This window comes from Caloenas nicobarica, chromosome 11, assembly GCF_036013445.1.
Source record: "Caloenas nicobarica isolate bCalNic1 chromosome 11, bCalNic1.hap1, whole genome shotgun sequence".
In the NCBI taxonomy this organism is placed as follows: domain Eukaryota; kingdom Metazoa; phylum Chordata; class Aves; order Columbiformes; family Columbidae; genus Caloenas; species Caloenas nicobarica.
Window position 1 is genome coordinate 22876920 of NC_088255.1, and position 142964 is coordinate 23019883.

The window sequence follows — 142964 nt, forward strand, 5'->3', positions numbered from 1 at the left end:
CTGCTGCTGCTCCTCCTGCTGCTGCTGCTCCTCCTGCTGCTGCTGCTGCTCCTGCTCTGCCTGAGACCAAGCACTGCAGCCAGTTCATTCCCACTGTGCCCAGGTGCTACGCGGCTGGTCACAGGATGAAGTTTGATGGTCAGATCTATGGAGAACTTGCTCAAATTTTAAGCTTTTAGGGCCCAGCACAGTTTTAATACACCCCTCTTCTTTTTTCCTGACCGCCCTGTGCCTCCAACCCCCTTGGAAACATCCAAATTAGGCCAGTGTTAATAGCTGAGGTCTTTATTTAAAGTTTTTTTATATACAGTAAAAGTGTCGCAGATAAAACCGCGACAATCAGACAAGACAAATGTAAATCTCTCTCAACAATTAGCAGCTTAAGATCTATAAACTACAGTGTTACGTTCACAAGTGTCATTTCTGTACTTTTCAACCCGTGCAAGTGAGTTTTTTCTGTTTATTTTTTTACACTTTTAAAACACACTTACAGCTAAGTCAATTGCCTACTACTATACCACCTGGCACACACAACACAGACACACAGGGTTTTTAACTCTTTAGCCACATTCAGAATTCACTTTAAAAACTGGCAAAACTACCCAATCTTGAACCCCTTTGTAGCTTGGCTTCTTTTGTTATAATGCTGCTTTTTAATTTAAAAAAATGCATATTTTCAAAGCTGAAAGACAGTGCTTTTCTGTCCCAGTGCAATGTGTACAGAAGCCCACATTTAATCTGATCAGACCCTAAGAACTCATGGGATTGGAATAAACCACTGAAATAATTGCTGTGAGCATGCTGAGTATCATTAAACTGAACTAATGAGGCTGAGAGAAAAGAGAACTTCCTGAAATTTAAATTTTTTTCTTTTTTTTTGCATCAAGATTTTCATTCTTCTTTACACTGAGAAATGAAATTGGGAAAACAGATGAACTTCATTTCAACCACAGAATTTCAATGAAGAGCTACTGCTTTTTGAACTAACACAGTCCATTATATCCTTCCCTTTACATATACCAAGTTGATATGTGCTAAACACATCTAAACAATTTCAGAGTCATTTCAGCTCTGAATGTGAAATGTTTGGGGAAATGTTCTGCAACTCAGAGATGGTCGCAACAAAGCCGACAGCCATGGGGAGGGTGATCCGGGGACTCACGCACACTCACACCCACGGCGGGGACGCTCCTGCGGGTCACCCAGAAACAAGCACAACCACTTCGGAGGAAAGGGAGCTTTAAAGCTAGAGTCACGTTTCCAACAACATCATCATTAAGCTACCAGAAATCATCACAGACCTTCCAAGAGAAGAGGGAGGAAAACCCCAGAATGTTCTGCTAATGCAAAAGGCAAACCAGACAGTTGTGTTGGGATATGAACAGTGGATGCAGCATCACAGATGGCGTTACTGCAGACGACTTTCTGGAATGGAAGAAACTGTCGAGAGAGAAAGAGACAGACAGACGCTGTCCAGAACCACACGTACACAGCCTTCACCACACAGCTCCGAGGTGACCTGTTTGTACAGAGCCTGCGCCTTCTGGCAAATGAGTGAATAGTATTTACTGAAGACAACACAGAGCTGAGACACTAAATGAAATCGGGACATAAAGACAAGGGACAAACACGTCCTTCCAGCACTACAGACAGTGGCACCGAGTGCCCAGATCCACCGGCTTTCAACTCCTTCCTGCTTCGACCACACAAAAACCTACCACAGGCAGTTCTATTGTGATCAAAATGCAGAACGGCAGAGGTGCAAGGGTTGGTTTCCAGAAATAAAGGCAACAAAGCTGTTCAGTTATGAGCCAAATCAGTTCTTACTGCTATTCACACCTTTGTTTCTGACAAAAACCATGTAATGGGAAGGCGATGGTTACCCCTGGGATTTGGATCAGCCAGAGAAGGGTGGTGAACAGAACAGGGTTTTGCTGGAGCCAGAAGCATGGTCTGGGGAGGGAAGGCTTACACAACCTTTGCTGTCTGCAGCTCTCTGGAAAGCAGGATTATTTTTGGCTCAAGTCAGTTGCAATTGGCAATTTGTGTTTTAAGCAGGATGGGCAGATCAGTGCACGCGTGACGGGATGAGCTGGATCCCTGCGAGGGGTCCCTGAGGTTCCTGCGCCCATGGAAAGCCAGACGGACTCTGGAGGAGGAGGGACGGCTGGACGACCTGTGCTGGCCACCGAACAGCCCCGAGGCTGCTAACCCAGCCTGAGGGAATGCAACAACCCGCAATCTGCATCATCGCATCAAGTCCCAGGGCTTACGTGGATGTATTTGATGTACACGTTCCACATACGTCCATGTCTGATTCCAGCTGGTTTAGGTCACCTGGGCAACAATTGGTTCCCAGAGGGAACTTAAGCCTGGAAGGAAGGAAAACAGTAAGATCTAACTAAACACCATCACCAGTTTTGAAAGAGAATCCTGGAGTCTTTTTGGATTTCATGGGGAAGGAAGCTGACTCTTGGCGTTGTTGTGGTGAACAGGACACCAGGTACAGAACACGGATGGACCTGCCCACACCAGCAGATCCCCAGCAGGAGCCTGGGGCTGGGACCCCGTTCCACCCGACGCCGAAGGGACCTGCGCCGAGTGCGCCGGTGCAGGGGAGGAGGCTCCCAAAGCTGGGGACGAGGATGTTCCCAAAGCTGGGGACGAGCATGTTCCCAAAGCTGGGGAAGAGCATGTTCCCAAAGTGGGGGACGAGGAGGTTCCCAAAGCTGGGGACGAGGAGGCTCCCATGGCACAGACACAGTGTACAGAGACCTCGGAACAGACACACAAATGATCTTGCCAGAGCCTGACAGGAGGAAAACTTTGGTTTCACTTTTTAGGGATTTACTTAAAAATTAAATCAGAGATATTTCTGAGACAATAATTCTTTTAAGTGAATCGTTGATTCAGAATTTCTTTCCTTAAAAGAACCTGTCTTGGCTAGGAAGGAATGAAGAGAAATTTCTTATTCTTATCCTGAGGTCAGGAATGAGAGATGACATGGAAATGAGAAATATAAACATACTCTCCTTCACATCTGGAAAAAGAAAAAAAAAACCTGCATGACAAAAATGTGTGGAGAAGACAGATGTTTTTCATGATGCTGCATCTGTACGCTCAGGAGGACAGATAAATGGCATATGAATAGCGCTGCGCTCCAGACAGGCTGGCACTAGAAACTACTCTCTGCCCTCCTCAAAATTGTTTCAAGACAAGACAGCTCACAATTATTCACGCATTTCTTCATTTAAAAACATCACTTCTTTATTTAAAAGGAAAAAAAAAAAAGTAATCACCCTCCCAACTCCCTCAAAAAAAAATACCCCAATAATAATAATAATAATAATAATTATAATAAAAAATCCTATTAGAAACAATAAGGAAGCACTGAGAGTTTGAGTATTACACTCTTCAAGTATGCTGTTTGGATTTTTTTTAATCTGTGAATATACATATATTAAAAAAACCTTAAAAGTGCGACCAAGGGCTTCTGCTTAAAGGTAAGTATTTCAAGGACTACTTCAAAATACTGTAGCACGACTGTGCAGTTGCTGCGTATGCAAGAGGCTTCCACTTCCAACGGTCAGCAGAGTCGGGCAGCCCGGGAAAAGTTACTGTGACTCAGGTTAGCACGAACGGTGACCCCAGACGCAGAGCTGGGACAGAGATCCACATGCTGTCGTTTTCCTCGTGTCGAGGAAAGAAACCACTCTGAGCGCACACATTTGGACATGGAATGTGAGCAGACTTCACAGTACAAGTTTAGTGTTACAAGTTTGCTGTGGTACCATCATTTGAGGCTGTGCATTAGATTTAGCTTTGCTCATCTTAAGCTAATCACGTTCTCTTCCTCCTGACAGGTTTAGTACAGTAGTTCGAGCCACAATTTAAACTGCCCATTGGTATGCTCCAAATTTCTGTATTTTATTTCTTTTGTACACTTTAAAGAATCTTAAGATTTGCATTCAAAGAGAACCATGCTACATAAAAATTATCCAGGATTCTCGCCAAAAAGAGTTCTTGAATAAAATCTAAAAAATACTATTGCAATGCATCTCGCAGAGAAAAAACGTTATTCTAAATGTAAACAAATTCACTCAGACACTTAAAACTTCAGCAGAGTAGTTGCTGACTAATCTTTGCCACGCTTGCTCACCGAGGGCGCCAGGAGGAGGGTGACGCAGCCGATTCCTGCCGCCATCATCTGGGGGGAGACAAGAACCGTTCCAAGTAGCCGGTGATGGCGTCCCAGTGCTTCCACAAAAAGGCAATGAAAACCACGATAAATAAAGTGCTGAACGTCCTATTGCGAGTCTTCATGAGGGGCACGACGCAGTTGGCCACGGTGGAGACGAAGACGAGGAGCACGGCCATGACGGCCAGGAGGATGTTGATGAGCTTCCCCAGCAGGTTCCTGGCCGTGGCGTTCTCCAGCCCCTCCAGCTGCACCACCTGCTGCTGCTGCTGCTGCAGCTCCATCTTGGAGATGCGCGTCTGGCAGGCTTCCAGGGCCTCCTGTCGGCGAGAGCACAGCACTGGGCGGCTGGCACCCCTGCCCACCCAGGGACAGCACGGGGACAGCACGGGGATAGCTGGGGGACAGCACGGGGACAGGCATGGGGACAGCTGGGGGACAGCCCAGGGACAGGCATAGGGACAGCCCAGGGACAGCACGGGGCCAGGCATGGGGACAGTTGGGGGACAGCCCAGGGACGGGCATGGAGACAGCCCAGGGACAGCATGGGGACAGGCATGGGGACAGCTCGGAGACAGCATGGGGACAGCTGGGGGACAGCCCAAGGACAGGCATGGGGATAGCCCAGGGACAGCCCAGGGACAGCATGGGGACAGTTGGGGGACAGCATGGGGACAGGCACAGGGACAGGCCGAGGACAGCCTGGGGAGGCAGGCGGCCAGTCGGGGGACAGCCCGAGGACAGCCTGGGGCCAGTCGGGGGACAGCACGGGGACAGCCTGGGGCCAGTCGGGGGACAGCATGGGGACAGGCACGGGGACAGCATGGGGACAGCCCGGGCTGCCCCTCGGCTGGGCCGGAGCGGGGCCGTGCTCCTCGCCCCCGAGCAGCTCGGCGGGCCCGGGTCCCGGTGTGAGCGCACACCCCGCGGTGGCAGCAGCTGTGCCGCTGTGACAGGGTGAGGAGCCCTCGGTCACCAGGCACCGCTGTCTGTCACACAGCCCATCTGTCACACAGCCCGTCACCTCACTGACGCCAGGGAGGCTGGACAGAGCTGACAGGCTGGGCAGCAGTCAGGCTTTGTTCAGAGATGCCACCCAGCACTGTCCCTGTCACGCTGCAATGGTCACCTGGGCCCTGGCCGCCCCTGCTGCCCCGCCGTGGGACCAGGAGGAGGATGCCGACAGCCTCAGCAACCAGACAGCCCTTGTGTAGAAAGGGGGATACCCGGAGCTGCTCCCTTCAGCTCTGGTTTCCAGAGACCACCGAGGGGACAAAGGCGCTGTGTCCAGCCAGCACTCCTCCTGCTCCTCCTCCGGGACGGGCATTCCCAGAGCCTCCCGTTCCCACCACTTTCCTTGCGGGTGCCTTGTGCTTGTCGGACCCTCTGTGAGCCCCTGCAATTCTCTAGTCAACCTGGCAGTAAACTAAGTCAACAAAAATAACTAGCCAAAAGGGTCTGGCCGTGTTCTGCTTGCCCAGCGAGCTGCAGGAGCCTGGGGAAGGTCTGAGGAGCACCAGGGCTGGGACACGGCTGGTGTCTGCAGCCTGCAGCAGCTGTGGCACTGGCGCCGCTCCAGGAGACACCGCAAGGGCTGCAGAAAGGAGACGGCCAGGAGAAGGGTAAGGAGAGGGAGATTCATGAAACTGCCTCTAGGAACAAGCAAAGCAAAAGTACGTGGAAGGAGATGACTATCCTGTACAAAACATCTCTAGAGCACCACTGACCCGGGGTGAATGTTTTCAGACCTTTTCACCGTGCTGAACCTCCAGCCGACCAACCCAACCTGCAGTACAACACCGGCCACACACACAGGTGGGCTGGGGATGAGGAGGAGGGGTTTTAAGGTAATTAATGCAATGAGACACTTCTGCTCTTGGAGATACAAAGTTACAATCTCCATTAATCCTCCTCAGAGTTGCTTTTCTCAGCCCTAAAGGCCTGAGACCTGGAGGCCAACTTGGGGTACCATCCAGCGGTCTGCAGCAAGGAGCAGCCGCTCAGACCTATCATTGAGCTCCTGCCCACAGACTGAGCTCTGTCTGTCCCTCTGCAACATCTGATCGCGCTCCTAACTATGCAAGAAAACATTCACTTTTTCCACAGCAATGCTGAGGAATAGTCTGCCCCAATTCGCAAGCTTACACTGAAAGTGCTGAATCATAAAATGAAGATTCAAAAAAGCTATTGAGAAATCCTCACTTCAATTTAAGTTTTCAACCTAACTTCTGCCTGCTGTGTGCAATTAGAGAGGAGAACAAAACCCGAATATTGTAACACTGCCCCAAGGGAGAGCCTTCTGTTTACTCTGTCAGAGGCCACTGCCCCTCTGTCCAGAGACACTGATTTATTTTAACCTTAACTTAAAGGTCATTGTCTCCTGTTACATTTCTCTGCCATTGCATCATATTTGGGGAGGTCAATGAAACACAAGGGCTTCTCTTCAGTTATGGCCCCTGAAAGTTGGGGTCAAACCCATCAGCCTCCTGTGACTGTACCAACCTGCGGGACGTGCACCCCTGGACTCGTGGCTGGACCCGAAGCGTCCCCACCTGCCTGGAGCTCCGACCTACAATCCTCTGCTCACGCCATAAATGTCTCACGTCAGCAATCAAAACCGAGATGCCTGCTAAAACTAGCACAAGTATTTAAAATGGATGATCTTCCTGTTCCAAAATAGGCCTTTCTTTATAAGGTTTAGATGCTGTTTACATAATTTCCCTGGTTTTTGCTCTGTGGAAGACCCTCCAACTTCATAACTTCTGTTACCATAGCTTTGGTCTTTTACATACTGAAAGAAACTTCTCTTTTAAAAAATACCTCCTTATTTGGGCAAAACCAACAGAAGGAATTGTTTCCTGACTCAATGCAGTGGATACACAAAGCATTTTTCCTTAGACATATGTGGCCATGGCTCTAAAATTAGCGACACAGAAACACACCCTAGGGTCGCTTTCTGGGAACGCTACTGTAAAAATGTCCTCGGGCCATGGCCCGTTCGTTTCTAGTCTGCTACAAACCCCGTACAAAAAGCGGACGCAGGTTTCCAGTTTGCCATAACCCAGAATCTGCTCTGGAGCGAGCAGGTGGCTCCGTGTGCAGCCGGCCCTGCCGGGGCGAGGGGCACAGCCGCTGCCGGGAGAGGCACCGGCCGACGGAGATGGAAAAAAGGCCCTTGCAGAAGTTGTCAATATGCAGTTTAGCAATAAAGCTACAAGGATGAAAGCCAAACATTGCATCACAGAAGCATTTCAAAAGCGGAGGAGTTAAGAAAGAGCAGGGAGAAGGCGGGACCGAGAGTCCCTGTTCCCGTCACCCACCTGGATGTCCCGCGCACGCTCGTAGGACTGGTAGGCGATCTTCTCCTCCATGCTGGCCAGCTCCTGCTTCAGGTTGAGGATCTCGTTCTGGTGGAGCTCAGTCAGGTCATTGAGCTGCTCTTCCAGTCGTTCACATCTACAAGTGACACACGTGGCACAGCAGCTTTAATGAGGACGGCAAAATCACCCCAGAAACAACCAAGCAGTGAACACGATGGACGTTTTACTGCAAACTGGTGCGGCTGCCCCAGCCCTCCCAAGAGCACGCACGGCAGCATTAGGGCCCCTCGCTGGGAACCAAGGAAACCCTTTCTGCCAGGTAGGGTCATGTTAATCCTGCTTCTATCCTGAGGAAAACACACAGACGGGTTAAATGGCAACTGCCAAGTGATGCAATCAAGGACAGAATTAGAATACAATGAGTTATTACCCAAACTTTTGTTTAAACTAGTTCCCTTCTAATACCATAAGCTCTTACACATTTTCACCTACACTTGGAATAGTAACGGACATAAAAATGACACAGAAATTAAATGTGACCCATGTCTCCTTTACATGTGCAATCACATGGATATCTTTGACTTATTTTTTCATTATCTCCATGATTCAGCTTAACTAGCAAAGATCATCATATTATTTATCTGGAGGGCACATGAATCATTAACCTGCAGGCTTACTTTTCAGTTTCCCTCTGGTGAGTGGACCGGGAGCGGTCCTGAGGGGTGGACTGCCCAAAAAACAGAGGTACGGCAATTCTGAGAGGTACGGGTTTGTTTCTTATTGAAGGAGTTTTCAATTGACTTCAATGGTAACTCCATGATGCTATTTTAGCACTTTCGAAATACACTAGGGATACTTTGCATTTGTATGTAGCACTTCATTTTCAGATTTTCAAGTCCAAATTTACAAGGAACTCATGCTTCAATACCCTTTTAAAGCCAGGCAAGTATTTCTATTGCTTCCCAAAGCCAAACACGCAGAGAAGCAGGCCGCCAGCAAGAGGGTCGGGAGTGCGGAGCTGGGCACTGGCCGCTCCATCCTGCTCCTCCTCGTGTCCCCACGCCTCTCACGCAGCCCCGTGCTCCCTGTGTCCGGGCACAGCTCGTGTGGCCGCTGGGGCTCTTCCCTCTGGTTTCCACTGACCGTCTCCTCCTCAACAGCACGGAGGAAGCTTGACTACGGCTCTTACCATCTGACCCTTGATACCAATAACTGAGAAACTTCAGAGGAATTCAGCACAGAGATAACTCCCTGGTTTGATTTCACTTTCCCTCTGACTCCATCTGAATTTAATTGATACATACACACAAAATTAATAAACAATATTTATCTAGAACAAATAATTTAAATACGAGTTCTGAAACTAAGGTAAAAATCCTGCTTCTGGGTTGTTTGGGGTTTTTTTTTCAAGATTTTTTTGGTGCTTCTCAAGCTAAATATTCAGAATCTGAAGGCAAAAGCTAGACTTTGAAAATAGTTCCTGGGTTTTGTTTTTAACTGACAAGTCCGAGGAGGGTTTTCCTTCCATCCCAGGCACTGTCGGGGTTATCTCCGCAGGCAGGCCCGGCGGGGCCGTTTCCAGCACACGAGTCTCAGCCAGGCCCAGCCCAGCACACCCACCGGACACACAGAACGGGTTTCCCAGGAAGGACAAGCCGCAGACAGGGAATGGAATGGCCATGTGAAGACCGGCTAATGAAGAAGGAGCCCAGATAATTAATATTGCCATTTGTTCCCACACAACTTAAAAAAACCCAACTTGTCAACAACCAAGAAATCCCAACTAACCCCACTCCAAGTCCCAACGGCAGCATCAATTACTTGAAATATATTCAGCTTGTTAATATATTACAACATTCTCCAGTGAGTTTATTACACAAAAAGGGACTTAAGAATTTCTGAAAATATCATTATTATGTCTTTTAACCTACTCCCACATAAACGCCCCTGATAAAACAGCTGTTGCCAGGCAGCTTAAATCCTGTTCTCTAACAAGAAACAATTGTATTTTAGTAACGTCAAAACTATCTCAATCTACAGGAAACATAAGGAAAGGCTGCAAACCCGCGCAGCTCAGGGCCGCAGCATACCGCGACCAGCAGCAGGGCTGGCTGCGGCCTCAGCGCGTCCCGCGCGCGCGGCCCCGCTCACCCCCGAGCTCCTGCAGGGTGCACCCAGGAATCGCCTGCGCTGCCAGAAACTGCTGTTGGGCAACTGCTGGAACTGGGCTATTTAAAACAAACAAACAAACACAAACCCCCCAACAAAAAACCAACACCAAAATCCAAAAACCCCTCCCCTACAACTACCCAGACCTATTTTTGAAATTACACTTCCTCCATTTATCTCCTTTTTACTCTTTGTCCCATTCTCTGCAATTCAGGAAACATTTTTTTTCCCCTGCTGTTTTCTACTGGTGTTCAAATTTGAAAAGCTAAGAGGGGTTCGTGTGACTTATGGGGCCCAAAGCCAGGGTTTTCTTGCTGAAGGACAGCTCCCATTCACCTCAGAGGTATTGAAAATCCAAGGGACAGGACATCTGTCAAGAGCGTTCGGATTATACTCACCTTCCCTCGCCAACATACAAGTGTCTGAGCCACAGACTCTGAACTGGTCAGTGAACAGAGCAGTGCCCCGAACAATCAGACCCCGCTTTATCTCAGCCATGGAAATTCCTCATTGGAATCTGAGAATTATTTTTCAGGAGCTAGATTGTGCAAATTCTCCTTAAAATCACCAGCCCCTAGATGAAGGAGCTCCAGCACAGGAACTCGTGCCGCTGCCACAGCTCAGCGCTCAGAGACGTTCAGGTCACACACCCAGTCACTGACGGGGATATTTCATTTTAAAAAAGCCATGTCGGATTTCCACACATCTTCTGCAACTCGCTGCTTGGGCATCATGGAACAGACTGGAAAAAGGCTACAGAACGCAACTATGGCCATCTCTTTTTTTTTTTTTTTTAAGAGCTTTAAGGCATTTTAAAGTAATGTATGCAAAATATGTGGCTAATACAGAGTGTGTAAGAGAGGTGATGAAAAGAGCTGCACTCAGTAAGTGCTCAGGCCAAACTGATGCTGAACGATCTCCACAGTACACTGCGAATGGAGTTTAATGCCTCTCTTCAAGCATCTCTCAAGATGGACCTTTTTTTTAATAGCTATGGCATGCAAAATTTCATCTGATTTTTGTCATCCAAATACATTGGTTATGCTCCTGAGCGCACTGGTTTCAGCAGCGGAGGAACGGCCCAAGGCGGGGTCTATGAGCAGCATCCTCCGGCCGGCGCGGGAGGCCTGCCGCAGGTTCAGGGCCGCTGCAGGTTCAGGGCCGCTGCTGGTTCAGGGCCGCTGCAGGTTCAGGGCCGCTGCTGGTTCAGGGCCGCTGCTGGTTCAGGGCCGCTGCAGGTTCAGGGCCGCGCTGCAGCCCCAGCCCCGGCCAGGACGGCCCCGCGCGCTCCACAAACACCTCCTCAGCCCTTCCACAGCTCAAAGACAGCATGTTTGATCTATTTGAAATAAACCATGAGAACAGACTGAAGTCCAACAACTAGACTGCAGCAAAAATCAGATAAACGAAGGCATCAGCGGCTGGTATTTTGGCCGATGGGTTTCTCCTGATGGGAGCGTGAAGAGACCTAAATGCCTCTTCCAAGGCTGCTGGGCCAGGGAAGAAACCTAAACCTTCGGCCTGGCCACACTCCAAATACGTGAGCTCATGATTTCACCATGTACAAACAGGTTCCTGAGGGAACACACAAGATGAAAATACTCAGCAGGAACTTTATTTTGGTCTCAATAACACAGAAAGTCCCTGCTCCTATCAGTAAACAACCACCACCTCCCAGGCGATGAGATAAGCACCGGGATGTTTCAGTGGCTGCGCCGGCTGCAGGAGGAACACGCAACGGCCAAGAGGCCAACAGGACCTGCCCTGCTTAGCAGCTCGGCCCCGGCACAGCCGCGCGGTGCCCTGGGCTGGCACGGGCTGCGGGCAGGGGACAGGCGGGGGGACAGGCCGGGGGGACAGACAGGGGACAGGCAGGGGACAGGCCGGGCAGTGCTGCCCACCCTGGCCTCGCTGAGGTGCTGCCGGGCAGGAGAACCAGAGCGACTGCACCAGCGAGTCCCTGCCCTGGAGCTGGTTCCAAACCAGCAGCTCCAAGGGGCAATAGGCAAGATCTGGAAGCAGGGAGAGGGAGGAGATTGAGGAGGTCATGGACAAACCACAGCTGATAAACGGAATTTGCACAAGGAAAAATGATGAGAACCCGCAAGAAAGTAGAACATCTACAAAAGAGGAAATGGACCAAGACCAGCTGAGAAAATGTCACGGGTGTGCTTTGTTCCAGCTTCCAGGTACAAAGACTCAGCGCTGCCCTACGAGCGAAGGCTTCTCCAAAATACTTCTTGTTTTAAGCTCTAAATGAACTCAGTGCTTGTTTTTGAAAGCTTCCCAAACACAGTACAGAGTTATGGGGTATTTATGGTTTTAAAAGCCAGCTATGATTAACTTGCATCCCCAGCTTCAAACCACAACCTCCGTTCCCACCTTTCCTGAAGAGCCGAGGAGCAGAGGGCTCCTGCTCTGACAGCCGCTCTGCCCTCGGACACCGCGGAACCCTCCCTGCTCAGGGGGACGTTGGCTTTTATCTTCGTCATGTTCTAAAATACAGAAGCTGTGCAACAAGAATCTATTTTGTAGAAAAAGATATTAATCTGGCTGTGATTAACCCCTGAGCTCCCTGTGGACTGCGCAGTTCCCTGCTCAGCTCCGCAGGCCTGCAGAGACAATGGCACTCCGTGGGCTTTAATGGGTCTCTGTAATTAACTCACATCAACATTCCAAGTGGCAGGTCTAAACTACCTTTTAAAGCGTTAATAAGCCCAATACAGACTGTCCCAGGAACTTTTCACTCCAGGCTGCCCCAGTCGCTGGCCAGGCTCTGGGGTCGCCCCGGGGAGTGCTCAGCAAAGGTTGGCAGCACAGGACAGGCCTGGCCTCGTGCTGCACCGGCGGGGGGACCCGTGAGCCTCGCTGGACGCTGAACAGGCCCAGGGAATAACTGGCCAGTTCAGCTGATGCACACATCAGTCCCAAGGCCTTTGGCTGCACTCAGCCCGCTCCTTCAGCTGCTCTGTGCTCACACCCGGTGCCCCGCTATGAACGGCTGCTCTACGTGTGCAACAACACCCCACACAGCCCCGGACAGCAGGAGCCGCTCTGCTGGCGAGCAGGACATCAAACTCGACATCGCTTTGTTGTGTGACTTCATGACAATGAGGCACGAGGAACCAAATCTGCTGTGCTGGGCTCTGGTTTCAGTCAAATCGCTGATTGTTGCAAAGCAGGATTAGAAAGCGGTGTTGGTCTGGCTTTGTCTGTCCAAGTTTTGCAAAGCGCCCAGAAAGCTTGCTGTCTCTACCAGATCCTAGCAGGACAGGCCTTTTCACTTGTTTTTCCAGTGATCTGGCACCAGCATGTCTAAAGAGCTGTAGGGCAAGCCCGTGTCGTACCGCACAAACCACGGCAGCAAGAGGCACACAGTGCTTCAGCAAGCCTGTCCCACACCCAGCGCTGCTGGGCCCCACCGCCCATGCTGACCATGAGCACCCGCGTTACACGAGCCTGCTGTCCTCTGCCAAACGAGGAGCTGGGCCCCTTGCATTTGCTACGTCAAGTTTAAAAAGCAGAGTTGAATAGTCCCGTTGGTTTGGACTGCAGTGTCCAGAGCGGCTGCAGAAGGGCAGCACCTGGGAAGCAGCCCCTGCGCCAGCGTGTGACAGGACACGAGACGTCCCGCTGGGCAGCACAGGGCAGCCTGCGGAGGGAGGGGAAGGGGACACGTCCCCAGCAGCTCTCGCTGGGGGCCTGGGGGCCCCGCAGCCACTGTCCCCTCTCTGTGACCTGCCCAGGGACAAGCCGCGCTGCCGTGATTCCTGTGCCTCTCCCTGCCTCGCAGCGAGGGGAAGGCCGCTGGAAACCAGGGGTTCCCACCTCCAGGGCCACATGGCCTCCAGGACAAGAGCACTGCCAATATCTGACATTTAATTTCATTTCATCAAACCCTGCCCCTGTGGGGCTGAGCAGAAAAGGGAAGGGCGGATTCTACTTTTGGCACATGGGCAAGATCATGTCTTCTCAAAGAGCCATAAGAAAGCTGGATATTTCTTTCTCTGGCAGATATGGACCCGAGTGTTGGAGGAGGCAGGGTCAGGATACTGTCCACATGTCCCCTGTCTCTTGCTTGGCCCAAACCTCCAGAGGATTTTTTCAGGGCAAAGCACTGGCTGGATAACAGTAACTGCATCAATGTACTCCTGGTCTTTTGAGACACCTAAACATCTTCGGCTCGACTTTTTGTTTTGAAAACACTCCAAAATAACATTTTTCCTTGCTATTTTTTTCTTGTGCAGAAAAGGAGACAAGCAGCAAAATACCAGTATTTACAAGAGACAGAGCTGGGAGGGCAAAATCCTGAGACAGCTGCAAAACCTCCCATCTGAATCAGGCTGCCGGGACCAGCCTGCTGAGCAGCACTGCCCAGGACTCTGCCGCTCTGCAACTCAGGTATTTAGTACTGAAACAAAGTACAAAAGTACATACCTGTACCGCTCCTCCTGCAGAGTCTGCATTATTAATGAGTAATCCCTCTGATAGCGAACCTTAAGATCCTCAAACGATTCTTCCAGTCTTGCCTGTGTCTCTCGAATTTCTTGAATCTCATGCAGTATTGCATCAAACCCTGAGCTCTGCATATCCAGAGTGTTTGTTTTGGAGCTGGAAGCTCCCACAGGGCCCCCTGTCGTGCTGTTGGCTCCCACGGAGCCTGATGTGGCACTGGAGCAATCCTCTTCACTGCCATATTTTGGGCTTGATTGAAAGTTCTGAATAACACCTAGAGCCTTGCCTCCTGTCCCATCTTCTTGGCCTTCTTCTAAGGAGTCTTTCAGATTAGCAATGTTGTCTGCACTCCCAAACTTGTTCCTTATGAGGGAGGCAATCTCGCGGGGTTTGGAAACCACAGCTCCTGCTGCTGAATGTGTGGCTTGGGAGAAACTGGACAGCCCACCTTTCACGCTGTCTACTACTCCCTCACTGAAGCCAGTGACTTTTGCTCCAACATCTTTCAAACCCTGATGCATATCCCTGAAGACATCCTTCGGCTGCCGAGGGATCCCATTCTGTTCAATCTCTCGCAGCTTTCGATGGTAGTGTTCTAGTTTCTTCTGCAGCTGCAAGATGGTCTGTGCTGACTTTTGATTTTTCTTCTCAAACACTTGTTTAATGCGGGCACTCTGCTGCTTGTCTGCATTGTTGGCCAGTTTCAGGTACTCTGCCACATTGTCATCACGGGCTGTTTGTTCGATTTTGATCTGCTCGGTCAACTTCAGTATCTTCTGTTGCAGGTGTGTGATGGCCACTTTAGTGCGCTGAGGGTCCGGGGTCCCATCCACAGAGTCTGCGTTGATGCTGCCATCAGTGCTGGAGGCCACTGCACTGGAGGTCTGTGCTAGGCTGCTGACTTCCAACCGCTCGATCTAGGCAAGGAGAGAGAGAAGTGTCAGTGCTAACCACCAGCTTCACCAACAGAAACCCCCTTCTTTATGCCAATCAACTTGACAAATTCATGTAATTCTGCATCTTTTTCAGCTGGCCAGAGTACAGTATCCATAAACTGAGCTTCACGTGCTTTACAGACACGTAGTAAAAACTGAAAAAAGGGAAAACCCCTCATACTTAGGCCAACTTAATGGCTTCAAACAACCAAAAACTCCAGCACGAAGCGAGACTGGGCACTCAGGTTTGGCAGGCTGAGTTCTCTCAAGTTCTGGTATAAGGTCAGCAGTTCTACCAACTGGCGAGTAAGAAGACACAGAAGGTAACAGAAACCACACAGATCAAGTGAACAGCAAACCCGAGTTATTCCCAGTGCTTCATCTGTTTGTGTGACAGCAAGCAGTAACAAAACCCAGCAGAAAACCAGAGATCTGCAAAGGGTACTGCATAAACCCGGCAGAAAGAGCCGTCCAGCCCCTGACAAGGCGCCCTGCCCGCAACCAGCAGCAGGTGCTCCGGGAGCAGAACTGCGGGATCCAAAGGACAAACCCCGTTCCAGCCAGGACAGGTTAAACGCTGCCAGCGCACACCAGCCACACCAAGCGCCCAACCGACCGCCGACGCGCTCCCCGCCGCTGGAAGGCGGGCGGACCGGGCAGTTCGGCCGCACCGCGACGCTCCGTCCCGGGACAGGCGCGGAGCTGCGCTCGACAGCGGCCGCGCCGGCCGGGGGCAGCGGAGCCGCCGCGGAACCGACCCCGCGCTGAGCGGGCCGGGCCCGGTACCGACCTCGCTCCTGCGGCCGCGGGGACCCCGCGGCGCCCCCGGCCCGGCCCGGCCCGGCTCAGCCCAGCCCGCGGTACCCGGCCCCGGCCCGGCCCAGCCCGGCCCAACCCGCGGTACCCGGCCCCGGCCCGGCCCGGCCCGGCTCTACCCGCGGTACCCGGCCCCGGCCCGGCCCAGCCCGGCTCTACCCGCGGTACCCGGGCCCGGCCCGGCAGCAGCGCGCGCTCCCCGCGCATGGCTCCGGCATGGCTGCTCCGCCGCGCGCCCCGCCCGGCCCGGGCCCGGCCCCGCCCCCGGGGAGCCCCGGCCCCGCCCCCCGGGGAGCCCCGGCCCCGCCCCCGGGGAGCCCCGCCCCTTAAGATCCCGTCCGGTCCCCGGTCGGTCCCACGCCACTTCAGGCCCCGTCACCTCTCACATAATCCGGTTCTGTTTCCTGAGCTCTGCCGCTATTCTGAAAGGCAAAGTCTCGAAGTGACGCCCGGTGCTGCTGCCATTTACATTATCAAAAACCCAATTAAAACGAATTTATTTTAAGCCATGCAAAACCAGATACACATTTTGGCTTCTATAGATGCGGAAAACAGCCCTAGAGCACGATGGATAAACAGGTTGTGATTCATGCCCTACACATTTAGCAAACAAGCTTCCGTGGTACGCATTTCTAATCCTCCCGGAACCAGCAGCGTGATTTAAACACCGGGCGGCATCCCACATTGTGTCATTTAAACCACCACCAGCCAATGCACAGCTTGCTCCCCAAATGCAGAACACGTTTCCATATTTGTCTTGTGAACATATACTTTACAAAACAAAAAATGCTATTAGAGTTAACTGCATCCCCTTCTCTAGTTGCAATACTCCACGGTTCTGGTTTAACACACCACCACCGCACCCTGCAGTGCCGGGCAGCGCCGCCCTGTGCCGCAGCAGCACCCGCTGCTGCCGCCCGGGCCAGCACAGCCCTGCCCCGCATCTGCCGTCACACAATGGGAAAACCAAGCAGACACACAGAAAACTCGACTCATCTGTTTTCTGGAGGAGTTCAGTTGCTGGCGACCACAGAATATCAGTTTCCAGTCTGTAGTGACTGCAGAAATATCAACTGCTCTCTTAAGCGGTTTAGTTCTAGAAACCCTGGATATCTCTGGATAGATTAACGGAAAGTTAGTGCCGAGAATTCACATTAATCACTGGGACCAACAACATGCACAACATTAGTACTGTACAGAGAATACGCTGTCTCTGAGATTGAGGGATGTGTGTTTCGAAGTGGTACATGTTCAGTAAGATACCTCTTCTTGACACTTGCAACTTCATTAAGATTTTCCTAGGATTACCACGGATCTGACGTTTTTGTGTGGTTTTGAAGGAAACACAGATCCCACGTGCACAGGGATGCCCAACCTGGAGTGTAAACCAGCTCCCGTGGTTCAACACAAGCAATAAGGAGCTTCTATCAGCCGGATGTACTCCCAGTTGGGTCTGATTAGTGTGTGTTTGTGTGTATAATTACTACCAATTACACAAATAGTACACTCTTCTTCTCAGACATGAGTTTTGTGGCAGAAAAACTTCGTAGAATCTTTATCTTCTCCCCTTTTAAATTGACTTCAGCTTACCTCCTCAGGTTATCTTCCTGTATCTGTGACAGAAAATAAACTGGAACAGCTACAGTAGAATAAACCATGGTGGGATAATTTCTTTATAATTACCAGTTGTGTGGATATTATTCTGGAATAAGAAGGAGGGTTTTTTCCCAATTAAAAAGCAAGCAGCTGTACAAAGTGCTATTCTGGCACAGAACCGAGATAATTTAAGTACTTTCTCCATATTGACAAGGCTTTAGAAGAGAAAGACTCTGCACAACCTGGGTCCTTGGGAAATGGTGGTGACATATTATTGATTTAAGGAGACTGGCAATCTGTCCTGAAGAGACGCTGGTAAATTAAATCCCGTAATGGTCAATGTTTGTACAAATTCAATGAGTCCTCCCAGTGGCACTGCAGGTTTCCAGCACCCTGAGGCAGGGCAGACCACACAGCCCACCAGGCGCTGTCCTGAACGCCGCACTGGCTTTACCATGAATCCAGTGAAATTCTCTGAGGACCTTGTGCTTTCCCTCCTCAAGATCCCATCACGTCCCCAGCACTTCCAGCACCATCAGGCTTTCCCTCCTGTAAGAGTTTTTCTATGTATAACATCTATTCTGCAACACACAGCCCAAAAGGAACCTATCATGTTGCCTTCTGGCATTGCTGCAGGTTAAACACAACAGTTCCTTTAAAGGTATTTGCCCCTTCTTTTAAAACTGCTTCAGTAAATGTGCATACCGCAGTGATTCACCAAGAATATTGCAGTTTTTAAACTAGCAGGGCAGCCAGCTTAGGCAACCAGCAGGATTCAGGGCGAGCCCACTGTACAGCCTGCTCAGCTCCTGCTTCCCCTCCCGTCTGGAGCTTCAGAAACGTGACCGGAAAGCATCACATCCCTTGGAATCAAAATCTATAGGGCAAGGAGAGGCGGGAGCTGAGGGTGACACCCGTGGAGAGCAGCCCAGGAGGTGATTAATCAGGTGATTAATCACACCTCTGACTGCGCGCCCCGTGCCGGAGAACTCACCACCAAAACACCCACCAGTTGCTCTGCTCCCTTTTGCACAGGGGCTGAAGGCGGCACCGCGACACACGCGGAGACGTCCTGGGGACTCACAGCGAGTCACCCACTTTGGGCTTCCTGCGTGGAAATGCCCTCATTAACCTCATTAACAGCATGGTTGGTGTGGCTGCCAGGATGTGAGGAGCTGGGACCGGCACCCGCCGGGGACCTGCAGTGTCTGGCAGCCGGTACGAGAGAGTTCATTAGTCAGTAAGATCTCTACTTGACACCTTATGTGGAATAAAGAGTAGAGAGGAGAAAAAAGGGCATCCCTCGTGTCCTTGTCCCTCGTGTCCTTGTCCCCCGTGTGGGGCCGAGTGGCCCACGAGGGCCGGGTGCTCCGTGTTCCCAGACATGCCCCGTGGTTACTACAACTATTACCTGAATGCTCCATAAGGGGGATTATTCCCGACCCCACAAGTCTCCTCACACTTTCAGCTGCACATAGAATTATTTACCTTCTGCCCCTGTCTGTTGAGCTGTGCCTCTGAACTCCAAACTGACAAATTGTTTAAGGTATCTTCACATGAAATTTTTAGGCGGGGAGGGAGAAACCCAGCATAAATTAATGCAAATAAACAGAACAGTGAAAATTAAAAGTGCCTGAGAAAGCCCTTTGCAAAAAACAGAACAGTTAGTTTTGAAAACGGACAGTACTACTACAAAGACAGGCTCAAAATTATTTTGGAAATTATTTTACACGACGAGGTACTTATGGTCTGCTGCTGATGGAGAAACCAAATGCCAGGGAAAATACTTTTTTTTTTTTTCCACTTGCTGCTTTACTGCAAACCATAGCTGGGTGGACGGACCTTGGTAAATCCTCACATTTCCAATGGACTTATTCCTGTATGTCAATGTGGAATACTGTATATTATTTTTCCCTCTAAAAGAAAAAAGATTGCAAACTGCACCAAGTAGAAGGTTTACAGAAAGTATATTTTGACAATATTAAGAATCAAGTCCCTTTAGATTCAACACATTTTGTGAGCAGGAAGATATCCATAGAAAGGGGGGCCTGAGATTACTTAAAATGCATGGCGCTCAGCTTTAATTTTCTTGTTTCCATCCCAACATGATCTTGGTAATATTTCTTATTTTGAGGAGTCAAAGGAGGCTTAAGCAGAATACGTTTTACTGCTTTCCTGCAGAGGTGACCCAGACACCAGGACATAAGCATCTGTTCAACAAGCCATGTGTCAGAGCAAAGGGAATCCTGTGGATGCTGCTGCGGCTTCCACTGAACTGGTAACAACCCCAAATTCCCATTAGTTCCTCAAGTCATGCACTTCAGGAAGAGCCGTCTTTACGAGGTATGAAACCGAGAGCCTGTGGCTGCAGGAAAATCACAGCTCTGGACACAGGGACGGGGCTGTTAACCGCAGTGTCTTGTAACGACGCTGTAATTTCTCATTTCTGTGTTTTTCCTCATTTCTCTCTACTTCAGCACTTGTACAATGCAAAACATGCTGAGGCCATTCGGCATCAGTATCATTATAGATCTGCATTAAACCATCTCAATGCACATTTGTGTGAAGCCATGCACAGAATCTCGTGAGGTACAACAGAGATATTTAAAGATGACTAATTACCATGAGGTACCTTCAATGTATTCAATTAAATGCAGTCATCAGCCAGCAGTCACCTCCCTGTGTGGCACCTTTCGACACCTGAGCTGCGGTGGCACCGGCCCCGCTGGGCGCAGAGCGGGCAGTGTCCCCAAAACCAGCCCATTGCAAAACCGACCGTGGGCCCCGAAGCCAACCAAACCGAACACAGTGACCCTCCCCGCCCCACGGGGTGATGCAATAAGCTGTGTACGACCCCGGGATGAGACGGCTGTTTGCAGCGCTTTGCTCCGTACAGCGGTCGGGGCTGGCAGCGCGGTCACGGGCCAGCCCTGCTCCAGCTGGCACCAAGGGCCACGGGCCAGAGCATCTCCACAAACAGAGGTTCCGCACCCACGGGTCGCACTTGTGGGTATGTCTGTAACCAAAACTTGGACCATTTTCATCTCTCTGCTGCAATACTGCCACACATTTGATGCTACCAACTCTTTGGTTCACTATTTATTTCAAATTGCACATTTACATAATTGCAAATCCTGTGTAATCACATGTGTAAGGGAAAAGGTTTCTGTTATTCACCTCTCGATTAAATACAGACAGACGATCCACACGCTGCCACACTGAACCATCCCTGGAACACAACAGTCCACTCACGTGGACTCATTTATGAATCGCCTCCCTCAGCACGTGCCCAGGGCCCAAACAGGCTCCTGCGCTGGCAGCGTCTGCCATGGCTGTGCTGACAAGAACACGAAAGAAAACAAGGAACAGGGCCAGTGTGACTCCTCATGACACACTGCGGTGATCCTGCAAAGCTTTATCGGCCGATCGGATCTTCAGAAACTCTAGCAGCTTCGTGTTTTAGCAGGTTTCCATCTACTCACCCACAAAGCTGCTGGTCGTCGTTCCAGCAACTGTTCTGAGCTGTCACTTACGCTCCTAAATGCAAACCAAAGCTGGCTGAGGAAAGCACACACACTGATGGACAGCGCAGGGAAGCCTTGCCGTGTATTTTTCATAGTACAGCTCATTGGTTAGATTATATTATAAATGGGGTTTCTAAAAGAGAGAAACGGCCTTTGCCCGTGGGTAATTAACCCTCAAAACGGTGGGAAGATCATTCTGTTTACAGAAAAAAACACTATGAGAAAACAAAATGAAAAACGACGCTGAAAAAAATACAAGAAGCAATTCCAATGCAATCCCTGTGCCTGCCTAAGGTAACAGCTAGAGCAGAGAACCAGCGCCGGTAACACCGAGAGGAGATGGCTTCACACCTGACTCACAGGTAAACGCCGGTGACGGTGACGACGCGCGTGCTCGCGGTGTATCTGTCCACCGCCGCGCCACGGGCGCCCCAGCGCTCCCGCACGGCCCTGCAAGCGGGGTGAGGTGGCAGGCGCCAAGGGACAGCGGGGCCGGTGGGAGCCGCGGCAGAGCAACACCTCGCAGCGCGCCCCAGACTCGCAGGCGGCTGAGCGCTCCCTGCGCTCGGGGAGGGCGCCCAGCTGGGCGGCTCCTGCCTGCGTGGTACCGGCACAGCGGGGGACAGCGACCCCCACCCAGGCTGAGGCCTGAGCTGCCCTGGGGACCCACCGCCTTGGGGACAGCCCAGCCATAAAGAGCTGGGAGGTGTTTTTATTAAGTTCGCAAACCTGGTTCACCATAAGGCTCCACACGCTGTGCACCAGCAGGACACCAGGAACACTACGGGAAGGAAAAGCGACCTGAGGCTGCTTAAGTTGGTGCCAAAAGGAACAGACCAAGCTATGGCACGAGGCACACACACAGCCACACGTGGTATCTGGTGAAGCCAGCCGCAGCCTGACTGCCTGGCCTGGTCACCCAACTCAATATGAAAGGAAGATGTGACTCCATGTGCTGCTTCCAGGGTCAGAAACAGAGTTTATCTACAAAGCAGACAGTTGTATTTTCCTCCTATCTGCCAGCAGCAGAAATGCCCAAGTTCAGCAGTCGCTGGGGTGGAGCGATCGGTGGCAGATGCTGCTGCCAGGTGACATCATGTGGCCGCACCAGAAAGAACCGCAGGCGGCGTCTGCCACAACCCGTGTACCCCCCGCTCGGAGCTGCGGGGCAGTCCCTGTTAGTTTGGGACCATCACCTTCTTGACTCCAAACTTCTGAAATCCTGAGAAAAGACATTTTTTAATGCAAGAGAGTAAGGCTTGGTCATCCAATTCAGTAATGGTTTGCAAAGCTACAGACCAGGCAAAACGGCGGTGCTGGCTGAACAGACTCGGCAGTGACACCGACGTTATGGGTAAGGCCAGTCCACGGGAGTGAATGGAAAAATAGGAAAGAACTGAATTATACACAAGGGCTTGCAGGAACTTGATGTCTGAGGTGAAAAAGGACGACACAGCAAAAGATATGACCAAAATAACATTCACCAATGTATATCTTAGCAGCTGAAGACTTTTAATCAAGGGGGGATTGCCAATCAGGACAGAAGCTACAATAATAAGGACAGGAAATGAGGTGAAGCTGAACAAAAACTAAGTATAGGAACCGGGAGGAGAAGGTGGATTGGGAAACATATTTATACAAGCTTCTATCAGAAAGTGACTATGTAAAACGACAGGATTTTTTTGCCCTTTTTTTTTTAACTCATTCTGGTTTCCCCAGTACATGTGAATCACATCGTACTACCTTCGATGCAAAATGATTGTTAGCACTTCCCAGAGAGCAGTTTTGAGGGTTTTTTTACACTTCAAGCTGCTATCTGATAAACACAGATTATTATTACATCTTACATATTCATTTGTAAAGAACAGAGTTTAATTCTCAGATTGCACATTAAATTTGGCTTGCAAGGCAATGGAACCAATCTGGTCTGCAGTCTGGGAGAAAAAACGTCTCTGCACAGAACAGCCACCTGTAAGAGCGAGGATCTATCCCCATCTTCCAGGAGATCTTTCTCTGTTGAAGTTTGACAGGCAAGTCATCTCCAGGTATTTGGTCTAATGGGCACTTGTACACGAGCACAGCAACTGCACTTCTACACTCACTTCATGTCTTTTTATTTATTTTTAGTTGTAGAATTTTCTGCAGGTAGAACCCCAAGTGACTGCAACCAAAATTCATCCTGGGAGCAGTTGATCCAATCAACAGTTTACACAAAGAGATAAATATTTCAAACCAGCACGGTTCACGTTTCCTGTGAACATATTCTTTGTCATTCCCGTATAGCATTTCTTGACATATTGTTCCCTTATTTAAAGCCTTTCTAATACAACATACACACAGCACACCAGCTCATCTGACACTTCCAGCAAGCTGTGCGCTGGAGCTGGCGCCAGGTGCTCCCACCCAGCCCAGCCGGACCCCCAGCACTGCTCACAGAGGCAGACTCCGCTGTCGAGGACACGGAGAAGCACCGCAGCACAAGGACACGCACGCGTGTGCCTGCAGAAACCTGGAAACACTCAACAATGAGCCCACAAGGGAAAGGTGCGCTCGAGGGATGATGGACACCCAGCAGGGTGAGGCAACAGGGCACTGGACATCCACAGCAAGCACTGCATTCACTAAACCCCGAAATCACTATGTTGCTTTCAGTATTCTTGCAAAAAGCGAGAAGCCTCACGTAGCACCCCATCCAGAGACACGCGGTCCCGCAGCAGCATGCCCACAGCGCCAGCGGGAGCTGCCCGGGCACCCCGCACGCAGCAGGTACAGAGCACGGCGTCGGCGCCACTGCTGCTCTCCAGCTCGCAAGAGGGGATGCTTTAGCCCCATGTTACATGTACGCAGATCTGTCAGCCTGGAACGCGGGCTCTGAATAACCCCTTCTCTCCTCCTGCTACCTCAGCACCTGCATCGCTTCAGCTCCACATTTCCAGCAGAGCTGTTCCCAAGAGCCGCCTGTGCCACTTTTATCATGGAGACTGAGGAATGCAGGGAGAGAAGGCATACGTGAGATCAAGATCTTACCAGTGGAAAATGATGAGTCTCTTAAATAAACATGATCAGACATATATGCTTCAAAGACAATGGTAATGCTGTGCAATTTCTCAACCATGCCTTCTGCAAATGATAACAAACCCTGGGCAAACTTTCAGCTATGGCAAAGGCAAACAGCAAAAATAAGTCTGGATCCCGTATTTCTTTTTTCCCCAGACACTGAGCCACAATGCCCTGGAGAGCTAACGGCAACGACTCAAAGAGAAATATCTTCTATTCTGCATTGGCGATCAGAATGTCAAAGCCCTTACTGTCTCTCTTCAATATTTAAAAAATGTGAGGGAAAACACAGCTTATTGCTAACCCGGACGTGTGAAAGGGTAGTGCCCAGCTATACAGCCAAATGAAACCAAAGAAAAGTACTTATTCATGTCTGAAGGTCACCAACTCCACGGAAGCAGGACGTTCTTACTATTTTTTTACCTGGAGGAAAAATATGATTCTGCAGTTTGTTTACTACTTCCTGACAATACATTTTGCACAGCTAAAACAACAAAACAAGAGATCACATTTAAAAAGCCGCCAGTCCAAACATCTCTGTCTGACATGGGGCTGCATTTACTCGTCATTGTTCATTGTATCATACAAGCCAAACCCCAATATAACACAAACAGAAAACCCCCCAAAACAGCACCACGTTTCATCTTGTTTATGGTTTGCAACACTCACTCAGACAGGAGCCTTTTTGATACTTCCCAGCTTGCGAAGTGAAGAAAAGCTATATAAAAAAACAACCACAGAAGTGCAACAGCAGCGTCGGGGGCAAACGCAGCGTTCCCGGGGCTGATGCCAGGGGACGAGGCCAAGATCTCCCAGACACGGGCCAGAACAGCCCAGCGCAGCGGGCAGCGGCGGGGGATGCTGCGCAGCCTCACCTTGCCGGGCTCGCACCAGTCCCGGGGGCAGCACACGCAGGTGCAGCAGCACAGGAACATGCCGGGGCCCGGGGCAGCACCGCCGCGCCGGGCTCCGCCGGGGCCGCCCTCCTAGTCCCGCCGCCCGCCGGCCCCGTCCGCCCGGCCGGGCCCCGCCGCCGCTCCCCGGCCCCGTCCGCCCGGCCGGGCCCCGCCGCCGCCCCCCGGCCCCGTCCGCCCGGCCGGGCCCCGCCGCCGCCCCCCGGCCCCGTCCGCCGCCGGCCCGGCCCGCCCCGGGCATCGCCGCCCGCCCGCCCCGCGCAGCTCCGGGCCCGCGGGATTTAAAGCCACACGGCTTCGCCTTCCTGCTCAGCGCATGACGCTGCTGTAAAACCCGCACCTTCCAGCCCCAACTACCGCCCAGGGTCCGAGCCGCCGCACCGCCGGCAAACCGGCCGCACCGCCGGCAAACCGGCCGCACCGCGTCCCTCGGACACACAGAACGGCCGCGGTGCCGAGATTCGGAGTCGAAAATGGAGAGTGAAAGACGCACGGCCTATAAGCTACATGCTCTATTTATAGCATCGCTGACACGCTGCTACTTAATAATCACTAAATAAAATTTTCAGAAGATTAACGTGATTGCCTGGAAAGCTGAAATTGTCACGGAAGGATTTGGATAGGACAGAGGCAGCAACACCATTTAACCACAGCTGCCAATGGTGCAAAACGAAACCTCAGCACCTCCGAACTGCCACCCTCGAGCTCCCTGTCAGAGAAAAGGTCTTTTACTGACAAGGAAACTCTTGACTAACTCAAAACACAGGCAACTTGGAAGAAAACATTACTAAGCAAAATTCAGCCTTCATTAGAAAATATAAAAAAGAGGGATTAAAACCTGAAAATGTGCTCTGTAGGAACCAGGGTTAGAGGAAAAACACCTAAAAACCCCACTGCCTTAAATTACACTAGGATGTCAGATGGCATTTCTGGAAAAGCATTATGTTGAAAAAGCAAGTACATTGTAAGGGGCATATAGAGCAGGAATTGGGAATGAAAACATTACATAGAGCAAGAAAATCAAGTCTGATTCATGCAGAAGGCAAGGCATGTTGGTGTGCAGATACTGAACACATCCACAGGAGCATTGTGTGAGGTCAGCAAACAGGACGTGAAGGGACAGGGACGGGCAGGTGTTAGGCTCACGGTGCAGCTCTGCAGCGGCGCCGCGGCAGCACCAAAGCCCCGCCTGGCACGGCGCTGGGCTCTGCCGGGCCCCGGCTGCCGCTTCGCCTCGCGCCAACATGCACAACAGGCACCAGCGCGGCTGTGCCCGCGGCAGCTCCGAACCCAGTTGGTACCGCTGCTGTGGCAAAGCCGCCCCACAGCCGGTCCTGTTCAGCAGCTGTGTCAGCAGAGAGCCCCGAAGCACCGCAGGGGCTGAGGCAGAAACAGGCACAGAATGAATAAAAATGAAAACCATGTAACTTACCATACTGACATCTATTCAAAACTGCAACGTAGTGCCATGAAAATGATTGCAAAACCCAGAAATTACAGGAAATCTAATTCAGCTGACATTCATTTTACCAGTTCTCCGTGGGTATTCTCAGTGTTAAATGGTAAGAGTCTCTAAAATCTGATTACCTTATGGGAATATTAGATGCTGAGATTCTCTGATCATGAGAGCACCGCTCTAACAAATGGCACACGGAATTCAATCTAGCAAAGCTGTTGGAAAGGTCTTTAAAAAGAAATGTTGGTATTACTCACCGACCTATACCAAATGAGGATCCCACCCCACATCTGCAAAATCTCTGAGATCAGCCAGGCACCTCGGGCACGCAGAAGAGTTTGGCAGCAACGTGCGGCATCGCCCAGTGCAGCATTGCCCACCGCGGCACCGCGGCCAACACCTCCTGACTCCATCGGCTCTGCCCCCGACCAGGCAGACGCAAGAACCAGGCCAAAAGGCGTCCACCCTGTCACAAGAGTCTAGTGAGAAATCTCCGCTAAAAAAAACCTGTCCCGGCTAAATACAGAAACTGAAACAATTTCTATAATTGTGCAAGTCCAGGGCACACACTAGATTTTGCACCACAATCTAACACAATGACAAGAAATTTTAAAAAATAAGGTCACAATTCACTTTTTCAAGGAACTGGTTTACATTCTTATGGCAGATTTTGCTCTCAAAAAACAGTATACATACTGAGAAACCTGCAGATTTCCAAGACCTTTTATCTATGATGACAGCAGATCCCATCTAACAAAGGTGAAAGGAAGTGAAATTTCTTGCATAAATGTCATTAGCCTTATTTAGGAAGCAGTTTACGATTAATACAACCTAGCGTGATTCACGGGAATTCTACTGCTGTTCAGACAGATCGTTTCGCCATTTAAAGCAACAAACGAATCCATTAAAATATGTTAATTTTTCTATGTAATATAGTCATACAGCCTTCACAAGCTTTACAAAGCATTAAGACCAAAACCAACCTACCAGGCTGAATATCACCTCCATTAAGAGAAACCAGCTCCGCTCTTCACCGAAGAGGAATGCATGTCTTCTTCAGCAAGGTTTGTGACACTCGCAAAGCGCAGCAACTGTGCACTGGGTGTTCCGTGCTCTTAAGAGTAGACTTCTACACCCATGAATAAACAGAAACATCACTAGAAAAGCACTGACAGCAACTCTTCTGTGCAAACAGAATCCAAACTCTGGCAGTCGCAACCCAGCCGTGGGCTGTGCGGTCCCAGCGCTGCGAGGACGTGGTGCTGCTGCCCCCCGGCCCAGCAGAGCCCGGCCCTGGAATCAAGCCGCAGTGACCAAGGGACACAGGTGTTCCCAGGTGTCCCAGTCCAGAGCAGAAAAAGCCTCACAAACAGTGGCCGCTCTGAGAAGGGCAGGGAGGGGACTTGGCAGCCCTGGGCGTCTCGTGCACTGTCCCAGGGCCGAGGGGCTGCAGCTCGGCTGGTTCCTGCTGCGCCGCCGTCCTGAAAACACTTGGTGAAAGTGCAGAGAGGAGGGACGGAGTGGGAAGGCAAATGAGCTTTGATGCAGCTTAAAAACTTACAGAGATTAGATGCTCATATGACCCTTACAACAAGATGAGAACTCTTTCCAAGACCTCTTAAAACCAAGAAGTTTAGGGATAAAATACAGTAGGGGCTAGATCCATGTATTTGGGGAAATCTGAATGCTGCCAAACATTAAGTAACATGAAATACGAAGTGAGAGAGTGAGAAAGCGGTGGAAAACTGAAGAACTGAGCTGTTCTGAAGTGGTGCTCAGACTGCGCCCTGTCCCTCACCCAGAGCAGGGGAACCCCTGAGCTGCGGCTCCGGCTGACGGGAGGAACCGGCATCGGCAGCTCCCCACAGCAACACCCGAACAGTGACTGCACCGGTGAACCTGGGAAAACGAGCACACAAACAGTAATGGTTACAGGAAGACAAAACCCTGACACTGAAACAGCAGAGGAGTCTAAAATGGCAGACTACAACCACCGGAAGAAAACTGGGCCAGCACCACAGCAGGACACCCTCGATTTGGCTCCAAGTCCTCCACAGACGCAGGGAGCAGACGGCTCGGGAGCGGGGCTGGGCGCTGCGGGGGCACAGGGCGGCTGCCCCGGCGCCGGGACCGGCCAGCCCCAACCCCGCGCCGCAGCACTACCCCTCTGGCTGCTGCCCCAGCCAGCGCGAGCGGCTGGACATCGGTATCGCCGGCACTGCCGGTGCCCCCGGCCGCGCTCCAGTGATCCCAGCCCACCGTGCTGGGGGCACATTTAAGAGAAAAATCAGATTCACGGCTTGCCAGTTTATGTCATCTATATGGTAGAACTTTGTCGTGCGAAGCTGGGGACACTGCTGTTTCTGAAGCTTTCTGGTTCGGATTTCTCAGCTCCACCACTTGCTCCTGAGGCCGCTGCAGGTGCAGACACTGAACACCGGGTACAGCTGACGCAGCAGAGCGGAGGGGGACAGCAGGGAGTGCGGCCGAAGGGAGCGCGGCCGCTGGACGAGAGGCGGGAAACGCGACGCGCTGCCCCGCGATGGCTCCAACTAACTGCCCGTTAGCAGCAGGAGGGGCTGGAAGGAGACAAGCGTGGAAAGCAATGGCATGTACGTATAAATACGTATCTTTGTGCACAGTAATGAGAGAAGGGAAGTGTGCACACACAAGTGCGTGTGTGAGAAAGAAGGCAGGGGAGAAGCCAAGGAACAGCGGGTATTAAACCTTAGGACAGAAGGACTTGCTTGGCAGCCAACACCTTTTAAACAAGTGTTCCATCCAGCAGCATGCGGGGATATGTACGTTAAGTTTTCATTTTCTCAACTCTTGATGCTCACAGCAGTGAAACCTTTTTAAGTTAAAGCAATTTCTCCATCATGCACTTTTTGTGCCTGACTAAATCTGCAGTTGTACATTGTAAATACTTTTTCATATCCAAGCTAAACATAATACGAGTACTTATCAAAATGCATGTGACTTGTACAGTGTATACATTAGTTTTACCCACCTGCAATTGTAAAATAGTAAAATTATTGCAAATATATCATAGTTTTCAAATTAATAATCTTTATTGTCTAGTGTGGTTTTTCTGCCAGCTCAACTGAAGAGACATGTCAGCAACCAAGCACATGGACTAAACCCAACCCTACCCAAAGCAGCAAACGCTAAAGTCCAAAGAATTCATAATTCTCCTGATCTGCTTGAAACGTAACAGGCTCAGCTTTCTTCTAACTAAACTGGGAAATCTGCCCTAGATAAATCCAAAATGACTGTATTTTTATAAGAGAAGTACAAAACACCTGCTTTAGAGTGCACTTATTGATGTCCTTCACTGTCTCGGTGAAGATGGAAAACCATGAAATCAGACTTTGGCAGGTATTGAAAGGGACTAATGAAGTTTCAAAATATTTTTATTAAAAAACCTAGTTGAATCTTTGCATCTGTTTCTCCAATAAGTGATATTAAATATTTAAGAGCTCTCAAAGAACTCAATGTTCACACCTAAGTTTTGTCCAGATACAGAAATTGGTTATAGTTAACTTTGAATTCATAATTTCGCTAAATTTCTACAGAATCCTTAGAAAGGGCAATACTTAGTAATGAGATTTATATCCTCTAAACTTACCGATGTATACTAACAGGATGTAATGGTATCCAGACAGTAAATTAATTTACAATGGTTGGCATAAGCAAACAGATGGGAAAGGTAAAATGACTCGCTACCATAAAGCCTTCAAACGGACACAGATTACTGACACTTCAAAGCCACAGGATTTGCCTTCATTGACTAGAACTTTACACAGCCAGCGAAGCGTTAATAATCAAACGCTACTCCTGAACCAACAACCTGGGTGGCATGAGGCACCTTGCACAGGGTTCTGGTTAACGATGGGTGGTCAGTGGGTCCCTGCCCCACACCAGCTCCCATCGCAGGGCTCTGGTCCTGCCCCACACCAGCTCCCATCGCAGGGCTCTGGTCCTGCCCCACACCAGCTCCCATCGCTGGGCTCTGGTCCTGCCCCACATCAGCTCCCATCGCAGGGCTCTGGTCCTGCCCCACACCAGCTCCCATCGCTGGGCTCTGGTCCTGCCCCACAGTCTCTGGTCCTGCCCCACACCAGCTCCCATCGCAGGGCTCTGGTCCTGCCCCACACCAGCTCCCATCGCTGGGCTCTGGTCCTGCCCCACACGCGCCCCAGCTGGGGACCCAACACTGTCCCTGCACTCACTGCCCAGGGACGGGCTGAAGCCACCTCAACGTTCTTGCTGGCATATAAAAAAAAATTATAAAAGCTGCTATAACCTAATGGCATAGGGTACCATTTGGATCAGAAGCACTTTAAGATAATGCATTATTTAACATTTACCTTCTAATTTAAGCTCCTAGACTTCAGAGTCACTGCACAGACCCAGAGTTCCCCTCCTCTGTACATACCCACTGGGATAAAGTCAGTTTTCACGATATTTGCCTTTTTAAGGTTTCACTCCAAGGATGCTCTGTATAGGACTTGCTTTCCTTGTTACTGTTCACAGTTTCTTGCCCCAGTTTTAACCACCGTAAGAAAAACAGCCCTTCCTTTCCCCAAGCACCTTTCCTAAGTTATTCGGAATGTTTCTGCCAGCACTGAACACGAGACAGAAAGCGTGAGAGGAAGGTGATGGTCTTAAATGGTTTTAATCTTTTTCTTTTTTAAATAAGCAATAATTGGTTAACCTGTCAGAAACCTCCATATGAAAAAAAGTATCTTCCATCTTCCTGACATGGCAAAATACAAAATAAAAACTTTTAGCATACTGTGCAACATGCCTCTGGTTCAGCAGAAACCACAACCAAGGCAAAATGCCCAGTCTGCCTAAAGGATTAACTTTACCAATAAAGCTGCAACCTAAAAACTGCAGAGTGATGAAATGGAAAATTTCCAAGTGGGCTTGGTGTTTCATTTCTCAGTACTGCTGGCATAAGCATCAGCCCAGCATCCAAAAGAGGTCTAAGTGATAGGGAATACACCCACTCCCCCCAGAAAAAACATTTCTTTTAGTCTTAACACTGTTGTTATCCGCAATAAACTTGGAAAGGCAAGCAGCTGTGGCTGAAAATGCTTTCATTTTCTTCAAACAAAATTTCATGTGTCAGCTTTCAGCTTATTGCACATCTTTGTATCAAATTGACTATTTCTGGTTATCACACTGGTAAAGATTTTTGAACTACCAAACTTCACCCTCTCACACTTTCTTCTTATTAATTTATTAGAAAACAATCAACAAAAAAAGAACAATTTAAAAAAAGGACCTCACAAAAAGCATCTTCTCATCTTTCAGCAACTGTCTTGTGGTTTGGTTTTCACCATTCAGTACGGGACTCTCCTTTGCTGCCGTACGGAGCTGTGCGCTCATCGCGGCAGCTCAAACAGGAGGGGTCTGCGCCCTGAATCGCGAGGCAGGACGTGGATCAGGATTTAACATCTCACTCCCCGCCCTGCGATGAGCTCAAAGCGTGCAATACGCACACGGCAGGATGGGTTACCACAGCTGAGCTGACATCGGCTCATTTGTTAACTCAAGAATATACCCGAGGTCTTACATTCATTAAAATAGCTCGGATACACGGAATCTGACAGCCCGGCACTCAGCTCCAAAGCAAAAGATCATCTCAGAACAAGCTTCTTGATTTCTGAGGGAGCTTCGTGTCCACAGTCACAGATGTACTTACGTACTTTTTCTGGAAAGCACTATGCTTTGCTTTTCTTTCTTTCTGTTTGTTTGCTTCTGAATGCTCTTCTGCCATGAAAGCAGATGAAAATCATGGTATAAGTGAAAATTTGAAGCTATATTTGGAAGATGCAGAACTTCTACAAAAATACTAAAACTAGGAAAGCCAGTGAAACTCACTGATAGCAGCACACAAAATTCAGCAAGCCCATCCATCAGATTTGAATAACATGATTTATGAAGTAAGCTCTTACGTTACATAGTTAGAACTAATAATGTCAGAACAGACTGGGTGTGGAGGAAAGCAGACTGCCCACGAGCCATCAGTGATCCGTGAACACATCCTAGAGATGGCTCCTTTATTCCAGAAGACACAACCAAGACATGAACACGAACTGCTAATATGAAGAGTGCCACAGATTACATGGACGAACTCAGACAGAAGACAACATTGCTGCTCTTGCAGGTCTCAGAGCGAGTACTGAACAGACTCTGGGTGTGCGCTCTGGGCTCCCGGTGTGCAGGAGCCTGCCAGAGCCAGCGGCTGCCGCACATTCCTATTTATTCCTTTCCTTAAAGAACAAAACAATAATTTGAGTGACTCCGCTGACTGCTCAATGCAAAGGTGAGGAGCTCCGACACCCTCTGCTCACGGAGACCCCAGCATCGCTGTGCACCGACCACACGCTCTCCAGACGGGTCCAGACAAACTCGCTGACGCAGAGCAGGAAACTCTGTCCCTTCCCACACACTATGTAGGCAGCGGCTACCACAGAAACTGGCGTTTATGCTTGAGGACTTTTAGGTTATATTTGTCTTCTCCATCAGTCTTCCCCAAATTAGCATCCCCTTCCTTTCCAAATAATTCTAGTCTACAGGTTATAGCACACATGACCTTAAATCCAAACTGATGCAGTATTGATGCAGAAGAAACAGCTAAATTGATGTTGTCTTTGGAACAGCGTTCTTGATAAAGCAGGAAGCCTTTGCTTTTGCATTTCTCTTTAATTTATTTAATTAAAAATCTTTTAATGCTACAGAGTGCTGAGGAAGATGCCACTGTCTTTAACCTTTTCCATTGGTTTGTCTCCCACGTTACACCCATTACCAGCACTGACTTCTGGTGTTTCACACGTTTGCACACCTTACAAACGCGCTGTTTCTGTACCTGTCCTTTGCGACCATGCTCTGTTCCAGCGGCTCTGACGCAGCGCTGCTCTGTCCTCCAGCCCAGCCACAGCGCGGGCAGCGCCCCGAGCCGGCCGCAGCGCCGGCACCGCTCTGCTCCCGCAGCGCCGGCACCGCTCTGCTCCCGCGCAGCCGGCACCGCTCTGCTCCCGCGCAGCCGGCACCGCTCTGCTCCCGCGCAGCCGGCACCGCTCTGCACCGCTCTGCTCCCGCGCGGCCGGCACCGCTCTGCTCCCGCGCGGCCGGCACCGCTCTGCACCGCTCTGCTCCCGCGCAGCCGGCACCGCTCTGCTCCCGCGCAGCCTGCTGTTCGCCCTGCTTCAGCAGCCGTCTGCTCCGGGCTAAGGATAACTACCAAGTTTCCGACTGATAGTACCCTGCTAATTAATAACTTGGTAAATGTGAGAAAGCTGCAGCATCCTGAATAGCAATGACAAATCATCCTGAACAATAAGTCACTGTCCTGGGTTGGTACTTCTTGGTGGCCTTGGTGAAAGCAGAATGTCAAAGCGGCAGGAAAAAAAAGAAAACAAACCACCCAGAAAAACTCAAACACCCACTATTCTGTTTTACAAAAAAAGAAGCTCCCACAACTCAAAATTGTTTCCAACAACAAATATGTAAATCTGCCTTGCGGATGACGTACAAAAACATTTTTAAACATGTAGCACTGTGCTATTTTTTCCATTGACAGCTTATAAAAGAACACACATAACATGTCCTTTCCCTTTAACCCACATTTCCTTAAACTGCAGGAATATGAATAGCAGAAAATCTGATCTTCCCTGGCTTTGTTGGAGGTACTGAAGACCCAGATACTTGCAGCTAAACTGACGACACGAGAAAGCTGAATTTTTAAATCCCAAAGTATTAGTCATTGAAATGGCATATGTACCACAGATTGACTAAAAATACTTTCTCCTTTTAAGTAGATCAGTCGTCACTTATCTTTTGTACTAGTTCTCCAGGCGCCTCAGCCTAGCTTTGATTATGTCTCTCATAAAAATATAACCCCCCTTCCTTGTGAGTTGCAAAAAAGCAAAACCCGTACGACCCAAGATTTCTCTCTATACTCAGCTCACCTTTAAACTCTGTCAGTGGCTCTAGGTGCTGGTCTGTGGCTTAGCAGCGCTCCGCAACAGAAAATGGCTCCCCAAATAACATGAAAATAGTTTGAATGCTTTTGGTATTTTCACTTTTCTTTGTCCCAACAATGCAGTTCTGTCCTCTGGGAATACGCGTGTGCAGCCAGCACAGGACGTCACCCAACACAGGACGTCACCCCCCGGTCTGTGCCCGCAGGGAAGGTCCCAGGGAGCAGAACCCGGGAGGAGAACCCGGGCAGCAGATCCTGGAGCAGATCCCAGAGCAGACCCCGGCCGGCACAGGGCAGGAGGTGTCCCTGTCCCACAGCGCGGGGCCGCCAGCAGCCCCGGCATCGATGAGATCCGCTCGGATCAAGGGCAGGGGCCGCTGTGCGGCTCACCACTGTTTTCTTAATGAAGTATCTGATTATAAAGTCAACCAAAATAGTTATAGCAGAACTAGGACGTGCAGGCAGATTTTCAAAAACGTGCATTTCTGTCTTGAATAACAGGGAATTTCATCAAACTGCCTTACTGTCCTGATAAAATACAATTGTTAAATGCTAAAGAGATTCTAAACAACATTAAAAGTTGATCTCAGCCATGTTTCCTCTGCTGTTCACATTCCTTGCTGTTTAATAAATCTGTACACAGCACCTGCTGACAAATTCTCTCCATTGTGTGCTGTTTGGGACAATTCCAGCACACTTCGTGGAGCAGCACCAGGAGGAAGGCTGACCCAGAGCTCCCGGGGAGAAACCACCACAACTGGAGGAGCTCTAACCGTAAGCCCAAAAGACACAGACTGCTGGTATTAGAAAGCTTTTCTGATCACTAAATCACTCAGATCAGATTCTTTAAGTTCATAGGGAATCTCCCAACACAAAACCTTTCCCCTCACAGCACGACAAGTTCGAACACTTAAAGGACAAACAGCAGCTCAGCAGTGCAAGCATTTTCCTTCTTTTAATACCGAGCCCAAGCTGGGCCACGGATATTGCTTCCTATAGAGCAACAGCAGGGAAACAAATCTAACCCGGTCTCGAGAGAGGAGACAGGAGATACTTCATCTCACCCCTCTGGCGTCGCAATAGGCAGCAGCTTGCAGACTGATTTCTAAAAAGCGAACTTCAGCAGCAGCAGCGAACAAAACTGCTGAGCCTGGGCATTCATTGGCGACCCAGGTCCCTGCCCAGCAAACCAGCGCATTCACAACCCCGACACCGCCGCCGGCCGAGAGCACAGGAAGCCGCGAGACGTACGTGTGGGGACGCCGGCAGCGAGCCGTCCATGGCAGCGCGGGCAGGGCCGCCCGGCACCGCTCGGCCGGCCCGGCACCGCTCGGCCGGCCCGGCATGCTGCAGCGCGGGCACCACAGCGCAGCTCCAGCCGCGCTGCCACTCTGCACGCACAAAGCAGGACCTTGTAACATGAGGCAGCAGCACCCTGGGTGTCTTGGCAGGAGCCCCAAATGCATGTTTGAGAAAGCAACTGCAGCCCTGAACGAGCAAGGCAAGAACGCGCTGCACAAGAGTCACCCAGTCTGCTAAAAATACTTCGTCGCTGACCCTGTCAGGAACACATCTGAATAGAAACTCTTGTTTTCTGGAGGAGAATAAAACCAAAAAGCAAAATACATCTGCTGTCAACGGCCTCAGAAGTTTATTTAAAACAAACAAAGAAACACAAAACCCAAACACAGCCTGGAACAGAAAGGCACCTCACATTTTCTTCCAGCAGGAACACCGCTGGGGTGAACGACACGCTTTACACTCCAGAGCTCCGGGCAAGGTGCGGCCTCAAGATCTGCTCCTCTGTAACCTGGGACAGGAGGTTGCTCCCCACACGAGTTCAGGAGGTCCCTGCAGATCCATTCCAAACCTGCTCCGCATTGCACAGTCCCAGGGGAGACAAACGCAACCCCCGTCACCCGGCCCGTGTCCCTGCACAGCTTTAGGGAGCCCTGTCACAGTTTGGATGCGCAGAGGAGAGCAGAAGGAGCTGCCGGACTGGGAACATCGCTAAAAGATGCCATTTACCCGGTGTGTCCCTCTGGGCAGCGAGGTCTGTCGGGAAGCGGGCCGGGAGCTGATCTGCTCACCAAGCACAATGGGCAGAACGCAGCCCGAGCAGTTCTGACAGCGGGAACGAGCCCTCTGGGGAAACACAGCAAGACTAGGTTTTTATTTTAGGCCTTGAGTAAGCACAGCAAGCACACCCTGTATGTTTTGGGAAGCTGTTGGGTGGTGGGTAATTTATTCTTCTGGGGAAGGAGAAGCGAGAGAAGTTCCTTCATAGCTTGCTGCTCTGCAGTCAGACAACTGTTTGCCATCTATTCATAACAGATCTATCCTTAAAAAGAAAGTTATTTTTAAGAGATGTTAATTGATCCACAAGGCATGTTTTCACATGGATTATGTTCTGTTAATTGCTAATCAGCCTGGTTGTCTGTACCATACTCATTCAAGGAAAGCAGAGGCGTATACTCAGTCTAAGAGACACCTCCCTGTGTATTTCCCTCAGTTTTCCAGGTCGCAGACATGGTGCATTCTCTGGATTTGCAGTAAGTACCAGCCAGGCTGTGAGATGCTGCTCCGAGCAGGCTGCTCTGGCCCAGCGGTCCCAGGGCTCTGTCTCCAGTGCCCATCTCCAGCCCTTCCACCGCTGTCTGCGGGGCTCCGCAGCCTTGTTAGAGACAGGAAAACGAAAAGCCTGCAAGAACTGAGAAATATTTAGGAAATCTGGTAACGACAAAAGATGGGCCTAAAAACAATGACTGTTGTGCTCCTCCTTCTGCTCCACTCACATCAAAACGCAAACTTGTTTTTCTGACTTAACTCACTTGGGTTTACCGTTTTGGGAAATAAATGCACTTCAGGTTTAGCCAGCGAGCGCACTCACAGCAGTGCCTGCCAACGAGCAGTAACTGTGATCGGTTTGCAAAGGGAACCTTGTCCCAACTCAGGTTGATACATTTCTAAGGTTTACTGTAATAATGCATTGATCCTAATACAAATTAATTCATTCTTACTCTCAATTTACTGTACAGGCTCTGTCTGGGATTTAGTATGATGACTGCTCAGATGGACAATAAGGTCCCACCTGGGTCACAATGAGCACACAGCTCAGGTCACCTCTCAAACCGCTGGCAAGCCGTGTTTGCAGCTGCACGGCCGTGCCAGGCCAGCACAGCCCCACGGGGACACCACTGCCCCATGGGGACACCACTTCTGAAACCCCACACTGTGGCAATTAGCTCAGAGAAATTCTTAAACTTGCGTTACTTTCAATCAATAGGTTAGAAACCCAACGGCAAAGGCAGCGTCCCCCGAGCCGCGTGCTCTGCCTGTCCCGGCCCGTGACACCGTCTGCCCACGGCCGCCGCCAGCGTCCCTCACCGACCTCCCAGCACCATCACCCCAGCTAACTGAGCAGTTACAGCACAGTATTTTGCATTAGCCCAGCTTATTTGGACAAATGCTTGGCAATTTTAAGAAGAGGACAGTTGAGGTTCCACAGCAAATTCCACCAAAGTGCCGTCAGTTCCCCTGCGGCCTCAGGCCGCCGCGCACAGGCCGAGCAGCCAGGGCTGACCAGCCCTCTCCGTGCCAACCCCAACTGCTTCACCACGCTCCCCATTCACAAACCTGCTCTCTCAGCAGACAATAGAACTTTTCTGAAAGTACCTAGTTGTTTTCTGCTTCCCAAGGGGAGTTTTTCCACACATTTCTAATGAAAACTGTCATTGATGAGCTGAAGACAGCTCAGCTTTGTTGTAAGACAACAAAGAGCGTACACAGATCGCACACAGACCGGCCCAGGAGACAGGCAAAAGTAGTGCATGAAAACACCCTCTCAGAGCAGCTCTGCTGAATAACTGCACAAGAGCGCCTCATATTGTTAAAAATAGAACTAATTTCTGCTTTGGCAGTTGGAGTTTCAGCCAAAATATCCACCAAGCCACTTGAATAATTGTTGCTTCTCCATGGCATAACAAAGGATCTAATGCAATTTACTGCCCTTTCTGTAAAACGTTATATAAATACTGTTCACTAATTTTTCAGCAATGAAGTTAACAGAAATAATGTTTATAATACTGTGCAGCAACTAGCTGAAATACTACCATAGCTGCCAAGGCATCAGCACCATTCTGTACACACAAGTGATTTAATCTCTCAGGTAATTACCTCCTGGAACAGAGCAGTCATTTAATCTTGCAATCACGTTTACTCAGAAGGAAGCTGAAGAAGCTCTAGGCTGGTAATCCTCAGTGACCTGAGACACATGGTGAGACACAGGGACCCACAGCAGCTGAGGCACTGAGATTGCTCTAAAAAGTACACATACAGTTTTAAAAAGAGCTACAAGTAAAATGTAATTTCACAGTAACTCAGACTCTGCATATTGCACAAACTGCTTCTGTTTCAAAGAATTGAGCTTTTCTTTTAAAATCTTCTTAGAATTTCATCTCTCTTCAGAGAAACTTCAGGAAACTGCCTTCTTTCACACACTAACTGGAACATACGACATGAAGCCCTGGCCGCCTGTTTCTGGTGCAGGCTCCGGAGGAACCGCCGTGCCCGGTGACGTGCTCCAGCACGGGGAGCCCTGCATCCCACCCCTGCCCTCGGGGACCACTGCAGCCCATGAGGACACACAGGGCTCTGCACCTTCCTTACAAACCCTGTTACCATCAAAATTCTCTTTCTCAAAGTCTCAGTGCAACGGGATTCCTGGGTTACAGCATTAAATCAATTACAGTTTCCAAAGGAAGTTTAAGTCCTGAAAGGAGAGCAAATATCTTACAAGATTAGTCTGTGCTGAAGCTGTTCGCTGTGAAGTTATGAAGGATGCGTAAGAGGCACTTTGAAGATTAAAACCAAAACCAAACCCCGGCAGCACAGTGTTTTTCGTGCAGCGCTGACCAGGCTCTGCAGCGGGCGGCCCAGAGTGCAGCCCGAGCCAGGCGGGGGGCAGCAGGACCAGCTCCAGCCGCCCCGCCAGCTTCAGTCATCCTCCAGCTTTTGGGATGCACTCGAAATTCTTCAGTATACAGAATTTTGGATCTACTGCCAAATGAATCCAGCCACCAGATCATCATTTATCAATAATGAATTATACCGTCCTCCCAACATTAATGGCTACAGAGTATGATTAACCAGGAAGAAAACAGTCCCATGAAACCAAAGCAGCTCTCATGTAAGCGGGCATCAGACCAGCAGGCAGTACTGACCAGCTCCTGGTGGAGTGTGGCAATATTTCAGCAGTAAAGAACAGCAGGCATCCCATCCGTGCTGCTGCCTGTTCTGTGCAGGGGCCAGCAGAGCCCGAGGGCTCTCAGACACGGGGCCGGGTCCTCACACCGAGTGCCAAGATGGAGCCATCCAAACTCAAAGTCTTCAGCATATATAGTATACATATACGACCTTCAACAAATCTCACTTTAAATGCTTTTTCTCTCTAAACATCGAAGTTTAAATAATGCCAATTTCCCTTCACCTTGCTGAAAACCATTAGTTACATACATTAAAAACCAAACAAACAAAGGTCACATCCCAGATGTCTGGAAAAACACAAACATCCTGAAACAAACGCTGTCAATGAAGCGATCAGAAAGGGCAGGGCACGAGCAGGTAAGAGGAGCGTGATCCCTGGTAAGTGTCCAGCTGTACCATCCGCTGTCCGTGAGATGAACGGCCACGAGAATTCAGGGGTGAGATCAGAAACTACAGAACAGCCTGAACAATTGGGTTGATGCGCCGTAGTCAGCAGGATGCAAGGATGCTGAGTAAAGCGCTGGTTCGGCAAAGCCGCACTGATCTCCCTGACCGTCCATCGCTTCTGCTGGACGCCCGAGGGTCCCGGCTGTGCCAGCCCCACCGGCTCAGCGCACACCGGGGCTTCTCATCTCAGCCCAAGCAGCCGGGCAACAATACGGACAGGAATGGTCAACGCCAGCAAAAAAGGACCTACAGACCAGTCTGTCCACAGCAATTAAATGCAAGAGCTTCTTCAATTAAAAGCTCTGAGAACAGCATTAAGACTTATCCTTTCCATTACCCTATTTGCACCAATATATACATTTAAGGTTAAAAAACCAATGCAGCCCATGCCAGCTTGCAACTCAGCCATGAGCCTGAGCAACAGCAACACTCAAGAGAACGAGGGTACATCTAATCCTGAAGAACTACTGTGGAAACAACACTGAAGACTAAGGAATAAACTACTTTAAAACTGAATTTTCATACCAAACTTCACACTTCATAATTAATTTCACTGCTGAAAAAGTAGCGAACCTTCACAATTCTCCTGCCTCCATCAATACAGACGTACAATAAAACCAACAGCACAGACTGACAATAAAACGATAAACTTGAACTTCTGTCCCTCATAGTTCACCACAAAAAATTTTCCCACACCTTCTCATGGTATTTGACACAAGAAAACTCTGGAAGAATATGTAGAAATTCAGTAGTTAGTGAAGAACTAGAAAAGATCAACAAATCTCACTAGCTTTGAGGAGGTCTCCAGCCCAGACCTACAGCTGTATCCTTTACGGAGGAAGGATTTTTTTTTAAAGCAGATGTTTATGTTACGTTCAGTGTGGAAAACAGCTTAATGATAGCTGATGACTTCTGGAACTAAAACCCTGCAGCAACTAGCTGTCTATTTTTGCCAGCCAACCACACGACCAGCGTTTGTTTTGAGAAACCTGTGACACCGAAGCCACAAGCCCCGGTGCTGCCGCGTCCCTCGGGTCCCCGAGCTCTCAACACCGCCCTGCAGAAAGAACGTGTTCGCAGGGACTCTATCTGTGGATAAACAGGAGGTGCAGGCACATCATGTGAACTGTGACAGCAGTCAATGAGAGCTTGTTTGGCCTTTTTAGACCAAATTATTTCAAGTCTAAAATGGCGCAAGGATTTCTTTGCATAGTCTTCAGCTTTTTCGCTCACTGCTGGCATGAAAAGCAGTGTTTCCTCCTTCATCTCTACTTTTAGCATAAACCAAGAAGCTCCAATGCCTCTTATGTACGTATGATACGAGTCACTGAATACTAATAAAGTTTGTCTACACGGCATAATGAAGACAGGTTACCTATTCCAGCTTTAGTTGAAATTGGTCAGATACCACCAGAAGTCAGCGTGTGCTAGTATGGACCAATTCTCTTTATTTTATAAATAAAAAGGCAGTCTATTTATCTTTGGTTGTTACAGACTAGACTGCTTAAAATCCTGTCTTCTTTTTGGTGGGCAGAAAAGCTCAGAGGATTCCAGTAGAAATGCCAAATACTGTAATTAGAAGTAACAAATAAGTGTTCATTAGCTCAAGTCCCATGATTTCATACTGCTTCTAACAGTCAAGGAGTTAGGATACCAAGAGAGAGAGGATGTTGGATGTTCCTTGAAATTTATATTCTGCTATTCTGAGTGTCAAGATGCATTAAAATGGGCTCAAGCATGCATTTGGTTACATTAAAAATCAATGTGATTTAAACCCTTACACCCATTATTATTTCTCACCTTCCAGCTATGTTTCTTGTTTTGTTTTTGAACAGGCGATGTTCAATCACAATTAAGTTTCAGCAGAGAGACGGGGATAGAGAGAGAGAACAGTGGGAGCTGTCAGAGAGCAGGGAGAACCGCTGCCCCCCCGTGCTCAGACACACAGCACTGCTGGGCACGGTCCTGGAGCCGTAACAGCGCGTGTCGGGGTACAGGTGCATGCCGTGGCCTCGTTCTGCCCTGCTGAAAACAACACTTTGATGTTATTTAGAGGTTAAAAGGAAGAAAACAGGAAGTCACCGCGCTCCCACGACGCAGACGGACCACGGCACCCGTGCACGACCTTTGCCGCGTCCCAGCCCCGGCCGCTCCGCTCGCGGCGCCGGCGCCGGCGGCAGTGCTGGGGCGGCTCTGCCTGTCTGTGGAGCACAGCGCAGTCGCTCCAAACGCACTCAGCATAAATACTCCCTTCAAAGAGAAGGCTGCTTTAGAAGTTACTGGCAAAGGAGATATAGACAAAGAACACTGCAGAATACGTGTTTAACAGTCAAGGTACCGCTGCACAAGAGCGGTTCAACACGAAACGTCAGGTAATTTTTATCTTTATCCTTGGAAATGAGGAGGGTGGGTAGATCCTTGCCTAAAACGTTACGAATACCAAGCCTCGCTAGGACTGTGCCTGAGCTACAGTCACGTCAGGCTGTGACTCCAGCAGCGTGTGGAACCCGGCGCAGCCCGCGGGGCGGCCGCGGTTCGGGGGGCGGCAGCAGAGTGGTCAGCTGGGCTCACAGGCACCCAAACTGATGCACAACAACGTAAAGCCATCTGCTCGAGATCATTAAGACAGAGAGGTACAGAACCCACAAGCTGCAGCTCAGGGTTCATCATTTCAATCAAATCTGTGATTGCCCAAAGACTCCAACATCCCTGTGGCAGCTCTGCTTTGTTCAGGAGATTTTAACAGGTAACGGCACACATCCTACCCAACTACTTAACGTCTGTCCACGTTGCATTTCTGCTGGATGCCTACTGACTTCTTTATCAGACCATTTCCCTCAGCTGCCCCCATTCCAACGCTGGCTGTAACACAGTTCTCCACTGTCCCCTGGGGACGCCCGGTGGGTTCTTCACCTGTGTTCTACAGGGCTCTGACCATTAACAGTACCCACAGAACTCCTGACTGGAATTAACACTTCCAAGAGTAGCGTCAAGAAAAACCCAAAGAAAAGCCTCTGCCAGCTTCTAAATCAAAATAGAAGAGAAATATATACGTAGGTAAGTGTGAACTGCCTGTTTCCTACCAGCTCTTGGTACTCACCAGCGGTTTCCAGTTTGCAGCCCCGACACTGAAGCTTGCACAGACAGCACCAATTCACCGGGCCAATATTTATATAGCCACTCATGGAAAAATATCAGAAAAGCAGAGGTGAAGTTGATCAATAGTATATGCATTTCTCAAGTGTCAATGAAGCATTTGAAGCTTTGACATTTCAGGCCCAGCAGTAAAACAGCTGTAACACTTTCAAATATGTACTGCTTACTATTAAAATGCCAGAAGAAAATGGCTTGAATGATACTACAGAACCAGGAGGCCTTTTTCACCCAGCTTATTATTATTTTTGAATTCTTTAATTATGCATAAAAGGTTCAAACATCTTTGCTCTTTGGTGGCAGTTTTATAGTCAGATCTGGATGGCTAGATGGAAGTTACATCAAAGGGAATGAAAAGCCGTATTCAGCTGAGTAACATGTCAGTTGCTCCAGCTTACGACAGATATAAAGAACACGTATCTGCTGGTTACAGATGGTGTCTGAGGGACATCTGATGAGCCACAGACACGCCATATGAAACGGCAGGAGCAGCTGGAGCTCAGGCTCCTCTCACAGCATTAACGTGTTGGAACAAGCTGCATCCCCTCTGCACAGCACAGATCCAGATGTGGGTGGTCACTGCAGCACCAGCACCAATCCAGATGTGGGTGGTCACTGCAGCACCAGCGCCGATCCAGATGTGGGTGGTCACTGCAGCACCAGCCACGGGCCAGGCTGGGACATCTCCCTAGTGCTTAAAGACTTTCATTTGTCCAGTCAGAAATTCTTTCCTCACTACTGATTAGCTAAATTGTTTAGATAATCCATGACCTTTTCCACCTGTTCAGTGGACTAGCTAATTTCTGAAACATCTCATTTTGAATGCTTAAGATCTCATTTTATGCAACCATTTATTTCTAGCAGTCTATGTATGAACGCTGTTCACTCTTCAGCTCCATTATGGTACAAAATGGATAATATTTACACAACGTACGGAGGCTACAGCATACCCGTGAACTTCTGCAGCTGGTATTAAACAGTATTTTAGGAAAAAGAAATACATTCCAAATTAAATTAACTCATATGTAACCCAGTGACAAGACTGAAGGATAGAACAGATCAAGTTAGAGTATTGCCAATACATTACGTTAATTAAGCAACTATTTTATTCAGAACATTAATGCTGAACACACTCAACAAAAGTGAGAATAGCTCCAAATCTGCAAGCCTTTAGATTTATAGCACTTTATCCTACCACATAATAACTATGACTAAGACATAATTTCCCTACCCAATTCCAGGTCTCTGAGTCTCCACGCCTCTGCAATACACTATTAGTTTTGAGATCAGTGGGCCTGATTCCCAAGATATGCCCAACTCCTACTGAAATTGAAGTGTTGCACTTAAGCAGCAGAGGGATGCCTCTCCTCTTTATTGTTTTTTTTATTTTTTGGGGTTGTGGGAGGGTTGTCTTTAGCATAAAGAGAACAGCAACCTGCATTTCACTGAAAGAAAGAACACACACGTCCCAACTAAAAGCTGATTTAAATGGAGAAAGCTGTTAGAAGCTTTAGTCCTGTCCCAAAGCAGCAGTCCCAGGCCCAGATCCTGCAGACCTGTGGGCAGCAGTTCTGCAGGAACACTGCACAGGCTCTGCGACCGGCACAGTGGCACACCCCCTGCACACCGGCTCTTCGTTCCCCTGCTCCCACTGTCCTGTCGCCAATGGCAGCAGGCTGAAACACCACATTTCTGATGAGAGAAATACCCTTTTCCCTGTAAGCTTTTGTTCCCCACCACCAGGATCCCGGGTCCTCCCAAGCGATGTCTCAGCGCACCCGAGGCACGCGTGGTTGAGGCAGCACAAGCCATGCTGCGCACGGGCTGACCAGCGCCCCTCATCCCGCATTCTGCGGGAGCAGCCAGTGGCTCTGGAATTGAGACTTCTACTAGTTTCCGATTTCCCAAACATGACACCAGTGCTCACAGGCTTCTGAGAGTTAAGTATGATGACCATGGATGTAGATAACATGGAGAAGTATTTTTCTGCAGTTGAGTGTTTACTAACAGCACTCAAGGGAAAAAAAAAATCCCTTGTAGTATAACTTCACAGTTTACCTTGCTGTGATCTTGGATTCCATTCTTGCTAAGTATGTGCCCTTTGAATGCCCTAGCAAAAAGGGCAAGGAAAAAAAAAAAAAAACAATCAATCTACAGTCAAAACCACAGGGTGCTGAGCATCCTTCTCTTGAAACAAAGACCACGTTTACCTTGAGGGAAGCTGGAAGAACAGCCCCGCAGGCAGAACTCAGTTTAATGGAGAGAGAACTCATGGAGGAGCCATGTTACCTGCAACTTATCTTAAATATAATCGCAAATATGACATTCATGGTGTGAAAGGATATTGTAGAACTTTGATTATTCAAGGCAGGTGCTCAGGTGCAGTCGGGGTTGGCAGAACAGGACGGCAGTGCAGAGCCCTCCAGGGACGGCTTGGGACAGCCCAGCAGATGCGACCCACCTCCAACAGCCGAAATCCTCCCAGTGGAACTCCTAACACCCATTTCTCTGCTCACCAAGTGTTTACAATTTATCTCTGATAAGAATTGTTTTGGCAGTCATTGCTGTACCCTTTGTCGAGACAGGGAATCCCAAACTGGATGTCACGTGAACATTGAAAACAAACTCAAGTTCTCTTGCTCCTGTTATTTCCTTTCCCCTAAACTTCTGACACCTTCCTCTCATGTAAACACTTCTCTGTCCTTTCTGAAAAGGACCTAGTATACATATACATTTTTGTCATTGACTGTCACATCCAGACCAGAAAGATTTGCAAAAGGAGAGCACACTCCTCTGCCTCTGAAGAAACCCTGGCTGAGGAAGAATCCACGTGGTTTATCCCTAGGAACTGCGGAGAGGGGCAAATGGCAGACAAGCCAAAATCTCTACAGAGGAGCCCCAAAGGTAAGTGATTCAGATTGAAGACGACAACACTTGTAACGCTTCCTTGGACCACGGCTGGTAGGAAATTCCAATTGTTATTGCTCTCCAGCCCCAAGTAAGCATTTCTTATACAGTCTAATGATATCCTGCAGAGCAAACTGCCATGAGCTGTGGAACTCCGTTATTAAAAGGAAAGTTGCACTTATGTAAGCTGCATTCCACCTGCCGTCTGTATTTACATCTTCTAACATCAGAAGTCTCTTTGGCAATGAGCCACCACATGCCATTCCCCAGGTCCCCAGCCAGCATGTCCAGGGGGAATGCTCTGGATTATTAGTCATGTTTTTTTCAGAAAGAGAAGTCCCCAGTCCCTCCTCTGATATCTCTGCAGGTGTAGGCTCACGTACCCTGGTAATTACCAATGTGGGAAAATGCTTCAAGTCTATTTTACTGTCGTGGCATTTATGAAGCTGTTACACTGAGACAGTGCAAACTCCTCATGAAACCTGTTACTCCTACTTCTTAAAAGTGTCAGAAGCTCATTTTCCTTTTGCAAGATGAAGGTGATATCTCTACAACATTCTCCCACACGTTTCTCCAAGCAAGATGATGCAGCAGAAGCTCATACCCTTCTTGAGGGACCCACCTTGCCTAGAAAATTCATAACGTTTTTAATCATTGCCAGTACTCCATCACTCAACACAAACATGACCAGCAACGTCTGGAGACCTATTTACATGCCACCACCTCTCAGTCTTGTTTAAACAAGCCCTTTGCCCAGCAAACCTTACAAAGTCTCTGTGCAGGAACAGATTCAAAGCTCCACAATGTGATCAGTCACACCCTGGATGCTCCGGCTGGCCTGTCTGTGGCAGAGCACCCAGAACGGCCTGCACGAGTGCACCCACTGCCCTTAGAGCTACGGGAAACTCCACATCACCGCCTGCACACCAGGGGCTGGACTAACCCGCGACCGACTGCCAGCGAGCTGTGCCGGGATGGCCTCGGGGGCGGTGAGCGACCTGCAGCCCGTCCCACGCTGCACGGTGCTCCAGCTGCAGCACCTGCCGCCAGAGACGGGATCGAGAGGGGATCGAGAGGGGATCTACCCCTGAGGGTAACCTCTGTGTCCTTCTGTCCCCGAAGGCCCATTAGATGGAACCATGCAGGCAGCTCCGTGCAGCCACGGGTACAATGATGTTACTTCAGTTCTGTGAGCGATGCAGAATTTGAAGAGCCACGGGAAAACTGCCTGCTGCTCTATGAAACACGAAAACAGGGTTGAAATGAGCCAGTTTCCAAACCCCCCTCTTACTTCTGACTCTCCCCACCATTAACTGTAGCCAAGCATGAAGAAAATGAACTCGTTTTCAGTCAAACCAGCACAACCTCCAACAGTGGATCTTATCAATAAATGTGTTTTTTCCATCAGAACAGTGATGGACAGGAAACAGCCACACAGCAAGTGGCCCTGGAGCTCAGGAGCATCCAGTCACTCTACTTTTAACTTCCTGCATAATTGTTTTACTGACTTGAGAAAGAACAGAGTGATTATACTTTGCATTACAAGCTTCTTCAAGGACTTACCCTCCTCAAGACAGGCAGACACACAGAAAAGAAGAATACAGCCATGAACAATTCAAGTAATACGCTCTGGAAATCCACACCATTATTTACTCTTTCTGTTGTGAGACAAACAGTTCTTGATTCCCTGAACAGGAATGCCTTTAGGTGGCAGTTTAAGGGACATAGTCTTAAGGTGTTAATTGCTTTAATATTATATATTAATCCATATCTGTTCACAGTAAATTTAGATTGCTAGAAAAGTTACTTTATATAATAGTACATTCATCTTCACCAAACAATTTCTATCTGTCGATAGAGACTCCCATTGATCATCCTATAGCCACAAACACAGGAGGTCAGCAGCATAAAAATTTTTTTTTAAAAAGCCATCAAGTGTTTTGTCTTTAAGTCTTAACAGTGAAGGCACAGTAATTTATGACACAAACTTTTAACAGTTACAGATGTTTAAGTGGGCAAACTAACACAGAATCCAACCAGTGACCCACAAATACCAAATACTGATTTGGTACACGTGAAATAAGAAGTTAACACTTGAAGACAAGTCTATGTAAAACCTGCTGAAATTCCTGATACAAATGGGTTACCAAATGCAAACATCCCATACATTAATATACGCTTATACAGCTCTTCCCAGATCAGTATATCAAAGTCTGACAGCCATTATGTAAACAAGCAAAAGGCATTAATCCCATTCACAGAAGGAAGAAGACAGAGACTGGGAGAACCCAAAGGGTTTGACCAAAGCCGAACTGCAAAGGGGAACCTGGCACGTGAGGCGGACCCTCCGTGACCAACCCGCCTTGTCCTTCCTGCACCCAGTCCTACGTTCTCTTTGCTCAAGTTTTACACGCACTGCTGGCAGCGTTTTTCAGTTCGTAGCTCTCAAATCTGCACAGTCACATTCTACCTGAAGCCTCCACCATGAAATATGGTTAGAAATTGGAACTGTGACCTTTCAGCTGCCATTTACTGACGTCCTGTTTCACCCAAAGAGTGAGAACCTCCTGAGAGCTGGTGCTCCAGGTCCTACAGACATTTGCATAAGTCAGTAACCATGAATCATGATTTTTGCACAAGAAATATTAATAAAGTACCGCTTTATTTTATATAGTCTTGCAGTAACTACATTTTGGCTGCTAAATGGTACGTCTGTTCTATAGTTTTCCTTTAGCAGAGCACAGGCTGCTCTGTACCACGTTTGCTGCACAGACACAGTGACCCCCCAGCCCGTCAGAGGAGCCGGGGGGAGCCTGGGAGCTGAAGTTCTCATCCCGCATCCAAAGCCAGATACACACAACCTGGTTTCATTGCTCCTTCATGCAACTACACTTTTTATTTTGGTAAATACAGACCAAGCTCTCATTTCTTCCTTCAGTTCATCACACTGTACAAGTTGGGCATCTTTTACAATTAAAATAAAAAAGTTAAAAAGCTGTCAAGGTTAAACAATTATTTAAAGCAGGCTTGACACAAACAGAGCTAATTCAGCACAAGACACAATTGTGTCAGACAACACGAAAATAGAGAAACAGCTAGAAAAACAAATTGGAAACAGTTCTCCCATAGTACAATATCAGTGTAAACATTTTTCCCAATCACCCTGCCTGCCTTGATAAACAAGAATTCCAATGGAGCTATCCAAAGGAGTTCATTTAAAGCCATTTGGCTGCCCCATATGAACACAGCTCAGATATGAAGTTCATTACTAACTAGATCAAGTCTCTGTTGAGGGGAAGATGAAACTCTGGAGAGCCTGTGGACACTTCTGCTCCCGACACAGAACAAGGCAAACCGCTAAAAGACCCAAGTTCCACTTTTTCACACTCCCTAAAAATGGCCACATGTGTTTCTTTAAGATGAGGAGATACTCAAAACAATCACAAATAAATAAGAAAGATATCAACTTATTGCAAAGCCGTAGCTTTTCCCAGGACAGTCTACAGGATGTGAATCCTGACCTATTTTAAATGCTGATAACAGCATTTTTAGATTTTGATGAATGCATTTTAAAACCTTTACAAACACACACCTGGGGCAGGGGAGAAGAGCTTAAATGAAAAGTGAAAATTCAGCTTGTTATTTAAGTGTCCAGTTAATACTACAGTTCCCGTGTCCAAGCTGATGCCCAGTGGGAACCGTGAGATGCCCGAGCGGGCTGTGCGGGCAGCCCTGTGCCATTATCCTCACCTGGAGAGCACCGCGCAGCCTTGTTCCATTCAAGGGCTGATTTTTTCCAAATGCTTGTCAAACTACATGCATTGGATTGGTTCAGTGACAAAACTGCAAGGCTACATCAATTAACTATTCTCTCCTCTAAAGCAACTTCCTGAAATAAATGAGAACACTTGTAATTATTAAACAGCAAAACCTGTTCACAGCACTCCTTTGTTCTGAAGTGCTGTATTAGCAGCAAGCGCTGCTGAGCGCTTCAAAGACAGGAGGACAAGCTCTCCTCTGGCTTTTGCAGGTGTGTCGCTGGGACAATTCATATTCCTGACTACTAAAGACGTTCCAGCCAGGATAAAGCACACGTTTAACAACCATCACAGCCAACCACCCTGTACACCCGTGTATCGGCACAACTGCCTGTCATGTTCCCCTTTTTACACGCCCTCTTCTTTCAGTCCTAAGACTAAACCGGGTCAGGAAACCGCAACCTCCCCACAAACCTGCACAATTGCAGGGTTAGAGGAACAAAGCCCGTACCTGCCAGCAGCGAGTGCCGAAACCCACCGAAACCCGGCAGCGAACTGAAGCCTTTGTGTCTCCTCGGCAAGAACAAAAGACGGAGCCGCCCCCCGCCCAGCCCGGCCCGGACCCACCTTGGAGAGCTGCCGGCGGAGGCTGAAGCGCTGGACCATGGTGTGCGGCCCGGCGGGGCTGGCGCTGCGGGCAGCGACCGCAGCCCGGCCCTCCCGCGCTGGAACCCGATGCTCGGCCGGGCCGGGCCGCCCGGGGCGGGGCGGGAGGGGAAGAGGAGGGGAAGGGGAGGGCCGGGCCGGGCCGCCGCGGGGGGCGGGCACCGGCACCCAGCCCCGCCCGGGGAGCCGGGCGCGCTGCCCGCGCCGCGGCAGAGCCGGCCCCGCCGCCGCGGAGCGGGGGCCGCGGGGAGCCGGGGCGGGGAGCGCTGGGGAGCCGGGGCGGGGGCCGCTCCCCGGCAGCCGCGGGGCTCCGCGGGGCTCCGCGCCGCCCGCCCCGGCCCGCCGTGTCCCGGGGAGTGTCCCCGCCGAGGGGCACCCAGCCCCGGTGCTTGTTCCGCCCCGCCGGACCGTCCCCCCCGGGTCCTGCTGTGCCCGCAGAGGGGCTGGGCGCCGGCAGAGCCCCCACGGCCCCCACTCCGTATGTCACCACTCTTAGAAACAGCCTTTTTAAAAGGCATACAAGCCATTGCACATGCATTATATCTGGATTTAGGTACAATCCAGAGAGTCAGACACCTGAAAACTGATGGAGATTTTCTACAATTCTGTTTGAGAGAAGCGAGGAAGCTGGTTTCAAAGCATTGTCCTGAGTTCAGCAAACACAAAACTTGGCGAATGCCAGCTCTGACAATTCCAGTAAAATCTCACTTTCAGTGGCTGACTTGCAGGTGTATTTGTTCTGCAAGCAGATGATCTTTGTGTCTCTCCCTGTTTATCTTTACACACAGGGTTCAACAGCAAGTTTGAGTTTCATGCTCAGGTGATTCACATCTGGTGAATACCCCACGAGCCCAGTCCTGCCTGGCATGGAAGACAACAAAGTGTAAAGAGGTGGGCTGGAGCTGTTAAGTGGTGAACACAGGTGTAGTCCTGGACACTGCAAGGAAAAAAAAAGACATTTCCAAGCCATACTATCATCCTCTCCCAGCCAGTTCTTCTCGCTCACACTGCTGGTGCCTCCGCACAAAGGGGCACTGAGCGCTCCCCACCCTGCCCGATACAGCCCATGCTCCGTACCCCGCAGAGACCATGTTTCCAGTGCCACCAGTCTGCTGCTGCTCCATTTCCAGTGCCACCAGTCTGCTGCTGCTCCATTTCCAGTGCCACCAGTCTGCTGCTGCTCCATTTCCAGTGCCACCAGTCTGCTGCTGCAGCTGCCCCGTCTGCTGCACGGAGTGCAGGGTAACCACGCGTGCTTCCTCCCAGACTTTGGGGTTTGCATTGTTTGACAGTCCTTAATGACAAAAAGCCTCAAAAACACGTTGTCTGAACTAAACCACTACTGACAGAGGCCAGGCTTCTGTAGAGCATGCAAAAAATACTGTGCCTTCGTTTTTGCCCAGTGCTTGCAATATTGGCCAGACACTCTGTTGTTGCTTTAGTACTAGACCGACATTTTAACATGATGGATAAATACTTCAATTCCAGTCTCTCAAAAACAATTATTCAAAATGAAATGAAAAAGAAACCACACCTCGGTTAATTTGAAATGCCATTCAGAAATTCCTTTCATGTCAAAGTTACAGGCATGCTTTGCCCATAGTATGTAGACAAATATTTTTCACTATGGAAAACACAGTAATTTGTTCAAACGAATATCAAAACTTCTCCTCTATTTTATTGCTTCTACATTATTTTTTCTGCATCACAGTTTTAAAACCACATGAACTACTCCTCCTTGTATCTATGGTGACTTAGGACACGCAAAGCCAACATGTCACCAGTGTGGATGATGGTGGTGGATGGCAGCGATTAAGCTAACCACCTGCCATGAGAGATTTCATATTGCAAGTCTAATTAAACAAAAGCTTACTGTTCAGACAGCATTCTGCTCATCTGCTCCAATCATGTACAATAGCAGCAGTCAGTGCCAACTACACAACCTGATTTACTAGTAAAACTTAAACCTTCAATAGGCTGTCATTACACAATCAGAAAGAACATAGAATGGGATCCCAGGCTGCTGGGCTGGCAGGAGCACCCACAGAGCACACCCTGCACCCCCTGCACGCTGCGGAACGCGGCGCTGGCTGCCCACTGCAGTCCTGTCTGCCCTCACCACATCCACCGGCCCCATCTGCACACCAAAGCAAACCAACGTGTTTTCACACTCAGCGACAAGGAAGTTACTGTAACAAATGTGTGAGTACTTTTAGCCTTAAAAAGGCAAACAAAAGCAATGTATTAGGCAGCGATTTACTGTGTTTCCTTTCACACATTGCACACATCCTGAAACTTTAAAGCAGCAGGAAACTTAAAAAATATTTGATATTGCAAGGAAAAGAAAAAAAGAAAAAATGTATGACTGCCTGCCTGTTGCAGACTCAGTCCAAGCAGAGCCTGACATGCAATGCACACACATCTGGGTTATCACACATGCTGCACACAGCTCAGCCCTGGTGGCATCTCAGCATCAGACGCTGCAGCAACAGCGCCCTGCAGGACTCTCTCACAGGAAAGCACTGCAAGTTTTCTGGGCATAGAGTGGAAAACAACAGGAACGCACCAGACTCCGACCCCCAGAAAGTACCAGGGCCTGCATGCTCACAAGAAGACAGGGAGATTGCTCATCTGAGCGAAAGCAGAACACAACATCTGAGCAGTGCACATACCGAACTCCCAGAGGATGCCTGGGCTGACAGAGAGGGCACCTGAACTTCACCATGTCACACTCAAGACTGAACATGTACCCTACACTGCAAAGTAGGTTCCAGCTGCTTCAGAACAGCTGCTCAAGTCAGGAAATGTCCTGGTTTGATGCTGAACCTCCAAAACTACATGGTTTTGTTTCCTTTCTGCTAATTTATCCATGCACTACTAAATGACTGGGACCTCATGTACTTGAATGTTTGTCTGCATGCTCAACGTTCATTCTGAAAACTTATACATCCTGTACAATTTTTACAATACAACTCAAATGGACACAATTGCAACATGAATGCAAAAGGGAGGGCTCTTTTTTGCATTACATTTGAATGGCTGTAGCACTGATCCCTTCAGTACATGCACCTATCTACCTACCTAGGAAAACAGAGTAACTCGAATCCATGAGCAAATCTACCGGAATGAGAAACAGCTCCAGCTGAGTTTTGACTCCGTATCAAGCCAAGGCTGGATTATCCAGCACTCCACTGCCCACCAGCGCTCTCCTCAGGCCTCAGTTTCAACGGGAAGGAAGCCCTGGCGCAAACGGCCAAAAGGACCCACGGCATGTTCCAGCCACGGCTCACCAAGGGCCGCGGACCCCACGGCTCACCAAGGGCCGCGGACCCCACGCACACTGTGGCTGTGGTGTCACCAGCTGTCAGCACTGACTCCATACAGAGTTACTCTCTGTGGTATGCACTGGGAAAGTCCACTTCACTGCCGTGCATGGTTGCACAGTCTTGTAGAAAAATGAAGGTGACTTAGGCCAGAATATTTGCCTTGTTAAGGAAAAATGGTTTTAGCCTATTTTTAAAGTCATCTACTTACTTGGAGGCTAGAGACAGGGGAGACATTTGTGGCTGGGCCACGAAAGGTTATGAGAAGAGTCAGTGCGGCTCTCTAAATAGAATTGGGATGGGAAAGTTACAAAAAGATTAAACAGAGGTGTTTATTTTATAGCCACCATCCAAAAGGAACATCTATAGATGCTTAGTTCAGCACTGAAAACCCCAGCTGTGATACAAGAGCATTATTTGGTAGCATTCTGCCCTGTCAGCTGTAACTCAGGTTTCAAAATGCAGAAATGCGTTCCACAGAGACAAAGCATTCCCTGCCAGAACTTGGACCCCTTTTCAAAACGCTCGCTTTTCTTGGAAATACAGGGAAAGTACATTACCCAGTTACCAGGCCTCAATTTTATATTCACCATGTGGGGCCAAGAGGAAACTGATGGGAATGAGACACAACACAAACCTCCCAGTGCTGGCAAAGCACACACCAGATGCTCAGGGGATTCTGCATCCAGCAGCTGCAGCGTTTTCCTCTCTGAACTGGGTCAGCACTCCTTGTTCTGCACTTTGACTATATTCAGAAGCCTTGTGCACGCCTTTCCGTTCCTCCTGCAGGAAATCTGTACCAAGAACAATCTCGCCCTTGTCTCCTGGTCTTTTTTGTGTGTTCAAAGATACACCCAGGATTTCTGTGTGTCCTTTGGGAGCCCAGTGACCAGTGGGACAGCTCGTGAAGGGAACACAGCTGAACAGTCAGTACTGCGCACGGCCGGTCGAACACACCGCTGAGCAGGGGCAGGCAGGGAGAGCCGCTCTGTCCTGCCAGGTATCTGAGGCATCTACACCGTCCTGCTTCCTTGCTGTCTGACTGCAGACACCAGCAGCACCGGGTAATCACCCTCCCACCTCAGGGCTGGACGCCCAAGTCCCCACGAGCTGCTGGTCCAGCCCTGGGGACAGCAGGGCCACAGGTCCCCATGGACACCCACGTCTGCTCCCCATCGTGGCTCCGAGCGCGGGCACACAGAGACACTGATCAGGGAAAGGAGCCAGCCGGCTGAAATTCCATCCGCAGACCGAGATGGAACGGGTAGATTAGCAAAACTGATGAGAGCAACATTCTCCTGTGCCTCTGTAGTAGAGGACTCAACATGCAGCATTTCCCAACGGATTTTTATGATCTGCACAGCTAATGAATGGCTCCTACTCTTATGTACAGACACAGGCATCTCTGTTCCGCAGCCCCCTGTCCTTGGGCTGTCATAACTCTCTTTTTCCTAGTATTACCTTCCTACAGCAACTCATTCCTGTGTAATAGATTCATTAGCGAATTCTTCTGTCTCTACTCAGGAACATAAACCACTTTAACCATTCAAAATAATCTCTCACCGTGCTAGCACTTCCAAAACTGCCTCTAATATATAGTACTCCTAAAGCCAAGACTAAAGAAGTAACGTGAAAGATTTGGACGTGCCCAACTTCTGATGAGATATTCTAAAAAGCTTACTGCATTGGAATTCCTGGAGGCTATGGTATTAAATGATACGCAGATGTATAAGTGTACATACATGTGTAACATATAGAGTATCAATTACATCTGAAGATTTAGCAAAGATTGAAGAGTAAAGGTAGTGAAATAACAGAAAGCTTTCTATATGCAAAACAGTACAAAATGTGGCTATAAACAACAAACAGTATGTTGCATAAATTAAAGGGAAGGAAAGGTGGGGGAAAAAAAATCAGGAAATATTTTATATTTATGCTATGTGTACAGACACTCCAGTGTAGTTTATCAACATAAATAGCCACACATGAGACTTCCATAGTTTTAATCTATTTCCACCCATTATCCTTATGGTTTAAAAACCGCAAGAAGCCTTGTCCTCCTGAAGAAATAAAAGTTTTCTCCCAGACCTTTTTTTTTTAAAAAAAAAAAATAATTTGAGGAGGGTTGTTATAATCATCTGCTTAGCTTAACACCGAAATAGTCAATTTTTCGTAGCAGCACGTCTGTGTTAAAGAAAGATGATGCAACTCTGGCTTGTGCAAGAGGTGCACTCTCTCCTAGTTTACACAGTCCCAGTGCTTGCAGCAGAACTCGGCTTTGCCAGCAAGTGCAGCCCAGAGCAGCGTCAGAGCAGCCACGCAGCCAACCCCGCAGACCAACTGAACGGAGGCTCTGCTCAGTGCTGCTGGTCCGGAATTACCGACTGCACAGCTGCAGCACAGGGAGCTCGTCCCCACAGGGGCACAGCTTGTCACCAAATAACAGCACATCCCACGGACAAGGGGACGGTGTGAGAAACGCTGCCCGCCAGCCCTCGGTCACATCGCTGGTGTGATCGGCCCACGCACGGTGCAGGGAATGCTCCTGCTCTGTGCCCAGCAGCGCTCCTGCACAGCCAGAAACCACGTGCTCTGGCTGTGACAAATGCCGTGAGTGGAACTTAGGTGAGGAGAACGTTAGAAAAAAAGACCTTGGTCAGGTGAGCAGAATGAACGCCTCTGGCTGCAGGAAACACAGGACTTCTAACTACAAGAAGCAGTCAAGACAACCTTACCCAGCAACCATTTAGTGATTTGAGATTTATAAAAATTATAAACCCAGAAAGATTTCACTGAGATTGCAAAAACACACTAAAGTGACCAAATGCCGATACGTTCAAGTGATCAGAAGTTGCTTCCGTACGGCAGCTGGCACATTGGGATTCGTGAGAGCGGCCCCGGCGCAGGCTGTGCCGGACACGGCTCTCCTGGAGCACAAACACAACAGTCTGCGCACATCGACACCTCTGCTTCTGTGTGCACTGCCAGATGGGTTTTCTTAGAAAAAGCTTTGGTTACAGTTTTCACCAGTTAAATGAACCTGCTCAGGCATCAATACCATTTATCAATCATAACACTATTTCTTGAAAAGAACAGCAATCTCCCCGACCCAACAGCTGGATCAAGTACAACCAGGAGCAAGCCCCAGGCATGGCAGTTTTGTCGCTGGCTTTCCCAAGGGTCATTCGCAGGCAAAGGAAAGCAAAGCACTCACATTCCCAGGGGAAAAGCCCCCTGGCCTTCCTCCACAGCCCTGCACACTCCTCCTTCCGTGGGGATGCGCAAACACCCGCCAGGACACGCGGGAGGGAGGGGACGGGTCCCGCAGCCCCGGGATGCTCGGGCACGGCTCTGGGACACGCTGGCAGCGGTGACACCACCCCGGTGACAATGGCCAAACCCCCTCCGAGGGGACATCACTATGATCTCGGAGATGAGCCTGAAAACGCAGCTCAGCAGCGCTGGAGATCCAGCAAAAACAGCAGCCGACCAGCCACAGTTCTGGCTGCTGCACAGTCCCTCTCCCAAATCCTGAGCCTGTCCTTCAAACAAGAAAAACTTCCTTTTGTTACCACATTCAGGATGGAGAAAATTCAGATTTGAGTAAAAGTCACCAAATTTTATTTTCAAATTTAAAATGAACTTGACCTAATGAGCTAGTGCCTCTGCTTAGTATCCTTTCACAAAAAAAAGAAAACACAATTAGAATTAATTCGGTTTTAGTACAAAATATCTTGTAACCACTTTTCTTTTTAAAAATGCTTAGTAAGAACTGTATTTTTTGTTTTAATATCCCTCTCGATTGAGATCTTCTGCAGCTTTTCACTTATACATCAAATTCATGGTTTAAAAAAAATTTAACATTATGTAAGTTTAGCAATAATATATATATGAAAGTCAAAACAATACTTTATAAATTTAAATGAATAGGTAGATGTCTTAGTGATAATCTCTTATAGAAGGACCTGTTTGAGTAACCAACAGTAGAGAAATTGTTTTAGTGCAGAAAGTTTGGAAGATAAAAATTCCATGTATTCAAACATCCATATTATCAGTATCAACCTGGTCAGTTTATTTTATATGTATTTCAAAATAAAATATTTTAAAAGGTGTCTATATGTTTTAAATTTGTTACTATCAGCCTATATTTTTCTGCATTTGACAGAGTATTAGTCACTTTAGGAAAACAAAATTAGATTCGAGAAGAGTGTTTAAATATTTTTCTTCTGGGTTATTTAAACTAAACTACGTTCATAATCACTGGTATTTTCCAGAAAACATTTGATGTAGTTGCTGTGTTCAGATAACGCATGGATGATGAGCAGTACCTCGGAAGGCCCATGTCCAGCTCCCTCCACTCCATCTTCAGGAAGGACCAAGGGACCGTTCTGGGTCCATTTTCAGAAGTCACAGCTCCCTGTGTTGCTGGGAGCGTGGCCGCTGTGGGGACCCTCTGCAGGGACACCCGGGCTGGGCTGGGTGCGGGGTCCCACATGGCACCCGTGTCTCCTCCCGCCACCGACTGCCGCTTCCAACGCCCTTCACCAAAACACTCATATAAAAGGTGTCATCCCCACCAGGAAAATCCCAAACAGCAACACAGAAATAACCACGGTCTAGTTCTTGGCTCTCATGTATAACGTGCATCCTCTGCCCATAAACCAGACGTCGAGCCCAACGCCACTCTGTGCTTCACAAAGGTCACTGTCACCAGCGCGGGAAGAGTGGTGCCTGGTACAGCATGGCCTTGCAGAGCAATTCAACTATTGAAGGTTAATCTCTGAGCCTGTGACACAATCCTCAGCCTACTCCTGGCATATCTCCAGCTGCAATTCAGCCATTACAGTGACCTGCTGGTATCTTATCTTGTTGCGAGATGCAAAGAAGGCAACCCTATCCCTGTACAAAGCACAAACATGGGGTTGTGCTTCTCTGCTGGTGGAGAACAGTGCTGGTTGTCACGGCACTGTCACGGAGCTGTCACACGGAGCACACTGCTGTCCACTCACATCTGCTGGAAGCCCAGGCCTGTCGCTCCAGGTGCTTGCAGCACCAGGTTTATGAAAGAGAATAAACGCCTGTTGTCCTGAAATGCCCCTTGTACACAACCCGTCCCGGTTCTGCACCCCTCGCTGTTGGGACACGGGTCACTCCCCAGGAGCAGCAGCTCTCCCTGCTCAGTAACTCTGGGATCTGTGCTGTTTTAACAGGACTCAGCTGCAGGCACTAGTAGTAAAATCGTATCTATTATTTCCAGAAGGGCTTGTGACTAACCTGATCTATTTGTATAATGAATCTTATTTTCAATATAAACCCAGTCTTTATGGCCAAAGCTACAAAATGTTTTACACAGGATGAGTCATGAAAAAAATCTCAAATGTCTACCATCTACCTAAATGGAATGGGAGTACAAACACTACAGTATGATGTTAAGAAGATTCCTTGTTCTTTTGCGGAATGGGTTAAAGCCCAAGTAATTTTTATAGATCCAAGACATATTGTTTATAGCCACAGTAGACTTTCCACATGGTTTTAATGTCAAAAATTTCATCTTTTGTCTTTTCACAGGTGGTTGTCCCAGGTGTGTTTTATGGTATTTAGGACAAAATAATTTGTGAAAAGTAGTTCTGACAAATAAATTACTGCTTTAAAAGACTGTATTTGGAGAGAAACTGTTCATTCTTCCACAGCTCCGCTACATATACTGAAAGGGTGGCACAGCCGAATATGCTACCTCGGTTATGTTAATATGTGATGGGCAGACCAGTGTGACTGCTTGAAAAGAGCCATTAGAAGTAACTAAGAAAAGCAAGCTTACTGTTAGTAGCTTTTTGATACTCATGAAGTCAAAGTCATCATCAGAAAATACTGAGGAATGTGCAAACTAAAGACTGGAAACTGTTATTGCAGAAACATACGTCGTCATTTTTTAACAGGCAGAGTGACAGAACAGAGATTTAGGCTGTTAACTAGAATCCAAAGAGATTTGAAATATTTATGAAAACTGATCCTCAAAACTGAAAACAGGATGAGTGTTAGAGAAGCTAAGGGCACAGAAGTCCCGTCAGGATTCAGAAGTGAAGCGAGGGGTCCCTGGGAAAGCTGCTTCATGGGGATCTTGCTGCACAACAGCAAATCCTTTTCCCCATCACTCCTGAAACCCTGCAGCAAGTGCCAACCTGGAACGTTTGGGCCTATGGAGGCAAAAGCTGCAAATCCACAGAACAATTTGATACTGCATTCAGTCAGGTTGGTCTGCCTTCCTAGGGATACCAGAAGGTGTCAGCCAAGGGCTTCCAGCAGATCCTCCAAAACAGTTCCCTGCACAGAAACCCTGAAGGACCGAGCTGCCCTCACAGCCACTGTGCTCCAACACTGACGCTTGGCGGGTAAGTCCAGGTGACATCAAACCATTTCAGTGCTAAAAAAAAAAAACAAACCCAAAACTAAAAAAAAACCCCACACACCAAAACACAAGGCATTGCACATTTGTAATTATGTCTATTTCAATAAGATTGATCTTGTATTTTTCCCATAAAACCCTAACAATGTCAAAAGGCTTCATTATTCCGTTCAGAACCGCAGGTAGCTACCGCCTGAAAGCGCCTGAAGTATTTTTCCTCCTACTAATATTACAGTGAGACGTGAGGATGACACTTGCCTTCATTCTTGATTGCATTCGTTTTCCTGCCAGCAGGGAAGGAGCAGGAGTCCCCCAGAACCTTCCTGAAGCCACACCAGCCCCGGGTGTCCCTGAGCACGGCCCCAAGGCCGCCGGGCACGGCCGGGTGTCCCTGAGCACGGCCCCGAGGCCGCAGGGCACGGCCGGGTGTCCCTGAGCACGGCCCCGAGGCCGCCGGGCACGGCCGGGTGTCCCTGAGCACGGCCCCGAGGCCGCAGGGCACGGCCGGGTGTCCCTGAGCACGGCCCCGAGGCCGCCGGGCACGGCCGGGTGTCCCTGAGCACGGCCCCGAGGCCGCCGGGCACGGCCGGGTGTCCCTGAGCACGGCCCCGAGGCCGCCGGGCACGGCCGGGTGTCCCTGAGCACGGCCCCGAGGCCGCCGGGCACGGCCGGGTGTCCCTGAGCACGGCCCCGAGGCCGCCGGGCACGGCCGGGTGTCCCTGAGCACGGCCCCGAGGCCGCCGGGCACTGCTGGGTGTCCCTGAGCACGGCCCCGAGGCCGCAGGGCACTGCTGGGTGTCCCTGAGCACGGCCCCGAGGCCGCCGGGCACTGCTGGGTGTCCCTGAGCACGGCCCCGAGGCCGCCGGGCACTGCTGGGTGTCCCTGAGCACGGCCCCGAGGCCGCCGGGCACGGCCGGGTGTCCCTGAGCACGGCCCTGAGGCCGCCGGGCACGGCTGGGCGCTGCCACTGCCCTCACGGCACTCGCTGAACCTCGTGCCGACACTATTTTGCACCAAACTCCCACTACTTTTGTATCTCTGGAACCTGAACATTGTTCTGTTTGTCAGTGCCTTTGCAGGTAACTCATTACCCCACCAAAAAAAGCTCTGAAAGGACAGGAAAACGAGACCCATGTGGGCTCAACCACTTTCAAACCACCTCAATCCTGATTTCCCAGCTCAGTGGGCTGCCTCTACGGGAAGAGCTTTATGCAAAAATATTTAAATTTAGACTGCTTGAAATACAAGACCAAGTGAAGTATCTCAGTAAGACCTTAATTATTACATTATTTTCCATGCTATGACAATCTCATTTCTCAGTTTCTATAGAAAGCCTGACAACATGCAGCAGGACTATTACACATGCAAATGTATGTAAATGAGGTGTTAGAACAAATCCAATCTGTGGGTATGGGATAACGTTTTGCCCTTCTATTTCAACAACAAATTGAGAGGACAGAGAACAGAACAATACTGTGAACTAAAAATATTTTGTGTGCAGAGGATTATTAAGAATTTACTCTCTGTTACGCCACAAAGTACTCAATGTCCTTAAGTCCCCTGAGAGCAGAGCACCTCAGCACCACCCAGAATGAGGCTCAACCAGTACTCTTTATTTTGGAGAACCACACAAACAGAAGTTAACGCTTACAAAGCCAACCTATTTACAGGCAAAGTTAAAACAGCACCACAGTTCTCCACATTTACCTGAAAGGGACTGTCTCACCTTGATAAACTCTGAAAGCTGCCCCAGACTTCACCCCGTTTTTCACATAAACTAGTGCTGTAAAGATACAGCAGAGATTTTATTATGTTTGTGTTTGCGCAGTAAATTTTAAGTTACATCACCACAGTAAGCAGGTGGCTCCATTGCCCGGTCAAGCAGCAGCGGCACGGCACTGAACGCTTCAGCCTGACCCAGGGAACTCATCACCTCGCGGGGTCCGACCTTGTTCGAGGGGCTTTGCAGAACAAACAAGAAATAAAGACTCTTGTCTCCAAAACTTTGCAGCATCCACACATAAAACATGGGGAGGGGAAAAAAAAAAAAATACAAACCAACCAACCAACAAGCCCTCTTGCGTTAATGATACAATATTTTGAGATTAACCTCCTAAGCTTCCTGGCAGTGTGACTAATACAGATCCCAAGACTACGCAGATTTCACAGATATACTGCAGCAGTCCTGCTCTTTCTGGCTCTTTTTTGGGAGAATGGAAATCCCAATTTTGAGGTGTAAGGTCGCACTGAGCTCCTGAATAACTCTTCAGTTTTTGTGCCACAGTGTGGGGCAGGGCTGTCACCAGCTCTTGGGAGAGAAAATGGGGTACAGCATCTGGACCTGGCAAAACTGCCTCAGAAATGGAAGAGCCCAACTCTGCCACCAAACCCTTCCCTCAGCTACAGACCACCCGCTGAAAGACAAAGGCAGTAGCAGATAACAGGCAGATGCAACATAATTTCTTTAGCGGTGATTAGGACTAGCATTCCCACCTATATTTTAGGTCTCATTCTCCACAGCAGTTGAGATCTGGGCAAGCTGTGGGTGGTGCCCTCTCAATGAATAATTTCCAAGGGACACACAAACTCATGGTCCCTTGTGAACCAAACACATTACTGACAAGTACTACGCAAGCTTCAGGACTGCCTGTCTCCACAGTATCAAACACTAGCGGGATCAGTTCTCTTGCGCCAAGAGCCACGGTCAGACCCTCTTTAATTAAGAGCATATAAATGAGAAATCAGTTTCACAATGCTTCCTATCTTTATCGAAGGCTTTGTTCTCCAATGAACACATCTGTGAAGAATTTTAGGAAAATATAGGTTATAGCTAAAGTTAAATCAGAAACCTAGTTTTCCAAAAAAAGGAGTGCTTCAACTAAACTGACCTGGGAGAGAAGAAAGATGGTAAGACAAACACTGCTTGGTATCGTCAATAAGCTGCTATGCATAGCTTTTCAAGAACATGTTACAGAACAGAGACTGTCATTCTGGTGAAGGCTTTTTCCCCCCAGGCCAGACAAAAGAGGAGACAGCGGTGAACGCGTGTCGGCACACGGCCCCCGTGTCGGCACACGGCCCCCGTGTCGGCACACGGCCGGGTTGGGCTTGGCCGGGCACTGCGGTTTGGGCACAGGCTGCAGCGTGTGCCCCAAGCCTCCAACAGCCTGAGAGAGCCACAGCACCGTTTGCTCAAACTGGAATTCCTCACTTCTATAAAACACACAATAAAGCAAGCGGGGAAGGAAAAAGCCTTCTACATCAATGCAAAGTTCTATTGCAGGAACCAGGTAACAGCTCCGGCTCTGGCGGGTGCCACCCAGCCACCCGTGTGTTCAAAAGGAGCTCGCATTCCACTGATCAAACACAGAAAACAAGCCACCTGCCATGTGAGAAAATGACTAATGCATCTTTCAGGCTCTTTGCTTCACCACTGAAGCAGCTTTTGAACACAGTAGCATCAGTGTTTACTGAAAGAAACTTGCTGTTAAAAACAAAATTCAAAAGGCTTAAGGAAACATACAAGGAGATGATAAAGACCAAAGGTAAATCTGAGTAACTTACTGCTGCTGCTGCGGCCTCCTCTCCACCTACACAGACAGAAGCAGCAATCTCCATCACGGACAAGTTCGTGGGGGCGTCTGTGGTGGATGACGACCTGGGCCGAGCGGGCTGCGTGTCCTGGGCAGACCTCCTGTTGATCTGCGGGCTGCCCTTGGGTCCGTCCGCCTTGCCCCGCCTGCTGTGCAGGCTGGTCCCTCGCTTCATTTTGGGCGGCACTCTGATCTGCTGGAGGACGCGGTTCAGAGCTGTGGGGTGGGTGGAGACACCATCAATGTCAGCACAGACGCTCTGGCTTTCCAAATCCACGTCAGGCTCCAGATCGGCCTGCGCTTGCTGAACGTCATGGGGAGAAACAGATGATCTCCTGCGCTGGTGCTGGAAAAGGTGCTTCAAGCCTTGACCAATCACATTAATGTTCTCCAAAGCATTATGAGTTATTTTGGATAATTTTTGCTCTGATTCATGTTGTTTTTTGGTCTCTTGATCTTGGGATTTGCCTCCAGGATCAGGGTCATCACACAACTGTTCAGTGCCAGGGGGCTCCATTGACGACACCCAACAGGTTTATTTGACTATTCATACATAAATACGTCCCCTGTCTTTAAAAGGCTCGTGTTTGTTTTAAAAATGCCAAGATTGTCAGCCAATTAGGTGTGCAATTGCTTCAAGAGTGACTACACATGCAGCTGTGCCACGGTGATCTCATGCTTATCTAATGTTAAACAAAAAAGTCATTATTATATATCCATGCAGAAAGTAGTGGGTTAAAGAATCCAATGCGCGAAACATGCCCTTAACAAAACAGAATGTATCAGTGTTCCAAGCATCCCTCCGTGTGGTATTAGTTGCATCTAAGCTGTGTGCAGAAGCCAAAGCTGAGTGAGACAAGTCATTCATCGCCTGGGGAAGAAGCCCAGCACAGAGGGTACAGGAAAGCAAGACAGGGAGAAAAACTGTTCAAAAGGGGGAGAAGCAAGGACAAACCAGTGGGGTTTGGTTTATTAAGAACAAGCCCATAACAGTATCTAACAGAACATGAGGTTAAACTTCAGAAGAGCATGTTAGTCTCTTTGGCAGAATTCATTTTGTTCCTCAACAAAGGTCTGATATTTTGTGCTTCAAATGCAATGCCTGCTCTGCCCATCTGATTCTCCTGTAGAATGCCTAACTTCACAGTATTTAATATATGCAAGAAAACAGAACATTTCCAAATCAGTTATGCATTCCCAAATAGTAAGAAATGGCTTATTACTGCCAGCATCCGCTGATGGCACTGGCAATGACATGTGAAAATCTGTCTTCAAGCAAACAGGCAAGTGACATGGTTTCAATCGGCATAGTCTTGTCCATAGTTCCCCGAGAAAACCAAAATGCCTTGTTAAAGGTAGATTAAGCAGCCCGTGGGCAGGGGAGCAGCAGCACAGGTGCAGCTCGGTCTCTGGCAGGGGTTTCACAGCTTTTCCAGCGCGGGGACAGGAGCTGCTGGCGCTGCACGGCAGCCGAGCACCCACGGCAGGGGAACGAGGGGGAATGGCCGGGCAGGAGCTGCTGAGCACCCACGGCAGCGCTGCTGGGGCCACGGAAATGAGGGCAACGAGACGGTGTCTGAACCGGTTTCACATCAGCACTGTGAGATTGCATGCTCAGAAGCTGATCACTGTTTTCTTGCAGGAGAAAGTTTTGGTTAGGCTTCTACAAATACAGAAACCAGATCACAGAGGTCTACCTCAATATTGGGAGAAAGCAGCCCGTGCTTTAAAAAAACCCACAACATTTTATTTGGAATGCAATGTGTGTTTGGGATTTGAGAGCATTCATTTTTATCTTAAAACAGCTGCAGAAACATAATGCATTGAGGTTACAACAAGAGCACTCTCAGTTCTGTGCATCTGAAACCTGACACAATGGGTTAAACAGATTTTCCAAAATGCTTTCCAAATTGGCATCCAAAAATATCAGAAGAGCTGCCTCACACTCTCTTTTTTTCAAATGTCATTGCTATCAGCTGGAGGCAAGATGAAATCCAGTACTTACAAAAAGCAAAACACTGGAATCATACAGGATTTTATCTCAGTACTTGAAACATGTTATAAGCATTGAGCCTAAAGATATTGGCCACTTTAATCAATAACACATTAAATGCAAAGTAATAAACCACATCCCAGAAAAACATATTTACCCAAATTCATGCAGAAATTGTGTGGCAGAATGAAAAAAAATGCGCAACCAACTTTTTATTTTTACATACTTAACATTTTCTTCAATGACTTCAAGTGACTTTATGACTAGTATTATGCTTTGACTTTCAAGCTTGCTCTTTCTTAATATTTCTTTTTCTTCAAGTAACAGGTTTCCAGAAAGCTGAATTGCAAGTCCCCACTCAATTTAAGTTTTGGGAAAAAAAAAAAAAGGCAAAACTAGATTTTCCTTTTCATACAACAGACCAAATGGTTCAGTGAACAAACCTCACTGGCTACAAAGCAAGAGTCCCAAAATTATTTGTCGTACAAAATACAAACCTAAGAGGTGACCCATAACTGCCTTTTTCATTTCAGCTGATTCCCTCAGAATTCCTGTTGCAGTCAGGACTCACATCAAAGATGCCCAGGACACTCTCCCCAGTGTTTGTTTGATGTCCTGCACGCTGTCCATCAGTTCACTGCTGGCAATGTGCAGAGCTTAAAGAACATCACTAACTAGAGTTCCACGCCTTATCTGCTGGAAACCATTAACCTGCTGAAACGAGCCCTGAGACAATTTCCAAAGCAAGCTGGACCCGCCAGCCCCCAGTACCTCACCCCGGTCCCACCACCGTGCGTCCTGGGCCTGGTTTCTGACGTTACCTCCTCTCGGGAGCCTGTGCTCACCTGCCTGTTCCTGTGCCATGGGATGAGTCTGTCCTGAGCCTGACAATGGCTTTTCAATTTGCGCATCTGGCATGAAGATCTTAAAACTATTTATCTGTCCTAGTATCTACTTTTGGGGGAAAAACTATTTGTAAATGTGAAGAACTGTGAACCAGCAGAATTAATTAGCACATTTATCTGCATTAGTATTCAAGTTTTGTGCTTGTTTTTTTTTTTCCTCACTTATAACAACCTTTATATTCTGTTTGAGGGAGGAAATTGAGTACTTTATAGCATGAAGTTAAGAACATACATTTCTTATTCATACAAGATTAGACTACATTGGTGACAAAATTCACAATTCCATACACTATCGCACTGAGCAAATGTTATAACATTATTACATCAAAGAACATGCTAATATAGCCCTTCATTTGTGCAATTATTTCACAGTAGCGCTGGGAAACAAAACAGTTCAAAAAGAGAAACTAGCAAACACAATATTAGCTAAGTGTGAATATATAAACCAGTACTTGCCTCCATCATGTGCCCTTCAGCATGGCTGACATACAGTAGTCCCTCCACTGAACACAACTGCAAAAGAAACGGAGTGTGAGATGCAGCTCTTGGAAATGAGAGGACAGACAAACACAAACAAAGTGAGCATGGGTCTAACTTGTCATTTTTTATCTTTTTTTTTTCATTTAAATGCAAGTGCCTCTGGAAGCTATTTTAAACTCTTTCAAATAACTGAAGGGATACAAATGTAACTGAAGTTAAAACCGAACCTCATAGTGTTAATCAAGAAGCTCTTTTGAAGGAACGTTTTCTCTGGGAGTTTGTGGCCACCGGCACACACCGGAGGCACCGGCAGGCGTCAGGGCTCCAGCATGCAAGGTCACACTGATCCACAGACTTTATTTTCTCCTCCTATTTAGTCCTTCAGATGCTCTGGTCAAACAGCTGGCTCTGGTTTTTCTGGATTTCACCTAACAGCACGTGAGCACTGTGAGCAGTTTGAAACACGAGCACCTTTGGGTCCACATCACCAGGAAGGCGCTGTCACCTTGGCTGAACTGCTGCTGCCCAGCGGCCACCTCTGCCCAAGGCCAAGGCCACCAACCCCTCCAGCCCAGCCAAGGAGCCAAGTTGCTTCAGGACAAGAATGGCTTCAGGAGAAAAATGATTTTTATTAAGAAACAGCCCATCTTAGTTTGAGAAATCCCAGATTATTTTCGGAACCTCATTCCAAAGTGGATTCTGTATTGAAGGAAATAGTTTAGCAAGAAAGACTAGAGGGGCAATAGTCAAACACTGGAAAACCACATGTTGTGGGAACTGGGAATCTTAGCACGCGATTTCTGTCCACAGGAGTGAGATATTTCCAAAGCATCCTTGCTGGGCAGCGACAGCAGCAGAGCAAATGAGGAGAGAAAGCTCCGGGTGTTCACAGCTCATCCTGCCAGAAAGAGGAACTCAAGAAGCCGGAATGGGTGTCAAATTCAAGGGGGCTGCGGTTTGGAAAATGTTCAAAGAGGAAGACAACAGTAACAAACAATTTGAGGTAAAAGAACTAGATAGTGTCATAGCTACCCCTGCCCAATATCTGGAGAAACCGGTACATCTAGCTATTATGACAGAACAATTTTTAAAAAGTCAGAGTGGAGAACTGGTGCAAGAATGGAAGAAAAAGGCATGCAAGAAATAATTAAATGCAAAGAACATGGGTTAGATGTCAGAAGAGAGGCGGGAAAAAGACCAGAAAACAATATTATTTTTAATAGAAAAGATACCTGTCGTTTTTAAGACATAATTCTTCTTCCTCCTCCCCCAAAATTCACCTAAGAAAAGATTTCCTGGAATTCTAGTGAATCCAAAAGAAAACACAGGGACAAAAGATACGTATAAAGCCCCTCACCTGGCCACAAGCCTGACACTGACAGCACTGTGTGCAAGAGCAGAGTCCGGCTGAAAGAGCCAACTGAAACACAAAAGCAGAAGGAATCAGCATATGAAATCGTGCAGCTGGGAGATGAGGGGAAAAACCAGCTTCAAGTTTGTGTGAAGCAAGGCAAGCTCTGTTGAGGTTCTGCATTTCAGATCTTAGAAAAGGGAACAGCCCAGAGCCAGGTGCTCTGATGAACGAGCAGCAAGTGGCAGCCCCAAGGAATAACTGAATTAACACACAGTGCTCCGGGTACAGAGTTCTCTCTCTTCACTGCAAGGAGGGATGGACCGGTGGAGAGAAACTGCCACTTTAACAGAACAGGGGACGCTGGGCAAAGCAAGAGACCCACTGCCTATTCTTTAAGCCAACTGTACAGTGTTACAGGACAAAAACAACATAGCAGGATAACAATAGGTTTTACTGATTTCTGTTTAATGACTTCCCCAAACCCTCAAGCCATTCCCAACATTGTCCAGCAGTGATGAAGGAAGCAGGTGAACGATGCCATGTCTGCCCCCTTGCATCCTCTCTGGTACCACGGATCAACAGGACACATATGGCTGCAGGACAGACAGACGGGACCCCCGGCCAACCCAGCTCTGCCAGGCCCATCAGGAGCTCCTGAGCCGGCCTCTGTGCCTGAGCTCGCCCTGCACGCAGAACATGAGCAACCCGACCAGCTGCACAGGGGACAAACATCAAGAGGAACACCAACGGAGGCACTTTAACAAAACGCTTTATAGCGGAGCAAAACATTCAGATTCCTTCAAAGGCAATATGTACAGATACCAGCTTAAGAATAACTCAGAATGCCAAGCTGCTGAATTTTATAAAGGTACCCAACTGTATTCTTTTTGTAAAAGGATTATTTACGTCAACTGACACATGCACTGTAAATCAATTCTTCATTTAATAGTCCTACAACTTACACAATAAACCACCGGTCACTTATATGAATACTGAAGCACAGAAAAACCTGCCCCAGCACGCTGTTAATAAAGTGAGAGGCTGGCAGTGTCTTTATGTATCAATTCCACGGTCATCACCAAGGAGCAACTTAAGATTTTTAAGATATTCAGGGACAAAAATGTCACTATGCCCACACAAAACACGGGACATACAACCTCTCCCCTGGAACCCTCACAAGTCTAAACCAGCTGCACACAGTCCATAGGCTGGGCTGGGAGACCCCTGAGCTCACCCCAAAGGACCAAGGATTGTCCCCTCTGGAGAGGAGGGGACAGAGGGACCGTCGCCTTTTCTCAGGCCTCCCCGTGCACATAAACTAACAGTCAGTTCGAAGGGGTCTGCAGCAGCAGATGTCATGCTTTGGCACACCAAGATGTAGTCACCATTTCTGCTGCTGCATCCATTAGTGGTTCACATACTCGTCCTGTGCAAGGGCAGCATGTTCACAGACATACCAGAAGGTGATTTTTTAACATCAGCGTCTTCTCAGACTCACATCCTGTTGAAACAGTTCCTTCCTATAATTTTATATTTAATACTGCTGACCAACGAAACTAATGCACACAGTTTTTGTTCCTGAAAGCTCAAATATTAATCCTGTGGACAAGATAAAATTGCATTCAAGTCACAGATGAGCAGATACCAAACGTGCTCTTACTGAGCAACAGATCCCTTTCTCCTCCCAATTACTTTTTAAGCAACATCTTCCTGAATACGCCCGTATCAGAATCAAGCATCTTCAAAATCACCCATGGACAATCTCTAAATTCCTGTTGTCCTGTCAGAAGTACTGCTAACTGATTGCTGTGAAATTAAAGGCCAGTGGCTCTTCTGCACAGTTACAAGTTCACAGTAAGGACCACAGACACAAATGTCAAAGGTTAGGTAATTTTCCATGTTTATTAGGAAACTGCAGTGGCTTAAAGTTGAGTGACTGGTTTTCAGAAATGTTTCTTCTGCTTTGCAGTACAACCAATTGCCACTGAAATCGTTTCCATCCCTCTTTGAACATTCCAGTATCTCGGTGTCTCTGCTGGTGTCCAAATCAAAGCTATGAAGTAGAGGTCAAGGCTTCTCCAAAACTGAGAACCATGCAGAGGTACCATTACAGAATCATTCAGGTTTTGGTACATGCTATAAACATCGCACGAAACCCAAAGCAAATGATTTCAGCGACCTTTCTGCTGCAGGGATACCAGCAGCAGACGTGTTTGGTTCATTAATGTCGTTCAGAGCAGCCAGGGCAGATTTTCCTCCACAGGCAGGAGCCCCAAAGGAGCCTGTTCAAAGTCGGGCAGCAACCATAACAAGCTGCCTTCTAATACCAAATGAATTCCAGGCCTGAAAAGGAGCAATTCAGTTTCTTTTAGCTTCCCCCTCTCTAAAGAAATCTTTCACTGGAACAGATTTAATTCCTTGAATTCCTCAAATGTTTCTGTAGTCAGTTTCACTCCTACTACCCACTTTTGCTATTAACATTTGCATTATCTGGATCAGATTCTCCAGCCTCTGGAAAAATGCAGCATTACTAGGCCATGCCTAATGTTTTGGCAAGAGCTTTTCAGGAGAGGAAGGGCCGGTGGAAGAGATCAAAGCTGCGCTCACCCCCCGGCCTGTCTGCCAGGAGACGCTGCCGGCAAAGCTGACTCCAACGTCAGGAACAAGTGAGCCGCACCGCGCAAATACAGCGATTTTCATTCCACTTCCAAGGGAAGACGAAAGGTTACACTACAGCTATTTCAGGCACTACAGGGAGACTTTTAAGCATGCTAGTCAATTGAAAAAAAAAAAAAAAAAGAAGAAAGAAGAGCTCGCCTCTCATTTTAACTCCTAGCACATTCATCTGTGACAATGACGGCACAGGAGCTGGCAAGATACAGCACCTTTTGTTCTACAGGAAAGGTTTATTCCAGTCTTGGTGTTGTAAGAGGGTTAAAGCAATTTAAATTAGCAGGCTTGTAAAGACGCATATCATCTACCACCAACCCACGCTACGTGCAATTTTAACATGTGCTTTAGCCCAGAATTTTGGAAAGTATCATATTTACAATGACTCGTGAAAGAAGAAAGTAGAACTAACCTGGCAGAGAGTGGTAAAATACTCCCCCTGATGACTCAAAACCAGTATTAATTCTCTGATCTTGGAGGAGCATTGACTCAACCTACTGAAAGACAGATCGAGTTTTCACTCAGCTCAGCAAAATCACAATGCTTTTGCCATTGATTCCAGTGCTCTTGGTATCAGGCATATGAAAGCCTGCCACTGATATTCAGTACCAAATGAGTTAAAAAGTACATGTTCGACTTAAAACAGTTTACAAAGACTAACTCAAACCATATTTAGTCCCAAAGATGGGGAAAAGTCTACTAATCCAAACCACTGATAACCATCCCCCTACCGCGACCCAGACCTTTCACACGTCTGCTCCAAACATCGTATTTGACCCCCTCCTACAGACACCAAACCTGGACTCTCAAGAAACAAAACATCTCACATGTGATTGTCTCCTCCACGCTGTTGAGGACACCAGAAGAGCTCTGCTGTCTGAAGACCATTGCCATTGCAAAAACCTGCTTGCAGGCTGCAAAACATGACAGCTCGTTGCATTAGTGTTGCTTAAAACGTGGTGCAAAACAGGCAAAATAGATAAATTCTGATCAGAAGAGGACTCACAAACTGATGGCTCACGTGGCTCTATCACTTCCAAACTGTCTTTCATATTCATGATAAGACAGTTTCATCCCCACTCTTCAGAAGAAAGTTGCCCTTCCTGATCTTTATTCAAGTGAGCTAGTCCAGGCAGCTTTTAATTAAGTGTAACCCTTAAAAGAGTATAACAGTAATGGCCTTAATCTGGGGCTGGTTTGTTTAAATTACTCTTGTTTTCTAATTAAGCATTAGCAAGTCCCTCCCTGCAGTGCTACAAACAAGATGTTCAGTTTGCCCATTAAACGCTGCTTCAGGCAACACCTGACAGAGACTGGGAGGACCTACCAGCCAAAGACCACCCCGCGAACACCCCCGCACCCACACTCCTTCCCACGGACCTGCCAGCAGCTGCCAACACAGAGAGGATACAGGCATGATGTGTCTTAACAGTCACCACTCCAGGTCTCGGGTAGCTCAAGCACAGCTTGAGACAAGAAACAACACAGCCCAGATCGTGTGTCCCTGCCAGGAAAAACCAGAGGAACGAGCCCTCGTGCCCGAGCAGTCACAGGCACCCGTCCTGGGGCACACGGACAGGCTGCCAGGCAGAACCAGAGGAGCGAGCCCTCGTGCCCAAGGCACGCCGTCCTGGGGCACACGGACAGGCTGCCAGAAAGAACCAGGGGAACGAGCCCTCGTGCCCGAGGCACGCCGTCCTGGGGCACACGGACAGGCTGCCAGAATGAACCAGGGGAACGAGCCCTCGTGCCCGAGGCACGCCGTCCTGGGGCACACGGACAGGCTGCCAGCAGCTGCTCCAGCGCAGCTGCTCCAGCACAGCCCAACCTCGCGGCAGCACTGGGACCTCCCGCCCGCCCGCAGCAGGAGCCGGGACCTCCCCGCGTCCCTCACTGAACAGCAGCGCCCACATCCTGAGCACGCCAAGCTTCATTTTAGTGCTTGTGCATGAATATGGGATCTTTTTAATGCAAGTTTTGATAGACCAGATGTATGACCACTATTGCACATTTAATCACCTTTCTCAGCACAGACATAACAAATATTTCACTGCAAGGTGAGATCTAGTCAGCTAAAGTTGAATGTTCTTGAGAAGGCTTTTAAAAGGAGTAAAGGCTTCCACTCTTGGGACTGAGGCAACAACAGCACTGATGCCCATCTATGGTCCTTTTCTTCTAATAGATCTAATTATGCCTTTTCAGAGAGAACACACACAAATTGCACAAACAGTGCAGCTAAGCAGCCACACACACAAATCTGCCAGTTCTTCAATATCCACCTCCACATCCAACTGCACAAAGACAGCAGTTAATTCCATGATTTCCATAGGAAGAAACTGGCCAATCTAGCAGTCATACGTTTAAAGCCTCAGCCAAAATCAGAATGATTCCTCCCACATTCATGGCAGAATCCACATGAAGAAAAATCCACAAAATCTCTGCTCAAAGCAGCACAAAAAGGCAGCAGATTTGTTTGAAATAAGGCTGAAGTTTCCCTACCCCTGAGGAGATACAGACTTACAACCACAGCCCAAACCAACCCCATGTTAATGCTCCTTACAGACCCGTTGTTCAGCTGGGTGTCCGCCAGAACTCCCAGGTCGCGTTCTGCAGACCTGCTTTCCAGCCTGTTGGGCCCCAGCATGTATATAGGTATATAGGGCAGCCCATATAGGGTACACCACCTGCTACAGGGGGTGTTCCTCCCCAGGAACAGGACTTTGCAGTTCCCTTTGTTGAACTTCATAGTATTCCTGCCTATTTCTCCAGTCTCTCCAGTTCCCTCTGAAGGGCAGCACCATCATCTGGTACATCAACTTCTCATCTCACACCAGCTGCAAACCTGCTCACAGCACAGCCGGCCCCACCACCTCGGCCACTGACAAAGAGGTTAAACAGCACTGGGCGCAGTATCAACCCCAGGGCACTCCATTAGTGACTGGCCTCCACCAGAACTTCATGCCACAGAACATTTGACAAAGGTAGATCAACTTCATCTTACAGATAAGGAAATAAAGATTAATATGTTGCTTAGGGATATGCAGTCAGGGACACAAAGAATCTATGTATTCTTACAGGTTTTCAGAGCTACTGCAGGAATTGTTCAGTTTTCACAGAACAGCAGCTTTTTGGGGAAATGCACATTGATTTTAATTGATGGAATTACAGAGACCACAACTTATTTATATACAACTAAAAAAAGGCACCTAGTTGGGTTACAGAATCCAAGTCCCTGGTACACTACCTAAAACATGCACTAAGATTGTAATGGGCAGCACAGCAAACCATTTCACTCCTGAAGCTCTAGGGTGTTTCTCCAGTTCTCGAGAAAGCAGTTCACAGGAAACAAAACCAAAAATGTTACACCCAACACTATTTTAATATACTGCCACAGCCAAAGAGCAATGCCTCGGTCAGACCAAGGAGCACACAGAGTTTACTGCACCACGTTCTGCCCACCGTGGCAGATGCGTTTCCCGAGCGGTCGCGCCTGAGCCCAGCTCTGCACGCAGGGGAGAACGGGACGAATCGCTGCAGCACGGGTCAGGGTCTCCCTCCCAACCACAGCGCTTCGCTGCCAACTCCCACTGGCCTCACACAGCCCATCTTAGCTCCTGCCACAGAACAGCACTGTCGGGCTTACTGAATCACTGGAGCTTCAGAATAAACTCTTAAGAAAAGTGTGTCTGCTAAATACATATTGTACAGCAACGCAGCACACTGAATGATTCAGTCAGGTATCTACTTTCAGCACATTAGTTTCCCCTTCTTTTTTAAGAAAAAAAAAAGAAAGACTAATGAATAATCAAGCCTCCTCTAGAAGACAGAGGTGTGTTTGGCCGCCTTTCACTGCAACGTGCCATTAATTGACAAGACTGCCAGCACCCTGGCATGTCAGCACGATCACCTACGCCACAAAAACATAACCAGGTCCAAGGAGGTCACGAAGGAGAGTCAACAGATGTTATCAGCGCACAGCAGCCTCTTCCAAGCCCATGCAGAGGAAGTCAGTCAACTCCCTCGTTCCAGGTTTAGAATTCAATATGAAAGCAGAGCTAACAGCCTCAAGGTAAAATACAGCTGCGCAAGCCACTGGATTTCTGTGCTTCTTAAACAGCTAAGGTTCCCCACCCTGCTACCAGGTGGGACAAAGCTGCACGGCCCAAGGCCAAGCCCACCCAGCTCTGCTGGTCTGGCACCTGCCCGGCAGATTCCCCTGGGACTGTGAGAGCACTGCGCTGGGACCTGTGCGCGGGGAGCAGGACAGACCTGCCCCTCCTCCAGCCTTCACGGAATATGTGTTCCAGTCCAAGGAAGGTATCTTCTGGGTTCATCTGAACACCTGATCTAACCAAGCAGAGAAGCCACCATTGCCACCCAGGTGCATTTCAATGACTACCTAATGTCTGACAAATGCTTGGAAGAAGAAAATCTCTGCAGACCTTGATGGCATTTCAGACCTGAATGGGTGAGCAGTGGAGACTCAGGTCACACAACACAAGCTCTTCTGAAAGGAACCTCTGAGTGTTCCTAGAGCAGGCTCAAACAAGGTCATCCCCGTACAACACCAGCTGGATACTCCAGTGCTCGTGCAACCTCTCTCTGCATGTGCACGTTCCACTGCTAAAACCATTAATAACGGTGCAGATCAATCTGAACCTACAAAATGTGTGCCTAGAGTTCTCTTCACCCTAGAATCAGATGGCCTTGTCTTCCCCTTTCTTGTAAGTCATAGTAGGATACATACCTCAAAGTTGCTCAGGCTGGGTTGTCTCTTTGCATAGATATGCTCACAGTTGTAATCCAGATGTCTTCGACAGAGGTCTAGTTTTAAAAATACTTCGAAGTATAAATTCCACAGGAAACAGGAAAGTCAGAGGAGGGAAGGAGACAGTTTATCAGCTTCTACATTTGCAGGCCTCTATAGTCAGTAGTGTAGGTCATTTTCAGAGTAAATCTTGGCAACAAATCTTCTTTGTAGAGGAGAAAGACCTGCCAAAATGAACAAGCATAGTAAGAAACTCCATCAACATCTGATAAGCAACAAAACAGCACCACAGATTCAGCATCTCCTTCAGAGAAAATAACTCTTATTTGAAATATGAGGTTTCTGCTAGCTTTTACATATTTAAAGTCAGAAGCAGCCTCTGAATTTACCTCCTATTCTGAGTACTTTTACCTAATAAACTATCTCAAGGAGGAAAATACTCTAAGGATTCACACGATGTTTGATCATAACAGAGCCTTGTTTCAGACCAAACCTCCAGCTCCTCAGATACCTTGATGTTCACTGTGTATTTTCACCAGGAATGTTTGTGTGACCAGTGTCAGACTATTGAGCTCCTGTTCGAAATAAGGACCAACACAGAGTGATGAAGTCCAGCACAGCATGGATATAAGGTACACACCAGGCCTTTCCTGCACAGCACCAACATGCCGGAGTGCTGGTGTACTTCTGAATCTATTTAATTGGGATGTAAGTTAACAAAATGTAAACTCTTTGGGGCAGAGACCTTCTGCTGTGTGTTTGCATTTCACACAGTATGGCAGATCTAGGTTCCAAATCAAAGCTGTTCAATGTTGTTGTGATACAAGCCTTTGTAGTTCTGGTACAACAATAGATTCTTCTTTACGAATAAAAAAGGTCACCTAGTTTTGCATTATCATAAATTGCTTCTGAAAGTATGGAGAGATCTCACTTTGCCAAAAGCAAAAAAGACGTTTAACTCTGAACAGTTACTCATATCCTTGTTTTCCTTCTGTGACCACTTTAACATGCCTGGCTGGATGAATAGTTTTAAATATTTGGAGTTTATATTCAAGCTTAAAGAACCAGTTCACTGTGCTGTGACAACATCCCGCATTGACTGTTTAGGGGTTTTAAGAATTTTAATTTAAATATTTAAACCACACCAGACTACTCACTTCCTAGCAGTGCTGACAAATCATATCTACCCTGCCACCTTCACACTGCATTTCATTCACCTAACAACCCTTTTTGCAAAGCTGTTTATCCACTATTAAAATTGTGTTGAGTTCACAGAATCCCAGAAGGGCTGAGGTTGGCAGGGACCTGTGGAGATCACCCGGCCCAGCCCCTGCTCAGGCACGGCCACCCAGAGCTGGCTGCCCACAAACCACTTCAACGAGTCTCACTGCTAGTACTGAAATACCACTTTCTCACCTGAGAGAGTTACCACAAGTCCACTGTTAGTTCTAAAGAAACTCATGTCCCCATCACGAGGGTGCGCTCTCCTCAATATGCAAAGGAGCAGCACCCAAGCACGCTGCAGCGATCAGCGTTCAGTGCTGCAGGAGGGACACCAGCAGACCCACCAGCCGCGCTTCAGGGCAAAGAGCAGTCCCTGAGCAGCACAAGTGCTGCAAGCCAGGAAGCCCCACTGTCCCCAGACACAAGAGGGGACAGAGTTCCCCAGCACCGAGAGAGGAACAATCCTCCCAGCCAGTCCACCTGCCTTTCCACACCTCCAGACAGAAGAATAATCTGTCCACAAAGGAGCATCATCCTGTTGACTAAACACGAAGCTAAGGCAACACGTTAATGTTGCTGAAGCAGGAGCAGCAAGGACAGCAGCGCCTGCTCCCCAGCCCCAGGACCCTCCTGCACCAGCCCAGGGTCAGACCACTGCAAGAGCCACAGCTGTACCCAGGTTGTGTGTCACTAAGGGCTCCCACCACGCAGAAACACCTCAACTGAAGGTCTGTGGCCGATGGACGCTGCTCCTGACACAGTGGTAACGTTACTCTCTTCCTTGCACACACTTCTACTCAGACCATTATACCTTCAGTTCACACCCTCACACCTCCCGCCCACCAAGACGCCTCCTTAAGTTCCCTCACTGGGTGGCTCCCGCAGTGGAAGCGCTGCCCCAACAGGCCGCAGGTGCTGTCCTGGCCAGCATCTGTTGCCGGGGCACAGCACAACGGCAGCGGCTGATGCCTCACGGCGTTGGGTACTCGGACAGCTCAGGGGCCACTGCTCACAGATGAGGTTCTCTAAGGGCCTGTCTCTGAAACTCCGCTTTTAGGATGGCAAAATTTGAGCTCACATGTCAGCACAATTAAGTAATTTGTATCTTAATTACCTCATACAAGACAGCTAAAGCGGGAAGGAACAGGTGGAGAATACACCCAAGCTTCTCTCACACATCAGTGCGGCCCCACGCAGCCGCCGCCCCCGCAGCCCCGACCGCGAACCGGCGGCGCCTCCGCAGCCGCTCCCGCGCGGACGGGCCGGCGGCTCCGGGCCTCCCCGGCCCCGCCAGCGGCCCCGCCGCTCCCCGGCTGCAGCCCCTCCCCGCCGCTGCCGGCAGCGAGGCCCGGGAGCCGGAACGGGCCGGAAGGTTGCGAGGGGCGGGCGGCCCCGAGGCGGCTGGGCCGCGGCCCCTCCCGGGGCTCCGAACCGGCCCCAGGAGAACGGCGCGGGGGTGGGGCGGGAAAGCGCGGCCGAGCAGCAGGGGTGGAAGCGGGAGAGGCTCGCCCGGGCCGGCCCGCGGTCACTCACCGGCCCCGCGGAGGCCCCGAGCGCGTCACCGGCGGCCGCTCCATCCCCGCGCGCCGCCACCCGCCCGCGCGCGACGTCAGCGCGCAGCCTCGAGGGGCGGAGCGGGGCGCGCACGACGACGTCGGGCGGAAGGGGCGGGGGCAAGAGGCCGCGCCCACTCCGCCACCTCCTGCGCCCGGAAGCCCCGCCGCGCGGAGCCGCGGCCCGGCGGTCGCTGCGGCGGGGGGCCCTGCGGGCGCTGCCCGCTCCGGCCGGGGCCTGCCCGGCGCAGGGCGCCGCGTCGTTGTGACGTCTGAGCGTGTTCCCAGCGCCGCAGCTGCGCGCCGGCCCGCGCCCGCACGGGCACTCGGGAGCCGCCCCGCTGCGCGGCCCGTGCTCCGCCGTGCTGGAACCTGATCCGAGGGAAAACTTGATCTGTATTTGCCCGATGCAGTTAATGTATTCAGCCTCAAAAAAGTTGGAATTTTTACCGCTTGACTTTTATTCCAAGGCAGTGCTCGTTACTTTTTACATATTTTCACATAAAGCTCGAGAGTTAATGAACAGCAGCCGGTGTCTTTCCCACTGCAATCCCGGCCTCGCCGCCCCAGCCGCTCCCCTGCCCCCCAGGTCCTGCAGCGTCTCCGGACGCTCTTCAACCATTTTTCCCCTCCCCTCCTTTTCAAAGCTGAATAACCAAGCGCATGAGACCAGAAGGTGAGACTGACCAAAGGTGAACCTGACCAGCTGACTTTCAGTGCCTAACTGCAGAGCACAGTGTAAACAAACAGCATGCATGGCGGCATTTATATTCAAAACATTTATTAATTCCGTTTTTTCTTATGAATTAATAACAAATATCCAAGTAAGTAACAAATTGTTAGTGTTAGATCTCCAGTTGACATTAAGTTGGGCTTTAAGCACAAAAGCCTCGTAACTACAACATGATTAAAAATACCAGATTCAAAAGTTCACAGGAAATCTGTGGGTTTAGACAACAAACAAGTGATGAACCAGGAAGCCAAGGAAGTAATTAGAGTACAATTATCCCTCTCTGCAGGTTCTGGCTATTGATGTTTTGGCTTGTTAACTAGATTCCTTATTTATATGCTTTCCAATAGGACTTTCTGCAATATATTTCTACATATTTGATCTTGTACTGAGTAATTAATTTTCAAAAAATATTTTACATTCACTAACTCAAAGAGGGGAACATTGGAATTCTACAAACAGATGTTCAGGAGACGGCTTTTATAGCCGATAGCTCTGCACACCTGCGTGTGTCGGTGGACAGGAGCCCACACTGGTTACAGGCGCTGTGTTTGGACATGTATCTGAGCTAGCTCCGGAGTTTCCAGTGATCCGTGAACCAACTTACAATCAGTTCACTCCTCGCACCGGAGAAAACGCTTTGGGCCTGGCTGGTGTCTGTCGCACGTGGCAGCCTGTGCCGGCGCGGACCGCGGTGTTCTGCGCCGGTGCCGCTCTGCGCGGCTCCTCGTGCCGGCCACACGGGCAGTCCCACCACGGACTGGGCTGGAACCAGAGCGAGCAGCTCGCGTGAGGCTGCAGCTCAGGAGGGGCTTTGTGCTTCTTCCTGCAGGGGACAGAGCCAGCTTGTGGACTGATGAGATTTACCTTCCACGCCTTCATCAAAACATGACTTAGACCACCCTGGTCGGTTTGTACGGTGCCACCCTTGGTCTGCTGGCCAGGCCCTTCAGTGACATGAGCGTCCCCACCCTGTCCATAGGAACCATTTTGCCTCCAGATGTTTGGGGTTTTTTTGGCCCTGTCCTTGTATAATTTTTGCTCTTTCAATACGGAGCTGTTGGGAAGAATCCAAGTAGCAGACTGAAGATGTACATGAAATAACTAGATGAATTGAATGCAATGGACTGATAAATCACATTCAGATTAAATCTTAGTTCTTTAATCTCCAGTCACTATAGAAACTAACCCGGCCTGACAGCTGCGATCCCAGTTCAGAAGCACCAGCAGGCAGCAGCTGTGTTGCCAGAGATGGTGAATAAGGGCTTGAGCCACCAAGGAGTTTGTCACAGAGAGAAACACGAGCTCAGGAGGGCAGTTTTGCTGAGAACGGTGACGAATCTTTGCTGATCTGACCTGGAAAAAATGTGCCTTTAATTCAGCATCAGCTCTCAGGGAGGCCTGTTTTGTTTTGTGGCTGCCGTCCCCCGAAACCTGATTCACGTGCACACGCCAGTTTCATCCCTTCTTGCTTGGCACCAGAAGACACGGCTACGTTACAGCTGCCTGCCAATGTGCCTGTGATCCAGTCCATTTCGCAGTGTTCTCACAGTGAAGGAATTATTACTAAGACGTAATTCAGCACGGGCCTGTTTGGCCACCACGTGCAGTGCTTAGAGTCAGACAAGTCTTGAATTCCTGTCTCACGTGAGAAAGGAAACCCAATCTCTGTTCCTTACAGGTAAGAAAGAGGCCCTGAAAATCCACAAGTGTGTTCTTTTCTCTGACTTACCTGCCATTATGTCAACTGCACTTTGGATTCAGCAATCTTTCCATTTCTCTGCTGAGGGACAGGTGGCCGGTCACACCCCATGCCTGCGCCCTGGGGCTCCTGTGGCCCTGGGTATGTACAGTTCCATGGGCACAAACCTGGGCATGCAGTCAGCGTCATTTCATGCATAACATTGCATGCAGAAAGAGTAATTCAAGTAACTCATGTGTGCAAGCACAAAGCTAGACCTGTACATTTGAAATATGTAATGAGGTAATGCATACTGAAAGATGGGAGAATAATTTTAAAGCTGTTCAGGTTAAGTAAGTTACTGCTCTCTGACAGATTCTACCACACCAGCAGTTGCCTCAGACCAGGAAGAAACTGTAGCCATTCTTTGAAAATAAGAAATAAAGCAGAACATTGAACCTCGCCTGCAAATACAACAGCAGCTGCTTTGGCATATCTTTTAACCTTCATTGGCATGCTCTGGCAGAAGCGTCAGCAGTCATGAGAACGTGGCTTTTGCTATCATGGCAGGAATAAGAAGTGCTGAGCTGCAAAGCTCACCGTTAAAAAAAGGGGAAGGGGAAGAAAAGCGTCTTTGTGTGGGGCTCAGCTGAAAACAGCCCACTGCTGGGCAGGACGGAGGGCAGGATGGGGCAGCTTGCTAGGGGGATTTTCACAAACACACGTGCAATGTCAGTGCTTTCATGGCAAAATGACACCTGTTAATTGGGTAAATCTGAGAAGACTGGATAATACAGGAGACAAAAGTTCTCTGAGACTATTCCACTGGAAGCTGTGACACAGCAAGACCCAAATACCCATTCGGATGGAGACTGAGTCATCTCCGATTGGGGTTTAAGGCAGCACGGAGCCCTAGGAAAGGCCGCCGGGAAGGCAGGACCGGGCAGATGCGGCCTTTGAACCACAGTGTGAATTGTCTCACATAGCAGCTGCCACATGCTGGGGGCCAACTGGATTCCAACGGACTGGGACGGAATTTTGCAGCCAGTATTATACCTCTAATTGTGCCCACGCAGCTCAGGTCTCGGGGAGGCAAGTTTTGTTTGCTTTCAAGGACACGGCGTCAGGCACACTGCAACAAGGATGCTGTCAGCCCATGTGCTTATCTGGATGCTTTGTGGCTTATAATTTCAAATGCTATTAGGGATTCTGGGTGGCTCTGTTTTGGGATTTGCAATCTAAAACAGCCTTTAGGAATCCGGTTTACAGAATTTTCTAATACAAAGGCTTGTTATAGTACCATGGGTTAAGTAACTAAAACTGCTGCAGGACCAAATCAATAATGCTGACCAGTTCACGAGTGGTGACTCCTCAGTGCTATTGTGGGCAAGTGTCCACTGGGCTCCCAAGCCAGCTGAGGGCTCTGGTGGGACCTGTGCGAGGGCAGCAGAGCGGTGTGAGCACTAACGGTGTGTCATCGCTCCGGTACACAGACTGGGTTTAATTAGGAGTAGGCAGGGCTATCAAGGCTCAAGTAAGATAATTCTGTTCAAAAAGCATATAATGGAAGTTAAATATAACCAGCAGGGATCATAGGGTCAGAAGCGAGGTGGAGTGCAAGGCCATGTATCAATAACACCTTATCAGGCCAAAATTACCTATGTAACAATGTTGGAAACACCAAATTTGAGTACAGATGTAACAAAATTGGGACCAGCAAGGAAAAAGAAGCAGGAAAGGACAGTGATGCCAGGTTGGCTCTGAATGGTTACTCTGGCTTGAAATGTCCTTAAAAGGTACAATCTATCCAGTTCCAAGCATATCAGAAACACTTAATCCAACCCAAGGTATAGCAGAGCGATAGCATATTCCCAGTTGGGTTTTAAAGGGGTTGTGATTTGATTTTCTGGCTCTTGTGACTAAATTGCTGCAGCTTTGCTCCTGTGGTCCAGAAATCCTAGGGAGCCTTCAATGAAATTACAGCTTGTTATAACTTGAAGGGTGCACTTTACTCTCTAGATAATGGTGTAATGCAATAATATGATGAAAAATAATGTACTTTCATTTGCAAAGTGCTGTGTCTCTTGCAAGTGCTCCAATCCAGCCAAGGAAGTTAATAAAAGAAAAGTAATTAATGCAAATAGTACTAAAAATGTAGCCTTTTCTATGTGGGATTTCTAAGCAAGTCGGCCTCATAGCTCTTCTCTTGAGCTGAATGTGATCAGCCCCCTCTGCAGCTGGAGATGCTGCATTACAACCCGTGATGTTGAGCTGAAGGCAGGCTGAGCCTTTCTCAAGCACTGGGGCCAGTGGCTCACGGACGTGCAAAGTATGATCGCCTTGCCATTCACTACAGCAGCAGGGACAATAGCAAACGCCTGGCTAAGTGCTTAAGAAAACTCGTGGAACTTCTCAAGAAGGTTGTTCTGCTCCTTTCCACAAGAGGATGCCACCGAGTAGCGGGTCACCAGGCTGCCTTCTCTGCTGGTGCGTTTCTCCGGCATCAGCAGAATTACAGTAATAAACCAATGGACTGTTAGGCTCAAACCACTATTGGCCCCGCAGAATAAGGAGGACAGTTCATTTCTGCATTATCACATTCTTTTCCAGATCAGTAGGAATGAGGGAGGGGAGGAGAGAAAGGAATCCTTCTCTCAACGCCTGCATGCTGACCCTCTTTGTGCTGCTCGACTGTCAGGCCAGCAGCTTCACAAAGAGTTTCCTGAATGGCTCACCTCATTCTCTGGATAATGGTCTAATGTAACAATATGATGAAAAGTAATGCGCTTTGGTTTTCAAAGCGCTCTGCCTCCTGTGAGTAATCAAGCCCAACATTAAAGTTCCTACACTGAAAGTAAAATCACTAATATCAATGATTAAAAATACAGATCCCCTCTCTGACGCTCATCAAGCAAACATTGTAGCTATTGCAAAGGAAACCACCAGTAGTACTAAGTTCTGATGCTGGAATGGAAAACCTCACACTCTACTCATCAGTTAAGAAAAGTCCTTTTGTTGCCCCAACAGACTCTGCCTGGGGCCATCTCCAGATTCAGCAGCTAAGGAAAGGCACAGCAAGGCTCCCACAGAACCAACACCAACCAAACAGGGACTGGGAAGATGTGAGTGATAGTTCACAAGGCAAAGATGACTTGCAAATGTCCTGAACCGGAGCAGGAGAACCAGGAGAGAAAAGTGCTCATTCCAAATTGATGATGCTCAGTGGCACTTGCCAGAGAAGACCAAATGCAGTATCTCTGGGACAGACACTCCTTTTATTATTTGCTTTGGCTCACAAATGAGATATTATTTACTTGCTTTGTAAAGTGTTGACTTTGGTTCAAGCATTTCACAGCAGCAAAGGCCAAGACACTGCCAAGTGACTCTGCTGCTGATCCAGGTTGTGCTGACCTCCCTCAGCTCCTCGTTTCGGCCCCTTGCAGGGTCCAGCCCTCAGAGCTCCGCTCAGGAGCCAGCACCACAGCAGCTCTCACAGAGTCATTCCCCTCCCACGCAGAGTCAGGCCCAGGCAAAACGTGCACAGCACAGGCTGCAACAGCCCGGGCTCGCAGCTCAACAGGGCAAATGCCTTTGTAGGCTGAATGATCCTCCTCTTTTTTAGGTCTGGTTCTGCAGGTGCTGAGTTTTAGCACTTCTTGTTGAAGCAGAAAGGACTCAGCACTCAGCACCTGTCAGTACCAGACCCTTTCTGTACCTGGAATTGCAGAAGGTGTTCCACAGACGCACGGAGGGGTTGAGGTGGCAGGGCCGCCTGTCCCTGTCCCTGTCCCTGTCCCGTGGACAGATCGCTCCTGATTCCCGGCGGTCTCCACAGAACTGCAGGGAAACCCCCCCAGGTTTTCCCCGTGGTGAGCACAGCTCCGGCAAGAAATAGGAGCGTCAGAATCGGCCCGTGTGAAACGCACTTTTCTTACCCAGCAGTGCCACCTCCTGCTCCTGTCCGCTCGCTGCAGCTGGGCTGCCCCGGGAGCCCCCTCCCCACGCCACCCCGTCCCGTCCCGGGGGGCTGCCCTGGGCACCCCCGCTCCGCCCGCAGCGCCCCCCCGGCAGCTCCTCCCGCCCCGCAGACACAAACCCCACCACACGGGCCGATGTGCGCTGAGCAGCCGCTGCGCAGCCCCGCAGAGCCCCGCGGGGAAGTGCCCTCCAGCGCTCCTGAAGGGGTCTCGTACGGCACCTGCGACTGCTCACAACACCAAGCATGAGGCGTCCATCACTGCCGTTTCTGGACACACCACTTCCAGGGGCTGTATTATACCTCCTGTTTTAATTGACGGCCCTGGCGATCACCAAGAACGATGCCAGCATATATAGAATTCACAGAGCTCTCATGTTGTGATGCCGCTTTGTTTTTCCCATCGGCTTAGAGCTCCCGGCTTTCACCTGGGCGATACAGAACCACTTTTTTAGGCGTTGACAAAAAACAATTTTATTTCTTTGGGGAACAAAGAAGAACGAAAGGGTTAGGATGTAGCTGCCCAGGATGTACCTACATGACAGACCTCCGGAAACACAGGCAACCTCCATAGCTCACTCTGGCATGACTAATCTGCAGCAGAAAGACACTACTATTGCACACAGTGAGTGCCATGAAGACACTGACACACACACAAAAAAAGAAAGGTCAGACCAGAACTGCAGATGCTGACAACTTCCCAGACAAGTGCACACTCAAATTAGGGCTGAAACCTGTTTCCTATCTAGTGTCTGGGCTATAATTTTATATTGGTCCTTTACTGCTTACTACAGAACTGTACCCTGGACGTGGAAGTGGAAGCTATATTATTTCCTGTAAAAAACCCCCAAGCTCTTATCTGATCTGTAGCCATTCTAGCCATTTCCACCATTTTTCTTTCACACCATTACTGCAGTTTTCCTTGGGTTTGCATTTTCAACTCAAACTTAGTTGCATTGAACTCCTGCCTGAGAATCAAGAGAGAAATGGTTTAATTGTTCTGTTGGAGAAGAATGGGAAGAATGCTGAACTGAGGTGGTGGCTGAGGAAACTCTGGCAGCAGGGCCCTCATTTAGGGGACACGGACAACACAGCTGCTCTGCCTCCTCACTCCTCATGTTCACCTGCAGCCACGCAAGGAGCTAAGCCTGTAACAGCGAGTTACAGACAGAGACATGGGGGGGTAGTAAAAACAGGGTTTATTCACACCAGTTTACTGCTAAGACAGATTCAGGAAACATGGAGACATTTATGTCAGTTAGAAGTCAATAAACAAACCTATTATTATTATAATTCACAAATGCATTTTCGCATCATTTTCCCTCTACAAAGTTCTTTGCAAACTTCAGCTGAAATTCCTAAGAACTTTTTATCCACTGAAATGCAGCTTCCACTGGGATGCAGCTGAAATGTGGCAGCTGCAGATCTTTGAGTGATTCAGGAACAGACTGTGAAGTACGGACCGGTACAGAGCATATTCTCTTCGTTTGCAAGAGACGGCTGGTGTAGGCTCTGCTTTGGCTGTGCTATGTGAGCTCAATATACACAATCTGCCTAGAAGCACAAATCGGGCTGGGGGAAAAAAAAGAGAAATGCAAGAATGCAGGAAGTCCTTGTTTTCTGCCTTTTTTTTTTTTCCCTGTCTTCCATTTTAACTGTGTATATGAGAACAATGGAATAGAGTGGCTTGAGAACAGCGTTATGCTGTGTGCCCTGAAGTGCAGAGAATCGGTGAATGGAAAGATGGTCTGAGGGAAGCACCTGATGCTGAATTTTGTGATGCATTCAGCTTATGAAGTTCACATCTGGATGGAAACATCTGAATTTGGCATATTTTAGTCCACAATTAAGATTACATTCTACAGACAGGAATGACATCACAATACCTTGGTGTAACTCAGTTTTCTGCGTTTTAAAGTAGCAATAACAAAATTTGCCCTTGTAGAAGACAAGATACTGATATAAAGGCTTTAGAGAAACACCAGTGGTTTTTCCAGCAGGATAAAAAAGGGCTGTGACAGTTTCATTTCCAGGCTAAATAAAGAAGAGCGCAGAATTCTCTTTTTAAAAGCTGTGCACCTGATTTTCAACCTCGCTCAGTTTACAGCACCTAGGGATGCACCAGGTTTCAGAGCACTGAACAGGCTGCTCCTCAGCCTGCTCCACAAAGGCTGTGCAACACTGTGCAGATTGGCCTGCTGGCTTGACCGTGTCCCACAACGCCCGGTGACCCGGTCACCACCAGCCCGGCCCTGCACGCACGCTCGGGCACTGCAGCTGAGCCTTGGCCGGGGACAAGCATCCTACAGGCGTTATGCCAGACTTGACGTGACACGGAGGGGAAATCTTCCGCCTCAGGGTGTGGGACAGCGCGGAGCTGCTGCCGATGTTCATTACAAATGCTGCACATCCAAAGCTTCACATCGTGTCCCGGGCGAGCCCTAAATGAGTGAGAAGCGGCTGGCAGCACTCTCCCCACCACGGCAGACGGTTTCATGGGGCTCCTGACGAGCAGCAGGGGATGCAGAGGTGCCGAGGCAGGACAGGAGCACGCGGCAGGAGGCCATGAGAGGCGTTATTGATCCAGCCACTGGAATGAGATGTCCCAGAATGGTTATGATCAACTGCAGGGTTTACTGACTCAGGAACACGGGATCAATACTCAGACACACAGCTCGGGAGGAATGATTGGTGGCATAATGAGTTTCTCTCTTTGTGACAGTGAGTGCTGAACTCCTAGTTCTCATACACTGGGAGAGAAAAAACATGTTTCCATTTTTCAGTGTAAGTAAAACTTGCCAGGTTTGCCATCTTTCTGGGGATGCATGCAGAAAATGAAGCCTTTGGAGGAGACAGAAGGGTCCAGGCAGGTGCGGTGGACTCAGTGGCATTTCTCAGAGACTCGGTGCTTTCAGGCTCCATAGGGAAGTACAAAGTCCACGTATTCTCCCCCAGCTCAATTTACTGGTAAGAACCTTTGTGAGAACAAAACTGAATATTCTTACAATAAGGAGCCCAGTGTACTGGGAGTACTTCAGCAGAAATTATGGAAGGAAGGTCAACAATAATGATGAGGCTGAAAATCTTAAATACTAAATTGAGTAGTGTAAGATTACCAATTTAAGGGGACATCCTGAGAAATTTAGGTTCATCGAGCCTTTTGTTCTAGATCCATGTACGTAGTAAGAAATGAGAAAACGCAAGCACAGATAGAAGCCAAAAGCAGCAATAAAATGTATGATTTCTATTCGTGCTAGGGGAGATGAAGTGTCATTAGATAAAATAACTCTTCTTCAACTTAATTTTTTGTTTCTATCGGCTCAGTATCTAAGTAGGAAAGAGGGATTCTGACTGAAGGGGATTGGTGTTTGACATCAACCCCCCGTCAATCGATCCTGGAGGATCCTGAGCAAGGCCTGTGGGACACCGGCACGTGCAGCACACACTGCAGAGCACGTCCAGACTCCATAACGTGCTGTGTGTGCTGCGCTGCCCGAGGGAAGCGGTCAGGAATTACCGCATGCACGGCACATCCAAACTGCGACTCGCGCCTCCAAAAACAGCTCCTGTGAGAGCTCCTTCTCTGAGTCCCACTAGGCCAGACACCGGTCTCAATTATACCAGTGCAGGCTCTGAGAAATAACTTCTCTGACTGTCAGACCTGCTGGCTGGATGGGTAGCTCAGTCTCAAAGTTCATCTGGTTGAGGAACAGACACAATAAAATCACTCAAGTCAATAGAAGAAGATCCAGCCACTCCATGGGAGAGCTGGGAAAAGGGACAGGAGGGTGACAGTAATGCTCGTGTTCCATAGCAGAGGAGACACTGAAAACAGGAGTCGTGTGCTGGCCCAAACGGAAACTATTCTCTCAGCAGTGGAACTACATCACAGCTGCGCCAGGCAAAGAGCAGGATTACTCTGGAAAGGGCAAGGATGCATTTTTCATTTCGGCAAGAGTCTGGAGACCAGAGCAGTGGGCTGAGGTGTACCCCACCAGAAATGCTGAATGACGGTAATGAGCTAGCGTGATAATTATGAAGTTTAAAAATGGTTTTAAAAATGACTAAGGAGACCATTTGTGAGAGCAATCAGAATCCAACCCTGCCCTTACTCATCAGCCTGTACCTGTAGTTACGAATGCTCAGACAGACACAAAAATGTTTTATTTAGGGATACATCATTTTACCAGCTTTCTTCAAGCCCTTCCACCCACACAAAAAAGTGAAGTAAATATGCCTCAAGCTTCATGATGCTGCAGCTTTGCTCAGCAACTATCTCATTTTCTGTAATGAAGTGAGTACATACCTACTCAGAGTCCAAGATTAAAACGATCTTTTACTTTAAGTGCTCTGTAGTGCAGGCACCTTCTTCACATGGTTGAAGATGCTTTATGAAATCAAAGCAGCAAGTAGAAATTGTGAACACAGAACATGAGTTATCTGTATGGCCCAAGTCATATAGATGTTCTGTTTATTGCCTTGTTTTACACAGATGGCTAAAATTTGTCATGCTCCACACAAGAAGGTTTTTCTCTCACTGACTTGGTCAGACATTGAGAAGATGACACAGAAGATCTTTCTGGTCTCATAAACAAGACTTCCCAGCAAAGAAGTTTGTTCTACATGAAGTACTGCTGGATCAATAGGTAAAAGGCTGAAAGGAAATGTGACCTACCAAGGAATAAAGACGCATTTTGCAGGAACAATGTGTTGTCATTAGGTATAATTGGGCAAATGGTGATGTGATCTGAAAAGCCTCAGCTGATCATATTCCCTGGCTGCACTATCCCACTGGGGAAAGGGGCATTAGATATGCCTTTGTTGTACTGGTGAAGGGGAGAGCAGGTGTGAGAAAACAAACAAGTTTGTAATCCTTGCTTTGCAAATCAATTCTTAATCACTCTGGCTCTTATTTCCATACCAAATTTAACTTTTTGATATTTATGAGAGCAACTTGGCAGCTCCCCTTTTGTGGCTCAAATGAGTAGCAGGTCCAAGAGATTTTTGTAAGGCTATTATTTCCTAGTCCTGGTGCATACGGTTTATTTCAGGTCAGAACCAGCAGCTCCCATGAGACACACGAGCACAAAAAGCCTGGCTGCAGCCCTGCTGAAAAGGCAGGCCACACAGTGCCAGCGCACAGCGGATAGTTCCACCATCTTCTGTTTCACTGTGTGAGTATTAAAGTGTTATAAATGTAAGACTTTGATACATCAAGCCCAACTTACATCCTCTATTCCTGTTCAGAAGTCACTTCTCTCTCTCTATTCCTTCACTACAACTACCATCACTTATAGGATAAAACTGGAAGTGAGAAGACGACTGCCAGGACATTCATGGCATGTTCACCTTTGAAATAAGCTCAGCTTTGGAACACAGTCTGCTGGTGACACTGGATGTGCTCCGAGAGACATTTCCTCCAACAGATGTTGATGGGAAGCCCGGGCCAGGAAGGTCGGCATTGGGATGAAGAGGAGTTTTTAGCCACTCTGTTGACTAGAGAATTCCATGTGAGTGGGAAGGAAATATATGTTCTCGCATATTACCACTATGGCTGGTTTAATTTCTTTCTTGTAAGACATTTTTGTTGAAGAGATGTTGACATGTTTGTGAACAGAGTAAATGAAGTACAGCAGCACATCTTGTGCAGTGCTGGGGCCGGGGCAGGGACGTGCTGGACCACTGCGCTGGCACCCTGGGTGACAAACTGTGCTGCGGTGCTGAGATTGCCAGCAGTGCCCCGACTAATTGTTTTGTAATCTCCCCATGCACAAGTGAATTCCTGTGCCCACCATCCTCTGCTCAACAATTATCAACAGCAGTACACATTAACAGCTTGATTAATAAGGGAACTTTTAATTAAAACCTAAAAGAAACTGGCATTTGACCCATCAGAGAAGAAAGTGGAAGGTACTGATTTATTGCCTAGTGGTGGATTTCACATAACAAAGTTACTGCAAAGCCTTTTTGTGTCCAAGAGCCATGACTGGAAGAAGAACAAGCTGGTAAACTAGGACATCAATTAGACACAAAGATCACAGCTACTCTGTGAGAGACATTAGGTTTGTACAAAGCGTTACAGCTCCCATTTTCTGAGTGATGCTGTTTTACGTGTCGGAGCAGCACCATGCACGGAGCGCACAGATAACGGGGCGGCATGTGGCACTGCAGGCGGTCAGGCTTGGTCATCGTTTCCACTCCCAAGCCCAAACAGGCCACACGTGTCCTCCTGTGGCTGGCAGTGACTTCCAGAAGCTACATCAGCATTAGGGAGGGCTGAGAGTCCACCAGCTCACTCAAAAACCATAATGAAGATCACTCCTTGTGCTGTGCCAGGCTCTGAGATCCCAGGAACATTCCTGACAGCAGTGTCCATAGTTCTTTGGAATTGTCAGTGTAGAAGTAGTTTGGATGCAGCAGTGAGTTATCACAAATAATTTCTCCTTATTGTGATCTACTCTGTTTAGGTATTTAGTCTGCTTCTCTTGTCTAGCGTCTCTACAATACAAACTGTATGCAAAAATCTTTCTGCTCTCAGAAATTCTTTGCTTAAACCACCCTACGGCTGCAAAAGGGGTGTTGTTATCAAAGCAGAAAGAGCAGTGCATGAAGAGAATTTATATTTTCTTTTGATAAAACAATAATTGCTTTAAAAAAAGCACTCTGGTAATGGGTGTGATGTTTTCAGATGCCTGATACAACAGCTTTGAGAGAGAGTTACTCAGCTGTGACGAGGCAGCTTCCAGACTGACCTTAGGACAGAGAAGCAAAGGCATTGCAGTTTGACAGGTGACTGTCTCCTTCCAACACGGAGCTCTCAGCCGGCCCTGGCCCTGCTTGGACACCACGTTGCCCGTGGACGAGGAGGAAGAGAGAGCAGGAGAAGCCTGGCTGCACACAGCATGACCCTGCCAGAGATGGATCAGCCTGGCTGCAGGCACCGTGACCCACACCAGAGATGGATCAGCCTGGCTGCAGGCACCGTGACCCACACCAGAGATGGATCAGCCCGGCTGCAGGCACCGTGACCCACACCAGAGATGGATCAGCCTGGCTGCAGGCACCGTGACCCACACCAGAGATGGATCAGCCCGCCTGCAGGCACCGTGACCCACACCAGAGATGGATCAGCCCGGCTGCAGGCACCGTGACCCACACCAGAGATGGATCAGCCCGGCTGCAGGCACCGTGACCCACACCAGAGATGGATCAGCCCGGCTGCAGGCACCGTGACCCACACCAGAGATGGATCAGCCCGGCTGCAGGCACCGTGACCCACACCAGAGATGGATCAGCCCGGCTGCAGGCACCGTGACCCACACCAGAGATGGATCAGCCTGGCTGCAGGCACCGTGACCCACACCAGAGAGGGGTTCGGGGATGGTGTTTCCTGCTGCCAACAGCAGCTGGAGGCAGCCTGAGATGTGCTCCCAACACGTCCCTGCCGCCCTGTCCTCCCCCCCAACCTGAGGGCCTTGGGCCCACACTGGCTGGGTTGGGATACAAACCATGATTATTACATGGAGCAGTGCTATCATTAAAGAGTGCAACATTTTCTCATTTCTGCAGAAATACATATCTAAATTAAATGCAGAGCTGCTAATGAAACAATAATATTTACTACACACTTCACTACCTCGTCATAGTTAAACATAATTGAGTTATGTTCCAGTTCTACCTGGCAGCATCCTGTGAAGAACGATGTCACGGAGTGGCCCCAGAGGCCCTGGAATTCTCACTGGCAAGCAGTAATTAAATGAATGTTTGGGATCTTTCTTTTTCTAAATGAGCAGTTAACAGCAGCCCCTGCCCTTGATAAAATCAGCAAAGATCAACAGCACGATTTGTTGCAATCCTAGAGTTACTTGCTCTGAGAGGCAGGTCTCATTACATCGGGATGAGAGTCAATCCTTCAGTCTTTGTCCTGGGAACATCCAGCCCTGTGCCAAGACCTTCTGACCCTCCTTGATCCCTCTGATCGGGATGCCAAATTAAATTGACTGGGCCAAGCAGTCCCTACGATTTGTGCAAGCAAGGATATGGTATAGATAGGAAGAAAGAGGAACAAGACTGTGTCTCTCAGTGAATACTTGCAATTAGATCTGATGATGCTGAACAGTGACCCAGTTGACGCTGGTGTAAACCAGGCTGCCCCAGTTCTGCCCTCTGTGCCTCCAGCTGTGTGACTGTGCTCTGTCCCTTGCACCAGCAATTACTTATAAAACTAATGAGTTTCTTGAACCAAGATAATAGTCTGAGAATTATCACCAACTGCTGCTTAATTACAAGGTCACCAACTGAGTATTTTAGTTTTCTCCTCCATCCACATGCTCCCCTGAAGGCAGTTTGTTCTCTGTGACAGTTATCCTAAGGAAAAACGCTTCCCTGACAAAGAACCCTGGAGGAACTACAAGGCCTGACACCCAGCCAAAGAACCCAATAAAACTTCTTTCTCTGCTGTTTAGTGGCTAAATTAGGAAGTCAGAGTGTTCTTATTTTCAATTCTGGTATGAGAAGTAGCAAGACTTAATTTAAAGACATTTTGTTCAGTCAGAAACGTCTGAATAATCATTGATTGTTTTTCGTTAGTTGGATGTGTGAGTCTCAAAAAGCAGAAACTGTTATTTGTGCTCTGTCCCTGCTGTTAGACAGGCTACAGGGCTTGTGTCCTGAAATAAGCATTACTGAAATAAAAAATAAGAGTTTGAACAAGTCAAGCCTAAACTTGCACCCCCTGGGAGCCAGGAGGATTGCCGCTGGATTGAGATGAAGTTCAGGCACTTTGCTCAGCTGGAAGCATCTGCAAGGACCCTGGAGAAGGATCACCCAGAAAACATCCTCACGGATGGACATTTCACAACAGCTCCATGGCTGAGCTGCAGAGACCTCTAAAAGCCCCTTCCATGTCTATGGGCAGACACTACAATTGCTCGGTTCTAGAAGACAGGCCGTGCTTTTCACACTGCTGTTAAACCAGAGTGCAGGGGTGCAGGATGGGGAAACAGCTCCAGATTGATCTGAATTGTGACACTTCTCTTTGCTCTGCGGAAACTGTCACATTTAGGTCAGTTTGCAGTTATAATAGAATCACCACTTGACCAAGTGGCTCAAGCCTGGCTTGGAGTGTAACTTTGATATACACACTCAAATCAAGGAGTCTGGTAAGGAAGGAACCCTACATAGTCCACAGCCGACAGAGCAGGATTTGGAACTGTTTCTCCTTGTCTGGGCCCAGAGTGCACCCACAGGCACTAATGGCTCTTGAACTTGATTTAAGCTCAGCTCTATTTCCCCTTTCCCCATAGGATTTGCTGCTATTCACGGTCAAGTCCAAAGCTGCACCAAAAGGATTATCTGGCTGTGAAGAGCCTGAAAAGCTCGTGCTGTGTTCTGGCTGCCGGTTCCCCTGTGCCCACGGAGCGCCCGGGGTGCCGCTGGGAGCTGAGGGCACAGCACCAGGCCTGCAGGAACGCCTGCCTCGCACCGCACGGTGTTTCACTGCAGGGTGCCGGCCGCCTCCTCCGGCAAGGAACGATTCCACTGTGCTGAAGAAGGAATACAATATTCGAGCCTTTGTGCTGACCAGCACAAAAGAACTCCGTAGCATTATCGGGTCCAATTCAGGCTGGACTTACAACTTATATGTAAAGATTTTCACAGAGAAAATAAACTAAACGGATTTAAATGAAGGTACAGCAGTCTCAGATGTGTGACTCCAGTCAACTTAATGACATCTGATGTTGAACTGCATGAGTTTATGAAGCTCTTCATTTATCTGACTGGGAGAGGCTTTCTTATACGGCTGGGGAATCGACTGTTGAAGTTGCCAACAGTGTTATACCAGAGATTTAAATGCTCATTAAAATCAGAAATAGTTCAATAATCTACTACTTTCAATCAGGTTTAGATGAAATTCTCTTTGTTTTTAATCTTGCCTGTGAGCCTGAGAAATCATGCTGATAATGGATTTTATTAATAAAGAATGTGACAGACTCTGCTGGAGGCTGAAGTGTAATGCCACAGCTTCTCTGCAGTCTCCTGGAGAAAGAAAGGTCTCGACACTACAGTGCATCTTCTTCTGTGTTTGTTCCCTATAAAGAAGCCCTGTCACTCCTAAAGTAAAGAATGGGAGGTACATATATGTTCAGATTAAAGACAGCCAGCATGGCTGCACCAAGGGCAAAGTGTGCCCGACTGATCTCATGGCCTTCTAGGATGGAGTGACGGCATCAGTGGACAAGGGACGAGCTCCGATGCCATCTACCTGGAGTTCTGTAGGGTGTTTGTTAGATGGACTGTTACCCAGATAAAGAATTGGCTGGATGGCCACATCCAAAGACTTACAGTCGATGTCTCAATGTCCAAGAGGAAACCAGTAACAAGGGGTGTCCCTCCCTCAAGGGTCCGTACTGGGACCAGCACCATTTAATATCTTGACCCCGACGCAGGCAGCAGGACTGAGGCACCTCAGCCAGTGTGCGGTGACACCAAGGGAGCGGCGGTCAGTTCTCCGCAGGAGGGGATGGCACCGGCGGGACCGGGGCAGGCTGGAGCAGTGGGACAGGCTGAACCTCCTGAGCTTCAGCAGTGCCAAGCGCCAGGTCCTGCCCCTGGCCAGGGACCCCAGGACCAACAGGCTGGGGATGGAGGGATGGAGAGCGGCCCTGGGGGTCACTGGGGGATAAAAACTGGACATGAGCTGCCACGTGCACTCACAGCCCAGCAAGCTGTTCAGTTTGGGATCATGCATTTCATTCCTAATACAGCCCCAGAGGTAATCACTCAACTCCTCTTTTATTGCAGTTCTCACAATCTCATATTATTTTACTGCTCTTTCTGATACTGACTGGTACCAGACCCACAGGAGCAGCTGAAACGTTCAGGTCAATGCTGACTCAGCCCTGTTACAACCTATGGCTTGTCTTGCTTAGAGAAGATTAAAAAAGAAATAAAACAACAGCTTCCCAAGAGTGAAAAGCACAACGGGATGGAAAATTTTCAGCATCATCTGGACATAGCTCCCATTGGCTTCTCTGGGCTCCGAGGGGCACAGCAGCACTGGTGGTGCAGGCCCCACACGGCGCCCGTGGGCTCTGCCAGCCCCACAGGGCAAACCGGGGCAGAACTGCCCCACACAGAGCAGCTGCTGCTGCCCAACGGACACACATTTACTGCAGACTGGACCTGAACCAATTCACAGACTATTTCCTATTTATAAGCAAAAAATCCTAGACTTCTAGTCTCATGTTATTTAATCTTATTTTTTTTTTTTAATTAAGTAAATTCATCCACTATATAACTCCACTGAAATTATTGCCCCAATCTTGAACCTGAAATCAAGGGTGTTTAGACAAGGAGAAAGTTGCTTCTGCTAGGCTATCAAACACTGCTGGTGCCGGTTTAAAATAGAGGATTTACCAACTGCTGTAGCATCCACTGAAAATGCTGAAATGAGATTTCTTTATGAGGAAACTTATTCCAGAGCCTTCTAAGCTTCATAAAACTGTAATTTTTTTAGCATCACTACAAAGAAACTTTCTTTTGAGACTAGACATCAACTTCATTTGACGTTTTCCCCCATATCACAGCAAAAATAATAGGCAGCCACTTCATGAGTCATTTGTTTATCTTGGTGCCTTTGAAGCATGGATATGATCAAGGACATTAACATGTTTTCTGAAGCAGGAAAACATTAAATAACCAAAGACCTTTAGCAACCTCTAGCGATATCAAATGAGATGATACAATATCACTCCTTTAACTTGATCTTTCCACTTGGGTTTCCAGGAGATAGCACCTAAATTCTGATCAAATGACAGACTTACTCTAGAGCTGTGCTACCTGCAGGGCCGAAGCTGATCGCCAGGCTCCAGCAGGGCTCTCCTCCCGGTGTCACCCCGAGAGGGGCCCGCGGTCGGACACAGAGGGCACCGTCACATCCATTGTCTGATCCTCCAAAGACAGAAGTGTCCAGGACAATGACTGCTTCGGCAAACCTGGCTGCTGCATTTGTGTCTACATGTGACAGAGAAACCTTTGAAAATTTCATCACATAACTGTCAATTTGGTTTTAATTTTTCATGCTGTCAATTTGCCAGGCAGTTGAGAACTCTGACCACCAGAACTCAGTGGTAACAGTACTGTTGCAGCCTTGCAGAATGCTAAATTATTACACTAGGAAGGTCCAAACAATAACACCATGTAATCAGGATTCTGAAGCAGAAGGTCAAATAAGTCATGACTTTTGTGTGATCAGATCCTGGTTTACCTCATAAGGTCCACAAACTCTCTACTACTGTACATCACTGACCTGGTCTGCAGCGACCAGAGGGCAAAAAGACTTGATAACCTTGCAATTTAAGTCTGCTATAGAATGAGCACATTGCACCTGGCTTGACTGGCAAAACTGGCTTCTTTATCCCAGCCAGGAACGGGACCTGCTAACTCAGAGCTCGTCTGTGTCTACAGTCCCTGGGTCCGGCTGGGCTGGAGTTAACACGAGGACTAAGCCATCTGACATGTCTGAGTGCCCGGAAAGTGCCAACTGCAGGGCTCTCCTCTCCTGATTTGATGCCATTTACATATTTGCTGGATGAAACTCCCTGCGCACGGCCAGGGGACAGTCTGCTCGCTGGGGTAACAGCAGCTGACAGGCTCTAGCCCTCATTAATATGGATTTTAATCTATGCTTCAGGAAGGCAAAATCCATGTTGTCTGTCATCAACAGTGGGGATCTAGCACTTCACATGGAGAATTTTACTTTTTCTTGGGACTCCTGTGCACCATTTTTTTCTAAGTTAGGCAATCTCACACTACAGTCAGGAGACAGAATGCAAAACGTAAATGCCTTTAAGCAGCTCTGCAAGATCATCTCTGTTCTTACATCGACACGAGGTCTCACACCAGCCTTTTCCCAGGAGCCTTAGACAACCTTTGTACTGTTGGAAAACCTGGCAGCCCCTGAACCTAGGGCAGTGGGTCGTAGGCAGCAATGACGAGGGATGTATAGAACTCCTTGTTCTGCAGAGTTCTCTAAACGTCTCGTGCTGAGCGGGATCAGTCACTGCTGCCTGTCAGAGGGGACAAAGCACACGTTACATGGGCCAGGGCAGCGTGCTGGGTTGAAGTCTCTGGATGCTTTTCACGGCACCGAGTTAAAGAGCAGATGAACCGTCACTGATAGAAGCAAACTTCAGCTGGAGCTGTGAAATACTGAATATAACCCAGCCGCAGCTGAACTGTGTGCCACACTCCCAGATGTGGTATCATTCCCTCAGCACCAGTTCAGTGCTTCTCCTGTACTGCCCAGTGCTGTGCACCCCCAGGTACAGAACCTGCTCCTGCTCCCTGCGCAGGGTGAGTCCACACAGCCGCTCTGCTCAGCACCCGGCTCCATACAGAACGCAAAGTCATCCTGATGAAGATGGAGTCACTGTTTTTCAATAAAAGCACAAGTAGTTGTAAAGGTCAATAAGATTTACTCTGGTTTTGGCTTAGAGATCATTTGTTGTTCAAATGACAACGGTACCATGTTTATAAAGCACAGTGATCAATGGCACTACCTGTACATCAGGCAATCCTTGGCATTTCCATAATTTCTCTGCGCAATAAGACTTGAGCTCCACCTACTCAACATGAGCAGTGGAAGCTCAGAAATAATAATAGATTATTGCTGAGATCTTCCAGAAAGTATTTTAAAAACAGTCTATCAGCTTCTTGTTCTTGATGAGCCATTTCAAATGTCAAAAAGTTGGGTCACATTTTTGAATAATAGTTACAAAAATGTAGTGTTATGAAAGTTTTGACTGCCTCTTCCATGATGGCCTCTGAATCAGTCATGGAAATGCAGGTCTAAAAACAACACTTAAGAATATTTTTTTATTTTTTTAGTTGCTTTACTTTTCTATAGTTTGTAGATCTATAAGCATTTTCTAGGCGACCTATAGATCATCACAGAGCAAATTTAACAAAAGGATATCTTTTATTAATGACCTTTTACTCATCCCTTTGAAGTCACCCCAAACCCTGCACTGTCTCCTGGCACAAGCTGGGAATCCCTGATGTGCGACAGCTGCCTCTGCGCCCAAGGACACAAAGACCATCAGCAGCCGCTCCAGGAGTGCACTCTAGAGTTTGTCACACCATTTAGGTGCCAATGTGGGACACTGCAGATCTGACAGCAGCTACAGGCAAGGAAAGAAAGCAATCTCAAGGAGAAAACTTTCTTAAAGTCATCAATGGTTTGTACAAAGAACCCTGTGAAATTGCCCATTTAACAGGATGTTACATCGTTGCTTATGGGCCAAGGAAAGAGTTCATATCACAAACAGTCCCACGAGAGTTTCACTGGAGTCCAGTCAAACACAGCTTTTCTCTTTACCATTTTCTTGCCTTAAATTTGCATGCCAGGCCTCCTGGGCTTGGTGAATTCTACTTGCTTCCAAAAAAAAACCCAAACCAACCAAACCCCAAATATTAACAAGACTTCTCTTCTCACCATCTGAGACTTTCAAAGCACATCACAAGCATCAAAAGTCATTGTATTGTAGCAATATCCCTTATTTGTGGACAGGGAACACAAAACTCAGGTATTTAAGGGTCCACCTAATTTCAGTTACCACCTATGAAAAACCTGGCTCTGATTTTAACTACGGTTGGATTTCTGCCTTAATGCACCACTAAGAGTCACAGAGCAATTCAATGGGAGAGGCAGAAATAGAACATGTCCCAATTGCCAGACTCCATTCTAACCAAATGACCACGTGGCCTCCCAGCTTGGTGCTTACAGAATATCCTGGCTGCTGTAGTTTGCACCTGTGAACCATTCCGAACCGCTTCTCAGTGTGTCTCTGTTCACATTCGGCTCAGCCGCAGAGCCCGGGGGTCAGGAGCACCCGGAGCAGCACAGCCCGTGTGCCCCGGGCAGGCGTGAAGTGACCGTCGCTCCAGCCGCACGTTCTGTCACACGTCCCTCGGGACACGCCGCAGGTGCCAGCAGAGCAGGGGTGGCAGGGGAGCCATGAGAAGATCCCCGAAGCCATTTCCAACCTCACTGTTCCTCCTGGTCCCAGTATATACCTCACCGGCCAGGTACATGCCTTTACTGTCCCATAAAGCATGGTGTCCAATATCTGGCCTATAGAACAGCTTTAATTATAATCTCTGCCACCAAATGGCCCCTGAATACCCACTTATTCGCACTTCATGCTCTTTGCTTGTAAACAAACCCATTAAGCACCAGAGAAGAAGTCTGTTGTTATTACAATGACTAAGAAAGTTATAAAGATGCAAATTACATAAAGGTCTTTGTGGTTATGTAGCTAGAGGTACAATATGAACATCACCTGACTTGAACAACTGGTTGTGGGGATCTTCTTCCCCCCCGCCAAGTCTCTCTGTTGTGTACCAAACTTCATCTGAATGACTATGAATGATGGGCAGGGTTCTAAACTGAATTCTTTAGGATCTTCCCTCCTATTAACCAGGTAATTCACTCAACCCTCCCCAGAAGGGACTTGCTGACCTACTGTGCTCTACGCAATGTGCACAACTCAGCACCGTATCACATCTCTGGTGGCTTCTGTGGGCAGCCGAGTACAAGCTGTAGCATTTCCCCATTGATTTCTAAAACTAATCCATATCTTTGATGCAGCGAAGGTTTGGATTTTAAGTAACAGCTTCCAGTTTCACTGGTGCACTTAGTGATGGGTGCAAGTGATAGAAATAAAAAGCCCCTAATGATTCTCTTTGCCACATGCTTTGCAGACACAGTGGGACTGACAGGCAGTACCAGAGACTCTAACTATGTCACTGCTGTGTGCTGAGACCTTCCCATAAATGGTCCATGCTGGAATTGCAGACCAAAAATGTGTTCATCCTGCTGGTAATGCCAAGCAACCGGCTTTCTTATAAGTCTGTCATTACAAGGGGGAAGAAATCCTTGCCAGGATAAAATGACTGTCTTCTTTCTTGCAGGTCCTTCTGAGACACTGCAGCAAAGCTCACAAATCAACTGTAACCCAGCCCTCATCAGCTTGGTGATGATATACAGCTACCAAAACTCTTGCAATATCATATTTATGGCCGGCACAACTGACATGATTACTCCATCCTCTCACTTGCTCAGTCATTTCATATACATACAGGTGTATGTACATACATATGGTAGGTATATGCAGGTGTATGTTCCATGCTTGATTATGGCTTCTCTACCATAATTAGGACATGTTAGCAGGAAGTGTAAAGGAATAGCATAGAGGAAACAAATTAGCATGTTACTCCTTTAATTGCTATGGGAAGTGGTGACTTCCTATTTACAGATCTCCAACTGACTTTGCAAGTTACTCGACAGTGTGAATCAGACTCACTTCTTACAAGGAAGCTGGATGTCCACCACTTCTATCATACAAAATCAAATTTCCCTGAATCTCTTCTTGCTACATCATGAAACTTGACCCATCTTAAAAACATTATTTTGGCAAAGTATACTGAGCTGTAAATTTGCTTTGTCCAATGACTAATTTTGTGTTGGAAGTGAACAAGAATCTCTTGAGTGCTGTCATTAGCAGCTGTGAAAAAACAACAGGCTGGGCAGCTGGGATTTTTTGGTGCCTGGAGGCATAAGGTCCTGCTTGTTTCATTAAGTGACATTACTTGGTTTGAAAGATCCTGGACTGTGCCTGAAACAAGGGACAGGGCACAGTGATACTCTGAAGACAGCCACCTTCTTCCCAAATCACAGGGTTCTTCTGACTAGAAAACTATACAAATGACTCTGCATAAACATTACAGAGATAATTACAAAATAAAGAAACATTACAGTGAATCCATTGAGATCTTTAATTCCAAACTGCCACTATCCCAGAAGGAACAAACTGTGAGTTAGACCGACTCTTAAGCATACAATTAAACCTGTCAGGTTCTGACTCCATAATATGCTGTTTAATATTGAAAAGTCTGTCAGTAAAGCAATATGTGGGATTAACGTCATAATGCTTTGGGTTTGCTTCCTCATGAAACTGTAAAACAATTTAGCTGATATAAGCAACATGTTATTTATACTCCTTTTGGCAACAGTTTTAATGCTGTGTGGGACACTCTCCCTTCCCTCTAATATAAAAGCCTTCCCTGGCCTTTATGGATTTAAATTGGTATGGGGAGCTGTGTGCATTCCATGTGGAATTTACTCAGTAATTCTATTAAGAGCTTCCCTGCACAGAAATTAATGTTCTCATCTCATTCAATACTCATACTATTCATTATTTAAAACAGAAGACCTAATTTCTCCCCATATTAAGTTCCCTCACAGGATTTTCTATTAGTTTCAAGGAATTCAAAAGATTAAGCTTCAACACTTGAGTGTTTGCAAAACTGTGAAATGCTGGGCTTACAGTTAGAGCAGAAGCTCTTGCCATTTCTGGGATTTCTGAGAAGGAGAATGTCAATTCAAAGGTGCAGAGCCTTCAACAGCGGCCATTTACTTTAGTTCCTCGCTATTTTCAGGTCACAGTTCAAGAGACACCCAGCATCAGCCAGCAGAGCTGCTCTCCGGGCTGGGTCAGTGCCCAGCTGTGCCACCCGCTGCCGCCAGCGCCCTGGGCTCCGCACAAACGGGCACCGAGCAGCAGCAGCGGCACCGTGACCAGCTCAGGGCTGGAGCACAGAACACAGCACAGGAGCTGCCTTCAGCTCCCCTCCTGGGATCTACATTCCCAGCTACTGGAAATGAATAGAAAAGCCGTTATTGCTCCTCAAGTTGTTGGGTTTTTGATGAGTTGTAACAAAGCCAGCTGTCTGTGCCGCGCTGCGCTGCTGCCTGCGCAAAGCTCCTCCCCGGGTGCGCTGCCACTGCTGTGCCGCAGGCGCTGCCGCTCCAAAACCCAGCTCACCCGTCATTAGAGCCACGGATACTGTCCAGGCCCACCTAGTCAGCAAACGGATTGTGACGACGAGGGAGATACAACTTGGCTGGAACCATGCCTCCAGCCACAATTTATATTTAATACAAGATTTGTAAGTTAGGTATAATACCTTTTATTATAGTGACTTCTGTCACTGGGAAAAGCTGATAATTTGGGGGGATCATAAAGTCCTTTTTCAGTCCTAAGAAGCGAGACAAACCTTCAGACACAAATGCCTTTTTTCAGCTCTAAGAAAGGTCTGTATTCCCGAAAGTTTACCTGTCTTGTACAACTGTACTATCAGTCTAATCATAGGGACCACGTAAAGGTCATTGTGGCTGTACCCACTCTGGCATTTTCATATCATTAAAATCAAGATGAAGAGAAGCAGGAGTTATACCTCTCACAAAAACACAGCACATCCTCCTGCAGGCCAAGCTATTTACATCTTCTGATGCAGGAGAAGCTGCATTTTAGAACGGATCACACAAGGAGAGAGTTGCCCACCTAATACTGATCTCCTTCTCCATCATTTTCTCTTGGATCAGCTCAAGGAACAAACTGTGCTTTTAGATTTTCTAGAGAGAACAAAAGATTCGATTTGCCTCCCATTTCCGTTAGCAAACAAGTCATTCCTAATTTACAACATTGTTAACAAGAGGTTCAGATAGAACAGTTTAGATTTGCAGTCATTGCAAGAAACACAATTCAATAAATAACCAACTGTATAAAATTGCTTAAAGAGATGAGAAGCTGGAAACTGCAGCCCCAGTGACAGTGTACACTTCATAAAAATGAATGGGATGCTTTAAGTAGCCAGTGGAGGTATTCTCTCAGCCTTGCACACAGAAGCAATGCCATGTGGGCAACCCTTTAACTAAGAAAGATGCGTGACTTGTGGTGAACTACCAAAAAACTGAGCTGTTTTAATAAGGGAATGGAACAAGTGAATGGATTCTGGACTCACTTCCTGACTCTGCCACCACACCTGTATGACCCAGGGCAAACCACTCCAACATTCAGCATCTCTCAGTGGAACTGGTAACAATGCAGTGGCAGGTGGCACATTAACTTCACACAACATTTTTGTATCATAGTTCAAGAGAAGAAGAGCAGTTTTCATTATAACTTCTACATTTCAGGGTTCCTAGAGTGATGACTGTACTAAAGACGACCAATGTACTTCAGTTATCCATCTCCAACAGTGGCCAGAGCAAAGCGTCCCAAGGAAGATGTAAAAATGCAAAAATCTGCCAAGGAGAACCTTCTGCCCAACACCAGGCTGCCAGAGTTGACTGATGGCACAGCACACAACTGTCTATATTCTTTAAAACAGACCAGATTTGGGTCAGCAGCAGATTTTCCCAAGATCTCTTTAGGGACCAACAGCGGCGTGCCCAGCGACACGCTGAAGCTGCGGCCCCGCTGTGGCGAGTGTGGCGGCGAGCGGGGCAGCGCTGGCAGCGCGGAGCAGCTGGCCCCGCGCACACCCCGAGGGAGCCCGGCCGGCCAGGCCACCGCGGGCTGTGGACAGAACACGAACCTCAGTCCTCGCAGCTTGCACCAGGTGTCTGATGCTGTGTTTGAAGTTGTCTGTCTCCCTGTTTCTCCATTTAGAAGCCCCTTCGGAAGCTGGTGTGTCCTTGAGAATGTCTGAAAGAAAACTAAGGAACTTCATCAACAGAGTTGATACAGAAGCTCAATGGACTTGAAGCCCCTGTGATAAAAGACAGAGGTTGGACAATGGGGCTGAGGACCACAGGGTGCTGCAATCCTGCATTCAGGTGTGAAATGGGGTGATTGGGCATCTCTGTGCAATTCTAGACCCAGCCACAGACATACACGAGTACTGGGAGCAAAACCCTGTGTGGACACCAGCTCTGGGGTGTCCGTGGGTTTGTGACAGACACAAAGTACAACTTGGAAGGTGGCTCTGGAGTTTGAGAAAAGAAATTCCCACTCCTACCCAGGAATTCAGTGCACAGTGTCATGAGTAATTGTGCAACGAGTGGGAAGAAAGGACATTAACACTTATACGATAAACCTCCAGAACCTTTTAAATAGAAAAATCACCTGCTGGGAAAATGAAACAAAAACTGTGGCCAAAAAAAGCAAAAGAGAATTCTAAAAAGTAAACATATTAAAAAGAGATAGTTTTCCAGCTGTGAAATAGGAAAAGGACATTGTTCATGAAACAAAAGACCCTTTGAGGTGCTTGAATTTAACTTTTTTCCTTTAAGCAAAGCATTAAAGCTCTACTAAATCAGACCAAAATTTTAAAAAAAAGTCTGAGCAAAGGGCCAGGTGCTTGACTAGAAGACGTGGCCATTGTACTGTGGATATATTAATAATTTTGCACCTACAGAGAAGCTTTGCATGGGGATGTAGTCGTAACATGGGATTCCATCCCTGTTCTCTAAAGGGAGTCCTCGGCTCAAAGATGTCAGGAAGATTTTAACGAGAATGAAAACAGGCTGACCTCTCTTCACGGGCCTCCTTGAATAATTTTTGACATTCAGTTTCTGTCAACAGATAAAGGAACTAATTTTATGAAATTCTGATTATAAAATTAAAGAGAATACAAGCCAAATTTCAGACTGTAGAATTCCACTGAGTCTGACTTTGGAATCCAAGCGCTCAGCAAGGTGTCCCCGGGGGAAGGAATCCCTGAACACGGCAGCACTCCTGACCCAGCATGGGACTGTGCTGTTCACGCTGGCACGGAGGCTATTCTGAGAAAAGGGATTCCTAGCCCCAGCCTGCTGCCATGAGGGATTTGCACACATTCTTATGCCACGTGGAACACCCGTACCAGTAACCAGGAACATATCCGCAATGCCTAGAAGCCAGTTTGGAGCTACTACTCCTGTTCTGACCAAGTGTCAGAGGCCCAGAAGTCGGCCCGGATCGAAAAAAAAACCCAAACCCACAACTTCTTTGGAGATGTCCTGTTGTCTATGAACCTGAAATAACGTAGCTGCTGTAGCCAGGCATGCAGGCCTAAGACACCCCCTCTGTAATATTTCTGTTTCCAAGCACACTTATTACGAAAGCTGCATTGCAGTCTTAGAAGACAGATGTTCATTGCTGTGCGGTTCCTACTTTCAGAGGATCAGAAAGGATCATTAGCTAAATCTGTCTAACCAAGTTTCACCTGGGTACTTTAAATCAGAAAAAAAGAATGTTGGACTAAAGCATTTCTGTTCCCAGAGGTCAGACTGCTACTTGCTGGGGAAACATTGATCTCAGTACTCCCACGAAGAGAAAGAATTTGTTGCTGAGATGCCCTGATGATCCTGGCCCACAGAGCAGAATCTCTGTCCACTGCCACCAAGATTCTTGCATTCTCAAAGGAAAACACTTTCCTTGCCCTAAACGTTTTTCGTCAAATGTCTTAGTAAAACATTTGTCCTGCCAAAAGAAAATTAATTTTATTTCTAAATCTCCAAGCAACACCAAGGCTAAATATAGAAAATTATGTCAATGTTTATTTATCATCATAGCTAGGAATCTGAGTTCAATTAAATTTGCTAAACCTCAGCTTGCAAGTACTAGTCCTTCTCATGCTTTTACCAGCATAAAGACAGAACAACCCTCGTTGTTATATTCCCCATGTGTAAGGACATAAATCCAGTAATGCCGTCACCTCCTGCCTTTCTGATACATGCAAATGCTCTACTGCGCAGGATGATAGTTGGACAGTCTGAGCAGAGCACGACGCTGGCTGTGCCGGCATGGGGCTGTTGGCAGCTGGGCACAGAGGTGCCGGCGCTGGAAGCACAGGCACGCCGGCGCTGGAGGCTCTGCCTGTCCTGCAAACCTGCTCCTCCCTCCAGGATCTGCAGCGCTGGAGCTGATGTTTAATCACAACATCCCATCTGCAGCAGCTGGCTTGGGAGGTACCACAGAAACACGTCTCTGTCAGAAAACACATTTTCAGAACTGAAATGCTTTGTGAATACATTTTAGCTGAAACAATTCCACTTTTTGGTTTTGCGACCAGCATCTTAGCAGGGCTGTTGAGGAACCAATGCCTCAAATGTGCATTAAGGTGACTGCTTACATCTGCTGACTCGAGAACTTCCCGACCGCTGGGAATACAGGATTGGCTCAAGATTTGTGGATAAACTCCACTGGAAAATAACAAGCAGTACAAACCCCACCTTATGCTCCAAGGGTAAGACAAATTTTCAGCCTTGCTTCTTCACAATACATAGATACAAACCTAGGTATCTATGCAATCTACTTTTTAAAAAAAATCCCGCCGAAACAAGCCAATTCACTTTGCACACTTCTTGCCTTGCAGAAGAGATACACTCTGTGAGACAGATAACAGTCACAATGCTTAATGTGCTCCAAATATTTTATGTTAAAAAGAACAGCAAAAATGTGATTAACTGAAGGAAAAAATGTAACAAAGGTTAAGAAGCTATGCAGACTTACTGAAGCCTTGAACCACATGATGAAAACATCCTCTTTTTTTATTATAAGGCATGCTTGTCTTCAGCAGCTTATCAAGCAAGTACCGTAGCAACAGAATGCTTAAGAACTTCACTGTTCTAAAGACTATTATTAAATTGCAGTCATACAAAGCTCCAAAGCATGAGTCTTAGCCATCCTATCATTTCTAGGTAGATGAGAAATTCAGTATGTATCACAAGTGAAATCTGACTCATTCACTCAGTGCTAAGATGCAATAGATTCATATGGGAGGCTATTTTTAATATGCAATTCTTAGGCGTTCCTTGAGTTAATTTGCTTATACGATTTTGTATACGTGAAAGTGGTTCAGCTGTTTAACCTTCTCTTTTCCCATCTGTGTTTTTCAAGAGCCATGCTTCAAAGTGTCAGAGGATTTTTTTAAAAATTCAGTTCAATATGTGGATAATTTCAAGCCAGAGACAGACAAATTATAAGGCTAATCCCACTTAAAGGAGAAATCTGGCTGATTTCAGTGGACTCTGGATTGGGCATTTTGTTAGGACAAATCTGGGGCTAAGCTCCAGACAGCTATTGCTTTGTGAAACAAGCAACTCTGGTATTAATGAAAGCATTTAAAATACTTTCCAGCATTACTTAGAGTCCTGGAAAGCCCTAGTACTTAAAACTGAAAATACACAGGAACTGTTTTTACAGAGATCCTTGCTTTGGATTAGGGACTATTCATTGCCCAGTCATTGTTTACTGTCCCTCTGTAGTAAATGGACTGTTGATCTTTGAATTTAATTGCCTTGCATATCTTAGGTTCTGATGCCTGCTCAGGAAAACTATATTGACCTGGTCTTAGATTGGCAAAGACAACATCTTCGTAAAGCCATAGATGTGTTCTACACATAAGGTGCATAATGTCTCACACTCCCTTAGAAATCCGAACAAGAAGGAAAATAGATTCCATTTTAAAGATAATTGTCACAAATGCAGTTATAATGCTGCAGTTACAATGCTGTAAACCCCAGTCTCTGTCCCCGCTGCAAACCTGGAACAAGTGCACTGGCATCCAAGTCTCTTCTCAAATTACATCAGAGTAATTAATATCAAACCCCACATCTGTATACAATTACTGATGCATTTTTCCTGAGATATTAAGACAAAATACAGGAGACGACCACATTCTCATGGAATAAGACTGAGGTAATCGCTGTATTTCACTGAAGTCACCCCACAGAAGTCAGCTTTCATTTCCTAAAGAACCGAAAACAAGGTTCTTCTTGTGTATCTTCTGATCTATCATATGAAGTTGAATGGGGTGTGGAAAAAAAGCTTTGTAAGATGAGCATTTTTTGTTAAGTTCTGATGAGTAGGAAGTCACATTGATAAGAGAGCAACTGACTTCACCCCTTTTTAGTTTCATATGGTATTTCCATCATCCCTTCAGACACAAAATGCCTTTTGCCTTAAGGAAATTGTACAGGCTCAGACTGTGGCCCAGCACCCGAGAGAGCTGCTAAAACACCAGTGTCCTACCAGGAAAGGTGTTCTCAAGCCACAGTGACAGGCTGCTGGGTTTTGTCCCTGCTCTCTGCTGAAGACAAACTTTAACTCCGACGGTTTGGTGGCAGCAATGAGAGGGGCACACAAGGCAGTTGGTGTTCATGACAATGGTAGTGAACGGGAAAGCAGGAAAACATTGACTTCACATGGCTGAAACCTTCCATGCGGAACAACAAAGGAATCCTGAATTGCTTCAATAGTGTGAGCAATCCGTACTCCAGTTTTAGCCCCGCACACCATCAACAGGATCACTACGATTTCCAAAGAGCCACCCGCTCCTGCACGGTCTGTTCTCAGCAGCGCGGTGCAGAACAGCACCTTCAATGGACAGAGGGGTTAAAGAGGGAGTCTCACTTCTAGTTACAATAGCCCAATGCTTTTTGAAGCACACAGCAGCAACATAACTGTGCTTTAATATCTAATGCTATGTCCCCTGTATTCTAATGTACTGTTTATGGAAGCCTGTGCCAAGAAAATAAATTGTGAGCCAAGGACTGTAAAGTATAATTCAGAATAAGAACCGAGGGTATAAACTTACTTAAATATAATCCATTACATTTTTTTCAGTGTTTTTCTTCCTTAGCTTAATAAATTAGCTGCCTCTCTGCACTTACTCCACAGTGCTTGCTTAATAGAGAATACACAAGCATCTTTTCGTTAAGCAGAGAAAAACCTCCTTTTCTCCATGCTGTGTTACATAAAATTCAACATAATCTCTTTAGAGAATGGAAAAATACCCATTTCTTGGAGTCACACATGGATATATACAGGTCAGCAAATAACTATCAGAGTTCTAAAACGCACCCAAAATGCAGATCTCTGACATCAGAAAAAAAAAAAAAGAAAGAACACATCCCCTAAATTGCCTCCCAGCTATTTGCATAAAGGGTCCGGAGGCAGTACGGTATAAGTACGGAGGCACAAGCCATCCAAAGAGAACTGAGCAACAGTTCTATTGGATACTGTGTGTGTCTGTAGCACAAAAAGGGCAACTTTGAAGCTCAGATGTGCAAACAGCTTTAAGGGACTAAACAATCTCTTGGCAGATGCATCAAGCAAAACTCTGAAACTACAAACCAGGTAATTTACCAAATCATTTTCTTTTTAGCTGAATGTAACTTTTCTTCTAAAGATTGCTCTGAGCCAAATAGCCTATGTGATATTCTTAGGGCTGTTACCCAAGGACTTAATCAGAAGTGATAGAAACCAGCCAATAAGAGAGGTAAAAAACCTCATTCTCTATTTTAAAAATTTGTAGAACTTTGTAACATTGTACATTTCTTCTATGTTCTGAAGATATAAGTAAGCTAAATGACTGCTATATAAGTATTAAAGATGTATTCCATTCTACTGAAGGAACTCTGCTTACAGGAAAATAAATCCTTAAGTGTGTTAGGAATTCAAGTCCTAGCTAGAAGAAATAAAAACCCACTTGTTATCTGGGCAAGAGGCATTAGAGAAGATGATTATTATTGTGTGTCTGAAAAAGATGAGGTGCTTCTCCAATGCAAGAAATCTCCCTGACCAACGGAGCACAGCTGTCTTATTACATTGACAAATACACAGACACACAGCTACTCAAAATGTATAGAAATAGATATTAAAAAAACTGACTATGAAAGTTGGGCTTTAACTAAAGGTGGAATGAAAGTGCTGTAAATCCCAGTATTGTTTTAAAATGAACCCTTAGTAAAAGGAGATGCCCTTAGCCTGGTGGAGATTGTTGATGTAGGTGTATGTGAATGTGTCTCGTATGGGGCAACAGTTAACACAGAGTTCAAGACAGAAATGATTTTGCCTCTTCACAGAATGCAAAGTAAAATCACTGGCTTTCAAAACTATCTGTGCATCAGGAAGTTAGGTGTTAAAATGTTCATATTTATTCTGCCAAAAAAATGAACATGTGCCTGGTTTTAATTATGAAGAATTTACAGATTCTTTGAAGAATATAAAATGAACTGAGGGGTTAGTAACAAAAATGAGGAAGGAACCTCCTTAGAGTCTCCAGTCCCTACAGCAGTGTCACATTTCTTTTTCAGTGTCTGGAAATGTTGCTGTTATCACTAGGTTTGTTTGCTCCATCCTCTCTCCCACAGAGGTGGCAGGAACCCCCCCACGATGCCATCCACCCTGCTGCCACTGCTGCTGCTGACCTTGGCTGGTGTTTGTCTCCACGCGGGGCTGCCCCTTCCAGAGGGGAGGGAGAAGATGGGAACAAGTCCCCTGGATGACATCCTGCAGAGATCAGAAAGCCTCCTTCTTCAGTCTGTGCTCAAGAAAGCTGAAAAGGAAGGAGAGACCAAAAAAGGTAGATATAACACTGGGGACATCCATTTCATGATGCTGGCATGGTACTAGGCTGAGATCGTTAGATCCAATGTATAGTCCCCATGTTGTAATGTACATATTTATCACTCAAAGGGGAGGGGAAGGGTCTGAGTGTGCTGCAGTGCACTGGCACAGAGCTCTCAAAAGGCGCTTTCTTCTCTAAGATCTCCCTGCTCAGGCAATACTGTACTGAGCAGCTGCTGCACAAAAAGAAGGTAGAAGCCTGTCACAGAAAACCTGCCTGTCTGGCAAGGAGTTCCCTAGGGAAGCTCAAAGGGGGCACGTGAAGGACATTCCCAGTTGTGGACCCCATACCCAGTGTTAACTGGGAGTGCTCAATTGACCTGCTGCCCCGAGCCCTGGTTCCTACACCTGCAGAGCCGGGTGTGCACAGGGCTGGGAGCACAGGGGCTGCTCCGGTGCCCGCCACCGGCAGCTGCTGTGCTGTGCAGGCACAGCTGGGAGCACATCAGCCCTGGTGCAGCTGCTGTGCTGTGCAGGCACAGCTGGGAGCACATACGCCCTAGTGCAGCTGCTGTGTGGGCACAGCTGGGAACACATCAGCCCTGGTGCAGCTGCTGTGCTGTGCGGGCACAGCTGGGAGCACATCAGCCCTGGTGCAGCTGCTGTGCTGTGCAGGCACAGCTGGGAGCACATCAGCCCTGGTGCAGCTGCTGTGTTGTGTGGGCACAGCTGGGAGCACATCAGCCCTGGCGCAGCTGCTGTGTTGTGTGGGCACAGCTGGGAGCACATCAGCCCTGGTGCAGCTGCTGTGCTGTGTGGGCACAGCTGGGAGCACATTGGCCCTGGTGCAGCTGCTGTGCTGTGTGGGCACAACTGGGAGCACATCAGCCCTAGTGCAGCTGCTGTGCTGTGTGGGCACAGCTGGGAGCACATCGGCCCTGGTGCAGCTGCTGTGCTGTGTGGGCACAACTGGGAGCACATCAGCCCTAGTGCAGCTGCTGTGCTGTGCGGGCACAGCTGGGAGCACATCGGCCCTGGTGCACCTGCTGTGCTGTGTGGGCACAGCTGGGAGCACATCAGCCCCAGGGCTGCAGGAGCAGCAGCACGTCCGTGTCTGGCACCAACACGGTCACATAGCCCTGCCAGGGGGAAGAAGAGAGCTGGCGCCATATGCCCACAGAAAGAACCTTCCTCCCTCTTCACGTGAATGCTGAGAGTTGGTCCTGTGAATCCAAGACTTCGAGCATTAAAAAGAGCTTAAGACTGAGTAAGAGATACCCACAGAGTCAGATTGGTGGCTGGAAATACTGAGCTGGCTTTCAAACATTCACATCCCTGCTTCTACTTGTGTCTCAGCCCTGTCCTTTCTGTGTGTCCTGACAATTTCCAGCTCTTACCCATGCCCAGCTTCTGCAGCAAATTTCTTCCAGCTGCTTGGCATCTTTTACTCCCTCCCTTTACCTGAACCAACACAAGGCTTTGTCACTGCATGTCTTCCCATTTCACAGCATCTAGTTCCTAATGTATCAATCTGTCCTTGCTAAAAATGTGACAGAACTGTTTTGAGAGATGCCATCCAGAGTGATCAAATTCAAGACCATACAATTAACTTCGCAATTAAATGGGCATAATAAGCAACAGATTATGATCCTGTACTGTAGAACTCAACAAATCCCCATTTCAACTTTCTTAGTGAGGATAATGGGGGCTCATTAATGCTGTTCTTTTCCTTGGACAGAAGCAAATGCCCCTCTGCCAGAATGGCTTTCCAAAAGACAACACCCTGGGAAAAAGTACCTAAGTGACCTGGAGAAGAGAGAGCATCCTGGCAAAAGAGATGTTGAGGGAGACACGTTTTACAGAGACATTCAGAAGAGGCAGCATCCAGGGAAAAGAGAGATAGAAGATGACCTTGATGGCTACCTGGAGCTGAAAAAGCGACAGCATCCTGGCAGGTCACTGTCGGATCAGCTTGATGACATCCCCAGTGCGCAGCTAACCTACTTGAATGAGTTATCCAAAAGACAGCATCCAGGCAGAAGGTATTTGATGTACAAGCGCCAGCATCCTAGCAAAAGAAGCTGGAATGATGAGGTAGACCTCAATGACCGACACGAGGAGAAACGCCAGCACCCTGGAAAAAGGTTCTGGAATTCTGGCAGCCCAGATGATGCAGGCCCCTGTAACTTTCAGGAGCCCTTCACCTGCAACAAAGGCAGCTTGCTGCTTGATTTAGTACAAAATGTTAGCAAAGACAGGGTAGAAAAAAAACGTCAGCACCCAGGAAAGAGATCAGAATGGGAGAGTGAAACAGAGGAATGAGAAAATAATTGTGTATCATTTACATTTGGTGAAGTAAACTGCCAGATCACTAACAAATTCTGTTCACTCCCTTTTGGCTTCCTGCTGCTGACCCCTGCACTTATCTTTCAGTGCATTCATGTTCCCATTTAACAGCTTTGTCACACACTTCAAGGAAAGGAACTAAAGGACCCAGTTGAATGGACAGACAAGTACCAAGACTCTTCAACTCCCCCACTTCAGGAAGTTAAGAGTGCTCATTTCCCTATGGGCCCAGACCCCAGAATAATCCCACTGTGCGTGTCCAATTTTCTGTTCCCAATGACTAAAACAGGCTCTTAAATATCTGTTCTAGTATTACTGAAGTGGAATAATTATATGGTTTCCTTTCATGTCAGTAAAATCAGTAGAGAGGGAGAAAAAAGAACAACATATGTCAATTATTTCAAAATTAAATAGAACAGGTTTTCTGTTCTAGATGATACCTTAATGAGACCTGAACCCTTGTGCACTGTCTGTCCAGACAGAAAGCACTAAGCGGAGATAGGAACTGTTCCAGCTGGAACAGATTAGGTGGCTGACCTCAGAGTTGGACTTGGAACTGGCAAATAAAACCCCTTTTCACCTGAGGGGCTGCCCAGTGCAGAGGGCTAACGCATCCCAGAGCATCTCAGCCACAAGTTGTGACCCTGCATGCCCGCACTAGAACTCCCACGCTGCTGTGTCCACCTGAAATCACGCCTTCTCCTCAGACACGTACAAATGAAACCAGCAGACATCCTCTTCTTCCAATAAGGGTTTCTGATTGCTCCCCTCTCAAAGGAATACTTTTACATTCCATGGACAGACTCCCCAAAGTGTTTATTTGATATGACTGATTCAATAAACATCAATAGTCAACTCTGGGTGTCCTTATTGGTTGTGTAAACACACTGTAAGAGAGTGAAAAACATAAAACCAACTGAAGCTAAATAGAAATAAATAAATTAACTTCAAAGTGTACTTTTCTAGGCAAAATCTTCTGGCATGCTGGTGGTCAGCACATATTTACATGTAAAACAGTTTCGCTACTGAAGCAGAAGGATGATCTCCATACAGACAGATTCCCTTTTTAAATCTTCTACCTGTATGACACACAAGATTACGTATCTCGGCTAAATCCACAGCAACCTTGTCATCTGTTTCACAGGAAACTTTACTAGAAGTCTGGTTTCCCATTCACAGGTCTAAACAATACATTTATTGATTTTTGCAATTAATGCACAGTTATTGAGTGCATTGAGTTATTCATATCACTTCTTGTACCTTCAAAGAGGTTAGAGGTGTCAATATTTTGCTGGAATGTTATTTTTTCATACGCAAATGAGTATGTTTTCCACTGACATTCATCCTTCTCAATACCATCAAGTCACATTAAATGCCCTGAGTGTTCCTTTCAAACCTGGTTGTTTCCCACTCAGTGCCTCAGAGCACATCCTAAGTTATACAAATTAGTTCTGCCACACGGTTTAGCTACCCCAAAGAAGAAGAATTAATCATCTCGGCGAGTTTCACTGCAGTTAGATGCTCCTGGGCTGATCAACACTTAATATGGTCTATCAAACAGCTTCTAACTTTGGAGATAATATGCTGTTTGATATATGCGACAACAGGCAGACTGTTTCTTTAATTACAAAACATGGGGTTTCTACTTAACAAGTGCTGAAGAAATCTTCAGAGGAGGTAGCTGGGAACATTCTATACACCTCAAATTCCTTCAGCACACTTTCTGTATGTGAAACCTTTTAAAAAGTACAGTTTTCATTTTATAAGGGAAAAAAGTCTCTACAGAATACCATTTCATATATCATTTCCAGCAATGAATGAATGCTTTCTAAACCTCAGGGAACACGTCTACACAAGATCACCACCACCTGCTATAAAATGTCCAAAATAAGTAAAAAACAGGAAAGAAAACAAACAGGCGGGTAAACAGGGGCAGCAGTAAAAATGCATCCCAGGTCCTGCACGACGAGGATGCTGCTGTGGCTGCTGCAGGAAAGCTGGGGTGGGGACGGGAGAGAAGCATGAGAGCCCAGGGGCAGACTTGGAATGTGCAGCTGCAAACTGCTGCTTCCAGCTATAAATTACTGCCTATAAAATCTGTCATTCTGAGTAAATATCTGATGCACTTTATTACCAACAAATCAATCACTTATTGAAAGAGTGTGCTCTCCTTTCATTTATCTAATTATGGTTAGTTGTAGTTCTCTTCAATCCTGGAGTTCCTACACCTACATGATTATTTTGATTATGCTAAACATGGCTCATGGTGCTACATTATCTCTGAAAAGACTTGGAGATAGAGCTACAAGCACAACCTAGGAAAGAATAAAATTAATCACCAAATTAAATTTTGCAGGTAGGTTAAAACTTTCACCTGGTGGGGATCTGATAACCTTATTTAATCCCATACTGTTTTTGAAACATAGGATTATTTACAAAAAGGGGACAAAAATCCTGGGTTTCTCCATTTTATATTAAATTTTCCCTTTAAAACTTCCAAAAGCTAGCAGCTGCTATCCACGGAGAAAATTACTCAGCCACTCTATTACTTGCATAAAAGACTGTCACCCAAGAAAAGGAAAGAGAGGGTTTTCATTAGGGAAAAAGATTATGTATTTTGAGTTCTAAATTTTTAAAGTAACTCAAAACAATATTTCAGTCTTGCCAATAAAATTTGCCTAGATTTTTGTTTCAATTGACAGTACCTTTTCCCTCAGTATCTGTGTGAAGATTTCCCCTCAGTGCGTTTCATGCCGTCTCCTGCAGTGTTGCAGACGTACCACGGTGCAGGTACAGCATCACTTCCTCACAGACATCGCTCCCAGAGAACCACCTGCCATTGGTGACTCTGAAACACACACAGCACACGTGCTGAACTGAAGCAAAGTTTGGCTAAGGGACTAACCAGAAAAGAACCAGCTTCTGTACGGTAACACTGTGCTTCTTTGAATAGTAATCTCTTAGCAACATGAACTACACAGGTGTATACTACTTAGAAGGCAAGAATTTCTTAATGGCACATCTCTTATTATTTTATTTTTATTGTACACCTTCCCCTCACTATCTTTTACCAGAATTAAACATCTACACGTCACTAGCTTTGCTGAGTCACACACATCAATGTACTTGCACATTTTCTAATTGCAGGACAGAGCCTTTGAGTCACAAAGTTCCTTGCTGTAGTGCACTATCTGTCTGCGAGACAGTCTGTGGCTCTTCTGGAACGAGAAAAAAATCAATGGCAGATTTGGTCCAAAGGTCATGGGAGTCAGTGGGAAAATCTCCCTTGTCCTCTGAAGAATCTGGACTAGGTCCACAGAGCAGAGCTGTGCACTGGTCTTCATGTGGCACCCATCATGCAAAATCTTATTTCCAGCTTTAATTGTGACTAAAACAACCGTGCACAGATGAGTTATTTGTTTACTGCCGTTTTACATTTCTGGCATGTTACCATTTATTGAGACAAAAGGGAGTTTGATTCCTAAAGAGCAACTTTTACAAGTGTCTTCAAAATGAGCTTTGTTTTCAAGGGAAGGGGAAAGTTGGTGTGAACAAGCTGTATAATTAACATTTCCTGCAACTCTTTCCAACTCCTCTCACCATTACTGTTCTGTGCCCCCTCCCACACGCTAATCAGCCCTGACCTCTTTGCTAAACCCCTGTAATTAGCACAGGCTGAGTGTTTCCAGGGGACACGTGGCCCCAACAAACCCCTTTATTGCTACTTTTAATGACTCTCCAGTTGGAGAAAGTCTGAAAACAACATCATGACCATAACCAAAGCAGAGTCACTGCTCGCCTGGCGACTCACTCTGTTAACATTAAACAGGCAGCTGCAATTTCAGAGTGTCGGTTGGGAGGTTGCTGTGATCAAAAGCAGCTGAGTGGAGAAGCACTGCAGACGGGATGAGCCTGGGGAGGTCCAGGCTGTACAGACATGACACAAACCACAGACAGGGAAATCCATCTGCTGGTAGGAAATAGACACGTGGAGTGTTTTAGAGTGCACAAGTCCCTGCTGTCCCTCCCAACAGGAACAGCATGAACTCCCCACTCTTACAGGGAATGGGGAAGGATTCGGGTTGAACAGAGATCTCTGATCAAAACAGATGGGGAAGGTCCTTGAGAAAACTGAGTTATCTACCTGCCTTGAGACTACTTTTTGACCTGTGTGAAGACAATTGTGGTTTGTTTTCCTTGACGTAACCACTGCAGCTTAAAAGTTTTAAGAAGCAAACCAAGAAAAGGACATTTATCAGTTATCTGCTACTTCACTTTGCTTCCCTGAGATGAAGGAGCACAGGCTGAAGGAGGGTAAAGCAGAACTAAAATCATACTAGATCACAAATGGCATTCGTATGCTAGAGCACGGTATCAGTTCCTGACAGAGCTGGGGCATGTCAGATACTGGAAAGATCCTACCAAAAGGCAAAGCGAGCTCTTGGGTTTGTTTCAGCTGCTTCGTTTGACCTGCCCAGCAATCAGCACCTCCCAGCCGCGCTGCATGGGCAGCGGCGAGCGGCCAAGGGAACGCGGCCCATTCACTCACAGCTGACATACATGGCTCCTTCCTCATGTTCACAAGAGTCGGAAACAGGGGCAATCTGGGCCTAATCACACAAATACTCCTGCAAAATGGCATGCAGGTGAACCAGGATCCAACTTGCCACATCAAAGGAAGTTCATTGCCATCTCCTCCCTGTAACGGGTGCCCTAACTGAACGCAACTGAGCATGAGGCAGCGTAGACACTTCAGTACTGATTGGTATAGGGAACATGTGAAATGATGACCGGAGAAACTAGAGGAAGTGACCTGTTTTGAAGAGGTTGCCTGAAATACGGTTGCTGTTTCAAACTCATTTTCACAGAGAAGCATATGCTGCCAGAAGTTCTCTCCTGATTCTGAAGCCGATACTGATGTGTGGGGTGCCTGAAGAAGCCATTGTAAAAAGAGAAAAGGAGGAGAAGGAGAGAGAAAAGCCAGGACAAATGAAAAATATAGTAAGACTTTATGACAGATTCTTTGAGCCAAAGCAGTCAAGACAAAAAGCAACCTCTTTGAACAAGCAGGTGTTGTTGAAGAAGACAGCAACAACAGCCCTGCAAAAAATCACAAATCATTCCCTGTCAAATACCCACTGCTCAGCGTGTTCCGCTTATTGATTTTAGACACGCTGCTTTCAAGAGGGTAATTGGTTGCTGTACAAATTTTTACGGGAAATAGAAGACAAGAGAGGCTACAGGACACAGCATCCAAATATAGGTGTGCTTGAAATCTGAAATGAGCCTTGAATGTAATCTAGACATTGTGGCATATGGATCCTACAGTTCAAATGTTAAATAAAATGTAAACATGAGGGAACTCTGAATCTTCCTGTCTCTCCTCGGTGTAATTCCCCTGCTCTATGTATTAATGAAAGCAGTGCCATTCCATGGCACTCAGGACCAATATGCCAGGCTGCCCAGCAGTGCTGAGGGCCCAGACAAACCTGTGCAAGCCTGCCAGTACTGAAGCAGTTAACTGACAAACCAGATAAACGGGCTCAACAAGTTGTCAGCTGCAGCTCTTACAAACCATCATGCTGTCAGTCTGATTGATGAGTCTGTAAATATGGAAAAAATCATGGGCTTGGCATGGAAACGTAGCTTCTGTCCTCTCTACACAGACTAATTAAACAAATTTGTTTTGTATCAAAATGTTTACTACAGGCAACTCAAGTACATTGACTACATGAGTTTTGTTAAAAGGAACAGTGATATGCAAATTTTTTAGTTCTCTGAACAAAACGAAAACTACAGAAAATGTTGGTTTAGATTCACCTAAACAAACAGTTTGTTGTAGGAAGAATTTTGTGCTACCCATTTCAATGTTAGGAGATTTATTTATTTATTTATTTTTAAAGTAATCATTAAATTATAAAATTGAATTTAGGCCAATTTTAAACACAGCATCATTTTAAATTAACCAGCTGCTTAGTTTAGGGAATACTTAGAAAGAACATTCTGATTTTCCAAAGAACATTCTCATTTTCCACTCTGCTTCCACCCCAAAGTCTATACTGAACTCAACACCACTAATTTTCAGACGTCTTCAAGTTTTTTTCAGTGAGTAAGCCATATTTGTGCAAAAATGTTCCACTGCATTCCTTGGCCAGTAGACAGGCACCATCCAAATGACTTCTAGTGCCCAGTGACCTGCCCTGTGCTGGATCAGGTTCCGTTATTTAACACTCCCAGTGGCACTAAGCTATGACACGTGTCCCTCCCGGCCACGCGTCCTGCCAGGGCTGTGGCCGCGGGGCCGGAGCGGATCCCTCTGCTCAGCTCTGCTCGTTGCCACCCTCTTCTTGTGAGTAGCAATGACCAGCTTAGCAACAGACCAGGCCCTGAACTTCACTGTTAGAGTTATTACAACGGCTCACAAACATATTTTACAACTTATTGACTCAGTGTTTGCAAAGGACTCTGCGTGCAGTGCAGGAGGAGCAGTCACACAATGGACGGGGGGTTCTGCAGGCCGAGCTCCTCGTTCCAGTGGCAGAACGGGTGGTACACGCCTGACTTTGCCTCTCAAACAAGTGTTTGGAACACGTTCCTTTCCTGTGCTGCTGCTCTTTGACACTGAATCACAACTGTAAGCCCTTACAGATTCAAATTCAGTCCCCAACAGCATCTGTAGCATTTAGGTGAGGTTCAATTTGTCCCCAAATCTCCCTCTCTCTTCCTATTGCAACCAGCTGGACAAAGACTAATTAGTTTTTGAAGAAGTGTAAACCCGATTGCTTTAGACTGACCTGGACTTTTCCAGTTTGTGAAGACTCTGTGTGGGAAAGCGTGATGAGCCTGACTAAATGACAAGCAGCCAAAGCCTATTCTCATTTACACCAGCACAAACCTGGACTATGCTCCACCTCTGTAACTGGACACGCAGCCCTCAGGGACATCGGAGCCCAAATTTCCCTTTGGGAGCAAACAGACACCATTCAGCACATCACTACATCTGGCATGCTGACTTTATATTACTGCTTCTATAATTCTCTCTGAGAGATTCCCAATAAGGGTCCAATACTCCCATAAAGATCCAAATCATATTAAACAGGTACAATCACTTTATGGGGAATGAGTTCCTCAGGAAGTGCTAAGGACCATTTATATTCAGAAACATGCAAACAAATAGCATTTTTCTTTCAAAACATTGAATTAAATTTCTCTTTTCAAGAGTGATTGACACAACATGGTGTTTTATCAGCAATTCAAAAAGATTAATTTGGTGAGATGCATTCTCACAGTTTGTTGTTAAAGACAGAACATGCAAAAGAGCACAATTAACTAACTAAAGATTCAGTGAAATGTTTGATTTCTAGTGCACATCCCAGGATGTTTCCATCCTCGTCACAACTTGCTGCAGGCAGTCCTCACTGTATCGTTTGTGTCCCAACAGCAAGCTATGAGACTTCAATAATTGTATTTACCATTTCAATAAACCTCTTGAAAATAAGCAGTTACTGAAGCTGTAGAGAAAGGCAGGTTTAAGGAAAGAGCTTGCTGTTCAGTGCAGTCTTGCTTTTCCTTATCCTTCATTCTTACTACTTGCGAATGACAGGGGACCGATCTGCTGGGGCCACCAGGGCCACACAGCCCCACAGGCAGGACTGACCCGCTGCTGCAGCCCAGAAACCTGTAACACGAACGGCAGAGCAGCCGAGTGCTGGACACCCATCGTAGAGCTTGCGGGTTTGCTGAGCCATCTAGTGACAGGGAGCTCCTGTCAGCTTGTCACATCAAAGAGAAATCTGGTGCTCTGCATGCTGAATATGAAGGTGACTGCAACTGGAGTTATTTCCTCAGCTGACTATTTCTCTGTTCACAACTGAATCAAGACTGCATGGTTTAGGAAACCAGAGCGTAACGGTTCTTGATAGGAAACTGTACACGAAAAAAATGTGTGAGAGAGAGAGCCCGGCCAACGATAGAGCCTGTGCCTGAGAGAGCCTGTCCCTGACAGAGCCTGTCCTGACAGAACCTGTCCCTGACAGAGCCTGCCCCTGACAGAGCCTGTCCCTCAGAGAGCCTGTCCCTCAGAGAGCCTGTCCCTGACAGAACCTGTCCCTCAGAGAACCTGTCCCTGACAGAGCCTGTCCCTCAGAGAACCTGTCCCTGACAGAGCCTGCCCCTGACAGAGCCTGTCCCTCAGAGAACCTGTCCGTGACAGAGCCTGTCCTGACAGAGCCTGTCCCTCAGAGAACCTGTCCCTGACAGAGCCTGTCCTGACAGAACCTGTCCCTCAGAGAACCTGTGCCTGAGAGAGCCTGTCCCTCGGAGATCCCCGCCGCCGTCTGGTGCCGCCCCGCACACAGCCGCAGCGCGGCCCGGCCGCTCCGGACCGGCTGGCACAGCGACACCGTCCCGCCCCCCAGCGATAGCTCCACGCTCGGCAGCGCATGCCTGAGCTGGCTCCGCCAGCCCTTCTTGTCCCCACCCTTCCCGCCCATCGATATCTCGGCGCTCGCCCCGCCCTCCGCCAGGCTGTGCCGCTGCCGGGTCCCCGGGCGGCGGGAGTGCGGCGGCCGCGGCCTCCTCGCTGCCGGACGCACGCACGCACTTCCCGCCCCAGCGCTCCGGTGAGGCCCGGCCGCCGGCCTCAGGGCTGGGAACCCCGGGCGGGGCGGGGGCCCGAGCGGCCGCTCCTCCGGCGGTCGGCGCGGGCGCCAAGCTCCGCCCCTGCCCCGCGCGCCCCCCGCCCCGGCCGCGTGGGGGGCAACGGGCCCGGCGCGTGCTGGCCGCCCCGCTCCTGCGCAGCAGCCCCGCCGCCGGGCGCGAGCCGGGCAGCGCCGGAAGCGGGCGGCGGAGCGGGCCCGGCCGCCGTTCGGCACTTCCGGGTCGCCGCCCGACTCCTTCCGGAGCAGCGGCGAACGGGCCCTGCTGCCGCCGCCCGCGCGAGGCCTTCGGGCCCGGCCAGGCGGGTGCCGCATGCGGAGCGGCGGGACGCGGCCCCCGCTCCGACCGAGGCCTCGGCGTGGGCGGCCGCTGCGCCGCGGCGGGGCCAGGGCGGGCGGGGGGCGCGGCAAGGCCAGGCCGTGCCGCCCGCCCGACGCCGCCGCCCCCGTTTCTTTCAGGGAGCCGCAGGACGATGCCGCTGCCGCGCCGCTCGGGCCCGCGCTCCGTCCCGGCGAGGCCGCCGCGGCCCGCGCTGCGCTGCTGAGAGCGGGGGGAGCGCGGCCGCCATGGCCTCCGGCTGCCCCGCGGCGTTCGGCGAGCCCGGCGAGGCGCGGGAGGGCTTCCTGTGCCCGCTGTGCCGCCTGGACCTGCAGGCCTTCCAGCAGCTGCGCCAGCACTACGAGGAGGAGCACTCGCGAGAGGAGCGGGACGTGCGGGGACAGCTCCGCAGTGAGTGACCGGGGCCAGGGCCGCAGGGAGCGACCGGGGGGCCGGGACCGGGGCCGGGGCCGCAGGGGGCGACCGGGGGGCCGGGACCGGGACCGGGGTCGGCTCTGCAGGGGGTGACGGGGGCCGGGGCCGCGGGTCGTTCAGGGTGCCCCAGAGCGCTAACAAGTGAATTGGGGGGAGCTGCAGGTGAGGGGCGGTTCTGCCTGTCTGTGAATTACCTTCAGCCGTGGCAGAATGTTTACACGATTCCCAGTGCTTTAGAAGTTACTTATTGAAAGCAGGCACTTAAAAAGACATTGCTCTTCAAATGTCTGATTTTATGTATGAATTTATTATTGGCCTTTTGGGTTTGGGTTTTTTTAATCTAGAAACTCTGATACTGTTACCCAGATGAATTCCCAAGTTTTGAGTCTGTGGTCTTTTGGGGATTTTTGCCCGAGGAGGCTGCTCTCCTCTCACTAGCATTCACGTGAGATAATGCAGTGGGCTGTTTAGTACTCTTGAAATTATTTTGATATACAAACACACTGAAATTCTAAGTTTCTGGTTTGTGCAGCAAGACAAAGGAACTGCTGAACATCCTTGAATCCTAAGAAAAATTATTGGGAATTAAGAGAAATAACATAGTATGTGCATGATGTCCCAGAATGCTGTGAAACAGGTCCCATAGTTTTAGACAGTAAACTGTCTAAAACTACTGTTTTGTCATTAGGATATTAGTGCTACTTTATAACAGATAACAAAGAGCATTTTATGGTTCTCTGAACTGCATTCTGCTTCTAAACAGAACTTGTTATGGACAAATATGACATCAAAGAAAAAGACTTGTGCTAAAAGATGAGGAATGTTCCATACTGGTTTCATGTGGCAAATATGGGTTGAGTACTGGCCACGTTTGATAACTTGTCTCTATCTGTTTCAGATTTAGTCCAGAAGGCCAAAAGAGCAAAGAAGAAATTGCTGAGGCGAGAAGGAGATGACAGAACGGATTCTGGGTCTCAGGAGCGATATGAGTCGTTCAGCTATGGGGGAGTAGATCCGTACATGTGGGAGCCCCAGGAAGTAGGTAGGAAGCTGGAAGGTGCTGTGGATGAGAGAGCTTTTCTTCTGATGTCATTGGGAAAGTGCTGTAGTGTTGCTGAGGTTGCACCAGCTTGTGTCTGTGCTGTGTTTGATGCGCTGTAGCGTGGGGTTATGGTTTGTTTGTGCAGCCTGTCTACATTGTGTGGGCTGATGGGGAAAATGCAGGTAGTGGCAAAAAATGTATAGAATCAGTATCCCAAGTAATCTGGAGAGCGGGACAGTTGTTTGCCGTGGCGTTCTGCCTGGGCTGTTGAGGCCTGCTGGTGTTGCGTTCACCTCTGTGCAGCTTCGCCCAGGTGTTCTGCAACCAGCTTGGGGCTTTTTACAAAACACATCATCCACTAGTTCATAATTAAGCTATAGCTAAATAAAATCTCTGGCTTTTGGGCTACACTTAAAGTAGTTGTTAGTTTACATGTCTGATAAAAAGCTTGTCCATGGATTTAAACTCTTCCAGCGTTTTCCTTGGATATGAGGTATAGATTGTCTCTCATTACAAAGAGGTTTACCTTAACAAAGAAAGAAACGAACAGAAAACCCCAAACCCCCACCTCTCTGAAAATAAATCTACATTTGTAGAATTTCAAGGATAAGTTGACTGAGCCTGTAATTGCTGCTGCTGGAAATTGCCTGTTGCTATTACTGAAATAGGAGGGCTATTTTCAGGGGAGGAAGCAGTGCTGTCTCTGGTGTGTCCTGGAAAGGTTCCCCTGTGCTGCCAACAGACGGGGACTTAGTCCTTGAGGTCTGCATAGTCAGAGTTCTGTCGATTATTATACTTTTGACTTTGTAACTATTTCAGCAGCAATCACAAATATTAGCTAAGAATAAATTGAGGCAGTGAACTAGCAGCAGCTTTCTGAACACTACAGAAGTGAGAACTATTTTCTGATCAGAGTGGGGAAGATGAACCTTGTGGGTTTGTGGCAGGGACTGTGATATCTCCAAAGCAGTGCCTGAATTCAGTTACACAGAGTGGCCCATTCATTCCTATTAATTCAGCTTTGCAGGGTTTTTGGTTATTTCATTAACATGAGGAAGGAAGATTCTTACACTTACTTGGGTAGCATCAAAAAGCAACATCTGATTTTGTATTCTACCAGTCAGAAGAAAGATTATTTTTTTAATTTTGTCTGTAATTTTGATTTTTAATACCTGGCTCATCTTACTCAGAAAAGGATCAAAACTTAAAATTGAAGCTAACATTGTCAAGTATGAGTTGTACGTTTCTTAAATAGATGCTACGTTGTTCTTTGGTATCCTTGGTGATCAGTTTTCTGTAATCTGAACTGTCATCAAGGGTTTGATTCAGAGCCTTAAAGGTGGAAGGATGATCAGAAATCCAAAAGAGAAGTTGCTGTTGCATAGACCTCCAGTAATCACTGGACCTGCTTTGTCCCTTTGTTCAGCACGTAGCCAGGGTGCTAAAGGCAGTCAGTTTTGAGAGTACTGCTGGTTGGTAATAGTTTGCCAAATGTAACCGAGGGATGAAGAGGGGGGAAAAAAATCATTGCAGATATTTTAACATAGTGCTTGCCTTTTTCTGTAGTAGAAATAAACTACTTTATTGCTAGCCGGGAGATTAGACTTTAACCTGCATGTTTTATTTAGAGCAGCACCATGAAAATGTAGGACTCTAATGTTTCTTTAAACTTCAATTTGAAGATGAGAAATAAATGGTGAAAAGTGACAGCTGTCTTTCAAGAGCTAATTAAATGCATTTAAATCCATACAGAACACCTGGGTGACTAAGGAATCTCTGCTCTGTCTCCAGGTGCTATGAGAAGTCATCTCTCTGATTTCAAGAAACACCGAGCAGCCAGGATTGATCACTATGTAGTTGAAGTCAACAAGTTAATAATCAGGTTAGAAAAGGTAAATTTGCTGGTTTTTAATATTCCAGCCTTCTCAATGTTTCCTAGGTGTAAAAATATAATATTTTACTATAAAGTATGCCTGTTTATCTAGCAGTACACTTATAAAGGACAGTAAACTATGAGTCCCTTCACACATCACTGTTTTCCTCTTTTATCCTTGAATGCTGTGCTTGTTCTGACCCCGTTCTGTGGATGTGATTTCTGTTTCCACGCACTGTTTTCAAACTGAAGATGCTACTTCCACATGCTTCAAGAACAATCTGCTTTCCTGTGTATTTTCTCCAGCTTTACTAAATTTCTCCCTAACGTTTTTGTTACAATTCTTCCAGCTTCTCATTCTTCAAAGTCTAGCAATGATATACTTATATTTTGGCTCAGAGCAGTGTTGATGCTGTAAGGATTATGTCCAACATGCTCTGATTTGTACAGGTTTGGCACCACTTGTATGAATATGGCATTAGAAATAAATAGGAAGATTGCAGGAATTCAGTGTAAAACAGGCTGAGACTCCTGGTTTTTTTAAAATGCCAAGTTTCTCTTTCTTGTTGGGCTGGGTTGTGTTGGGTGTTTTCCTTGAAAAATACAATTTTCTTGAATGTATTGTTTATCTTCTAGCTTACATCGTTTGACAGAGCAAACACTGAGTCAGCTAAAATAAGAGGTTGGTATGAGCTTACATCAGACTATTTGCTCCTATAGTTTAATGAGGTGAGGAATTAATTGAATATCTTGTGCTCTGTGTGTTCCCTCCCCTCTTGCCTGCTCACAGCTATAGAAAAGTCTGTTGTGCCTTGGGTCAGCGATCAGGATGTTCCGTTCTGCCCAGACTGTGGCAGTAAGTTCAGTATTCGAAACCGGCGTCACCACTGCCGCCTCTGTGGGTCTATCATGTGCAAGAAGTGCATGGAACTTGTCAGCCTGCCTTTGGCGAGTGAGTACAGTGTGTGCTGTTAATTCTCTTAGCTAACGTCATCCTAGCTTTTTGCCGTCAGAAAAAACGCTGCTGCTAATATTCCGCCTGTGCGGAAAACTTGGTCCTTAATGTGCCATTCAGCTTCATGCTGACAAGGTTCTTGACACTTGAAACCATTGTGGATATTTCCAGTCTTGCCCATGGTTGTCCAGACATTGACATTAAGGAAATTCATCCACAAGACTCTAAGAAGCCCTTTGAACTTGAATTTCCTCATCTAGTGCATTGGAGAGTGGACTCTATTTTCTGTGGAAATAAATGACTGTGCTTTTTGGAGCATGGAAGCTCCAACGTGAGAATGCTTCTAGGCATAAACGAAGTAGGTGGAACTCAGCAGTCTCCTGCCTCATTGCTTTTAAAATGGAGCAGCATTTACAGTGAAGACCCAAATTCTGACTTGCAGTCTTGGTTGTCATGGGTTCCTTGCATGTCTTTCAGCAGACTGTTTCAACTTACTTTTCCAATGTTACCTGAATGTAAAGTTTCTGTTAAAGCACAATGTGTTTGTGTTGGTAAAATCTATTGGCTTCCTCGGTCACTGTAAAATTACTTGTGTATAATTTTTAGGCAAACTCACCAGTGCCAGCAAAGAGGCCTTGGGCTCCCACGCCAGCCCCAACTCCTCACCCAACAGTGTCCACGGCTCCCGCCGCGGCAGCATCAGCAGCATCAGCAGCGTGAGCTCCGTTCTGGACGAGAAGGACGATGACCGAATCCGTTGTTGTCGGCACTGCAAAGATACCCTGTTGAAAAGAGAACAACAGATCGATGAGAAAGAATACACTCCAGAGATTGTGAAACTCTACGAGGTAAATCAAACTCTGCTCTTTCATCCCTAGTGTGTGTATCTGTGGTTGTCGCTACTTGACTTCTGGCTTATTGCATGTCCAACCTCTTTATGACTTAATACTCACTTGTGTTAGAACAGACTATTGGGTGTTTAGGCCACATAACAAAGATATATCTGAAATGATGTAGCCATCATTTTACAATACGTCATCATTCTTATCATTTGGAACGAACCGTTCTGAGATACCTCTCGCTTACAATTGTGAACTATGGCAGCTGGGGTTCCTCAGAACAGCTCGTTTACACCAGTGCTGTGCTATGCACTTTGCTGATGGGCTGCACTGGAAATACAGGACTCGATGTTGTCAGCACTGTTTGTCCTCACACTGCTGGCAAATGCTTTTTTCAGCCATCGCAATGAACGGCGTATGGCTGGAACATTGCTTTCAAATCCACTGTGAAAGCAGGCACTGACAGTCATTGGGTTCTTTTCAGTAGCGTCTGCATGCCCCTGGTCAGTACTAATGGGAGTTCCTGTTGGTGCTCTTTGGGAAGAGATCTAAGGATAGAAGTTGCCGAAGCCGTCCATTAAAACAGCTTCTGAATTTCAATCCACCTTGCAGGGGTACAGGAGGTCTTTCTGTTCCTGACTGTGCCACCTGTGTTCTGAGGATAACTGGGGGCTGCTCATGCTGGACCGTTGAACAGCTTTCATCACAGGAAACTTGGTGCACGGGCAACATGAAGGGCTTATGGCAGCATGTTCTTGCATTAGTGTTTTAATACAAATTCCTTTTTTAATACGTTTTGTTTTAATCAAGAAACTTCGACTCTGCATGGAGAAAGTTGACCAGAAGGCACCAGAATACATAAGGATGGCAGAGTCACTAAAGTAAGCCACAGTTGCTGATTTTGTTTATGAATATGTGGTTTTTTTTCCTCCCCAAAAGTGGGGGAAGGAGTAAGGAAGTGGTGTGCTAAGGCTGCAAGAGTGTGTAAATTATAAGAAAAAGCAGTGTTAGATTATCTGTTGTCTTTTGGATGTTCTTCCAACAAAATAGTACTGAATTAATTTTTAGCAGTAACATTTCATACAGAGAAGTCTGATTTATTCTTTTTTAGAGCCACTTCCCAGGGAGGCCCCACTGCTACACTTGGGCATGTCATCTTTCTGAAAAGGAAGTACAAGGCTACAATTTTGTTGTGTAAATGAGCCTTTTTGAAGCAGTTGGAGCAGGATAGTGCTGGCCTGATCTGGAGGTGCAGCTCCAGGTGGTGCCAGCAGCAGAGGGTGGTTGGGATGTGTCTGCCCTGTTCTGTGAGAGGGAGTCACCTCCGGGCAGCTGCACCGTGTCCCGCTGGCTGCCTGGCGATCAGCAGCACTCACAGGTCGCGCTTCTGCGCATCAGTTCTCACAGTTACCCACTGAAATCTTTCCACCCAGACCTGCAAGAGATTGTCAGGTTACACCTCTGGCTTGCAGAGCAGGGAAATACATATGTTGGTCTTAGCCTGCGAAGCATGTCTGTTTGGGAAGTTAACAAATATTTCTGTACCTGTTCTGTAGATCTGATAGTTGTGGAAAAATTAGGCTGTCATTCATCATAACAAAACTGTTATTGTAAAAACACACCTCCTAAAGGGCAGAAAAGTATAGAACGTGAAAAACATGCTAAACTGTTACTGCTTTTTGTCCTGACTTCATGAGAGCTGGTGTTACGTGGCTTGATAACTGGAGAAAAGTAAAAATATGTGTCTGGGTAACGGAAGCAGATGTCAGAAACAACAGACTTCTTACTGATGAAATTAAAGATTTCTGACTAGCAGTGAGTCTTGGTCACCCTGGAATAACTGTTGTATGTATTGTTAGTTGGATGCATGACTTACAATAAGTTGTATTTATTTCTTAGTGCTGGGGAGACAACCTACAATCTTGAACATGCTAATGACTTGAGGGTGGAGATTCAAAAAGTATACGAATTTATCGATGCCTTAAGGTAAAAGATCTCTCTCCCCTGCCCCCAGCATGTGTGCATCTCCCTCTCGTGACTTCCCTGGAGTTTTTCTTGACTGTTGGTGTCTATGTGTAGCATGTACCTGCTTATTCATATAGATAAACAATTTGTCAGCTGTAAAGAGCACGTGAAAAGGTAGATGCTGTTCCCATGCACCAGCAACTTCTACTTTCTTTTCCAACCTTAAAAATCATGCATTCCTCTGCAGTGAAAATAACTAAGCACAGAGGAAATAAATAGTGGCGCAGTTTTGGTTTGGTTTTGGTGTGGGGTTTTTTTTGTGTGTTGGGTTGGTTGTTTGTTTAGGGTGGGAGTGGAAAGAGTTATAACTTGTAAGATCCAAAATGGCTTACCTAAAAGAATATCAGAAAGTTTTCCTCCAGGATTGTCTTGTCTCCCTTTCTGTTGCATTTTCACTGGTCCTTGTTTTTGAACTGATGGGGCTGTATGTTTGCTTTGATTCAGTAAGAAGATTTTGGGTCTAGGCTTGCATGAAGATCCCCAACCTCATCCTAAAACACTACAGCTTCAGAGAATGATACGATATTCAGCTACGCTTTTTGTTCAGGTAAATGGAGCATATGTTATGACCTGAATGTTAATTTTATATAGTGTTCTCTGCCAGGCATCCCTGTGGTTTGTAACTGTTCTGACAGGAAATGTAGTTCCATGCATTTTCTGTAGCTCCCCTAATGACTTACGGTAGCCTGAGATGAGCCGGCTGGGATACAGACAGTGCAGGCAGAGCAGCCCCGAGTTCAGGGCGAACGTGTGAACCTGAGCCATGTCTCACCGAGGCCTGAACCAAACCAGCGGTGCAGTCATGGTGAAGCCGTGCTCAGCCGTGCAGCAGCGACTGCAGAGCAGGAGCACCTTTTATTGTTCGGGGGTGCTGGGGGTGGTATTTCTCTTTGCAAGTAATTCAGCATTGGCTGAACGCCTGCAAGCAATGCTGTATATATTTCCATTTTTGCCAGGAAAAGCTGCTTGGCCTAATGTCCCTGCCAACCAAAGATCAGTACGAAGAACTGAAGAAGAGAAGACTGCAGATGGTAAGACAGGTGAAGATCTGTTGTTCCACCTGGTGTTGAGGTCTCCTCAGGGGCTTGAGCCTGGTAGCTGTGGGTGTATGAATAGTCGCCTTTAACACTGGATTTCGGGTTTTGATTTCTTAATGCAAATCACTCCATACCCTTTTTCAGGGGTTCGTGTAACACTGTATTCCATGGGGAACACGAGTAGGTGTGTACTGAGCAGCTGGGCACTGCTAGAAACCAGCAGGGACTGAGCTGCACGTGCTGTTCCTGCTGCAGCACCTGCAGAGTGAGCTCTGAACTGAGCATATTGGTTTACAGGGATTCTCAAATTGAATTCTGGAGTTCATTTGCACAAGTACAATTTGGAGATTTCTTTCAGTGGTGAAAAAGGGCACATTAGAACAAGGATGCCTCTTCAGAGAGGTTTTTTTCTGTTAGGTGGGAGGACATCACTAATTGTAAGGTAAACCAGCTATATCTTGAGGTAGAAATTAAGAAATGAGAATTGTTGCACTCCAAAACCTGATGGTTATCAGTGACGGTTAACGCTGATGTTCTATTACAGATGCCTGCTGTGGTCACACATAAGGTTACTGCCCAAATCTATCTAGCCTCTGCACAGGTGCATTAGGCATTTTTTCCTCTTTGTAAAGTGCTGCCACTGCTCCTACTTGCCATCAGGTTTGTAAAGGCAGATGTCATGGGATTTTGGTGAATTTGGTCACAACCAAGCTGAAGGGAAGCAGTTAGGTGATATTATGAAGACAAGCATTTTCTGCAAAATAATAAAAATGCCCCGGTCCCTTTTGGGTGGCAGCCAGCAATGTCCAAGATCAGGTAAATTCTTGTCCCTATGGGTATTTAGAACGGAATGTTTCAAGCTCATGGTGTTCTCCTACTACATGTTTTTTGGTTTAGATGGCTCTCGACGCACATGGGAAACAAGAGGAAAAGCAGCAAGACTTGATCTCAAGATCTGCAGCTGCAGTTAATGGTGATGCAACTCAGCTGAAAAAAGGAACAGTCAGGAAGTGTGAAGGCTGGTTACCTACATCCAGTGTATCGAGAGAGAGGGAGATAGCAGACCCACTTCTGCAGCAGATCGACAATATCACATCCTTCATTAAGCAAGCAAAGGCAGCTAATAGGATAGATGAGGTTCGTATGTTGCAAGAGAACCTGAGGCAGCTTCAGGATGAATATGATCAACAACAAACTCTGAAAGCTATTGAGCTTTCTAAAAAACAGGCAGAAGAGGAAGAGATGCAGAGGGAGGAACTTCAGGTCCTTTGTGAGAAAGAGTGGGAAAGAGAACACCACAAATTCCTGTCTCAGCATTCAAGGACACGTTCCTTGGACTTCAGAGAAGTCAGGCAGCAGCAGCATGAAGTGACACAAGAGAATCGGAACTTGACAGCCCATGTGTTGGATTTGGATATTACTCAGATCAAAAGGGACCCAAGTTTTGAAACTCCTGGTGCTGAGCAGCTGCCAGCTGAAGAGCCCTTGGTCTTCACCCTCAGACCCCAGGACGTCCCACAGGGTGACAAGGACCGAGAGCAGCCAGCCTGTCTGAACCCCTTTGAAGATGAAGCAGATACCCCTCAGTCAGAGGAAGATTCTACTAACCCATTTGCCAAAGACACTTCTCCAATGGTTTCTTTCTCTAACACAGCTTTGCAAAGTGATAAAAAAGAATATAACCCATTTGAAATTGAGGAGGAGGATGAACAAACTAATGGAGAACCTGGCAGTACTACAAACCCTTTTGAAGAGGATGAAAATCCATCTCAAAAGCCTGGGGGCAGCTGGAATTCCAGGAATCCGTTTGAAGAGGGATCCTCTACCAACCCCTTTGAGGTGGAGGATGGCAGTGAGATCTCTGGAGAGGAGGCTATAGAAGAAGAGCTGCTTCTCCAACAGATAGATAATATCAAAGCTTATATATTTGATGCCAAACATAGTGGACGAATGGATGAGGTGGAGGTACTGACAGAAAACTTGAAGGAATTGAAGCGCACATTAGCGAAGCAGAAGGAGAAATCCAACTGCTGAAGCGGCAATAGGGCTGGGTAATAATTACGTTAGGTCTGCTGTTAAGTATGAGAAGGTAGAGCAGATACAAACAGGAGTACAGGTCACAAGGGGGAATTGGGAAAATTGGTTTTTATGCACTTTCAACTAGGCATTGCCACTACTGCTCAGTCTAGAAGGAAGAATTCCAGAGGTGTGCTGCTGGCCTCCAATGCTTAGACTAAGAAATTTTTAAACAACTTGTTACAACACTCTTTTAATGCTAGCTGGTCTTATTGTTGTTTGTTTTGGTCAAAGTGGTGAAGCATTAATAGGGAACTACAATTTGGAAATGGTTTCAATGTTGGTTTGTCATCTTTCCCCCTTCCTGTTGTATTGGCCTTTTGGGTGGGGCTGTGACTAAAGAGAGACAAGAACTTTTCTAAAAATTGCTCATCTCTGTACTGACCCAGCGCGGTGTTCCGGGCCAGCGTAACTGCCTGGTGGTGTTGATGGAAGTGCTGGTAAAGGCTCCTGTGAGGTGCAGAACGTACAGGCTTGCAGATCAATTTTGTGCAATGACAATACATAAAAGGGATTTTAAGATGGAGAACTTTATAACTTATCTTAATATGAATAACTTTTAAATGTGTTTATAAAAATCCCCAGGTAAAATTTGGGGGCTGTCTTTCCATGGCTTTGTTTCCCACTTTGAGTGCAAACTACAGTGCAAGAGACTGTGCCACGCTGGCTGCAGAGACTTGCTCGTGTGGGAACAGATCTGCTCGTTTCCAGGGCACAGAGCAGCAGGCTGGCACCATTTCTGACTAAACAGAAAGGGTGACCCTCCAGTTCCCAATAATCTTATGGAATCTACACATTCCTTCACGTCTTCTGGGTGACAGAATGATCATGGTTGTTGTATTTGTGAGACTGGAACCCTTTTGTTTGTAGCATTCAAGGAACAAAAATCTTGTTTACAATGGAGAGCTGAAGTGCCACTGAACTGGAGTTCTGTGAAAGCCGGGAGACAAGTCTGTGGTGCCAAACAGCAATTCTCTTTGCTACCCAATTCCCCCCGAAGTTGTTGTGAGGATTGGGCCTGTCCGTCTGGAATAAGCAGCTCCAGATGCTGCAGTCCAGAGGTGACGAGGTGACAGCCGGTGACACAGGAGCGCTTGGCAGTGGGTGTCAGCAATGCGGGCTGTGCGGGTTGGGCTGGGTCTGGGTGAGACGGAGCCTGAGCTGCAGGGTCTGACCTGTGGATGGCAGAGTCCGGCACCAGGTTTGCAAGGGCAGGGAGGAGTTAGTCTAACAGGTGTATTTATTTAAAGCTGGAATAGATGGAAATCAGGCAGATCACACTGTATAGCACTAATAGTAGTGGGCTTATTCAGAAGGGTAAACATTTATGGAATGGGATGGCTTTTAATTGTCTCTATATTAGCATAGTTATAACCCAAGTATTGCATAATATTTTAGAGACATAAATAATTACCCTACCTATAGAGCAGGAACTCTAGTTTTATTCTGCTGTAAATAAAAGTCGAGGTAGGGACTTCCAGAACTGTTGTTTAAAAACCAAAACTGCCCATATTCTCACTTAATAGCACTAGTAACTGGTCAAAAGAACTCGGGAGTAGGTGGTGAAGGACGGCTGGTGTTCTTTACTGAAGCTGAAAGGTGTGCAGAACAGGGTGTGTGCAGAACAGGGCGTCTTAAAGCCATGAAGTTTTTATACTGAGATGTTTTATTGGAGTTGATAAAGTCCCTGAGTGTTATTTTGCACCAAGTGAAATGAACTGAGGATTCTGAAAGGTTGTAAACTAACCAAATGTGCACTGTGACACCAGGTTTACGAAGGCAGCAAAAAAAAAAGGGATAGCTAAACATAACCCCTGGAATATTGTTTGTTTTAACAAAAGTTATTTAAGAGTTATTTGCTAGTCAAGAGGATTGCTCCCTGCACTGTAACCCACAGGCATTCTTGGTATCAACATGAGAAACAAACAAACAAAACATTTCAGTGGCTTCAGCTTTCACATTTAAAGTGTTTTTCCTTGTTGCAACTATCCTGCCTCGTTTGTGTTTTCAGTCTAATACACTAATAATTAAAGTATCCTTATTGTACATGTAGTAATGTCTTTTTCCAAGCAGATGACAGGCTAGCATACCTCATGATCCGTCAGTGTTACCTGTGACAGACCAGACACCCGATGCTCACGTCACCTCCAGACGTTCCGCTGGTGTTGGGGCCGCCGTGGGGCTCACACGGCACAAGAGAGCGGAGACTTCTGAGCCATAAGGGTCAAGAACTCACACTGACTTTTAGTAAAATCGCATGCACTACTTGGTATGGAAACTTTGTAAACAGAGATGAAATAAAACTACATGTTTATTTTGTGCTGTTTGTCCTTGACAGTTTTTGCAGGACGCTTGAGTGGAATGTTGGACTTGACCGTTAGCTCAGAAAAGCTGAAAGAGTTGTCAGTTGCATGTATCAGCCTGACTCAAAGGTGTGTGCAATCCAGCACCATCTATCACATGTTTACATGCTATTAGAGGCACAGTGTAGTTGTCTGGTGAGGCAGAACTGTGATGATTTAGGGGTTTTGGCCCTGTGCAGGGAACAGGAGTGTTTGAGGTCAGGAGTTCCAGAGCAGCACAGGGATCTGAAGTGGAATGGACTTGCTGGTCAGAATTTCCTGGAAGTTTACAAATCCAGACACAGTTCTTTGTAAGGCTTTTTTTTTTTTTTTAAGGAGGACTTCAGAAAATTGTCTTGAGTAGCTATTTTTTTTGAAGGACTATGAAAATTGTAAAACGTATCTTTCAAATACTACCTTGTGTTCTCCCTTACTGCTGATATTCTTGATTGGTACTTCTCAGAGCTGCAGTATCAACTGCAAAAGTTGTATCTTCTTGCAAGAGAGACTTCTGTTTCTGAGTGGTAACTAAATTAAGAAAATTCAGCACGTAGTTTAAGCCTGGAGTTAACGTTATCATTTGGCTGCAAGATGGAAAACTGCAGGAACACTTTGCAGCACTCTGTAAATTGTAGAATTCTGTGCCGCTTCTAAGATAAATTAACTTTTTAGTCTGAAAGCGAACATGATCTCAGTTTTGCTGTAACCTTGTACATGCAGGCATGAGTAGGAAATGAGGCTCTAGTCATTCCCTTTTCCTTGTTCTGCAGTGGTGACTGTAATGCTTTGGAAAACTGGCACCAAAAAGCTGGATTTAAATTTTTATTTATTTTTCACTTTATTTATTCTAGTTGTAGCTGTAAGAAGACTCAGGAGACAAGGTTGTCTGTATTATAGGAACGTCTTTGTTCCTGTTTCCAGGAGCTGTTGCTCACATCTCACTGAAGCACCTGGATTGTGCAGCCCTGAGGAGAAACAACTGCAGACTGGGGCTGTCAGCCTCATGCTTCGTTTTTCGCAGAAGTTTTGTATTTTCCTCTCATCTCTTTGGGCAGTGGCACAAAAGCCGGGCAGGGAACTTGCCCTTCAATCTCACACATGCATTCCCGCAGATGGTACTTCTTGGGCCCAAAAGTTCCTGGATGTGACAGTTTTTTCCTTTCTCTTTCCTCTCTTTCAAGCGTTTCTCTAGGAGAGAGATGTGTTTGTTACAATCAGAAGCACGAAAGGCAACGTTTCCTCTCCCCGGAGCCAGTTTACAGATTTACAATTCCTGGCTTGTGACTTTTACTGAGGTCATGGCCAAAGCAGCATTTCTTTCTCTCTAGCTGACAAAAGTTTGCAGGAATTGTGCTGTGCTGCATGCTGGGTGTACATTAGCTTATTAACTGCTACTTACTTGCTTTTGCCCAAGATTTTTTTAATGTGCTCAGTTATCTCTTTGTTGGTTTTATCTTCCACGTCAACCAAAACTTGCTCTCCGCTGTCTGCCAAGAGAGATTTGTATAGTTCATCAGTCAGTCTCCCTGCTCTACCACATGCTGCTGCAGAGTGGTGCCAAAAGCGTTTTAAACATCCAGGCTGCATGTGAAGTGTAGCACAGAAGCTGCATCTCAATGGGAACCACAAACGCGTCATCGGGGCCAGCGCGGGGAGGTGAGCGGGATCTCTGCTGACACTACACAGTTTTCTAAGTGCTGGGGAGAGGGGGCACGTTACAGTGACAGAAACGCGTGAAAACCGTCGCTGCTCTGATCCCTCCCGCGGATGAGGCAGCGCGGGGGGCCTGGGAGGGACCGGACAGGCCCGGGGGCACCGGACAGGCCCGGGAGAACCGGACAGGCCGGGAGGGACCGGACAGGCCGGGAGGGACGGGACAGGCCCGGAGGGACCGGACAGGCCCGGGAGAACCGGACAGGCCCGGAGGGACCGGACAGGCCGGGAGGGACGGGACAGGCCCGGAGGGACCGGACAGGCCGGGAGGGACCGGACAGGCCCGGGAGAACCGGACAGGCCGGGAGGGACGGGACAGGCCCGGAGGGACCGGACAGGCCGGGAGGGACCGGACAGGCCCGGGAGAACCGGACAGGCCCGGGAGAACCGGACAGGCCCGGAGGGACCGGACAGGCCCGGGAAAACCGGACAGGCCCGGGAGAACCGGACAGGCCCGGAGGGACCGGACAGGCCCGGCCGCGCTGCCGGCGGCACCTACCCAGGTAGAAGCGCAGGAAGGGCGAGGGGGTCATGTTCCTGAACAGCATGATCTGCACCCAGGGGTTCTTGTACTGGATCTGGGGGATGTTGAAAAACACAAACTTTCTGGAAAGGAAAAGAAAAACCAGCGGGTGTGTCCGAGGAGCTCGCGGCCCGCCGCGCTCCCGCCGCCGCTCACCTCGCGCCCTCGCTGCGCTCCCCCGCCGTGTTGTAGTTCACGGTCATCGCCTTCACCGAGCTCTTGAAGATGACGTCGCCCTGGCTGAGGTACTGCAGCGTCCGCCGGACGGGGAACCGGCCCTTCATCGGCATGGCGGCCACCGCGCCGCGCCGGGGACGGCGGAACGGCGGAACGGCGGGAATGAAGCGCCGCCCCGGCCGCAGCGCCCGCAGTCACCGCAGGGGGGCGCTCAGACACCGCCCCGCCCCCTGCCCGCGCGGTGTTCCCGGGGGCTCTGCCGGGCGCTGCGTCCGCCGCGTGCCGGGTGTCCCGGATGTGCCGGGTGTCCCGGATGTGCCCGGTGTCCCGGATGTGCCCGATGTCCCCGGTGTCCCGGATGTGCCGGGTGTCCCCGGTGTCCCGGATGTGCCGGGTGTCCCGGATGTGCCCGGTGTCCCCGGTGTCCCGGATGTGCCCGGTGTCCCGGCCGCCTCTCGCCCCGCGCCAGGGTCCCGAACAGCGAACTGGGCCGGTGCGCTTTAATGAAGGGAACTCAAAACCAGCCCAAACCAGGAACCACAGGATGTCCCGAGCTGGGACCCACAGGATTGGAGTCCAGCTCCTGTCCCCGCACAGGACACCCCACGGGACACCCCACAGGGCACCCCACAGGTCACCCCACGGGACACCCCACGGGACACCCCACAGGTCACCGTGTGTGCCTGAGGACGTTGTCCAGTCTCTTCTTGAACACTGTCAGGTTGGGGCCGTGATCTATTTTAAGTATTTGGGAGGCAGAAAGGTAAGTGTGAAATTAAAAATCAGCTACGCACAGGTATCATGTAGTGACAGCTGAAACAGGAATAACCGGTCAGTAACAATTTAAGGGAAGGAGAAGAGTCGGAGGATGAACTAGAACACGGCTCGGACATCTCATGTTAAATAAAAAATGAAGTGACCTTGAAAATAAAACTCAAGAATGCATTTATATTTGTAATTTACTTTAATGGTATAAACCTCATTTAGGTAGTAGTATTAAGCCACAACAATATAATTCCACATTTAAACAGCATTTAATAAAATGCATAAGCTAAATCATGCACTGCAATACTCTATATACAAACACAACAATGCAAATTCCTCTTCATGACTGAAGACATTGATTAGATATAAAATTCAGATTAAAAAAAGAACATGCTATTATTTTTAAATGCTATCACACGTAACAATGCTGATTTCACAAAAGAAGCTGTGAGAAATCAATAACTTTTTCAAGATTTTAACTTGAAATAAAAATATAATAATATAAATGATTGTTTTTTAAATTATAATGAACAGAGACTTCCAGAAAATATCCCAAGGAATTAAAAGCAGATGATTCCTTTTACAGAGATTTGCTGGTTTTGCAGGAGCTCAGAACTCCCTGGTCTGCCAAAGAGACACAACACACAATGTGCAGGTTTTCAGTTATGAAACTGTTTGAACACTGGCGTACGATGTATTTTGAAGTACAGATTAATTATCAAAAACATTCCCACCTTTAACATTGATTCCATCCATGAGAAATTTAACATATGTGCTCTGTGATGTTTCTTCTTAAAGAAAATCCTCTTTCTTTGAAATTTATTCAGTCCTACTTTTAACCCGCAATCACTGAACGTGTTTAAAACGGCGCTGCTGTCACTCTGACTGGTGTCGGGTGTTCACCCGAGTGCGTGGAGCCGCTTCCCGGTGCTGCTGGGACCGGCACAGACCCGTTCACAGAACACGCGGCGCAGCCGCTGCCACCACCACAGTCTGAGCGCGTTTTATCGTCAGAATGCAAACAACTCAAACACCTACATAAAACAAGTTTGCAGTGTTAAAATATGCTCTTTTTCTAAATTAAAAATGGAATTGTAAACCAGGTTGAATCCTGATCAATACCCCAACTGGGTCCCTAACTTTTAAAAACATTACTGCAGCAAATGACGCGAACACACACTCGGGTTCCAGTTCACCCTCAGAGACGCAAACGTGGTTCAAACTGCATTGGTTGCACGCCAATGAAGGACCATCTGTCACAGCAATTTCTGCCATTCATTTGAATCATTTTCCTGCTGAAAATCTCAAAAATAAGGTTTGAAAAGTTAAAATGGATGTTGTACAGGTTTTTTTCTATACTTGAAACAAAAGCTACAAGTGCTTACTAAATGATGCAGCGAGACACAGAGAACTCTGAGCAATTCCGGGGCAAAGACGGAGAAGCAGTGGGCCCGACCCTGAGCAAGACCCGGGTTTTACTCACGGTGTTTGCATCGGTGTCCGCTCGTCTGCTTAAACACACACAAGTCTCTGCCACACCAAGTACAAAACAGGGAAATAAATGCCCAGAAAATTCCACTTCACCTTTTTAATATGACAGAAACAGGACTTGCTGAACTTCTCCCCTACACAGTCTGTGTACTTGGTTTTCTTCCATTTGGCCACCACTGAAGACTTTTAAAAAAATCAATCTCTTACCAAGTTTCACTGCAAAATAAACTGTACAAAAAAGTCTCTCAGAAAGCTGAAAGAGAATATCTTGAAACCAGGGAAGTATTTTCTATGACTGTAGTTAGTTATTTATTCATTTACTTTTAACAGACATTATATGTTCAATTAACTATTCACCTGCAGACTTCTACACATCAAATGAGAAAAGGTAAAGGGAGTAATGTAAAAGCCAGAAAATTAATGGAATATATTTGTCAGTTCTGAACAGAAAATACTAAATTCAGGCTGCATTCAGAAAAAGGTGCAAAGCTCTGAAATCCATGAGGATTCACCTGCCTGAGCAAGGTGCAGTTTGGGGTAGGGAGTAAAAACTGGGAAGCTCGAGATGAGCAATGAATGAAAACCTCTAACATATAGAATGGTATGAATACATGGCTACGTATCTGTACATATATACATACACTACACACTTTCTATACACTGTACAGAATATATTTCGACAGATAGGTATAAACATATACATTCATACACACATACATACAACTATGTACATATGCATTAGCTGCTCGAGTGAGTTTTAGAACTGAATGCGCAGAAATGCACAACGGTGGGAGGCACAAAATAAAGCTGTGTAAAAATCTATCACGCCTTTAAAAAGGAAGACAGGCAAGAACTGAACAATAATGAGTGATTTTCAAAGCATTCCTGTAACTCAGAGGGTAAACCAGGCTGTGGAAGGATGGAACGTGGTGACAGCGTAACCTGTGATGACTTCACAACAAACAGCCAAGTAATAATGCAGTTCTGGGGTTGGATGGTTTCCAAGTCTAATATATTTAGACTTAAAGGATTTAAACTTTACAAAGAATTTTACTTTAACTTGGAACCTCAGTATAAATGATGTTCCAATCTTTTTTCACACAAATAATTTTCCACATAACGCTGATAAAACTGACTGCAGCAGCAGTAGTGTTGTAGCATTATCTAACAAGAGGTTATGGCATTTTTCGTCCAACAATAAGCCTGAACTTAGTTCAGGAGAATTTACTGTTAAAATGACTCAGCAACTTTAGAATTAAAAGGTGCAGAAAGTAAATGCTTTCATTTTCTTTTCTTTGCCATGCCCTCTTGGTAATTTTTCATAGAAAGCTGTTTTTTAAGCTAATTTTCTGTCATTTGAGACCCAGCAGGTGCTGGCGGTTTGTCCTCCCTGCCCTCGCTGCTCTGCGGGGCGCAGGTGGCCCCGTTCCGCTGGAGCTGCTCTGCAGAACCAAACACGGCAGCAGCTGCCGCGCGCGGGCGGCAGGAGTGGCGCCGCTGGGACACACGGACCCGCTGCTGGGACACACGGACCCGCTGCTGTTTGCTGGCACTGCTGCTTGTGCTCTGCGGGCAGGAGGGGATGAAAGAACCAACCCACCTGCTTTTGCACTCTATACTGAAGAGTACCAGAGAGAGATTTCAAATAGAAAAATCAAGACTATTTAACTTCCTTTTCAGGGAGCTCTGATCTGCAGTACCCGCTGCGCCCTGGGGTGTGCGATGAGCAGCCCTGGCCGGGCTGTTCTGCAGGAGCTGCTCTGGTCGCTGCGCCCGCTGGCCGGGAACGGCCTGTTCATTCCTGGATAAACTGTATTCTGATATCCATGCTGCTCATGCTATGTGGGGCTTTTAAAATTATCCCTTACTGATTAAACAGCAGGTAATCAGGGAAGAATCCTAGCTACCCTCTTAATTGGACTGGGCAGGAAAATGCACCATCATCTTCACCATCTTGGGTGAAATCACTCACAATCTGTGAGAGTCCTGTGTGTTGCACACCCAAGTGTTCTCCAGCCTCTGCTGAAGAAGGAACGCAGCCAGGAAACCGTTCACCCGGCCACTGCGGCCCTGCCTGGTTTTCCGTGCCAGCACAAGGCGTTTGCCGCAGGGCCCGCGCTGGCCGTGCCGACTGTGTCCACAGACGCCTGGGGCTGTGGCTCCCCGAGCGCCACGGAGAGACTTGGAAACTGAAACCGACTCATCGGTGGTCACCAGCACCTCGGAGTGCTCTGAAAACTAAGCCTCCTTAATAATCTAACATTTTAAGGCAGCAAAAATAAAGGCCTGTCCGATCTCTTTGAAGGATCTCTGCTGGAGGATCACTTTCTCCTCTGCTATGAGTCCCATGCCAGAGTAACTCCCCTGGCACCAGAAGCGTTCTATCTCATTTACAAGCAATGTAACAGGCAGAGGAAGATGACTTCTGCAGTCTTAGTTGTGGTTCTCTAGCCCAATATAAGTAAATTAAAGGAAGAAAAGCAGTGTACCTTCTTGCCCTTGTCATAAATGCCATAAAAATTATTACAAACCTAACTCAAAATGCTCCTATACAGTTATTGATCATCGTTCTTTTTATCTACAAGATGCAGATCCAGTTTCTTCTCAAAGAGCTGGAGAGCAAATGAAGCACATGGAGAATGGACCTTATTGCCCTATTACCATTCTGTGCGTGCCCCAGGTTCAGTCAGCACAGAATTCTGACATTTCTCTGAATTCATTATTACCAATATAAACATGTACTCAAGCTCAGATAGATCTAATCAGTTTATCACTGTATTTCTACTGAGTTAGAATATTTTCATTTCAAGAGCAGCAGAAACAGGACCTTGACAATTCTGGAGGGAGTGAACTTGAGGCACTAAGTAGAGCTTCACTGAG

At 47.6% G+C, this 142964-nt stretch overlaps 5 protein-coding genes across 22 annotated transcripts in view; 2 read left to right on the forward strand and 3 right to left on the reverse strand.

Annotated features, from left to right (window-relative positions):
• Positions 1-280: 280 nt before the first annotated feature.
• Positions 281-78961, reverse strand: TMCC1 (transmembrane and coiled-coil domain family 1). Of its 10 annotated transcripts, XM_065642361.1 has the most exons (8): positions 78880-78961; positions 76102-76346; positions 67307-67363; positions 63924-64635; positions 14125-15059; positions 7519-7654; positions 4160-4518; positions 281-2372 (listed from the first exon to the last, which is right to left on the reverse strand). In XM_065642361.1, the coding sequence occupies exons 4-7, from the start codon at positions 64467-64469 to the stop codon at positions 4204-4206; spliced, it is 1932 nt and encodes a 643-aa protein (XP_065498433.1). In that variant the 5' UTR covers positions 64470-64635; positions 67307-67363; positions 76102-76346; positions 78880-78961; the 3' UTR covers positions 281-2372; positions 4160-4203. The 10 variants fall into 10 exon arrangements, with proteins under 10 accessions (XP_065498433.1, XP_065498434.1, XP_065498430.1 ...); XM_065642362.1 differs by lacking the exon at positions 281-2372 and having other exon boundaries at positions 3907-4518; positions 63924-64168; XM_065642358.1 differs by lacking the exon at positions 281-2372 and having other exon boundaries at positions 3907-4518; positions 63924-64495.
• Positions 78962-111260: 32299 nt separating this feature from the next.
• TRH (thyrotropin releasing hormone) lies at positions 111261-113791 on the forward strand. The gene is made up of 2 exons (XM_065642873.1): positions 111261-111485; positions 113208-113791. Exons 1-2 carry the CDS (start codon positions 111296-111298, stop codon positions 113789-113791), a joined length of 774 nt encoding a protein of 257 aa, XP_065498945.1. The 5' UTR covers positions 111261-111295.
• A 9205-nt stretch (positions 113792-122996) lies between these two features.
• On the forward strand, positions 122997-135393 carry RBSN (rabenosyn, RAB effector). Of its 2 annotated transcripts, none has more exons than XM_065642493.1 (11): positions 122997-123202; positions 124125-124268; positions 126060-126160; positions 126778-126823; positions 126932-127093; positions 127703-127944; positions 128746-128816; positions 129835-129921; positions 130405-130507; positions 130917-131000; positions 131895-135393. In XM_065642493.1, exons 1-11 carry the CDS (start codon positions 123040-123042, stop codon positions 133029-133031), a joined length of 2340 nt encoding a protein of 779 aa, XP_065498565.1. In that variant the 5' UTR covers positions 122997-123039; the 3' UTR covers positions 133032-135393. The 2 variants fall into 2 exon arrangements, with proteins under 2 accessions (XP_065498565.1, XP_065498566.1); XM_065642494.1 differs by having other exon boundaries at positions 130917-130991.
• Positions 135394-136224: 831 nt separating this feature from the next.
• Positions 136225-138131, reverse strand: MRPS25 (mitochondrial ribosomal protein S25). The gene is made up of 4 exons (XM_065642495.1): positions 137808-138131; positions 137628-137734; positions 136815-136902; positions 136225-136603 (listed from the first exon to the last, which is right to left on the reverse strand). The coding sequence occupies exons 1-4, from the start codon at positions 137939-137941 to the stop codon at positions 136417-136419; spliced, it is 516 nt and encodes a 171-aa protein (XP_065498567.1). The 5' UTR covers positions 137942-138131; the 3' UTR covers positions 136225-136416.
• Positions 138132-138809: 678 nt separating this feature from the next.
• Positions 138810-142964, reverse strand: part of NR2C2 (nuclear receptor subfamily 2 group C member 2) — a 40434-nt gene continuing 36279 nt past the window's right edge. For 7 of the 8 annotated variants that reach the window (XM_065642539.1, XM_065642533.1, XM_065642534.1 and 4 more), the window contains one exon: positions 138810-142964. This exon is cut by the window's right edge and continues 4063 nt beyond it. The gene's annotated coding sequence lies outside the window, so the exon portion shown is untranslated. The other variant, XR_010606795.1, reaches the window with a different exon arrangement.

Excerpts from the sequence above, each read along its gene's own strand:
- TRH (XM_065642873.1), top strand. The coding sequence starts at position 111,296 with ATGCCATCCACCCTGCTGCCACTGCTGCTGCTGACCTTGGCTGGTGTT. Across the intron at positions 111,486-113,207 it reads GGAAGGAGAGACCAAAAAAG|AAGCAAATGCCCCTCTGCCA; the intron begins GTAGATATAACA and ends TTCCTTGGACAG.
- TMCC1 (XM_065642361.1), bottom strand. The coding sequence starts at position 64,469 with ATGGAGCCCCCTGGCACTGAACAGTTGTGTGATGACCCTGATCCTGGA. Across the intron at positions 7,655-14,124 it reads CTGCAGGAGGAGCGGTACAG|ATGTGAACGACTGGAAGAGC; the intron begins GTATGTACTTTT and ends TGTCACTTGTAG. Across the intron at positions 4,519-7,518 it reads AGCGTGCGCGGGACATCCAG|GAGGCCCTGGAAGCCTGCCA; the intron begins GTGGGTGACGGG and ends TCTCGCCGACAG.
- RBSN (XM_065642493.1), top strand. The coding sequence starts at position 123,040 with ATGGCCTCCGGCTGCCCCGCGGCGTTCGGCGAGCCCGGCGAGGCGCGG. Across the intron at positions 124,269-126,059 it reads GTGGGAGCCCCAGGAAGTAG|GTGCTATGAGAAGTCATCTC; the intron begins GTAGGAAGCTGG and ends CTCTGTCTCCAG. Across the intron at positions 130,508-130,916 it reads CAGCTACGCTTTTTGTTCAG|GAAAAGCTGCTTGGCCTAAT; the intron begins GTAAATGGAGCA and ends CATTTTTGCCAG.
- MRPS25 (XM_065642495.1), bottom strand. The coding sequence starts at position 137,941 with ATGCCGATGAAGGGCCGGTTCCCCGTCCGGCGGACGCTGCAGTACCTC. Across the intron at positions 137,735-137,807 it reads GAGCGCAGCGAGGGCGCGAG|AAAGTTTGTGTTTTTCAACA; the intron begins GTGAGCGGCGGC and ends TTTCCTTTCCAG. Across the intron at positions 136,903-137,627 it reads CTTCCTGCGCTTCTACCTGG|ACAGCGGAGAGCAAGTTTTG; the intron begins GTAGGTGCCGCC and ends CTCTCTTGGCAG.